The following is a 110,956-nucleotide window of genomic DNA, read 5'->3' as shown; positions in this document are numbered from 1 at the left end:
GTGCTCTGTTGCAACAGTTGCTTTCCCACATCCATGAGCAATGCTGGACGTCTCATGTGAGAGAAACTGGATGTTCAGAACCCATGTGTGTACCTAGGGTATCTGTTGGTTGTACAGTGCTCTAAGGTGTAAGGACTGGGAATCGCTAGGAACATGCTTGTTCAGCTTCTTTCTATTCCTCCTGTTCCCCATATTGTCATTCATAACCGCTACACTTAATTGTGATTGTCCAAAGTAAGACATACAGTAACTGCCAAGGGGAGAAAATCCCTTCTATTTTGCCTGTTATATGGATTATGCCCTCTTCTGAGTTTCCTAAATAGAACTATTTCTGCATAGACAAGGTGTCGTAGGTGGCACTGTTAAACTGGCGAATTGCCCTTTAACAGCCTACTCCTTTAATTCATGTGACAGACTGTGCAAGTTAATCTAATAACTATAAATCTTATATTTTCTTTAACCCCGTGGTTCCTGGTAAGGCATATCCAAGCCTTTAGACTCAAATATTGAACTGAAGCTTTTCAGTTCAATAGGAAGATTCAATATATTCGATATATTCATCGACGACTTGGATGAGGGAATTGAGTGCACTATCAGCAAGTTTGCTGATGACACCAAGCTGGGAGGAGTGGCTGACACGCCAGAGGGCTGTGCTGCCATCCAGCAAGATCTGGACAGGCTGGAGAGTTGGGCAGGGAAAAATTTAATGAAATATAACAAGGGGAAATGTAGAGTCTTACATCTGGGCAGGAACAACCCCAGGTTCCAGTATAGGTTGGGGAATGACCTATTAGAGAGCAGTGTAGGGGAAAGGGACCTGGGGGTCCTGGTGGACAGCAGGATGACCATGAGCCAGCACTGTGCCCTTGTGGCCAGGAAGGCCAATGGCATCCTGGGGTGTATTAGAAGGGGGGTGGTTAGTAGGTCGAGAGAGGTTCTCCTTCCACTCTACTCTGCCCTGGTGAGACCTCATCTGGAATATTGTGTTCAGTTCTGGGCCCCTCAGTTCAAGAAGGACAGGGAACTGCTGGAGAGAGTCCAGCGCAGGGCCACAAAGATGATTAAGGGAGTGGAGCATCTCCCTTATGAGGAAAGGCTGAGGGAGCTGGGTCTCTTTAGCTTGGAGAAGAGGAGACTGAGGGGTGACCTCATTAATGTTGATAAATATATAAAGGGTGGGTGTCACAAGGATGGAGCCAGGCTCTTCTCGGTGACAACCAACAGTAAGACAAGGGGTAATGGGTTCAAGCTGGAACACCAGAGGTTCCATTTAAATTTGAGAAGAAACTTCTTCTCAGTGAGGGTGATGGAGCCTGGAACAGGCTGCCCAGGGAGGTTGTGGAGTCTTCTTCTCTGGAGACATACAAAACCTGCCTGGACGCCTTCCTGTGTAACCTCACCTAAGTGTTCCTGCTCTGGCAGGGGGATTGGACTAGATGATTTTTTGAGGTCCCTTCCAATCCCTAACATTCTGTGATTCTGTGATTCTGTGAAGATTCACTCTGACTTCTGGGAAAACTCAGACAAACTTCACTCTGACAAGAAAAAAAGAAAGAGAGAAAACTGCTTCATCTTAAACAGCCTTGTAGGTAAACCAGGGAAGGATGCTAGGCAGATATTCGTGTTGCATTAAAACAAATACTTGCTTTGTTGATTGCACATTATGAACTTGTATACCTCTCTGCAGTTGGTGTGTTGAAGACTGTTGTTAATGGATTTGCTGTTGATGTCCAATTTACTGAGGATATATTACAGCCTGCAGTTGAGAGATACAGTGGCTTGGTCCTCTCTGGGAGCGGAGGATAAATCTGAGATCCAATTCCAACCCAAAGTGAAATAACAAAGCCACTGACAAGACCCACAAATGCACCCTGCAAAACAGAAAATGAAACTTGTATTTACATGAAAAGCAAAAAGATATTGGGGGAAAAATATATTAAAACCATCTAGACAACTGAAAAAACAGTCAAGACAATCTAAACTGTAGGCTCCATAGCAAAAATTAAATACAGCTGGGGAGAGCTAGGGAGTTTACTTCATTTGCTTTTTTGGGAAACGCAGAATTTACTCGCAGCTCCTGAGTGTACCACTTTTTGTTTTGCCACTATGCCTTTACAGTGGAAGGATAGCTTTGGGCTTCATGGTATATGGGAAAATATTGCTTTGAGGCCCTCCTTGAACAAATACAGAAGCATTTTTTCCTTTTTCTCATGTGATCTGTTTTTGCAAAAATCTCTTCTCCTTCAGGGTGAGTGTTGGGGTTTTTTTTTGGCTGACAGCTAGTAGGTTTTTTTTTTTGGTTGGTTGGTTTTGTATATACAAAAAAATTGCAACTGCAAAGAGGTAAAGGTTAGTGATTAGTGAACCTTACTAAACAGCAATCCTGTCAGATTAACCCAAAATTCAACAAATCCATTTTTTGATGGAATAGGCTTTTCCTCTGGAAATGATAATTTCATGATCCTGAAGCACACTGAGAACACTCCAATTCAGTCTGCAAGTGCTTGGGCCCCATTTTCCCAGCCTGAACCTTTTTTGCTCAGACAAGTCAGCATCCTCTGAGTTTACTGGTTGTTCAGCTACCTCTCAGACACATTGTTCCTTGCTTTTAAAACTGTTTTTTCCAGAAATTGTTGCCAGAGTTTGATTTTTATTCAGATTATTTTTCCTCCTCAGGTCATATAAATATCTTCATGGGATGGAAATTCAAGTTCCTATGCAGACCTGTTCATCACTTCCTTGGGATAAGAAGGAAAGGGAGCAAGGGGAAATGTCCTCTTGGAAAGTATCAAGGCCATCTCCCTTGCTGCCCAACACAAAATTATTGAAGGGAGAGGTGGAAGGAGATGACCCAAATTATCAATGAATTTTTGACCCACAGGGCTTTAGACTTCTACTTACAATTCCATTTGCAAAGGAGCAGAGGATTCCCAAGGCAAACAGTCCTAAAAGGGGGCCACCGACCATGCCAAAAATGCTGAGTGCTGCCTGTGGAAGGAAGAGAGTCTGCTGTCAGGTGCTGTGCAAGACAGTTAAAGCCTCCAACACAGCAAGAAGGAAAGATGTTGAGAAGGAATTTATGAGGTTTATAACTGATGTGTACTCAGCTGGCAGGACTTGTTACAGTCACATGGATGCTTAGAGTGCAGGCTGAGCCATGGGCTGTTTGAAACCAGTAACTAACAAAGAATAAAAACTCATCTCACAATGGTATCCAGCAATTATTTTCTTATATAATTCATTCTGGGTCATTCAACATGGGCATGAAAAGGCTGACACCTACCTGCAACAAGGCTCCCAGGAGAGATGCCACTGCAGCCATAGCTATGCAGACTCCACCATAAAAGAGGCCTGTGTGGGAAAGGCAGAATGATGCATGAATCTGCCAAAGTTTGAAAATCAGTAATGGAAATGTTTTTATCTAACCCAGATTGGCCCCTGACATCTACGAAACAAACATGCTTTCATGCTATTAGGATCTGTTTTTTTTCCTAAGAGAGCCTGAATTGGCCAGGTTTCCTTTTAAGAGAAGATCATGCAAACTTGAGAAAATCCTCTTCCTGTGTATCACTAAAAATGAGTTAATAAATGGATTAATCATGGTGGCAATACCACACGTATCATTTGTATTTCTCGGCTAATCTCCTGTGGTATAGTTCTTATTTTGAGGAAATTATTTTTGCTTCTCATTCTAAAGTCTTCGGAGCAAGAAAGTAAATGGTGGCAGATCACTGGGAGCTGGCACCATGACAAAGAACATCCTGGATCATGAGGATGTAGTGTCTCTTTCCAGGACCTGTAACACTGGCTTGTTTTTTCCACCTCCACCCCTGTTGAGTTTCACTGCACAAGCAATAGGTTAATCCCACTGTCTAATGCGATAAATCAGGCAACTCATGATAATACCAACAACAATTTTGGTATAAACATTGTTTGCAATAATGTTTAAGAAACTGTTCTCACATTAAAATATTTAATACGTGTCACCTGCCACCAGTTTGCTGTGCTCACTGGTATGGGCTATGACACGTTGGGACTGTGGTTTTTCTATGCTTACTACAAACACTGTCTTGGGCTACACATGCAGCTGGTCACAGAAAGTACAAGTAGCAGAGACAGCAATTGCACTTCAAAGATTTAAAGCATTTGTTCAGCCCAGTTCTGACCCTCTTCTTTGACCTACATTAAACGGAGGAGCTAAAAAGACTGAGGGTCTGAGAGCATATCAGAGAAGACGTGAAGTTTCTCATTCTCTGGAATGTTATTGGGACACAATGCCATTGTTCACATATCACTGGGTTCAAAAGGTTTGTTACAAAATCGTTTCCTATGCTTCTCATTTTTGACAGATGAAAGAAAAATAACAGCTGTTCCAGTCTAAGACATTTGGCTTTGTAGTATTGCAAATCAACATTGAATAAAGATGCAGTGCATCTTTATTGCTTAAGGATCAAATGAGATGGCCTTTTTTTTCCTTATGCTCACTCAAAATAGCTTGTCCCCCATTCTGTGTAAAACCTACACGGCTGATCTCATCTCACTCAAGTATTGCACCATTGTAGTCCCATTGGTGTGAGTGCACTTACTCCTGACTTACACTGCCATAAGCGAGATCTGAATCGAGCCCTCACTTTGTAAAGCAAAAGAGAAGAGATATTTTCTAGGCATACTCATCCCCATGGAAATCCATGACAACTTCTTTTCAGAGAGGGATCTGAAGTACGGCTTAATGAGGTCTTCAACAGTCACGGCAGCCAGAGCATTGATGCTGGAGGACACTGTACTACAGAAGGCAAGATTTATACATTTTTTTTATCTTAGAAGCTGAAATCATAGATAACAGATGGGTTATTAGAAGAGAGAAACTGCCACTGTCTAGAACAGTGTCAGAAAACTGATGTAACTGATGTATTGGTTGAAATAAATTATTTCAGGTGCTGCTGTTAATAGCTTACAAAAATAGTTTAACATAATGCTCTTAGTGAGGATAAGGCAAATCTTGATGAAAACTTAGGCCTGGAGAAGTCAATGAAAATATCTATTTCATGTTGCTAAGCTGTAAACATGACTGGTATACATGATACCTTCACAAGTGATCTACACAGTAAATACCTGGATATGTAATATTCCTACATGCAGTTAACTGATCACTTTGATACAGTCTCAGAGAAGAATTTAGATAATCTAATTATACTCATCTTAAAACTAGGCGTCTAGTCCAAACTGAACTACTGCAGGCTCCTTACAGGGTCAGAGAAACCAGCACCGATAAGGCACAAACTGAGCCAGGTGATCTTGTGCCTACATGTGCCCTGCTCCCACAAGCCACCAGCTTTTCCTCAGCGAGTGAAAAACAAATATCTTGGCTGTTCCCTCTACTTATGTAGCTACAAGTACTCAGAAATAAAATAAAATTTAAAAATTCTGCTGTTGCATCCTTTAGTTTCCTCATTTTTATCTGCTTGCTATTGTCCAGAGCCTTCCCCAAGAGAAGTGATTTTTCCTAAAAGATGTTCCTTGGGAAAGATGAACAAAACACTCCCCACTATGGGATAGAAGGGAATTAATTTGCCTCTTTCAGTAAAAACATATAGTGATTGTTGCTTGCGTGGGTTTCATTCAAGAAAACTGGAAGTCCAGGAACTCTTCTGTCAACAAGGCTCTAAAGAGCAGGGATGAGGAAAGAGAGATAGCTTTAAATTTAGGCAGGTTTGAAACTGGAAAATTGAGAATGAGCAGTAGGAAATTCCCCCAAACTGTAGCTATTTTGTGTAACCACTCATTTATAATACTTAAAAATTCCTATAGCAGAGGAGCTTTAAAAGCACAGAGAGGAAGCCTTGTTAGTGTTGTACATCGTGCAGCTGTTTCCTCACACAGGCAGTAGGGAACTCGGAACAGCTTCGAGTCTTTGGACCTCAGATCACCACTGTTTAAAACTATGGATTTTTAAGGTGCATTATCAAAGAGCTATAGTGCTTTTTTTTTTTTTTTAAGAACAAACATTAGCTAAACAAAGAAATGAAATGCAAAAATTCTAGTATAAATGCAACTTTATCTCTAAAAAAAAAAACCAAAAAATGTTCCAAATTATTAAATTACCTTAATGTTCCACTGTAGGCACTAGCCACAAAAAGTCCTGGTACTCCTGGATAATCCTTGAGAATATCCAGCACTAGGTATGGCATTAGCTGAAAAATTCAGAGAGTAGGAAATATTACTATCTTGCCCTAATTTTTCCTTTTTTCACTGAATTATTTTTGTTATAGCCTTCTCACTGGCATTCTGCCCAGCTGTTCTAATTTTGAACATCCCGTCTTGCACTATTTATTGGTTTTCTACAGAGAAAACCAATCCTAAAACATCCACTCAAGATACAGCAGAGTTTGTTTAGACCACCTAGCAAAGATGAACATATAGCCATACTGTCAGGCTTGATTTGCGGTGAGGATGCTATAGGATACTAGCACTGGGCAGCAGGTGTTGTACATCCCTCTGTTGGGTGTGGGTGCCACAGCAGATGCTTATGTCTGTTGTTGACTCCACAAAAAAGGTTTTTAGATCCAGTCCAGTAACCTCAGGGTACCTGAGAGCAATTTCCTTGTTGGAAACCATGTGTCATTTGTTGACCTTTGCAAGATTTGAGTACTAGAAACTTAATTTCCTTTGAGTTTCCACCTTAGCTTTCTGTATCTCATTTTATTCTACCCTTAAAGACCAGGTGATCCTGCCTCTGGTACTCTGTTGTCCATGCTCTTCTCCTGGCTTTCCAGCTATTGTCTGTGGGGCATTGTCCACAGCCTATGATTATCCCAGGCATAAACATACAAAACAAAAAAACAAAACAAAAAAAAGTCTATGCGCTCCCAGAGCTCTTGTTTCTCAGGTAAATCTCTTGCTTGGGGCAGAGGCTGCTGTTGTTTACAAAGTGATTTCTCCATGGGACGGTACAACACGGTTTGATCACCCAGCTCTCCTCTGAAGGAGAGAAGGATGCACCCTCACTAGCAAAGAACTGCCTGCTGGCAGCCCTCTTCCAGGTGTATGCTTTGGGCGTAACTATGTTTTGTGTCCGGAAAGGCCTTTGCCTCCCTTTGCACAGGGAGGTTTATGTGGGGTGATACAAAGCAGCTCACCAGAGCCCTCAGTCCCTCGCACAGGCACCGTTGCTTCTCTGAAGCCTTGTTTCACACAATCCTGGTACTCTCAGGCCCATTTTGGGTGAAAAACCCCGAATACAGGCAGAAGTGGGTGGACCGAGTGCTCTCCGCATTACTGCTCTCCCTGCCACCCTCCTTACCTGGCACTGAGAGACCAGCAGCACTGGGACAGCTGGGGGACACTGGGACTTAACAGTGCTGAGGACAGGTCTGCTCCTTTCTCCAGGGTATCCCTTCCACCATGGTCTCAGCTTAATCCCTCAGTGTTACAGACCGTTCTGATATGGGACTCAGCCACGTCATTACTCTCAACCCCTTGGCTCTTAGAATCATAGAATCATTTTGGTTGGAAGAGAACACTAAGATCGAGTCCAACCATAACCTAACTCTAGCACTAAACCATGTCCTTAAATCCTCATCTAAATGCCTTTTAAACACCTCCAGGGATGGTGACTCCCCCACTTCCCTGGGCAACCTGTTCCACTGCCTGACAACCCTTTCCATGAAGAATTTTTTCCTAATATCCAATCTAAACCTCCCCTGGCGCAACTTGAGGGTATTTCCTCTCGTCCTATCACTTGCTGCTTAGGAGAAGAGACCAACACCCTCCATGCTACAACCTCCTTGTAGAGAGCAATAAAGTCTTCCCTCTCTTGAACCGTCCCCATCTGTCTATAATGGCTGCAGAGAGAGGATGTCCCTGCACCACTTTCCCAGACACACAGAGCCCTACCTGGTCAAATGCCGACACCTGCTTTGATGTCCACGGGTCACAGTCCTTGTAAATAGAGTAGAGGGCCAGGCCACAGAGTGCTGCGCAGGCCAGTATCGCCCAGAGACCCACCAGGTTGATGTAGAGAGACCTGCACCAACACACACAGAAACACCATGTCAGAGCTCGATGTCCCACAAGACCCCTCCGGGAGCAAGCCAGTGCCAGCACTGAGGGGACCTTCGAGTCGCTGGCTGCCCACTGGAAAGGGAGTCACAATACAGCTCCCAGCATTTCACCCAGTGTGAGATGACATTTTTAAATATATGAATTTCACATCTGGTTTTAGTGGTACAGTCTGAGTGCCCATCCCCTGACAAAGTCTGCTCAGGAGACGATGGGAGCGATATGACAATTCCCACATTTCATCATATGTACATTGCAGGCAGCTGGCAAGAAGATGCTCTTCTCCCCTTGCCACACCCTGTGGTAAAGACAAAGCCTGGACAGATTTGTAAGGCGGGGTGCCCCAGATCAAAGTGTGGGGTGCCTTTCAGTCAGCACCAGCACTCCTTTGCCTCTGGAGTTGCAGCGCCATGCTTACACAACGCTGGAGGTGCCCTTGTAAAGCAATTTCCTCCTGGGACATACTCTGTGGGAGGCAGCAATGAGGTGCTGTGACCTGGTCTGGAGCCACCTACAACTGCCATCTCCAGAGAGCAGAGGGTTGCCACTGACCCCAGGGCTTCTCCTTTAGTAACTAAACAGCATGGAGCCTGGTATGGTCCAGTAACCTCATCGCCTCCCTACGTTCTAATGGGAGCTTCAGGTAATGCTGAGAGCAGAAACACTTTTTTATCAGGCATTAATGCTACTTTTGCCACACAGAACAGGCAGCCTTTATTGGCAGTGAAAAACAAATTGTCATCGCCCAGTGAGAATGTTCCCTTCCACCTAACTATCTGATCTTCTCAAACGTGTCTCAGCTCTTGATGACTCCTGGGTCACAAAGTTCTTCTAACCTAGGATGGTCAGTTCAAGCAAACACACCCAGTGTGACCTTGGCCTTGAAAAACAGCATTCCTTGCCAGCAGCTGCTTCCTGGTTATCTGTGTACCATCGGCCCATGGCAATTTAACTGTCTGACAGATCATATACCCTGGACCTGTGCCAACAGCTAAGACCTCCACTGGGAGGACCTTTTGTTTCTGTGCAAACATATCCATGCTTGCAATGCTTCAGGAAGCTTTTTAGTGTTGTCACTTCCCAAGAAGGTAAGGGGCACCACCCTTCGGAGTGCTCTAGAGAACCATCAGGATGAATGAAGAAGTAAACCTGACTGTATCCGCCTTGTTAGGCATTGAAATGGACATTTTCAGAAAGGCGTAACATGGATTAACTGGTTGAACTATCAGTTGCATATTCTAGAAAAATTATTGGCAAGCACAATATAAACTCTTAAAAAAGACCTATATTAAAAAAAAAGCTGATTTACACATAGTAGGAGAAACTCTGCATTTACACTTTGTATTTGCAATTAGGGATGGTCTAAACACAGAACAGCAGCAGTTTGAATTTCTCTCAAGACTAATTCAGTAAAAATGAAGTAGTCCTTTTCTTATAGATGCTTACATATTGGCTGGATGTTTTGCATTCATTTAGCTGAAGCTGTTCCTGCATTGGCTTAATCTACCTTGATATAACCTCATTTAGCACAAAATTTAACCAATGAGTTAAATCAATACAAACCTTTTGAACAGATGTAATAGCAGTATTAGCCTGTAGTAAAGATTAGAAAGTCAAGAGAAATACATGGAAGCAAAAGAAATTGTTTCTCCGAGTCCAGCAATTCTTGTTTTTAAACTGCGCCAATGTTTGACAGTGAAAAGAAAGCTGATTTTTTTTTTTTCTTCTGATTTACATCCCAGCTTATGGTACACCCTATGACTAAGCACTGGAGTATAATAATTGTAGCACTACTGGAAGGAGGTGTTCACATCAATTCTGGGTGATTAACATGGGGTGGAGTTTGGGTGAAGCAGGCAGTATGACTGCACAAGGTTTATTTTCTGTTGTTTATTTAAGGCTGGCTCTAAAATTTTGGCACTGAAACACGCCAGATGATGACCTTGAAAGGAATGCAGAGAAAAATGTGTTAGTATCCCATCCTTTTCTGAAAATGTAGCTCTCCTGCTTTGAGTGCCTGTTATTGCTCATATATGAGCATTGTGTTCAATTTGCCTAGTTATGGTTTGAGTGCTTCTACCTACTGGTGTGTTTCTTGAGTGGGGTGAAATCCTTTCCCAAAGCCTGAGAAAGTTCCTACACTTGTGCCGCTGTTAAAGGCCTTCTTAAAAACTGCAAGTTGGGCTTTATGAAGGAATTATTTTCTCAGCTCTGATTTGTTGTTGTGCTGTCTCTTATAAAGCCTTACAGCAAATGCCACAGGGGTACAAAACTCTATTACTTTGACCTGATGACATTTTACACATGTACAGGTTAAATGGCAATAAGAATGGCAGGCCACCAATGTGACCTGCCAGATGTGTCTAATTACATTTGCAAATGAACTAGATAATCACCACAGAATGGCAGTGCTTATAGTTGCAACAAGCTGCAACCACTATACAAAATGATTTCTCCATGCAGGAGAAATTCCCAGCATGAGCAAGGCACAAGCAAGATGCCATGGAGTCCAGCCACCCATGCCAGCAAGAGAGAACTCCACCGATTAAGGATGTGCCACCACTAATACGGTATGAGGGCAAACCCCTCCAGAACCAGATAGCCTCCAGCCCTGGTCAAAGCTTCTGCAACAGTCAGAAAACCTGCCCAGAAGCTCCCACGGTGCCACATTCCCCTTGGCCACACTCTGCTTCTAGGACACCCTGGAGGCGTCCCTCCTTACAGAGAGGGTAGGGAAGGTGTGAGAGAGGAGCACAGCCCTAAGCAGAGATGGTGCTCAGGATGAACAGTCTCACTGGCAGGCAAATCTGGCACAACGTACATGGCTGATTTCATATACGCAATCATGCCAGGCAGCGTTACAGATGTGGGACGTACCTCCTGCCTCTGCCGTGCCAAGAACCTGGAACCCAGCCACGTGCCAGAAATTGTGGAGAAGCCACATGGTGTGTTGGAGATGCGGCTGATGACGAGCATCAGCTCATTCCTGTCTGCAGCGTAAATGGCTCAGAAGTAGTTTTTCTTTATTGCCATAACCAAAATATTTCCATTCTCAACTGTGCATGATTTTGTGGGTATTTTGCTGACTTTATGAAGTAAAAGCCTTCATAACACTCCTTCTCTGTATGTCACTGTATTATAGAATTTATAGGGACTATAGCTATGATGTGCATGTATAGATTTCTCCTATAAATGAGCTCACAAATAATTCTTAAATCCTGAGTTGTGAACTACTGGGATGATACTAAAGACAAAGGTAAGACAATAGAGTTAGTATTAATATACACTCCATTCTAGAGTAAAAGCTGATCAGAAATGTTTAAATTCAAGTAAAACAGAACTCTCTGACAGTTTGCGTAGTGAATTCCTAAAAAGAAAGTCATTATTTTTATGAAAATAAAATACATGATTCCTCAGCAATTTTATCAGTGGATAAAACATTCCTGCATTTTCTCATGCCAATACTCATTGGTATGGAAAAATCTTTTAGTCTTTACTTATGCAAAATTCCCACAAGATGATTTAGGTTTAGTAGAGTAGCAATTCAAGATGCTGTCTTGATATGGCTTCAGCACAAGTACTATATTATGTGGTCTTTAGGTTGCATATAAACTTAATACAGATATTTGTATGCAAGAATACTGGCACAGTGAAACATTTTGGCACAAAGTTCAATATTACATCAATTATATGTAATTCAAATACCAGTATTTATTGTGCTGATTTATCTTCTATCTGGTCCACAAAACAGAAAGCAAAAATTATTACCCTTTACATATGTGTTTTGTATAGACAAAAAACATTTCCTTAAAAAAAATCTCCCTTATAGATTACAGGCACTGCTAAATTCAGACATTAAAAGTTACTGTAGGCAGACTTACATTTTTGCGTGGAACCTGCTTTTGCATGCAATGTATCTCTGTACTTGAGACTGGTTGACCCCATATATGCCAGTCCATGTGAAGGTGCCACCTATAACAATTGTCCAGAAGGTGTGCCTTTGCAGAGGATTGGGGTTAAAGCTACAATCAGAGGGAAAAGAGCAAACAAATTCAGAATATGAAAATCTCCCCGTTATGATAATACCTTAATAGCTATAAGGAAAAATTTCCTTGTACTTGTTCTATTAATAATACACGCTCTTTTAATTCAGACACATGAAACTTTCAGATACGTGAAATCTGAATTCAGAGAACAAATTTAAAACTCAAAGCTGAAACCCTGATCTAGTGAAACACTCTAATCTGTCCAAAGGTGAAGCCTAACTGATTTATTTGCCTATAAACTACAGTCTTATGTAAAGCTGTATGATGCCTGTGACTGTTGAGATGAAATGATGCTCCAGTAAAAAAGTCTAATATGCTTGCGTATGTAGAGGGACATAAGTCTGACACCAACAAAGGTGTGTTTGCAGCCCAGCCTTTATGAACAGAGCCTCTGTAAAACATTGTTCCGGTTTAGCTCTAAGTGAATAACAGATTTCGAATGGCCATAAATATATGCTTTTAAAATCATGCTTTAATATAGCAATAAATTATATGTACCTGCATGAACAATGTAATATTATTTCACCTGTTACATGCCTTTATCCCTTTTCTTTTCCCATCTGTGAACTCTATGATTGGGGGAAGAGGCAATGCAGTACAACCACTGCAAATCAGCCAAACAGATTGAAAAAATGACCATTCACAAGAAGAAAAAAAATTACCCACAGATGAATTATTTACTGAAAAACTTAGTAAAGAATTTTACGGAACAACCTGATGAGTATTGTGAACTGATAGGATAAAAGGTAATAGGTGTCGCACTAAACTTTCACTAATAGCACTGGGTGAAGTTTCTCATCAGAAGTACAACAACTTAAAAAAAAAAAAAAAAAGCTTAAAGTATTTTTTGATTCAACACTGTTAGAATAAATATTCATGACCTTGCAAAATGATAATTTAAGCCTATGATTAGTTACAATAATAGAGGGTAGAATACTATTAAAACCACTTTTAATTTTTCTTTCAGGGAAAAGAAAAATGTTTTTCTTTTTCACACTAGATAAAAACTATTATTTTCCCAGTTGTTTTCGTTCAGTAGTTGAAATGCCAAATCAGCTGTTTGCAAATTATAAGTGTAAATATGATTGTCCTCTCCAATTCGCCATTTCACTTTCCTTAAAACACCTACTTGACAAAGTAAAACGGTTTTTCTCTTTACAGGATTTTGCATGGTGTAAAGCCTAAAAATTATCCCTCAAACTAGGTAATCTTGTTTAAAAATATATAAAAATTAGGTCACAATTCCTCCTCCTCCTTCAGTAGCAATTTAATTTCACAGTTAGTCACATGGGGTCTATTTGTAGGAATAAAGAGGCACATTATCTGCAAGTACAAACTCACTCCCAGAAGTTTAATCTTCCTCCATGGTAGGAATCATTTACAATGCGTCCAATTCCCTCCTGAACCACCACAGCTTGTATAATCATAGATGAAAATCCAGCGACCATGATTCCAACCTGGAAAACATCTGTCCACACCACTGCCTTCAGACCACCCTGCATGAGGAACAGCACATATCAGGGACTACAGGGCAGCAGCGCTCTTGCTTTGCACTCACATTCAACTAAGATAAATGTTACTGTATGTATTATGCATGCAGATGAATTTAATCTTCTTTAAAAGAATTAATTTTGTACCGGAGTGTTTAGGAATTGCACCCTGGAACCCATTCAGGACCTCCTGGCCCTTTCTTGAAGTGCACTATATTTACTTTGGCCACACAGATAGTTTAATCCAGTATTTCTTCATCACACAACCTGATTCAGAAGTTTGTATCAAAAGATAAATTGGCAGATAGAGATAAATTGGCAGACAGTGCTCATCTTACATATGTACAGTACCATTAACTTCAGAAGGCATACCATTCAGATGAATAAAAAAAACCATTATTTAATCCAACATATACAAATAAATTTGTCACTGAGGTTACATTTAATAATTTCTAGACACTTGGTCAATTAACACTAATCTGAAGACCCATCTGTTCATGTAGCGTTTGTTATTTTCAGTGGCTCTATTCAATAACAGACAGGGCTACTATAGTTGCAGCAAGTAGGTGCTTGACAGATTCCACAGCTAAACCCTACTGTATCAGAATTAAAATCACAGGAGGATTTTTAGGAAGGGAAGTCTATCTTTTTGCTGTTCCTTCAGCAACAACAGAAGTTTGAATGAATCAAACCAGAAAAGGTTGGAGTGACATCGTGGCAACCTTTGCATCCAGAGAAGTCCCTGGGTGAACACGGCTACAGCTACACTGTGAAATGTACTCCCATGGGGTAACCCAGTTATTAGCCTACTTTACAATAAATTCCATGTTTTATGTGAATGGTGAAAAGAACAAAGATTTTTCTCAGCCGAAGGACCCACGTACCAGTGTGCAGTAGAAAGTGCAGACCACGCCGGTCGCCACCACTGCACCCCACAAGTCGAAGCCGGTGACTGAAAAAGAGTGAAACGTGTGAATGAGGCACTGGGGACAAAAATCTGAAGGTCAATTTTTCACCCCAATCTGATTGCTGAAAAAAAACCCAGAAGTAAGTCAAATGCAAAAGTAGGTGGTAATAAAAAATGACAATGAAAAGACTTGCATGCCTAAACCAGAGGATTCACCCTAACCAAGTTCTAAAAATGAAACAGTTGTTACAGATATTGGAAACTGCTAAGCAGTTAGATATATCCCAGGATCATCTTTAATGTGAATGCTGCCAAACAATATATCCAGTATGTTTGTAGGCCCCAAGTGAGGAAAGTTTTAAAATACATGTCCTTCCTTGAAGCGCCTGGGTAATCCCACAGAGTCTTTAGGTGGGGATTTGAGCAGGTAAATAGCATGGGGATGCTCCACAGAGGCAAGGTGGTTCACGCATGGTCTGGAAGAAATGTGTCAGACTAAAAGCCTTTCTTTTATTCTTCTTCCTTTTAGGGAAACATGACAGGTTGTCTATACCAGACAACATGGTGCTGTGGTTGACATACGAGCTGTCACTGCCTCAGCTTGGCAGGCTCACGTGCTGCCAGGCAGGGCACAGGGGCCTCCCAAATAGAGAGCTCAGGCTAATGAGGAACACTGCAATGAAACTACTGAAAATCACTGCTTCTAGCTGGGAGCCAGCTAGGTAATAGCTTGATTTCAGATGTATTTCCAGGGCAAATATAAACATCAAGGATATAAAAGCTGTGGGAGACCAATGAAGATAGTGTTGGGTTTTTTCTTCCTTTTTGTTCAATGAACAAGCCGGGAAAAAAAAAAAAAAAGGTAACAAACAGAAAAATTGTGATTTTCATCCTGGCCAAAATCATTAGTATTTATTTGCATTTTGTTATTGCCTTTTCTTGCCAAGTGGACAAATTAATTGTATCAGATTAAAAGTTTAATTTGGCTCCACATAAAGGCTTTTTTTCCCCTTTAAAAATAAATGTGGCTCGTTTTCAAAGCAAAGAGTCATTTTGAAGTAGAAAATGGAAATCTTTCATTTTGTAAATATCGAAACAAAGACCTTAAGTTCAAGATCTCTTTGCTGTTGATTTGTTTTTCCTGGCAAAGTGATAGGCTGAGTTAAACAGCTCCACACAGCCCCAAACCATATTTACAGAACTTCTGCCTGGCCCTTCTCTTAAAGAAGAGCACTTGACCAGGGGAATTAAATGTGTACTTAGTCTCTCCATTGCCTTCAAAATTTACTAAAGTCTTCTTAGCTTTTCTGAATGTAGCCATGATCTAAGGATATTGCATGAGAGGTAGAATAAATGAGAGCAGATTTTCCCCTCAAACCTCTTCTATATATAATTCCTTATAGGTAGAGATTAAGGGACTAGGATTGCAACTGGGAGGCCTTCTATCACAGTTCCCATCAGGACCAACACAAATCTTGGAAGACTTCACAGTCAATCTTTGAGCTACTATGTATCTTTAGGTGTCATTACCAAAATAAAAGCATACCAGTACTATATGCAGAAAAAAATGTAACATAATAGAAGAACAGTTGCAGTACACTCATCTTACCTTGATTTAGTGCCAAAGCCGGAGCATAAATGACAATACCAGTGTATAAAGTCTAGAAGGGGAAAAGGGATATAAAATCAAAAGAAATGTAAATTCCTGGGAAAGGTGATAGCTTTCTGAGATGGTTTCTCTTCAAGTATTTATGCAGTCTATGTTTCCTAAATTCGTAACAGTTGAGAAATAATTCAAATTGTTAGAAAACGAATGTCTGAGACTAACCAGCACTGCAGTCTCACAGCCTAGTGTTCTTAAAACAAATACCAGAGACTCTTGAATACTAAATCCCTCTTCGGCTTCTCTTGGCTTCTATAATTAACTTGTTTTATTGCTATAAAACTGCAATCATATGGCAGAAACAAGAGCAAAGGGAATTTGAAGAGGTTTACAAACAGTTTGCCAGGGAAACCATTACAATTTATTTTCTCAATCTTGGGATTGATATGCCTCTCAGTATGCAACTATAATGCATGTGAGTAAGAACAGAAACACAGCATTAGCTAGTCATCATGGATAGCATTGTAAGGAATTACGCTCCTATAAGATGAAGCCATGCATGAACGTTCACAGATTTCTACTTTCACCCAATACACTAAAGATATAGACAAATCAAGGCCATGCTTCTTTTTATGCAGCCCAGGATAGGACTGGCTTTCTGGGCCGCAAGTGCACATTGCCGGCTCATATCGAATTTTTCATCCACCAGTATCCCCAAGTCCTTCTCTGCAGGGCAGCTCTTAATCTATTTATCCCTCAGTCTGCACTGATACTGGGGAACTTTGTTGTTCAGCTACTGTTGAACTTCATGAGTTTCACATGAGCTCACTCCTCAAGCCTGTCATAGTCCCTCTGGATGGCATCCCTTCCCTCTAGAATATCAGCTGCACTACTCAGCTTGGTGTCATCTGCAAACTTGCTGAGGGTGCACTCAATACCACTACCTATGTCATTAATGAAGATATTAAATAGTATTGGTCCCATTATGGACCCTTGAGGGACATCGCTTGGTACTGGTTTCCATTGGGATATTGAGTTTTTGACTGCAACACTTCGGCTGCAACCATCCCTCCAATTCCTTATCCATATAATAGTCCATTCATCAAATACATCTCTCTCCAGTCCTACTCATTCAGGGAGTCAGTATGAGAAAGTGGCTTTCTCATACACAGTGAACAAGTGCCAGAAGCTTTGAACCATCAGAAATTAAAATTTGTCACAAGTATGATCACATTTTTGTGTAAATTAAAACAGGACTGATGATACGATCTTTCCACTTCTTCAGCGGTTTTTCAGGTTGTATTACTACATATCTTTTTTTTCCCTCTTCTTCTTCTAAACATACGCCAATATTCACAGAACAGTTAAAATTGCACTATTAAAATCTTGAGGGGATTTCCTTTCCTCTCTATTCTTTTCATTATTCAGGTTGTTAGTGCTTGGCACAGAAAGACACCTACAGAGCTTTAGTTAATTACCTTGGGCATATATTTAAGTTCTATAGAATTGTTTTTCTGATCTTCGCAAGAAAAGATTATACTTGGCTTGTTCCGACTTATGCAACTGTAATGTCTTCATATTTGCTGGTGAAACGGTGTCAGGATTCATGCATGCCAGCACTCTACTTTTCCCATGGGCTTCTGTATCTATTACCTAAATGCCAGCTAAGCAGCACTGTTCAAACAAGTAATTAGCACTGCATTGACCACCATCTCATTGGTACAAGTGTGACTGTCTTGTAACTCCTGGTGTGTCTTAAAAATACAAAAAGGGTGAAAAAGCATATAACTTGAAAAGTTTTCTGAATGTATATTCATTCTGGCCTTGAATTCCCCAAAAATTCCACTTCAAAACTGTGAAAAGAACACATTTTTGTTTCTGGTGCATTTGTTACACACTCACTGTGCATTTAAAAGTTGTCTCATACTGACTCACTGAATGGGCTGGATACAGCAAACTGCACCAACAATATTTGCAGGGACTGCTTTAGTTTAACATTCCCCAAGGCAGTAATTTGCTACTTCTTGGTTTGCAGACACCAAGTTTTTTTCCAGTGGTGGTGGTACAAACCCTTGTGCAGCAAATGGCAGCTCCTGACAGCTTGTTTTGTCACTTTTCACAGACCCTTGAGAATTAGTCGGACTCCCAGAATCCATGGAGCGAAGGATGAAACCTGCTGCTGTAGATAATTGGGGCATGTTTATGTTTTGAACCCATTGTGGGTTTCTTGAGCAGGCAGGCAACCGCTGCTCTTCACACTGCTATCCTGCAGTGAAGGGTCGCCCGTCTCTTGGCATGGTGCTGATGCCAAGTGACTGCTCTGGGTGCTCAACAATGCAGGCAGAGACCAAAGGGGCAGGTAGCTCAGCATCCATTCCCTACCTCATTGCAGAAAGAGCTTTGTTTCTCCCACGCCCAGCCACCCATGCACTGTGGTAGCCTCATCAACCATTCAGCAAAAACATCCAGTTACACTAAGCTGAAGAATGCTGGTGGCTATGAGGCCTATGGAACAGCTTTGAGATTTACTTGCCGTTTGTATAATGAAGAGGACTGTTCCACAGAGGCGCAGGTATTTATTAAATCGAAGCTCTAAATACTGCAAAAGAGAAGAAAAAAACAAAGGTTTGTATTGAAACTTGGTACTATTGATAGGACTAGAGTGAAGTGATGATCAATACAGAAAGAGCATAAAGTTTTTGACATTTTCATGACTGGCCAAAACTCCTAGCATCACCTTGATTAGTATGTCTTTCAACTTGATATTTCTTTACAAACCTCACCACTGGGTAATGACAAACAACCAAGTGAAGTAGACGTAAACTAGTCAGTATGTGACGGAGTCTGTAGAATGGGAACTGGTGCTACTCAGCTGCCCCAAGGCACTCAATGGACAAGGAGCTGTGCCCCGTGACCTGGCAAAGACCAGCAGGTATTCATGCAGAATCACTCAATACCCTGAGCTGGAAGAGACCCACAAGGATCAAGTCCAACTCTTGACTTCGTACAGGGCAACTTAAAAGTTCACAATGACGTACCAGCAAACAACAGAACCCACTTGTGCTGTGAAATCAGAGAGAAAAAGAAAACATTACAGCTATTCCTAAGCTTGAGTTGATTTGGAAACTCTGGCACTATGTGTGTCCATCTGAACTGTTGTGAGAGGGGGCAGAAGGTTTTCAATGGTCATTGGCTTCCTCCCATGGTAATCTCACCTTCTACACTGCCAAAGTGGAAAACTGGCATTTTGCAAAACAGGAATCCTCACTTTTCTATCTAGCCTGGGACATCACAACCTCTGAATGAGTTTGTCATGCTGCAGGGCAGATTTCTTTACCCCATCTGTCCTAACAACGCTCTAGAGTGTGTGGTTGCAATAATGGGATCTCTTCTGCCTGCCAATCTGTGAACAGTAAAACACTGAGGTCTCTCAAAGTGCTCACATGTGAACTGAGCATTTAAAACACGATTTGTGAGCATGTCCACACAAGGAAGCAGTGCTGAACCCTTGGACAGACAACAAAAAGTTGTTTAATCTCTGAACCCTGTCCATAAATAGAAGATATATCTTTTATAAGTGCATTTAACCCCAAGATTATCAGTGAGTTTCCAGTCAGAGCTGTAAGCCTTTATTTAAAAGAGTTCTATTCTAAGTATCATCATAACTGACAGTCCAAAGATTAGTAGTTTAAAACACACTGGAAGCCACCAGAGATTTCTGTTGGTGAATTCTTATCTAAATCTACCAACAGAGACCTTGTTTCCAGCCTCCAGTGCTACAACACTCCTGTTCAGTGTAATAAAATGCAGCAAAGTAGTTAGCCAAGGACTTTCACCTGCACCGATGTCCCTTTCCCAACGTCCTCTGTGAAAAGAGCAATTTGCCTCCAAATCTGCAGCTAGGAACTATCTCCATGCAGGACAATAAACAGGTCACACAGACCTAAATCAGAAGAAAGTCCTGGCCAGATGCTTCCTCACCCCAAAATAGTCAGACTCATTCTCTGATATGTCCCACCACCCCAGATGTCTCTGCGCTGCTAGCTATAGTTTTAACTTACGTGCTGAGCTGAAGACCAGCTCAGCAATATTTTGGCAGAAGTAAACTCTTGCAGACACAGAGCACTTGCTGACCTCCCTGTATAAGCATGATGGAAAAGACATTCACTGGTGTGAACAGCCTCAGGTGGAAAGGGTGCCTCTCCCGAATCTCTAGGAACAGCACAAACATAAACTCTGCCAGAGAGAGACTTCTGTGGCAGCACCTGAGCTTTGAAACCTATCTGGATGTGAGAACTCTGGTTCCTACGTTAGACGCTCCTGCATTCTGCTTGTGGTACATTAACTACAAATCATCAACGACATGTCACTATCCAAGCTGCATGAGGATTAATCAACCTCTTAAACTGAGTATTTGGAGTGAGGAAACAGATCTGGCACAGTGCACAGCTCTTGAGTCAAGACAGCAGGACTGAGCATCTCCTCTCTGCAGAGGCGGTGTGGGCAGACTTGGGGACAGAGCAGGTTGCAGCCTGCCTTTGGGAGTGTGGAGATATGGAGCAGCACGGAGTGCAGGGGGACTTGGAGGAAGAGACTGAGGGGAGACATGTAAAAAACAGGCATGAGAAGTCCCCCAGCTCCCTGAAGGTTGTGGAAAGGCTCCTTCTACTCCACCTTACCTCATAGGTGCTGGTAATGCCCAGCTTGTAGAAGACGGGCAGGAAGATCTCGGCACTGCACAGCACCACCAGACCATAGGTGATGGCAAAGATGCAGAAGATGGCACCATAGCGGTAGATCTCAGCAGGGGTGCCCAACACGGTGACAGCTGACATGAAGCTGGCGGTGAGGGAGAGCGCAACAGGGAGGGCGTTCATGCTGCGGCCTGCCATGAGGAAGTCCTTGGATGTCTTCTGGCCCCCTCCCGCAAAGGCATAGTAGACACCGATGACGGCTGAGACCAGCAGCATGGCCGCAAAGACCACATAGTCCCAGACAACGAAGCGCCCCATGCTAGTGGAGGGACTTGCCCTTGGAGCCAAGGATCTGCCCCAGAATCAGAGAGGGAGCTGCTGTCCTCGCAGGGCTGGCACAGGAGGAAGGAGATGGGGACAGGAGCAGGCGGGGGTGCCGCGATACCGTGCGCCCCGCCGGGGCAGGTGAGGAGCGGAGCAGTGATCCCCGCCGGGGCAGGCGCGGAGCGGTGCGGTACTGTGCGCCCCGCCGGGCCAGGTGAGAAGCGCTGCGGTGTCTCCGCCTGTGGGTCTCCGGGGGGGCGGACGCAGCCTCGCCGGGAGCGGCGGTGCGAGTGCCGGAGCCGGGGCGGCGGGCGGGCCTTATACGGTCCCGGTGCCCGCTCCTCCCCGCGGCGGTGAGCGCCCCCGCGGAGCGGGAAGGGGCGGTGATCCTGGCGGCGCGGCCACAGCCGGGTCATCCCGGGCTATTGCCGCCCGCCCCGTCCCTCCGGGCCCCGCGGCGCCGAGGCTGGCGGGATGGCCCCACTGCTCGATCTGCCAGTTATGCATTTCAGGTGATATTTCTTTGCATCAGCGGAGAAAATATAGTCAATCCTCCATGGCAAATGAAGAACGACTCGCACGTTTGCAAGCAGGCAGCTATCATATGCATCTTCCTTGTTCCTACTGCGTGAGCTCTTCACTGCTGTCAGTGCCATCCCCGCCGGGCTCCCAGCCGGGAGTTTGCACACCCAGAAGTGCGTTTGCATGCACTACACACGGCGTGCAATGTTTGCCAGCAAGGATTTTTAACATCTCTCCTCTCTCTAGATGCTGCTCTTCCATATATGTGTATTTTTATTCCCCAGGCTTCATCTCGCTGCAAGAGCTGATGTGGCCACAGCCAGGGGGCCGGCGAGCACCCCCAGCCCTGCGCCTTTACTCAGCACCCAGCAGGCCTTCAGCAACCGAGGAACTAGCACTGCCTCTCCCCACCAGCAGCGGAATATATTCCTTATCTCCAAAAGAGCCACCTTTCCCCAGCGTGGGAAGGAAGGGTAAGGAATGGACAGACTCCTGGGCAAGAGCAGGGGTTACACTGCAAACTAGAGTCTTGGTCCAGGGTTTTGGAGGGAAGACAATTCACCTGACAATTACCCAGAGTGGTATTTCCTACCTTTCTTCATTAGCATATGCCACCATCGCCCCAAATGAAGAAGGTGAAAATATGTTTTAATATCTACATTTCTGTGGGTTGAGCAATATGGAAGATAACTCACAGAATCAGATATCATAGCAATTTGTCATCACGAGTTGCTGAACACTGTAGTTATTATACATCACAGGGAAGCCCCAGTATCTGCGCTGTGCTCATGGAAGTTTTACTGACATTCGTCAACGAATTGCAGTACAAGAGCCAAAGTGCACAGAAATATCACAGATGGAGGTTCACATATCTTACCCGCAGGGGAATGCATCAAAAATACCTATGGGATTTCAAGGCAATGGATGTCAAGTGGTGGAGATGTACCTGGTTCTATAGCTAGCTGCATACACAGGACTAACACAGCAAATACAATATTTGGCCACTTTGCCGTATGTTGGCAACCCCAAATGAGGGATGAAGATGTAAGGGATGCTAAAGCTGACTAATGTGGGCCCGACAGCAGCACAGCTGTGCACAGCACACCTGGCAGCAATGGTCAGTAGGTTTGCACAGCGACTTTCAGGCTTGAACTATGCATTGGCAAAGTGCTACGTCAGAGGTGATTTCCTAGCACAAGTCAGCACCAGCTTGGGGATTAAAAATTCCCCAGTTTTCCTTCATGGCAGGTAGATAAGTTTCTTTCCTGCGCAGCTCATGGCTCTTACCCACATCTGGATTTGCTGAAAGCAGTCTTTGCTGCAAGTGCTCTGGCTTCAGCACAAGGCGCTCTGACCTGCCTGCCTTTGACCAATTTGAGGCACTATTTTCAGCAGCTTTCTGTATCCTAGACAGCAATGATTGACCAGACACCCAACAGCCAAACCCAGCTCACAGAGCACTTCTGTCTCCTTGGGAGCTCTGGATTTGGCAGGCTGTTTGGAGATATTTCTGAGTGCATGTTGGAAGGAGGGGATGCAGGCAGAAGTCCAGTCTGGCAGGGTTATTAAGTTGAGCTGTGAAATCATGTTTGTGTTGTTCTGGCCTCTAGATGCCCATCTGGGAGTATGAATGTCCCTGAACACAGAGAAGCTGGCCACGGTGGTGCAAGTGACACAACCTAATCTCACCACAGCAAGTTAGGGCGTCAGTTTCTCTGGCCCAATTGCTCTTTAATTACTTATACAATGAGTAACAGCTTCCAGATGTCCTGATGAGGAAGAGCAAGAAAGAAACTTATCCTGTACCCCTACTAGTTAGGCTCTTGAGCTATAGATTATCCGAGGTGGTTGCCCTAATTTGCTATCAGCTTTTGACCGCATGAAGGATGAGATACCTCCCCAGTAAAGCTTCAGTCAGAACTAGCACCTTCCCACACGGTGCACCAAAATACTGTTGTCCACCAAAAAAATGTGTTATCGAAAAACATGACCCACTTTCTCACAGGAAGGACATAAGCAGCCTCCTGCCCAGACCCATAGTTTGTGCCCTCAGAGCTCCATGCTCAGTGTCACTTGTTTGCACTCTTCCAGGTATTATGTTGCTCAAACCATTCAAACAATAACATGCATTTAAAGTATTAACTACACAGGTTTAATACAAATTAGGTTCTGCTTCTTCATCATTTTGACACAATGTAAACACAGCAAGTGATAACATGTCTTGGAAAACAAATCACGTTTCTTAACTGAAACACAAGCACCCATGAGGAAATGCATGTCACTCTGGTTTCATGTGGCATCTTTGATTCTTTTTACAGGAGTGTTAAGCAAATTGTCTTTCAAAAGTCATAATGACCATTACGGTAAGAAAAGATGGATCCTCCCATTTGGATATTTCCATCTTAGGAACCAGCAGCAACTCTGTATTATGCCCATGTCATAAATCATAGTAAATGGACCTGGAGAATAAGGCTACATGTTTTTCTTCTGGATTTTTCAGACACAAAATCAAATTAGCTCCATGGAACACAGTGGGCTTGTGCTGTGTAACAGAGACAGAACTGTGGGTGTTTGCTTTTTCTCATTGCTACAATAGATACTTAAATGTTTTCCAAACTCAGAGAGCATATTTCATTGTGTTCTTGTAGCACCTTGTCTCATTCCCATTGGGTCTTATGTGGTCCCTTGTCTCACTGGCTCTATGACTGTATTCTTGTGAGATCCACTGGCATCAGTGGGATTTGGTGTTTTATAGCAGGAAGCATAAGATTCACATCTCTCCAGCACCCTCAAGTTGAAAACACTGCGAATCTGCCCAAGCAAACCCCAGGCTGACCTATAGGGTCCAAACGGTTACTTCCTTGTGCTGGTATTGGGCTCATTTCCACCACTGGACACTGCTGTGAGGTGTTCCTGGAAGTGTCTGTATTGCTTGGAAGGACAGTTTCTCCCTGCTCCTTTTCATGTGGATGCACCACAGCACTGGGGGATTGGTGGGATGGGTTTCCCTCTATAGGCAAGAGACAATGGAGACATGCTGCCCACCTCTCTGAACTCAGTTGTGGAAATACACTTTGAGGGGTTCTCCTGCTTGTAGGCAAATGTGGGCATGGGCAAAAGCAACTGAAAGTGAGGTAGGAGAGCACCGGAGACCAAGTGAACACTGCTCAGCAGTGCTGCAAGACCTTTTGCAATTTGCCCTGGCAGCCTTGGAGCTCTTCCACTGATTCCTTGCTTGAGCATGCAGTTTCAGACTGTGTAGGGTTCAGCTGTACCTACAGCAGCTGAGCTGAGTTTGCAGAAGTGCAGTTCATGCTCAGTGGTGCTCCTGTGTAGGAGAGGACTGCATTCGGAAGTCTGAGCTCTGTTCTCTTCTGCTTACACAGGGATCAGTTTGGAAACCCTGCCAGAGAATGGCTGGCCAGTGGTAAAAAGCAAACAAACAAAACTATTTCGAAACAAAATCTGAAAAAACTGATTTTTGTGCCTTTTTTTTTTTCTGGGAACAGTGTTAAAATTTGTAATTTTGAAAACCTCTGCTTATTTTTGTTTGGATGATTTGCTTAGGAAATCAGGGGAGTGAGATCATGCTCTGTGTGTATACATACATGTATGCATGTGGAAGGTGTCTGCCCTCCATCCAATAACCATTGAACACCTTGACGAAATTTATAGAACAGCAGAGGCCTCAGAGATATTAAGGCACTACCAGTTTCATGACAGCAGATGGGCAAAAAAGAGGGATCCCATAAATGTTCTTGTTCAAAGGAGGACTGCAACAGGAGCTGAAACTCTGTTAGGTAACAGTGAAACCATATGAGAGAAAGACCTTAAAAACACCCAACTGCAGGCGAAACTTCTCATCTTCTTAAATATACAAGCCAACCAACACTAAGACACAGAGCTATGGGGACTCAGGTTCCACTTACTCCTCTGTTCATGGAGTTACCTGTTACATTTCTTTTTGGTCAGCTTTATTATTATGAATAATATATCAAAATTAATCATTGACTCCTAATTAGACTTTGATTTTTCTCACAATGCAATGCTTCAACTCAAATTGCACTTCTTTTACTTTGGAAGATTTTGATTCCAGCAAAATTAATAAAATTGCAACTGCTTCCTGCACAGCATCACTTATCGTCTTGAAAAGCCTACTCAGATTTTAGTGTAATGGAAGTTTGTTGCTGACGGTATTTTATATTTCCGAGGTGTTTAGCACCACTGTAATCTCTCCTGCTTGCTGTGCTTGTCCACACACTGCTGTTTTGAATTGCTGGGCTCAGCATAGCTAGTGACCTGACTACCATCATCATTGACTTTGCTTCCCCTGGTTTAATGCTACCTTAGAGAATTCTTTCACAGTGTTATTTAGTGATGTTCTTAGCTGTCTGTTTATTTTTTTTTTTTGTCAGTTCTTCTGTGAATAGTGTTTGGACATGACAGAATGAGCCCACAAGGGTATTCAGAAGAGCAGTATCATCATCAGTATTCCTTTTGAAATTTGGATGAGTTCTTTAGAAATATTCATGTGGCACCTGTATTTTGAGCACCGGGATTTTCTTGTACAGAGATTTCCTGCAGTTGTCACCTCTTTATTTCCAACAATATTGCTAGAGTACATTTCCAAGCATACTGTTAGAAACTTCTTGCCAGCTAGTTGGATTTGCAGCACCCAAAGCACAGCATGGTATGTCCAGAAGCCCCTCGTGCATGGACTGTGTGCTGTCTGCGGGCAACAGCAAGAATGTGATGCACTTTGCAAGTCTTATGCCTTAAAATACCACCAGAAACATAACAAGATAAACATTTCAAGAAGCATAGCTCCCTAATTCTATATCTGTAGCATTTCCAAACCTCATCCTATCCAGTACTAAATTCACAGGGAAATCGGTTTGCAAAGGTCTTTGCTTAAGATTCTAATCATAGGAAGTCTTGCAGGGTAATAACTTGTCTGCTTGAAGCGCTTGTCCTCTCATGCTTAGCTTGTTTGGGTCACAAAGAGAGATGGAGTGACTTCCAGAGAAAGAGATCAAAGCGGGGAAAAGATCCGGAGAGATGCATAAAAATCACAGGATCACAGCATAACAGAATGTTTGGGGTTGGAAGGGACCTCTGGAGATCATCTAGTCCAACCCATCTACTAAAGCAGGTTCACCAGAGCAGATCACACAGGAATGTGTCCAGGTGGGGTTTGGATATCTCTAGAGAAGGAGACTTCACAACCTCTCTGGGCAGCAAATCATGTTTCTATTGACATTTTGAATGAAACCGCCTTGGTGGTTTGTTTTTTTCTATTTTAGCATTCCACAGAAATTTGAATGAGTGCAATTTGCAAGCAAAATGATTTAAATGTGAATGCTTAATGGTCTTGAGAAGGAAATTTCAGATTGTGTAACCCCATATTACCAACACACCTTTTAAAATCAATAGTCAGTGCCTCAGGATTGAAGGAGGTACCTAAGTTAGACTTGAATACTGAGCATTTAAATCTGAATGCTTTGGATCTTACAAAGTATTTGCTGGACAATGCTGCTCTTTAATTAAAAAGAACAAATTTCAAAATTTATTTATGGACTGTCGACACAGTGAGATGTGGCATGCATAATTATTTGCTCAAGAGAACAATTAGTATGGGAATAAAATTGTGGTGCAGATTTTACTTCTTTAACTCAAAAGGATAAATAAGTTACATGCTTGAACTTCGTTCTCATGGCTTTGGGATCTTTTGTTTATTTAAGGTGTTCAATTTTGCATCAACAGAATTACAATTCAACTGGTTTGCTTACTCTCAGTTAATGTATGAGAAAGAGTTGTCAAATTGTCACCAGAATGATCAACAAAAATTGATTTTTTTTTTTCTGAGTAGATCTTTTCTGAATTTCCTTATTTTATTTCTGTTGTTTTCCATTTTTCCATTGCCTGCTATCCAAACCATCTCTGTTCACATGCTTTAGCTGGTGTTATTTTGAGATGTGTTTGCTTTAGGTGCACAGAGAAGGTACTTCGGTTACGCAGCTTGGTTTCCTACGATTCCTCTCTAACTGAAGGAGAGAGACAGGCTCTTCAGAAAGAAATTTTGCTGCTTTGATATGCTTCCTGGAGGAGCTTGTCTCTTTCCATTATCTACAGAGGAAGCCTCTGGAAATGAACCTGCTAACTTTGGCACTTCAAAAATACTCTGAAAAATGTTCTCTGCCACTGACCCAGTGCCCTAAGCAGCTCTTCTTTTTGATTATTGTAGTTTATTCTTCCATTCATACTCTGGAGTGTCTGTCATCAGTTCTGACATCTCCCTCGTTATCTGCCTCCCACCCTTCTTCATAACTCCTAGTGCTAAATCTCTTCTGCTCCGTCATTCCTTTCATCCCCCAGCCCCTTATATTAAATTTTCTCTTTTTCCTCACACCTGTATTTCTTCAGCCTAAATCCCTTATTTTTCGGACCTCCAGTCCCAAGAGTCATTTCCCCAAGATTGCCATTTGCAAATCGGTTTGTTCTTTTATTTTTTGAGTGTCTCTATGAGCTGACTGCCTTGCCTCTCACTTAAATGCCTTTGTGATCCTCTCCAGTCCCTCTTCTGTGCTCTGTTGAGGCTGCCCACGCTGGAGATCACACAGACGCATACCTCGCTTGGAAATGTTTGAAGACAGTTATGCATACGTGCACCAGCTCTATATGTTTGACTGGTTTGCTTGTCAGACATCCTCGAAGTTCCCCTCATGACCAAACAGAGATAAGAAAGGAGATTTTTCCCTCAGGTCCAACTGTCTGCAGCTGCTGGCTTTGGTTTGGTTTGTTTCTTCTGTTTTCTTCTATAACATGAGTCTCATTGCATCTATCAGTGTTATCCGGACGTTTCAAATAGCAAATTCCTGGGTTTTTTGGAGAAGGGAAACACTTCCAGCATCCTTGCTCTCTCCCAGTACGCTGCTGGGACATAACGTAGTTTTTGTGGGCTCTCAGACTACAGTCTTACGGCTGTTGCAGGATGCGGGGGAGTAGTGGGTGATCTGTGGTGGGTGGAGAAGAGTGAGCATGCGTTGTGTGGATTTTCATGACCACACTCCATGAGAGGGGGACTTTACCAATCCAGACACACCAGGACAGTGAATGTCTATATTACTGTAGCGTACTGGTATCTGGTGTTGGCATGCATTCAAATAGGCTACTGAGGGGTTTCTGATGGAAACATGGATTGTGGGCTAATGCAAAGGGGAAGAAAAAATAACTTTAACATGCATTTCTGAAGATGCAAAAAAGAACGGTGCAGATCCAGTATCATAAAGCTCCCCTACCTTCCGCACAGTCAGGTTAATACCTATAATGGAAATGCCATGTGATAGTGCTCGCAATTTGAAAACTCAGTGAATGTCATGATGCACAAGGAAGCACAGAGGTGGAAATGGCAGTCAAGGAGACACACTTTCGCTGCAGCTCTTTTTAAGGGAATCCATCTCTTGGCATAGCAGATGCTCTGTATCTGTACATTAGCATTATCTGACGACCATTTTAAGTGGGCTCATTTCATCTCACTTCAAAGCAGGCACTGGTGGAGCACCTGTTAACTCATCTATGTGGTATCCTGTAAGTACTCATCTTCTTCCACTGACTATGAACACCAGGTCAAATATAGCCCTCCGTGCAGCACATGGCTGCCCAGTACAAGCAATGAGGACTTTACCAGCTTCAGAATCTTCTTTTTCCTCACTTAGAGGTTGATGATCATTTTGGTTTCCTCTGTTTCTGAAGTGTCAGTCTCCACCCCGATACCTTTGGCACATGGATCTACTATTTCAGTACATTTGTTGTATCAGTTGTTTCAATGGCTTCTATTTGATCCAATAATAATTTAGACCCACAAGTCAGTGTTAGAAGTGGCAAGGTCCAAAAGCTTATTTAATTTTGTGGAAAGGAGGGATAGCCCTGTTTCTTTCCTTAGCATTATCAATATTTCTGCAGTAGAGCACTGATAACATTTTGCATCTCTTCCTCCAGAGAGAATTGTTCTCCAAAAGCAAAGTGCAGTTATATCTCCTTGTAAGATTTTTTCACAGACAGGAACTCATTGTCTAGCAGAAACCTGCAGTGCTAGGAGTGAAGAACATGTACCTGAGGTGTCCCTAAAAGTCCTACTGCAGTATGACCAGGGATATTGTCTGAAAGTTGAACTGATTCAGGGGGCAAATCCTTCTTCTTCAGGTAACATAGAGTTTTGAAAACCAACCAAAGAACCTAGTCATGGGGGTTTTTCTGGTTTATATAGACCAACGCTTGAACTTTCTCACGAACATCTATGATTTAACAGCCAGTACCAACAGCTGATGACACAGTGGAAGTGGCAAGAAGAGCTGCTTTGTCTCTCAATGTTATATAAGTTCTTCCCTTTTTCTAAGCTACCCACAAATATTTCATCAAACAGTACACACCAAAATTAGACTGCTTCATGCCAGTCTCAGCTTAAGAGTATGTATCAGTTTAAATGTTATTTTTCCCTAAAGGGCTCTGTAGTGCTGAGATTATTAGACCTTTTCTTGAGAGTTTCAGGTTTTGTACACTATGCCTCTTGGATCTATGAGGCCAGGAATGGTTAACAGAGGTACTGTCTCTATTGGAACCTGAAAACAGTTAGAGCTGCATGGATATTAGGACAGCTCAAGCTTCAAGTAAGAAAAAAAATGCAAATTAATTAGCTAAACCCTCAAATCTAGGTACCTAAATTTTGGATCTCTCTTGTATGAATGAGATGGATGCAGACATGAAGAATAGTATCATTTTGTATGTTACCTTCTGTTCAATAGCAGGAACATCCCGTTCCTTTCAGTAACAAAATGCTGAGCTTGGCCTTATCTGCCCCTGAATCTCGTGCATAACTGACTTTGCAACTTTGAAAGCAGAAACTATTTGAGAAAGGAAATATCCTTAACCCCACCTTTCTATTTCATGTTTTCTACTCACAATTAGCTTCTCAAGATCACTGTGAGAGACTGCTCTCTTGGATTATTGATTTCGTATTTCCTCAGTGGCCTTTTACACCTGTTTCTAATAGATTTTCACCATTTTCAATCTTCCCTTTTTTTGAAGGTTTAACTTTACCTTAAAACTTACAATTGTGGTCCCTGAGCCCCAATTCTGTCATCTTACGCTGTCATTTCAAGCTTCCAAACAAAGAGGGATTTGGGGTGGGGTGGAAGGAAATACTTGGGAGCATGATTTCAGATTCACTGCGAAAGGCTATATATGTTCTTCCTGGACATGCCAGACAGCCAAATTTCAGGACAGTTGTCAGAAATCTGAGTTAGACTGTAATCAGAGGTTTAGTAGTCCTAGACAGCTGACAGACAGCCCAAAATCCAGATGGTCTCTGGCAAATCCAGATGCCCCATGTTCTAGTGGTGCAGGGTGAAATGCACGATAGAATTCATGTCCCTTTTGGGGCACAAGACTCCATCTTTTCCAGGTCCCCTGCTTCCTCTGTGTGTCCTGCTGACTCTGTTGCTGTTGCTTTCAACCAGGCTGAAGCCAGTTCTGCTGCTGCCACTGTGGCAAAGAAATGGGATGAAGAACAGCAGCAGCGGCCACCACTGCAATCCCTTCCTGCCCCAGGGCCATCTGTTTAAATCCTGTCTGTGCAGAAATCAGACTCTTTTTCTTTCCAACACAAATTAAACTCTAAAACTTTCCTCCCCATCTCAAAAAAAAAAAAAGAAAAAAAACCGTGCAGCTTCATACTGGGCAGAAACCTTGGAATAGTACTAGTTGGCATAAACCAAAATTGTGCCAGGGATTGTGTTGATGATTAATTGGTGTGGATGATCCCTGTGCTCTGGCACTACTCAGTTTACTTCTAGAGATGGAGCTAATCCAGCCCACCTCTTCCAGCTCTGACACAGGACCCTGACTTGCAACAGAGGAGCCACTGGCCTAGATGTCTCAAGGGGGTTAATCAGGTTGTTGGAGCCCCTTTCTTTGAGGGAAGTCCTCAAATTCAGGATATTTCAGGCATGAATGCTTCCCTCCCTCTGCTCCAATAGCAGCAGAAATCTGGGTTCTATATTCCAGCTCCTCGTCCAAAGCCCTCTCTGATCTGCAAACCTAAGGGAAGGTGTAATTCTCTGCAAGACATAGCTACATTGACCTGGAGTTGCATTATTTGCAGAATCTCTGTGCTTCAGGCGTATTAGAAAAAATGTGGCCAAACAGTTCCACCAGTTTGCAGAACAGGATTCCGGTATCTTGTCTGCTTTGCTTTTGAAAATGCAAGTGCTCTCAACAACATCCTACATAATCTTGTGGGTTTTTCTACTGCAAAGCAAGGCAAAATGCCAGCTAGAAGCTGAGGAGGAAACTGGCAGTGAAAATATGCCATTGTGTTTCAAAGGGCTCTTCTTACTTTCTAGACAAAAAACCAAAACAAAACAAAACAGAAAATCTGCTTGCTTCAGTTGAAAGAGCATGCCGAAGACATAATGCACTTGTATAACCTGCCTGCAAACTCATGCCAGCTTCCGCCTCGATGAAGATTTCAGAGAGTTCCTGTGATGCTGTGGGGTTCCAGCCACATGTGCCCAGCCCATGCACCCCAAGTTGTTCTGTCGGGTGACACGAGACAGGCAAAGAGAAGGGCTTCTGGGTTCACAAGCAAGGCAGGTAACGTTCACCACTTCAGAAGTCCAGTTACTTATTTAGTGTCTTTAATATTGATTGAGGAACCTACCTTTGGGCATCTGAGTTTGGAAGCTTTTTGGCTAAATTCAATTTCTGTTAATCTATTTGCCTGTTATGTTTCATTTTGAAAAGCGAGATCGCCTCACAGTGAAATTGCCTATGTGAACTCTTTTCCTGACACATCTCCACCATGCCCATATGAATAGAGTAGAAAAAATGAAAATTTGACCTTACACCTTTGTACCTATGTAATCAAAAATATCCTGGGGTTAAAAATAGGCTGTCCTGGCTGCCCATTGGCCTGTACCAGATAGCATGTCCTTTAGGTTAGAAACTCAGTGGCATCCAGGCTTCATAAGTATGTGTTGTGCTTGTGATTAATATACACAAAAATATGATGGAAATAGGGCAACTCCACAATAATTTGAATACAGCGTATTTATGCAGTTATTGAGCTGTGTCATAGGGAGCATTCAGAGAGTCAGCTGCAGATAACGGGCTCATCTAGACTCTTTGAGACTACCAGTTTTTAGGCATGATTCATTTTATTCTAACACTGCTGTTTCAAGTACAAGAATGTGCCTAAATCTGCAGTGAATATAAAAGGAGCCTAAAGTGACTGCTCAGAGGCAGACATGTGCATTGTAAACATTGCAGGTTATGAGAAGAATTCTGCCCTGTGAGGCCATCCTGGGTTAAATATTGAGGTATTTTACTCAAATTACTATTATTAGGCTAAATTGACAGCACCCATTAAAACAAAACATCACCAACAAAAAACACACTCAAAAAAAAGATAAGCAACCCCAAATATAACCACACACACAAAAGAACCACCACCAAAACAAAATAAAAAAGATCAAACCAACTGAAAGTGTAACACTGACTCAAGGCAAGACACATTTCCAGAGGACAAGCCTCTTTTGCTTTTACATAGAGTGGCTCTGACTGTTGCAGAGTCCAGCAAATAGATTTTGCACAGCAGGACTAAAATGCCCAGAAATGAAGACACAGGAATCTTAGACCTGCCCCAGAAGTGCTGATGGATTACTGTCAGGGACTGGTAGTTGTAGCCCACAGCAAGTGTTTGAAGTAATCAGATCTGCATAAGTGAATACTTTGATAGGCGTGCATGTGCTGGTTTATGATGGTTTCCTCCACATGACTCTACAGGTATTACTACCAACAAGCCACCACTCTTCAGAAGGCCATCTGCTTGCCATTAGCATGGATTTCTGAAGGAGACTTGCTGACAGCTGGGTCCACCAGGTAATCACAGGGTGTTGGAGCTGGGGCCTGCCCAGAGATGGGAGAGCCACATCTCTTCCTGGAAAAGAATAAGGCCTGAGGCTTAAGGCATTGCAGTCAGAGAGGAGTATATGTAGAAAGGACATTGTTAGCATAGCTGTAGCTCATACAGAGGTGTGGCAGGGACTTTCTGGGTCACTGAACCTTCCCAGCTGAAGCACCAGACCTACTGTCAATGGCAATACTGGTATCAAACCTGAGTTACTACTCTGAGGCTCACTCAGATGTATCTGCAAGTGCTGTATTCAGTGTTGGCTGAAATGCAGTCCATCAGTAGTTCTTTTGGGCAGAGGTTCTCAAGAACATCAGCAGCTGCAGGTCTCGCCTGTCTCACTCTTCTGAGAAGTTTACAAACACAAAAAAGCATTTGTAACCTAGTAAAAACTTCCTCTAATGTATTTTATTTTTGCTGGTGACTCCTCTTCTGCAACAGGCAGAGCACACCTAAGCTATTCTCCCCATTGCTTTCCATGAATGTTAGAATTTCACTCATTCCCTTGGATGATTTTGGAGCGTGTGCATCCCAGGAAATCCCACATCTCTACAAGATGCTATTCATAACGGAAGAAGGATCTTGTGGACTTTTTCACAAGTTCACAATATGTAGGAGACATATTAGGTGAATTTACTAACCACATCTGGAGAGGTACTTGTGCTTTTAAACAGTTGCATATTGGTGCCTAAGCTCTTTTGTGGATCTAGACCTCTCCACACACTTTTAGCTGCACTTTCTCATGGAGATATTTGGGCTTGAAAACACTTAAGCCAACCTTTTTGAACTCAAGTGCTTGAATTAGACATTCTCTTCCCACTTAATGCAAATGCCAGAAACCCTTGCTATTCCAGCCGCAGAAGGGCAAGCTAACACCTAACAGCTGTCTCCATAGTTCTGACTTCACAGGTGCTGGAGCAATCACGCTCCCCTGCCTGTCCAGATGGCTATCCTGTTAATGGCTTATTGCCTGCCCATGGGCAGCTTTTCTGGGTGCACCTGGCAGTGTTTAACCTGTTGGGTCTGTTCGAAGTTGCAAGTCCCTACGTGCTCCTACTAGTGAACTTCAGCCTTGCTCAAATCCAGCCTTGTGTCTTGCTGCCTGAATAACCTGCAAGCCTGGTTCCTGAAAGTGGCCTTGAGCTGCCCGTAACAGGCAGGACAGGGAGGGACAAACTCCCACACCTTGTATGCTGCAACCCAAAATGGTCACAGAATCATAGAATGTCCTGAATTGGAAAGGATCCACAAGGATCATCAAGTCCAACCCCTGTCCCTGCACAGGACAACCCCACAGTTCACACCATGTGTCTGAGGGTGTTGTCCAGTCTCTTCTTGAACGCTGTCAGGCCTGGGGCTGTGACACCTCCCTGGGGAGCCTGTTCCAGTGCTCCACCACCCTCTGGGGGAAGAACCTTTTCCTCATGTCCACCCTAACCTCCCCTGGCACATCTTCCTGCCATTCCCTTTGGTCCTATCTTTGGTCACCAAAGAGATCAGCGCCTGTCTCTTCTCCTCTCCTTGTGAGGAAGCTGTAGACCACAAGGAGGTCTCCCCTCAGTCTCCTCCAGGCTGAACAAACCAAGTGGCTTTAGCCGCTCCTCATACGGCTTCCTCTCCAAACCCTTCACCAACTTTGTGGCGCTCCTCTGGACGCTCTCCAGTAGATTTATATCCTTTCTATGCTGTGGCGCCCAGGCCTGCCCACAGTGCTCCAGGTGAGGCCGCATCAGTGCAGAGTGTGGCCCTGGGCTGCCCGTGCTGCACCTGCCCAAACCAAACCTTCATCCAGCTCCTGGTCACCTCCCGTCCTTCCGTCCCCAATCACACACCCTCCATCTCCCACAACCGCAGCCAGCAGCAGAAGCTCCCACAGGCCCTGGTGCTGCTGACAGCACAGCAGCGAATGACAATCAGTCTGTAATCATTTGCTCTTGTGCGTGTACTTTGTTGGGGATCAGCTTTTTTTTTTTTTTTTTTTGAGGTCTGGACAAAATTCTGCCGAGAGAGCAATGCTGCGCTCTCCCCCGTCAGGTTTTCTCCTTGGTTCTCATTTCTCCTCCTCAGGCACCGCCGGGGCCTCTCTCCGCTACCGGGGCGTCCCAGCCCTCCGGGCTACACCGGGGCGCAGAGACGGCGCTGGGCTGCTCTGCCGCTCACCGCCAAGGTAAGATGGGAACAGACACCGCTCCCGCCCTCCCACAGAGACCGACTGTCCGCCGCTCCCGCTCAGCACGGACCACGCGGCCCCGGCAGCGCCGCCCGCCCCTTCCGCCGGCGGGCCCGCCTCCTCGTCCCGGCAGCCCGCGGCCCGGCATGGCGGCGCCCGGCGCCTAGTGCCGCACGTGTGGCTGCAGCTGTGGGGCCGCGCCGCTCCGCTCCGCTCGGCCCGGGCCGCCTCCCCGCCGCCATGAAGAGCAAGTCCTCAGCCCACAAGTCGGGGAACACTCACCGGGTGAGCGCCCGCCCGGGTGGCCGCGTCTTTCGGTTTTTGTCGCTGGGGTTGGTTCAGTGGTAGCGCCCGGCTCCCGGAGAGGTGCTGGGGGGCGAGCTGTGAGGGCCGCGGGGAGCCGGGCCGGGTCTCGGCGCCGCGGTGAGGGCGTCGTGGCCGAGCCCCCCGCCCCGAAGCGCGGCCTCGCCCCGGCGCTCGGTGCCACCTCCGTGAACCGAGGCACCGCCGGTGTCCCCAGCAGGGACGCCACAGCCTTAGTGTAGGAAACTGACGCAATTTAATTAAAAAATAACGTGCGATGGGGGTATTCGCCTGGGCGGTGTTCCAGGAAAGGCAGCTCGTTGAGATCCGGTCAGGTTTATCTGCATCTCTCAGCGTGTTGTGGAGACCTGTGGGGTGCAGAGTGAGGGGGGAAAGGGCGGGTCCTGCTCCTGGGCATTTTAAGCATTTTTTTGCTTTAAAGTTCTGGTAGGACTGCTTACAGATCGCTGGTACTCTCTGGTAGCCCATCTTTAGAAGGGGGGTGTTTACTTGCAGTGCAGGTGCAATTAAGAGTGACTTCTTATAGAAGGGCCATTCTCAGAATTAAGGGAGAAACATGTTTGCCCTTTTGTTTTACAGTTTCTTACCTTTTCGGAGCGCTTAAGCAATGTTAATATTGATATTATTCATCGGATTGACAGAACTGGAAGCTACGCTGAGGTGAGAACAGCAATTGTCATTTTCTGAAATTGCATAGAATCACAGAATAGTTTGGGTTGGAAGGGACCTTCAAAGGTCCAACCCCCTGCAATGAGCAGGGACATCTTCAACTAGATCAGGTTGCTGAGAGTCCCGTCCAGCCTGGCCTGGAATGTCTCCAGGGGTGGGGCATCTGCCACCTCTCTGGGCAACCTGGGCCAGCGTTTCACCACCCTCATTGTAAAAAATTTCTCGCTCATGTCCAGCCTGAATCTCTCCTCTTGTAGTTAAGAACCATTACCCTTTGTCCTGTCATAACAAGCCCTTTTAAAAAGTCTGTCCCCATCCTTCTTATAGGGCCCTTTTAAGTACTGAAAGGCTGAAAAAAGGTCTTGCTGGAGCCTTCTCTTCTCCAGGCTGAGCAACACCAGCTCTCTCAGCCTGTCCTCATAGGAGAGGTGTTCCAGCCCTCTGATCATCTTAGTGGCCTCCTCTGGACCCTCTCCAACAGGTCCATGTCTTTCTTGTGCTGGCGGCTCCAGAGCTGGACGCAGCATCACAAGTAGATACACTCCATGAAAGGTTCACTTAAGAAATTTATTCAGGAGGAAATTGGAAAGAATCTCCTGCAAGAGTTGCATTTCCTGGAGCCTCATTTCATGCTTTGTTCCCCTTTACGTTTTGACCTGCTTTGCAGTATTGCCATAGAGGCTCTTTGACAGTGTCACCCTGCTGGCTTCCATGTGGCTGGTGGCCTTGTGTTTCTGAGCATGGGAGACGCTGCTGTGACGATCAGCAATCCCAGGTCCAGACCTGCAAAGACTTTTGGATGCTGAGTAGTTGGAATACTCAGCATGTGTGTAAAGCATGAGAATGTGTCTTTATAGATCATAAAGAAGGGTCATTTAAATGTGTTCTATAGATCATCATTGTGATTATAGTGCTTTGCAGGTTATTACTTCCTGGCCTGCTGGATTGTTCTTCTGAACTTTGCACTCAATAGCTGTGAGGGTGCCAAAAGAAGTCCCAAAGCTTTTGTGCTAGGTGGGCTATCTTGGCCAGTCAATGAAATGGAGAAATAAATTTAACAGCAGAGTCAATTATACTGCTAAGTGGCATTCTTTTATTTTATCAGCGCTGGGGAACACTGGGAATCATCCTTCATAAGTGCTCCAAAGACCGGTTGCTCTTGCGTTGCTTATATTCACATAATTACTACATATGCATTACAGTTTTGAAAATTTTGACATACAATACATCTACACTAGAAAATAATTGAGGATGTTAGTTATAATTGTTTAGTTTCTTACTTACAGTACATCTATTAATTATTAGTTAAATATAAACTAAGCACTCTGCTTCTAAATAATGTATCACTTAATCTTCTGTCTCCCTCTTGTCATGCAGAAGGATCTAAAACATGAAAAAATACCCTCTTGTTTTGCAGGTGGTCAGAAAGCATTTATCATGTCAATTGGTTAATGATGGGTACATCTTCTGTAACTTAATCACAGTATACATGAATTTGTCAGCTTCTTCATCAACAGAGGTCTAAAAAGCAATTATGTAAACAAATCCTGTACCAGAAAATATTTTCAAATGTGTTTTGAATATAGAAAGGTCTTATTTTCCATAACATTCCATACACTTTTTGAAATGAAGTCATCAAGATTTCTCAAAATATTCTTAAAATATTTAAGGCACTTGATAGTTTTCTTCATTTGAACCTCTCATCTTTGCAGGCTAAATTAATTAAGGTTGGTAGCTGTTATTTTATCTTTATTTTGACAGGAGGTTGAAACCTACTTTTTTGAAGGACTACGGAAATGGAGGGAACTGAACCTCACTCAGCATTTTGGTATGTCATTTTTCTTAATGTTTTCTGCTTTCCTCGAACTGTTAAAATATGTGTCTTCTGCATCCAGAGCCCAACGGGAGATTTTCTTTTGACTGGTTTTTGGGCTGGGCTCTGGGGAGCTATTATTAATGTCCCACATGTTTACCAGGAACTGGAGTAGTTTTCAGAGTTTTCTCTTTTGTGCTTCAAACAGTGCAATTCTACAATGAAGTGGCCAACAAATGCCAGTCCTTCAACCAGCTGGTCTACTATCAGAGTGCCATTGTGCAGAGCTTGAAGACACATTTGCAAGTCAAAGGCAGTCTTGCTTATCAGCCCCTATTAGAGTAAGTGTGTGGTGACAAAACATAGTCAGAGCCTTGCTTGTATTATAAGTAAGCATGAGTCCTGTACTGAGTTGTCTTTTTCTTTATTGTACCTGAGGAAAATCGAGCAATAAGATGCCCAAAGTGTTTGTATTTCTGTGATAGAGCTTTATGGTTCTAAGTCTTTAAAAAAAAAAAACTATGACAAAGCAAGCAAATTAGCCTGAGTGCTTACTGAGTGTCAGACTGAATATTAATGTGCTTTGCTTGTTGTTAATCATTTATGTCTCCTTTTTTACAGTTATCTGCTTGGTTAAAAAAAAAAATCTTAAGATTCTTGCCATGCACAGCTGCCAAATAGATGATATTTAAATAAAAGTGAGAAGTCTTTCTTTCCAAAGATTGGAAAGACTGGATTATGCAATGTTTGACTAGGTTTTTATTGGTTTGTTTTTGAAATGCACTAACACAGGTGTATTTTCTGAAACACAGTCTAGTGGTGCAGTTGGCTCGAGATCTTCAGGCTGATTTCTATCCTCACTTTTATGACTTTTTCCTGGCCATCACCAAGTTACTGGATACACAGGACACAGAGCTGCTGGAATGGGCTTTTACCTCTCTTTCCTATCTCTACAAGTACTTGTGGAGGTTGATGGTGAAGGACATACACAACATATACAGGTAAAAGCTGTGTTTAATATCTGTATTGATTAGCAGTTATTAGATGCTATAGAATCAGCTGAAGGAACTGGGGTTATAATAATTAGCCTGGAGAAGAGAAGGCTGAGGAGAGACCTTATCACTCTCTACAACTGCGTGAAAGGACGTTGTAGCAAGATGGGTGTCGGTCTCTTTTGCCAGGTAACAAGTGATAGGACAAGAGGAAATGGCCTCAAGTTGCATCAGGGGAGGTTTAGATTGGATAACAGGAAAAACGTTTTCATTGAAAGGGTTGTCAGGCACTGGAACAGGCTGCCCAGGGAAGTCACCATCCCTGAAGGTGCTTAAAAGACACATAGACGAGGTTCTTAGGGACATGGTTTGGAGGTGGACTTAGTGCAAGGTTAATGGTTGAACTTGATCATCATAAAGATCTTTTCCAACCAAAATGATTGTATGAAATGTAAATGCCACACAAGTACATGTCAAAATCCTTCAGTGTACTTGTCAGCATGCTTTCCCTGCTGAAAGACTCTGATCCTTCTTATCATATGCCGCTCATTTGACATCCTACTGACTTTCAGGAGCCACTGAGAAGGGATATGGGTTGACCTGCAGATTTGGGCATACGGTCCCCTTTTCTCCTGTGGGGATAGGAGAGGAAGCATCCACCTCAGCTGGGTAAACAAAGCTCAGAAAGACGCTGGATTGTCAGTCGTCTTGGAAGCCTGTGTCCAAGTCTAAATTCAACACAAGTCTCTTAATTATCCATCAGATACTCCAGTCATGGTTGTATCATTTCTGTCTTTCGCAGTTGTAGCCACCTAGACTCATGACATTGCATGGATTCCTTTGAGTCTTTAGTTGCTCCTTTCCCAGTGTTTTCTCCTTTTTGTTTTTCCGTTCTTCTTGTCTGTTAAGCGAGAGAGCAGGTGAGGTATGCACACTTTTGTACGCTTTTGTACGCCATCCTTGCCACAGGATGCTGTGGAAGGCTGGCACAGGTTCAAAGGGAAACTGGCCAAGTTGGAGGGAGTTACCAAATGCATAGGTGCCACCTCTGTCTTGGGGAGTCCCTGAGCTGCAGGTGGTTGAAGGCTGATTTTTGTAAGCGCTTGCCCTCTTTTTAAACCTTTACCAGGTGTCTGCTTCTGGCTGCTGCTGTAGATTGAATACTGGGCTGGGTGGACCCATGGCCTAACCCAGTATGACTGCTTATTCAGTCTTAAATTGCTGTGATAACAGGGCTCTTCTTTTTGTCACAGCCAGTGGGTCCAGTTGCTTCCTCCTATTTTCAGTTTGGAATAGGTGGAACAAACAAGGGGTTATAGATTTCCTCCCCAACCCAGCAAAAGCTGTCAAGCATATTGAAAAAAACATCTGCTTGACTGTGAATCTGAGGCACAAACTTGCTCTGCACTGAACATGTGCTGAGCCACCTGCAACTGTTACTCATACTTAACAGAGAATTGCAGATATTTATCATCCCTGTAAATTGTACCTTTAGAAACTTTTAAGTGCACAGGAGAGCCTGTTGGCTCAAACGGAAAAATAAATCTGGTTTATCAAATCAACTTTGGTTTCACTTTCTGCTGCCAAGTACATATATTGAAAAATCTTGATGCTGCAGTTGAATCTGTGCGGATCCAGAGATTTTAGAGGTGTTCCCAAATGCGGCTCAATTTGCCTGGCATTTTCATTTCACCTTCTTTGCAAAACTCTCTTCTTTATCCAGGGAGAGTGGGAAGGAATCAAGTTGAGGAAGGTATTTGCCCTCTCTAGGAGGACAGATTCTTAGTGTTTGTAGAAGGAAGTCACGTAAACTGAAAACATAAGTTTTAAAATGGATCAATGACCATTATTGCATTGCCATTAAGACAGTGGATTATTTTGTCTTTGTAGCCTGTACAGCACCCTGCTGGCTCACCACAAGCTTCACATCAGAAACTTTGCTGCTGAAAGTTTTGTCTTTCTACTGAGAAAGGTAAGTGAGGTGTTTGTACTTTGACACTGTCTCCATTCTGTGGTGGCTCTTGGCTTCAATGTGTAATATTGGGTTTTCTCCAAAGAAGGGTTAACAAGGCCTGAACTGGCATTCAGCATGTCCTGAGTTAGCATTTTTAGTGAGTGTTTTACTGAGAATGTCATGCACTTCATATCAGCAGTGGCAAACAGAGGCCTTAGCACTCTCTGTTTTAAGAATAGTTAAACCAAATGTTTGTGGTTGGTATGGTAATCTTGCAAAAGGGAGGCTATAATTTGAAATGCACATTTGCTCACTGGCTTTTGCATTAATGCTTTTAGGCCTTTGTAGAACTGACATTCTTGTGACAACCTTTTTGCATTCCTAAAGGTCAGAGTATATAATGTTCCCCAGCAGATCAATCAAGATCAGGGAGCAGCCTTTCATGGATTAAGAAAAGGGAGTGGAAATTGTTGGGTTTTATTTAGTCAAAATATACAAAAGCCAGGATTCCTGAGACTGGCTAGCAAGCTTGAGTATCCTCATTTTTGTCCTAAGTTGAGAGACCTTAATAAAGCACATTTGTTTGATTGGTTGTTTTCAAAACTTGCTGAACCTTCAAATCCCGAGAAATTGAGGGTTTTAAATTATTTGGCCAGAAGTCCTTGCAGTATTCCCAAGTGTGGATGACTTGATTCTGTGTTCAGCTGATACACATCTCTTTCTGCACCAGTGCAGTGATCCTTGTGTTTCAGTTGGGACTAGTTTAATGGTGCATTTGTACACATGTTTAGCTGTAAAGTCGTAAGAATGATCAAACCCACATATTTCAGCTGCAGTGGCCTCAGTAGGCCTATGTACATCTTGGGGTGGGGGGCTGCAGTGACTGAATAGATGACCATTTTCTCCTTTCCATTTCCTCGTGTGGTGGCAGAAATAACGAGTTTGAACTGTTGTGGGAAGGCAGGACTAGGAGAGTAATGTGGTGATGTGGAGGTATTTAATTGCTTCTGTCCATCTGGCAGCTCTGAATAGAAGATAACTTTTCTTTTTCTCCTTACCTTTTGTAGGTTTCTGATAAAAACGTGATCTTCAATTTAATGCTCCGTGACTTAGGGGAGCACCCTGGGAAAGTGGAAGGTGTAGGACAGCTACTTTTCGAGATGTGCAAGGGTGTTCGAAACATGTTCCACTCTTGTGCAGAGACGGTAAAGACAAGAAAAGATTGCTGGTTTAAATGTTGCTCTAATAGAGCCTTAGGCAGCGCTCAGTGAAACCACTGAGTGTTGTCCTGTTCAACTCAGTGGATCCTTGGTGATGAGCATGCTGTTCATTGCTTAACAGGATCCGAAAAAATGCCTTCTAAGAATACTCTTTGAGACAGGAAGGTTGTTTTTAGTAATTCCTGTGCAGTATTCCGATATGTTAAAATAGTACTACTTGCTGATATTTCAGATTTTAAGTGATAGCCTTTTTTTTTTTTTCTGCAGTTGTTCTAGAAAGAATTGAGATCACTGGAATATTTTAGCAGTGTATTGCGCTAGCTAATTTTAGGATTGCTGGATTTATTTTCTAAGTATAAGGACATGATGTGCTCTTTTCCTGTGCAGGCTCTGAAGATAATTCTGTTAAAGCTGGGCCCTGTTACTGAAGAAGAAATTGAGCTACCATGGGTAGCTGTAGGAGAAGCCTTTGAGCGGATGATCAGATCAGCTGTACTGCATATCCATAGGGAGCATTTTGACGTTGTCTTCAAGTGCCTAGAGGTACATTGATTTTTTTTTTTTTTTTTTTTTTTCTTCATGAGAGACCAAAAAATCCACTGTGCATTTACAAAGAAAAGTATTTGTGTTTTATTGGACCAGAACTGGTTTTTTTTCTGCTTTGGAAACATTAACCAGTGTGTTATGTGCAGAGGAAAAATCTCACTCTTCTATTTTAAGTTCAGAGTGACCCTGGTGGCTGTCCTGTGAGTGAGAAGGGAACTGCTGTGTGCAAGACTTGGAGCTCAGTCCCGTGGCTGGGCAAAGGGGCTTTGTAGGATCTGCCTTTGCAGACATCGCGGACCCCTTGCTGGGGTGGGAATGCTTGGGCTTGTTTTATATTGCTGAACTAGGAATACTGGTGGTTCCAAAACCGCTTTATCACACTAAAGGGGAAGCTTTTTGCTTTACAGCAAAGATCTGGGCTGAACCTGGAAAGCCAAGTTTAAGCCTCGGAGCCAAGTACTCAAAATTATAGAGTGTTATCAGTCAGGGTGTTCCTATGTTGCTGCTTGGGGGTTACACTGAGGTTTGAGGCAGCACTGCTGAGTGACCATGGGCTGTGCTCTGTTGGGTCACGGTGATGTGGAATGATGAGCAAGGGTCTGGCAAGTCTTCTTTACTTACCTGATCAACATTTAGATGTTTTTACCAGCAACCGAGGTTTGCTAAGGGGAATCGAAACGTCCTGCAATGGACAACAGTGTCAGTTGTGCTCCTCAGATGGGTGAAATGGCAACACTGAGAAAATGATACACCTGAACTTTAGGGTAATCCTTCCAGCATGGGTAAATAGTTGTATTTGTTCCTTCTTGAAACTCCCTCCCTATGGGTATCCATAGTTTCCCACAAAATCTCATCCTGTTCCTCCTACCTCACCCAATATGATAGCAGTTATTGCCTGACTGCTATTAGCTACAGAATTGTTTGTATCCTTGGGATCTGAGTCGCTCAGCATCTGCAATTGCGATGAAGTCTTGAAACTGGTGACATAATTGCCTTTATTTTTAGTGACGCTTGTTTTTTTACCCTGGGAACCAGTGGATGTGTGTGAGATATCTTTCTCAGAGGGAATATTCTTGTAGTCTATGATAGCTCTTTAAATTGGATTCAACCTATAGGATCAAGGATGGGCGTTTATATCCTCTGGACAGAAAGGGACACTAATGGGAGTGATCCAGAGCAGCTCCATTGTCTGTATAATGTAGATGATACGAGTAACTTATCAGTATCCACATTAGCATAATGATGCATAAAGTATAAAAGTTCTGATAATTCCAGTGGAAGCTGGGTACTTCCATACCATTGTGGGTCTGGGGCCAAGTATTTTTTTCTCTTCCTCTTTCCTATTTTGTGTATCTTGTGTTGGCCTTTCAGAAGACCCTCATGTTAGGAGTATTTGTGTTTCTGTCCAAGGAGTCCAGCATGTGTGATTTTACATGAAGGGAATCACATAGTGTTTCTGCAAGATTTAGTTTGTTGAACATGGACAAGAGAGCCAACAGTAGTTTGGGCAGATGAGATGCTGATTCTTTAGAATGCCTTTCAAATAGCAGTAAGTGGAATGGAGTCTGATCATCTCTCTGAGACATTTTGCTTTCCTTTTTTTTTTTTTTTTAACAGGAGTCACTCTTAGACTTGCAGAGGAAAATAACTAAGGCCAACTGCTGCATGGCTTCAGAGCAGATAGAAAGGATTCTGCAAGCTTATCTTATCCTAGTGGAACATGCAAATGGATCCAAAGTCCCAGTGCCTGAAGACGTCTGTCAGGTAGGTCAAACTTTGCCTGATGTGCCAGAGAAGTATCAATTGAATATGGGAGACGTGTGATCAGCTGAAGCACTCATAAATTTGTGATGCATCAGTGGGCTTGCCATTTGAGTTGAGTGAAAAAATACATTTGGAGTATTGCTATCTCTGTAATCCCATGAAAATTTACCTCTGTACGGTAATGCTCCTTTAAATGAGCAAGGGGAAAATTAGGCTGCTTCTGCTAGAGACTGTGCTGAGCTGCAGTTACTGCCACCGTGGAGACCTAGAACACCATATCAACGGTAGAGGAGTTCTACCAAATTCACATACATTTGACACCATTTGGTTCCGATGTAAGTTTAGTGCCTTCAAACTTTAACAGAACTATTGGGATCCTTTTGTGTCGGCTGAAGCTTAGAACACCATGCACTCCTGCTCCAGGCACTGTCCAGGTCATTCAGACCAGACAGTTACTATCTTCATAGACAGACATCGTCTCTCTTTCATTTCAGATTTTAATAAAAATGTTGCAAACACCAGATCTCTCGTCATCTTGCTGCAAGACCCTGCTGAAGACCATTTCTGCATTGCTACTAGCCGAGAATGTTTTCTTGCCTGATACTTTGACCAAGGAAGCTATTGAGAAGGTAACAACAACTGCTGCTTGTAGCAGAAACCCCAGAATTCAAGTTCCCTAGAGTAGGCTGATTTCAGGACATTCAACTTCAGACTAGGAAGTAGACAATAAGGTTCCTGTTAGCCTTTTTGCACAGACAAGGGAGATGCTGCCCAGTGCCTTAAATAATGTCTGCTGTGGTCTTGGGATTCCTTGACAGCCTCACACACACTGTCAATGTAGCAATGTCATTGTGGCAGACATCTTTACCATGAAAACCAGACTCTGATTCAAACACCTACAGCCTCTTTAGAGAAAGGAGGGAAGAAAAGAAGGGACATGTTCTGCTTTAAATTATAAAGCAGGTCAGTAAGTTGGACTTAGTGAAAAAGGTACATTTTTCATGAAGCTGCCAGACATTTAGTCAGCATGTCTTAGGCTCATGAACAGGGTTCAGGCAAGTGTAGTTTGATTTAGGAAGTACACAGGTGGGTATATTTCAGTACTACTGTTTCTCCTGAAGCATTGACAGGATTAGTTGCATACAGTCCTGTCAAAAGCAGTGGTGCAAAGATTGGTAGGAGATGCTACTATGGAGTCTGCTTCTTCAGTTTTCCTGTTACTGTACATTATAGTTTTGCAATTTACTGTGTGGACCATAGTCTTACTGTGTATACAAAAATATTCAAAGGAAAAGATGTCTCGTGATTTACAATGGCAAAACAAGGCTGCTGTGATTGTTTAAAAAAGATCAAATTTCATCTGGTCTTCAGTGTTGGCTTGTGTTGAACTGAAATTGGTTCTGCATGTGGCAAGAGTCCACTTTTGCTCAGGAGATATGGTCCTTGAAACATGTGACAATATTTGTGTGGTGCTTGTGTTAAACTGAAGGAGGCTTAAAGCCGTTCTTGTCTTCTGAAAGGTCTGGGAAAGGGAGATCCGGGTGTTGCACATCTTGGCTTTGAGGAACACTGATCCTGGGTATCTCAAAGGACTGCTCTTGGTTTTTCAGAAGCATAGAGGTTGGCTATGCCCATAAGGTGGTAATCTTATGCAGCCCGCTACACAGGAAAAATGCTGAGTTGAAAGATCTTTTGGGCCTAAGCTTTTTCCTACTGATTGGTGTGTCTGTGCTGCAGTCCTAGAACTTTCAGCTCACATTTTCCACATCACACTAAAGAGATACCTAAGCCGTCTTTGCACAGAGACAGCTTGGATCCAGCAGGGTTTGTCAAAAAGGCTGCGCTTTTCTGTACCTGAATTGTCACTGGAAGCAGCATTGCTGTGTGTGCCTGGACTAACAAGTGCTGCTGGCTGTGAACAGAGAGCCAGGCTGGGTGTCTCAGAGCTCAAAGCACGGTTGATTCATAAGCCGGAAAAAATGTCCCATGGGTAATGGAGAATTGACAGTGAAATGTCTCTTGCTAATGTGTTCCTGTCAACTTTTGATTTGCATCTTGCAGGTATTTGCAAGTGGATTTGAACGGAGCCTTCTTTTGGACTTCTCCGAAGCAATGTTCGCAATGAAGCAATTTGAGAGGGTAGGTGGAAGCTTTCATGCAGTTTTATGTTTGGGTTTTTTGTGCTTTTGTTTGTTTTTTTGGGGGGGTTTTTTGGTTGTTTGTTTTTGTTTCGTTGGGTTTTGTGGGGTTTTTTTTTGGTTGGTTTGGTGTTTTGTTTTGTTGCCAAAGGGAAAACTGGGAAGTCCCTAGTATATTTACCTGCCGTGTATGCTGAAGCATTTTTTGTGCATTGACATGTTTATTTAAACTTCCGGCATGACGTGCTAAGAGCGAGAGGTTACTTATACCATTGTGTCAAAGTTTTGTAGTGCTACTCAGATTTGCAGAAGGTCATAGGTATCTCTGCTTACAAAAAGAAGCTTGTCTGTTGGCAATGAAGAGGGTGGGCTTGTTATGGATGGGATGGAGAGGAGTTCTGGAGAAGGTCAGTGGAAATAAAGAATAGGGGATGTCTGGTAGGTCAGGCCTGGAACTGGTAATCTGGGAGGAATCAAATTAATGAAACAGAGTGGGAGGTGAAAGTGAAGTCAGGGATCTTGAATGTCCTGATGAGACTAGATTCGGGGCAAACTTGAGTTTTTACATCAAATCACTGTCCCTGCCGGAGTAAGAGGATGTCTGTGTGTAGGTGACTTGGGGCACCAGGACCGATAAGACTGGTGCTTTGCTGGCTTGTTTGTGAGCGTTTGGATTCCTCTGTGGCTGGTGTTATGTGTTTTTTCTGGATTTTATCATGATTAAAGACTTTACCAATCCTTGATTTTTTTTTTTTTCTCCCTTCAGCATTTTCTTCCATGCTTTCTAGAATACATTGAGCATTGCTTCTCTGGCACAGATACCCTCGCAAAGGATGAGGCCATGGCAATTCTGGCTAAACTCATTCTGGTGAAAGCAGAGCCTCCTACCACTGGTTCAATGGCATTTGAAAAGTATCCTCTCATTTTCACTGAATCATCTGTCAGGTGAGGCTTCTCAAGTTTAATGAACACTGGATGTGTCTCAGTGGCTGCAGGCCTGAGGGCAGTGCAGAGCTACCTAAAAGTGACGCCCCAGTATTTGCCAGGTTTACGTAAAAGGCAACGTTGCTGGCAGATTTGCAACCAAGTGATACGGTAGGATCCCAATCTTCTTTCCGAGATTATTTGAGAAGAGATACTGCCCTGAAAAGCTTATCACTGATATAAAAAGACTAGCAAGTGCTGCGGTAGGCATGCGGTGGGGATTTGTTACACCAAGGTGCGTGCTGCGTCCTTGGGCAGTTAGTCTTTGTAGTGAGTGCTGCAGTCCAGGCTCTCCTCATTACAAACCTCGACTGTGCCCCATCTTTCTTCCCTGTGTGCACATGTCTTGTCCAGGAACTTTCTTGGCAGCCCTACTATGCTCTTACCATAGAGCACAGCTGGGTACCAAAGGGCATGTAATTAATCCCGATACAGCACTGTGCTGGCACAGCTTGACTGCTTCTGGTTGTAAAGCTGGCTTTGTTGCCACTAAGTGGTTGCTTTCCCCCTGGAGCCTCTTTGGAAAGATTTGGAGTAACCACCATCAAGCACAGAAAGACCGTTGCTAATCTACTGATAATGATTGTTCTAATCACTCTAGCTCAGATAATTCAAAACTTTAACCTGCAGAGTAGTGGCTTGCATTGCCTTTTATGCAAGGTTTTATCTTTAATAAAAGCAATCCACTCTGTGGCTTTTTCCTATTTTTATTTAATAGAGTGAAGGTTGAGGAAAGAGAAGTTTGAGTCAAAAGAATTAAATTTGGTTTTCTTCCGTTGTTTTCTTTATCTGTTGATCTCTCTGGATTTTCAGTGGTATAGAGTACATAGCTGTGTGATAGATAAACTCACTTGACACAGACAGAGTCTATGCTCAAGAGAAGTTTATTGTAGTAGAGATAAGCAAAGCAGCGCTGGGTGCACGGGGGAATCTGCTTCCACCTACACGCACACCTGACAGAGTTTTTAGTCGTCATTATATATCCCCCCGTTGAGATTACAATTCTCTATTTTTGGGAATTATCCCACCTACTAATACATATTCATACTAATAGATACACATGCTCTGTCTTGGTGTTAGGGTCTTCTCTCCCCAGCTGGTGGTCGTCAGGATGAAGGCTCTCCTCTTCCTCAGTTTGTCCTTTATCTGAACTCGGGGGTCCTTGTAGAAGAAAATCACTGTCCTTCTGGCTTTCGCTGACGTTTCTATTATCTCCCCCACTTGGTCATCTTCTTGTCCTTCAGTCCACGATTTATCTGTTCCTGTGTTTCGGTACATCTGCTTTCCTCAAAGAGACTCAGAACATCCTTATCAATAACATGAGCCATCTGCCAGCTCATTTAACTAGCAACAGGAATCACTAGGTCACTCTGACATTTACTACAGCTGAGAGGACCTTGGTCTTACTTGGGACTTTTTTGGGCTCCTGAAATGTCAATGGTAGAAGTTAGGGCTGGGAGACATCTCAAAGAGTTGCATACCCATCTCCTACGGAGGATGGAAATAGCAAGTCCTGAACCAGCCCTGAAAGATATCTGACCAAATTGTTATTAAATACTCCAATTCTGGAAGTTCCCAAGCTGCCCCTGGCAGTCTGTTCCAGTACTTTGCTGTCTTTATGGTTACACAGGTGTCTGGGTTTTGTTTGTTTATTTGTTTGTTTTCCAGTCTTCAGTGTGTGAACTAAACTTCCTTTGCTGCAGTTTAAATCCATTGCTGCTTATCTTATCTGCAGGGAACATAAAGAGCAGATTATTTCTTACTCTTTGCATCCAGCTTTTACAAGTATCAGGCTTTGATCATCAGAAACATCTGAAATATTTTTTTTCTTCGGACCAATAATTGTAATTTCTTGAGGTTTATCTCACACATTTTGTTTCTTAAACCTCGATTCTTGATGCTGTCCTTCTGTTAGCTCCTGTATTTCTTGAAGGGTGGAGCCTACGCAGTCGTCTGTGGTCTTGCAAGCAAGCGCCAGGTGGAATGGAAAGATTGCTGTCCATGCACGTGAAATACTCCTGTTCATACGTTCCAGTATGGTGTCAACCCTTTCTGCCCGCAGATAGGCTTGTTAATTTGGACTGAACTTGTGATTCCTTTTAAGTCCCCAGACTTTTACCTTGTCATCTGTTAGTCTATGTCAGCATGATCATAGTTTATTAACAGTAATCACAGAGATGACTCTCAGGTGCTTCTAGAGGCCACATGCCCTAGTTGCGAGGGCATCCAACTGAGAACTGGTGTCTTTCCCTCTAGAAATATTATTTGAACTCAAAATAAATACCTGAGATTTCTTGTGGGCTGTGTTTTGTGCTCCTCAGCACAACTAGATGATATTGGGTGCTGTGGAGGACATTAAATCCCTTGGGTTGTCCAAGTCCTTTTTGCTGGAAGTAGCAAACATAGTTTGGAATAGCACGAGAGGAAAAGGAACAATCTCTGATATGCCATGGTGGGCTACTAAAAAAAGTTTGGTTTTATTTTTAGCTCTAATACAAGGCAACAAACAAGTAAAAGACAAGGAGAAAAGGCAAAAGTACCAGTGTTGGATCATGTACTGTCTTTAATCCATTTACCAGAGAAGGAAGACATCACTGACCTTTCACAGCCTTGGGTTGCCTTGGTTGTACTGCCACATATTAGGTAAGGGATATTCTAAGGTACTATTGTAATGTATTTCTGTAATACTGCCTAGATCACTATCAGTCAGAAATAATTTTACTAAGGGAAGGGAAATAATTACTAACCCTAGTTTAGGAAAACTGGGGTTAGAAGGCAAAAAAATGCTGTGTGGAAACACTATGAGTCAACAATAAAGTCGGGAATAGAATACCAGTTTCATGACATATTTCAGTTTCTGTGTTTTAAGCACTGTCCTCTCTAGACAGAGTTTTTTTCAATAATTATGATGTTCTTATATGGAAGTAATAGTTGAAAGAAGGTGCAATGAATGCTACAGCTTATATTGTGAATTGGAAATAGCAAAAATGGTTTGCTGCTGGTTTCAGACTTGGGGTGAGCTGTCTGTAATTTAATACAAGATAGATGTGAAAGAAAGCTTTCACAGGTGTGTAGGTCTCAGTGTAACATAATGCTAAAAGTCTTCCCATTTATATTGGACAGACCAGTGGACAAAGGAAACATTCTGCACCATGTGACAAGTTTTATAAACTCTCTCTTCACAGCCATTGACAAAGGAAGCCTCTGCAAAGGTCAGTAATGGTTATTTTCTGCTTATTTGCTTTTTGTTGAAATGTAAGAAATATATAAAGCAGTTTTTGTGATGACACAAAGCATGAAAATGAGTAGCAAGAGTATTATATCCAAATTTCTTGACCAGCTCAAGAAAAAGTAGAAAAGCAAAGCTTGGGACAAAACACTCCCTGGGAAATGATTCTGCCTTTGCTGTTCATAGTAATAATGAGGTGGCAGATGTTCTGCAAAGTGGGGAACAGAGATAATTGGGAAGGAAAAGAAGAAAGTGAGAAAAAACAGAATGGAAAACCAGATTCAGACTGCTGAAGCAGTCAAGTGAGGGAGAGACCGTTGACTCACAAGGTCAAATTACACTGTTCTGAATCTATACTGCAAAGTTTGGGACATTACCACCTCTGACCTAAGTGAAAGCACCAATTCTAAAATGCTACATCTTTCCTCCAGGCATGGGTGGTCACTGATTGTCTTCCCTCTCTGGCCAGAAATGAAGTCTTTTAGCTCAGCTTGCATTGGATAGGGCAGTTGTTACTCAGAGGGATTGTAAGTATTTGGCCTTGTGCCAAAGTATAGGCAAGTATTGGAATGCCCCAGGTTCAGTGTTCATCATTCCTTGGTTAGAAAAGTCTTGTCTAGAGTCTGGGTTTTTCCCTTTATAATCCCTTTATTAACATACCTAAATGGCCAATTGGCTCTGTTGCTTTTCCTTCTCTAGTCTTTGTCAAGTGTGGTGCTTTTTGATTTAGCCCGTTCTTCTGTCCTATTTGCAGGGTTTGCATGCGGTCATGATTATTTTAGTGACAATGGACTTATTCTAAAAAAAGAATACCCAAACTTTCTTTTCTTGGGTCTTATCTTTAGTGGCAGTAGTAGCAGTAGCAGCCTTGCACCAGCTCTGTGTATGCAAGGGCCACATTGCTATTTCTTCCTTTGCCCATAAGAGAAAAGAAAACAAATACAACCTCAGTCCTACACTCCTGCCTGCTGTTGCCCCATCCTTCTTCACTTGATTTTCCTCACCTTCCTCCCAAACGAGGGTTCCTGGACACTTCCGTTCCTGGACACTTCCTTCGTCCTGTGACGTTCTTTCCAGCTGCACGATCTCCACAATTGCTTCACTGTCTACTATGACTCCAGTCTCCTCTCACTGCCTGTGCCAGGCACACCCCAAGCCCTCTGCTCCCTCTGTGACCCGCCATGACCAAATGGTATGCAGATTACAGTTTGGGAACCTGTGCCCATACACTCACTATAGATGCAAAAAGCTTCATCCTGCCATTACTTGCAGTTTCTTCTTCTCTCTTTGAAGAGCTCCTTACAGAGGTTAATGGTGAGCAGGATTCAGCACACACCTAGGGACACGCTTTTATTCTATATGCCTGGTTTAGAAATAGTATTTCTTCTGCTTGGGAAGAGACAAAGGAGAGGGCAATTACTAACTTTAGAGTGGCATGGGAAGGGAGTTGCCCTTCCCCTTTCTTACCTGTAAGGGCACTGGCTCTCCTGTGCTTCTGGGAAACCCTCTATCCCTAAAGGAGGCTGAGAGGTTTAGGAAGGAGACATGATTGCTGTAACAAAATTCAGCAAACCTGCCTTCCATTCACTAACAAGTGTTCAGTCTTTAAGTACATGGGATGGGTTTGAAGATCTCATACAGTAGTGCATTGTCCAGGTGCCCAAGTTTATATGCACCTGTGTGGTAGCATCAGTATATATTTTTGCTTCTCTTTTGGTGCAGTCATATCAATTTGGGCAGCATTTATTCATTTCTGAGTGCCGTTTGTGGCATAGAGCTGGCTGAGACTCCTGCAACAGTGCTTAGCTCCACATCTCTGCTCCTTCTGTGCATGAGTGAGACGGAAACAGATGCAAACTGGGAGCTACTCATGTCTTTTCAATGCCAGCTTGCTGGAGTAGGCACTGACTTTGATGGCCAGAGGAGCATTTCTTTCATGGGTTATGATAATGGTTAGAAAATGCACATGATGGTTCTGGGATCCGTATGTTACCCTATTTCTGTGACTCCAGCCATTTCAGGGTGGGCAAGCACCATACAAACACAAGTCATTGGGAGCTGAGTAAATATACAGGCTGTTCTTGTTTTTTCTCTGCTCCAGGAAGCCTGTTTGTGGCCTGCCAAGCTGTAAGTACTCTTCTTAGTCTGGTGGAGTCTTCCGAAATACTCCATTTGTTACCTGTGGAGCGTGTCGAGAGCTTGGTGACGTAAGTAAACTCTGCCTGTTCTGTGATCCTTCATGATTTTCCTTAGCACAGCAGAGTGTTGACTTTGCCTTTATGTAGGGGCTCCTTGTGCTTCTTTGTGGGTTGCCTGTTCTGTTAGGCCATTGTGTTGCTTCACTTGTGTGGTTATGTGAGGTAGAACTGTTGTAGGCACTGTTTGTTTGGAGAACCAGGTAGTTAGTGTTCAGGTAGATGTAGTGCCTGTTCAGTTACATTTTCTCTGCAAACTGAAGCTTTCTTAGCTGCGGAGTAGTATGTCAAATGCATTGGTTCTCATTTTGCCTAGGAGCACTGTACTTAGTAACTTCATTACGTTATAATGATAAAAGTGACAGGAATGGTGCATTCTGAGTTGTGTCAAAAGCCTGAACTTCTGCAGTCTGTTGGCAGTGTTGGGATTCCACCATGTCCTTACATACACGTGTGCTTGCTCCACAATGGGAAGAAGTTTTGTATGCTCATTTTATCTCTTTTGACTGTCTTCTACTTATAATTAGCACAGCTAACTTAGTGGCTGGAGGGATTAAGGGAGACTATTCATCTCTCTCCAGCAAATTCTACTGAACTTATCATCTCCTATCACTGTTGGGCTGGAGCATCTCCAAGCCTTGAGTGGCTTGAGCTTCAAAACTTCCTGTTCAGTTAGGAAATCACGGTGTCCATGTCTGAGGCATGATGGGGATGAAACAGCTTGCCCAGATCAAGCAGGAAGTCTCATCAGGGAGCTTCAGCCTAGGGATTTTCTGCCAGCTCTGGGCTGGGGGTGCGAAACTTGCTTGGTGCAAGGGATGTTAGGTAGCAGAAGAAAGTTTCCCTGTGGGCAGACAGGATTCCTGGTGTCTCAGCTAAGCCCAGATTATTTATTTTCTGTTGAAGTTGATCACTGACTGGACACCTGGGCGATAGCAGCAGCCCTTGTCTGACCTGTGCAGGTTTGCTTTCTGCAGCTGTGTGTGTGTGTGTGTGGGTCCAGCCTGCTGGCCCCAGTTTGACAGGCCTGATTAGCACAAAGGAGGAGCCTCGTGCCTCTTGGGCTGTTGCGGGTAATTAATTGGGCTTTGAGACTGCAAGCCAGTGTGCTGGTGAAGTCTAACTTCACTGGCCTATTGGTGCACAATATTCAGCACAGTCTGAAGTCGTGGAATTTTCTCTTAATACTGATATTGTCACTACTGCCTTATCTTTGAATATCTGTATTGTTGCAGTGGTATCTGTAGGCTAATAAAATACTGTTGTTTTAGCACTTTTCCTTCAGATCCCTCTGCGTTGCTGTTGGCTGATCTCTATTATACGAGGTTGGCATTGTGTGGGTGCCAGGAACCCCTTTCCCAAGGGAAGCTAATGGACTTGTTTGAGAAGTTACATCCTAATATTTCCACTGGCGTTTCCAAGGTAATCTGCTTTTTTTGAGTACATGCAAGATAATTTGTATTTTAACAATGTAATTTAAGTAAACTGAGTTAAATAACAAAGGCTGAAAGGAGAAATATGAGACTGTGTAAAGCTATTACTCCCATAGTATCTGTTTAGGACTGTATCCATTTCTGAGAGGCTGCCGTGGGGCGTGGGTTAACAGAGGTTAACTTTTAGCCCTGCGAGGCTTGCCTCTTCCCTAGAGGTGAGTTGGAACAGAAGCCTAATGAATTCATTTTGAATTGCCTGCCAAACTACAGGAGCTCATCTGTTTCTCAGCTCTAGGAGGAACCCAGTGAAATCAGCCTCCTGTGCAAAACATTAACCTCTGTGTAGGTGTGTATGTGTCTGCATGTGTAGCCTGCATTCTCCTTCTTGCCTCTGAGATATGTTTCCACTTGGACAGGTACGGCTATTGACCGTTCGAATTCTAAACCATTTCGAGAATCTACCTTCTGCACAGATTAAGGTAGAGCTAAAACTTTTCATGTAACATTTCAAAGCCATCTGTGTTTGATTTTTGCGTGAACTCTTCCACTTTTCAGAAGCAAAGCATGTGACTGGCAGAGTCTGTCCTATGCTTTTGTGCTTTCACATTCTAGTTTTCTCTCTTTGTCCCACTGCCTCCTGATGTTTTCAAATGTGTGAGTTTTCATCCCTAAGTGGAGGAAATGAACACAGGTCCCTTGTCTTTGTTCTGTGATCCAAAATGGCTGGGACTCTGTGTAGTTTTGTTGAAATACCTTTCAATGAGAAAAGACTTAACAAAATGCATGTCATATGTTTGTTCAGGGTGATGGCATAGGGGAGCTCCAGCCAGTATTTGCTGTATTGCTTCAAGCAGAACTTATGCCAGCAACAGTGAATGATTACAGAGAGAAACTTCTCCATTTGAGGAAACTAAGATATGATATAGTACAGTCTACAATACCAAGTGGATCTTTGCAGGAGGTAAGTAGCTATTGTCAAAAAGCAGTTGTTACATTCCTTTGTCCAAGATAACATCCTTATTCCATCACGTGGATTGCAGACTTTTTAATAAGAGCTTGTAAAAAAAAATTAATTACCTCCTAGATTAGGTTTTAGAAAACTTTCTTGTTAGTAGGGATCACAGCTCCTGTTGTCCTTGAGACTACTGTGTTCTCTTGAATATTTAGTAGAGCAACAATGATATCCAGATAAATGGTCCACAACAAGATTAATCAGATTTCGGTGTCATGGAAAGGAAGGCAAATGGTTCCAGGGAGAAATTAGTCTTGAGCAAATTTAAAATCTCAACCTTGCCATGCCCTCAGCATGGTTGAACGTTGGTAGGACTCCCCTTGGCCACTGGAGAGCCTAGCTTCTAGATCTTGCTGCAGGGTAGAAATCTGGTATGCGTGTGGCTGTTGAATCTCCACTGCTGTGGGGTTAAAAGGAACCTCCATTTCTAGATGATGGAAGGATCACAGTTTTACTAGTTAAATGGTCATGGGTTGGGCGAGAGGGTGTTTTTGGTTGTTTTCGTGGCTGTTACTGTACCTGTTTTTGTTTTTGGTTTTTTTTTTAGCTTGACTTGTAAGCTGCTGTGTAGAAGGGTTATAGGTCAGTCCTACTGTATGTAGGTCAGCTAGGAGCTAGTCCAGAGGGCATACTTCTAGGCCTACTGCAATGAAGACTCCTCAGGGCAAACTTTCCTCTTTCTGAGGTCCCTAATGCTGCTGTGGCAGCCCTGAAGTTCAAGAGGGAGGGCAGGCAATCCAGATCATCTGTGCTGAACTGTTTTTTGCACATTTATGGTATGTAGGTATGGTGACCAGATCTCAGTGCAGCTTACAGTAAATGGGCTCATGCAGCTATAAGACAAGGAATGATGATGTGTGTGCCTTGCTTTGCTTACTTGTAGTACTTCTGAGAAGTTATTTGATCAAAGTTTCCTCTTCGAGAGGAAAAAAGGTTGGTTGGTCTTTAGCTATTGTTTTTTACATCTCAACAAGATGATATTGTGCGTCATTCTAGGTGCCTCTTCGATATTTACTGGGAATGCTTTATATTAACTTCAGCCCTCTCTGGGATCCTGTAATTGAACTCATAACGTGAGTATGTGCGGTTGGATGCTGCAATTTCCGGTTCTCTCGCAGAATAATTCCTTCCTTTGTTCTGTGAACAGAAGTTGAGGTAAAAATGTCTGGTTTGGAGAGACTTGTACATCAGAATCTTCATGTGAAATCTTCTGAAACAAATCTGATCTCTCAAAATAAATGACAGCTTGTTAGACTCTTAATTTTTAACTTAATTTCTGATTTATTCTTGCAATTAAAGGGAACTTGCAACAAATATAGTCAAATAGCACCAGAGTTTTGAGTCGAAGGTAGCAGAATTTCGTTAGTGTTTCACAAATGCTTAAAGGAGCAAGAAGTCCCTCTCAGTTTCCCCGTCTCTGACTTTTTTGTCCTTACTGGAAAACTTCTAAATCCTACTAAAGAGTAGGGAAGACTTACCATGGTGACAGCTGAGCTGAATACTGAAGTTAGTGTCTGCTTTCAGCCTGACTCTATCTCCTTGGCTTTTTTTCCTCTGTTGTATGATTTAAAAGGATAGGATTTTCCCCTTCAAGCTAGTGAATTAATAAAAAAATATTAAACCAGCTCTTCAAAAGATATGTCCATGCTAATTCTTCCTTTAGTTCTAGATGATATGACTGTACAGAAGTCAGTGGAAAGCTTGAGAACATTTTTACTCAATTTGAGTTCATTTGAAGTCAGGAGATACAGGAAGATTATTTTAACAACATTTGACATTTGGGATCCATGAGTGAAGGCAAGGAAGAGCTACAGCTGTATCGTGCAGATGTCCTGTCTTCGGACACCCACATTAAAGCAGTGATCAAAGCCTCTGATTGTGTTAGCTTGTCTAGTGATGCATGGCTTTTTCTTTTCCTTTTAATTTCATGCTGTCTTATGTTTTGTTAGTTCTCATGCAAAGGAAATGGAGAATAAACAGTTCTGGAAGGTCTTATATGAACATTTGGAGAGGGCTGCTACCTATGCTGGTAAGTTACAGCTCCTAAACATTGTTATGATGGTAACCCAGCTAATTGTGCATGACATGACTGTGTTTTCATGTGCTCCAAATTTACATGTGATCGGGGAAGTCAGGACCAGGCTCTTGACTGCCAGCATCATGTTCAGGGCAGGAATGGAGAGGCTTGGGAGAAGACTGTTTCCTTCTGTCCTAAACACCAAGAAGTAGGTAGAAGAGGCCCTGGTGTTGCAGGAGGGAGTTGCAGGTTGCAGGAAGCTGTGCAACTGTTCTGTCCCTGCTTAAGGCTTCCTCTGCCCAGACTGATCGGGAACAATGACAAAACCTGTATAATGGGGCTGATCGTCTTTCTGCTCTATAGGTTCAGTGGAATTCCCGCAAACAGGTGTCTTTCTTGAGCGTGCCTATGGGCTTATGGAATCTAGGATTTCACGTAGAGCCATGAGCACGCAGCCATTTCTGGACTTCTCTGTTATTCAAGAGAACTGAGCTTAATTGAGATGTGTCAGGGCTGTAAGACATCCTAGAATACTTTCTAAGCACTGTGGGTCTTTCAGGTCAGCATTAAATACAGTTGTCTAAACAGGTACTTGTCACCAAAAGTATTAATTTCATAATGGGGCACTGATACCTTGCTACTGGCAATAATGAAATAACCCACAGAGATTTTCTTCTTCTGTTCTATAGAAATGGAGCTGCAAAATGAACTAGATGAACAGGAGGAAAGCATTGCTGAAATGGAAAGCGAGAAAATACCAGAAGGAAGGGTGGGGACTGTCTTCTTGGAGCAGCTGAGGACTAGAACAGATAGCAGTGATCGGCTGGACCACACAAACTTCCGTTTTCTACTGTGGAAAGCACTGGATAAGTTTCCAGACAGAGTGGAGCCTAGGTCGAGGGAACTTTCCCCACTTCTTTTGAGATTTATTAGGCAAGTAAGATTTATTTTTCAGTTGAGAGGACACATTAGTTTGATTGTGTTGCTGAGCTTTAAGGTTATGACTATCCCATTATAGACTTTTATTTCCTGATTGCATGGCTGATGAGATGTCTGTTTCCAGTTAAGATAACCTTTTGATTGAAATACACATTCTATTGGAAACACCGCTCAAGAAGCAGACTGAAATGAACCTGGCAGTACATTTCTTCTACTCAGTCTCTCATTTATTGACTTGCGACTGTCACAGCCTCATTACTCCATTAGGGAGTGATTTCAGTGGAAATAAAGTTCCTTTTTAAAAATGAAAATATATTTTAATTTGGAATCACAGAATACCAAAACGTTTTTCCCAGGAAGGAGGAAAATACTGGCTTTGTTAGAGGATGACTCAATTTCTGCCCCTGGAGGGAGAGCAGTGGTGTGCTTGCATGTGTGCACAAATCAGATAGTATGATACACCTGGGGTAGATGTGATCTTATGGCAGGAGACTGTTTCTTTTAGGCTTTCTAATCGTAGAAAAGGAATATGTTTTGCTTGCCTTCCTGGAAAAATTGAACCGTACTTTAGTAGTTTAGTTTCCTCACTCTCACACTGCCATACTCACTGTTCGCCTGCCCAGTCAAGCAAACACAACCCCCATGCCCTCCACATAACCTCTTTACAGACCTCTGGTAATTCAGTGATTCACGTTTCTCTTGTCCTCTCCATCAGGTACCTCCAGTCTCATTTAGTGTATTTGGTCACTGCCTTATATCTCTGCAACTTGTAGGCAAAGAAGCATATACTTGCTGAAATATGCTGCTGCTTTGGGAATTTTTAGCTATATAGTATCCCAAGACACAGTGCTGTTAATAATGAAAATGGTGGATTGTGGAGTTTTTAGTTGTTCTTGCCCTGAAACCCTGAAAAATGCTATGCTTCTTATTTACTTCCTTTTTCTTTAATTTTTTTTTTTTAAACGCAGAAATGAGTACTACCCAGCAGATTCATTAGTGGCTCCATCTCAGGATCTTAGAAAGAAAACTAGTGGTACAGTAGCAGTAGCAGCAGCAGCAGCAAAAGAAATATCTGGTGAAGAGGTAAATGATGTTGCTATGGAGGAGGAGGAGGAAGAAGAAAAGGAAGAAGAGGAACCAATTACAATAGGACTACCAAAAAAGAAAACAAGAAGAGCTGCTGCTAAGTAAGTATTTTTAGTTTTCCTTCCTAGTGCTTTGACAGAAAGGCAGATTCAGCAGCTCATGTTGAGATGAAAGCCGTGTTTGTATTTATATTCCTTTTTCTTCGTTTACGTGCACTTCATAGTTTTTCAGTGGATTATAAGCACTTTAGAGTAAGAAATTGTGCCTGCACAGTACTAAACGTCCAAAGACCCTGCCCAGATTTTTTCATTATCTCATTACCTGCTGACAGTCTGTGGTTTGTGTTACTTTAAGCAAAAATTATGTGGTATTCTGAAGTATTTGGAGGATATTGTACCTACATTCCCCTGGCTTCTCTGTGTGTATCTGTTGGTCTTTTAAAACCATGGGCATTCCCAAGCACTTTGAAAAATTAGCTTTTCATTTAGGTATTTTAATACAGGGATTCTGCTGTTGCATACCTGCTATATTAATAGATCTTGGTCTTGGTGGTCTTAGGGACAAAGATTTTTATGTGGTGGTGTTTTAGACTGAAGCTACATGCTGTTGAAATGACACTGTTTGCAGTGCTGAATACATGAAGAAAGTGACTCTTTGTATGAATTCTCCATGATTTCTCTAATCAGAGTCTTTACCCTGATGACCTCTGTCAAATGACCATTGCAAATACATCACAAAGACTTGTATTTTGCCATTTTCTCTGCAAAGGATGGCACTTAAAACGACATAAAAGTTCAAAATGTCACCTTACATGTTGGAACACAATGCGTATTTGATGTGTAACCTGAATTGTCATCTAGTCCTAGGTGTTTTATAGGTGTTTCATTTTATTCAGAGATTCTGACTTATATCTGCAAATTAGCAGCAATTAAAATACAGTGACAGTCCAAGATTTTTTTTTTTTTTCCCAACCTCCATCTCAAAATGCCCATGTGGAAACATTAGTTCCTGGCAGCAGTGATAAAAGCATAAAAGATTTACAGGAGGTGTGTTAATGAGTTCTGGAGTGACCTCCCTTCATCTTTGCCCTGGATACTCTGTGCAGTCAGGCCCGTGCTGTGGTAGGGGAGCCCTTGTGGGGCTGCACCAGGTCTGGCTGATTCAGCAGGAGGACCCAGACCTGCCCCAAATTCGGTGTGGGGTTGCCAGACGGCGTCTTACTCAACCTTTGGCTGAGCGCAGCCATGAGGAGGGTGGCCCAGCTAAGCGTCTGGAGAATTCAGTGTTAACTACTGTGGGGGGCAGCTGGATGAGAGCAGCCTCTGCCAGCCCCACATGTGATAGAGATCTCACACCTTCCTTATCCTGGTCACCTACCTCCCCTCCCACAAAGTGGAGGCTGGGGCAGATGTGGGGTGACACAGGCCACCTCTAGAGGAACTGACTCCCATCTGTGCTTGCAGCCCAGCATAAGTCCGGCACAGTCTGTGGCTAAATGCTAGCCATCATATTGACAGGAGTGAAATGGGCACCAGTTAAGGACAGGTGAATAAAGAGGTAAATTGACCCGTTTGGTGTTCCAGACTGGGCTGGCAGAGAGAAGTAAGCTGCATGCTGACTGTTTGTATTCCATTCTCACCAAAAGCTGAACCCACCTAGTGCTACTGAGGAAATGTCCTTCTCTGTGCAGTGGAGTGACATCTGGAAGAACTGCTTAGAAGAGGGAGCAAGATACCTCTTACTGTGTCTCTGAAATGGAGACCTGTATACTTGGGAACCTCTTGTGCCGTTTGGTTTTTTTTTTTAATATCTCGTTAATAAATTTTAATAAAAGTTCACAATTTGTTTATGATAATGCAAGCTTGTCTCTTCTGGTCATTTTAAAAGATTATTGTTTTGTTTTGTTTTACAGGCAACTAATAGCCCACTTACAAGTTTTCTCTAAATTCTCGAATCCTCGTGCATTGTATCTGGAGCACAAGTTGTACGCATTATATACCCAGGTGATGCTATATGCTGGCTTTTAGAATTAATGCTAATAAAAAACATCCTTGTTTGAATGCAGTGTCTGAGACTGCAGAAACCTGTCATTTTATGAACACAGCCATGACAGCTGAAAAAGGAGCCATCCTTGAGAGGGCTTTTCCTGGCAGGCTTCACTTGAAATGAGCCCCTTTAGCAAAGACCTGCTTGAGATACCTGGTTTAGTTTGCCAGGAGTGGCTCATGCAAACAGATCTGGCAGCAGACCAGTCGTCTTTGGCAAAGTGGAGCTCCGAGTGGCTGTAGAGGGAGTCTGTTCCACTTGCACAGCAAGATCTGGAAGAGGATTTTGAATCCAAGCTTGGGGAAGACCTGAGGAGATTTGTCCTTGTTGTACAGTGTTGTGTCTACAAAGAGTATGGTCAGCGTGAACAGCGGATCTTTTTGCATCAAAAAAAAAGAAAACAGAATTTCTTCTTGAAGAATATTCAGTCTGATAAGATGCCTTTTGAGGGATTTCCCTGAAGGAATTGTCAAAAATATGACTCTGAAAAGGGATTTTAAGTCTTCATCCTACATTCCTTAAAGGGTATTTTATTAATTTGACTGGGTTTTGTTGGTTCCCAATTTGTGAATTTTTTCAGATCATTGGGGTTTGCTCTAATTGTTCCCGGTTTGTGCTTTCTGAGGCTGTGGTCAGTGGGCTGTAGAACTGTTTTAAATGGTACGAACCCGTTAGTTCCCTGAGTTTCACCAGGCACCCGGTGTGGGAGTTGGAAGGTCCATTCGGTAGTCCCCGAATTTGAGAATAAACATCCACTCTGTTTCAGTTTTGCTTAGGAAAAGAGTTGGTCTATGTGTTTCCTTGCCTATATTCTTAGGAAAATATTGAACAGGTATGTACAGGTCAAAACAGTGTGTGAAGAGACTTTGCGCATCAGGTCTTATGAGTATTTTGTGTTTGTCACAGGAAAGAATCCGGGTGTCTTGGGATGGTTTGGGTAATCTGCTTTTTAATCCAGTCTTCCCTGATACACAACTGATAACTGGTTTTGGAGGTTGGAAACACAAGCTGACAGTGATGCAAAATACAATTATGAAAAGCCAAATATTATAACTGTCCTATGTAGATGAGGGGAAAAGTATATATGAACTACTAGCAACTGTGTCTGCTTTTTATGAATGACAGTTGTGTATTTGCATCTTGGCTTTATATTGGCAACATGTACATTCAGTTTCCATGTTGATAAGTCAGTCCAAAACCTACTTGAGCTTGGAGCCTTTGGGTTGTTTCACTATTTTCAGTAAGCACTTCTGTCTTCTAGATAGGGACTAATTTTCTTTCTTTTGTTATTTGCAGTTGCTGTCCCATCAAGACCAGAATGTACAGAGAATAGCTCTTGACTGTATAATGACATACAAGCATCCTCACCTACTGCCATACAGGTAAAACATTTTATTTTAGCATCTGTGAATGAGCCCAGTGTCATATCAGAAGCCTGCTTAGAGTCAGTTGCCTCAAAGAGAGAACCTTTTCTTTATTTGTTGAAAATATATGTATAAATTTTAATTTTAGCCAGCTGTATATTCCCTGTCTAAAACAGGAAACAAGGTCTTGAGGTTGGTCAGTATTTCTTTTTTTTTTTTTTTTTTTTTTTACAGGAAAATGACAACACTTTCATTCTGTCCCAGAATAGTGTGTGCTTAGTAGTTCAATCACTTTCAAAGATGACTTTTGTATTGATGATTTATAACTACCCAGAGAAAGTGACAGCATAAAGCTGTAGTTTGTGGTTGAATAATCTCTTCAGAATGTTTCTAGGAGGTACTTGCCTACATAATTAGCTTGAACTTCCTGGTTACTTTGATATTTTTTATTAAAGGGCAGAAACATAGTTCTTTAATATTTTATATACAGCATAGATTAGATATATATGCATGTGTGTGTGTCTGTTTATTTTTACAAACCCTACCTGCCCTTGAGTAATATTTATTGCTCTCAGGGAGAACTTGCAAAGGCTACTGGAGGACAAGAGTTTTAAAGAAGAAATAGTCCATTTCAGTATTTCTGAGGAGACTGCAGTAGTAAAAATGGAGCATCGACCAGATCTCATCCCTGTTCTTATGAGGTGTGTCATGAAGTGTGGGTGTAAAAGTTTCACATCAAAGTACCATGAGCAGAGATGTAATGCTGCTGCATTTTTAAACAGTTGAGTTAAACCTATGGTTAATAGTATAGTTCGACGACCTAGTTTGTGATGTTCTGTATGGTTTTGTTATTAACACATTTATGAAATGTGTTGTGCAAATGATGTTTTCTTTAAAAACAGCATTTTGGCAAATACCATTTCTGCTAAGGCTTACAGAGGACTGTGGGAACATTTCGGTTCACTGAGTATTGCCACTTAGTTTTATTGAGATACAGTGATATAAGTTGTCATGCAGATAACTGGTTTTATACCTGAAGCCCTAAGCAAAGCTTCCCTTGTAGTAGCAGAAGCTGATAATTCGCTGGGATGTTTTTGGGCAATGTGTAGTAATTCTGTGGACATCCTGAAGGAGGGGACTTGCACTCAGCTTGTTCTCACTAGAGAATATTTTAAAACACAGTTTCTCCTTCAGAATAAGAGTCTAGGAAACAGATGGCTTGCTGAAAGCTAATACAACATCTTTTTTGGCTCTTGAAGAGTTCTCTACGGCAGAATGAGAAACAAAACAGGGAGCAAAACGCAGGGCAAGTCTTCAGCGAGCACTCGCATGTCAATCGTTCTGCGATTTCTTGCTGGCTCCCTGCCAGAAGAGATACGGATGTTCTTGGATCTGCTCTTTGAAGCTGTGAAGCAATTCAGTAATGGTAGGTACAGCTCGTAGAACCTGGGCGTGTGATATTTCCTGACCTGTAAAGATGTGGGAGGATAAGTAGACTTAGTACTGTTGTGTTTGTTATTTTTTCTCTAACAGTGCTTTGGCAGGATGAAAGGGTGGAAATAAACTTTTGATAAGGATGAGGAGTCCCTTGAGCTTTTCCATAGAAAGCACAATTGCTCTGTTTTACAGGTTCAAGGCCAAAAAACCAGAATGACTTGCCAGGCTTGTGCAAGGAAGCTGTAGCAAACCAGGAAAGAGCAATTGCTGGTGTCGTAGGCTAGCCTTTGTATGATGGCAATAAACAGGAGTTGTAAAGTGCTCTGATACTCTAGCAGTGGGAGATGTTCATGTCAGAGGGAGATGTTGACCCAGAGCTTTCCTTATTTAGAAAGCTGAACACGAGGGTCTGTAATTTAGGCCCAGATTATACTATTTTTCATTGAAAATTGTTTTCGGTAGTGAGTATCTTCATGGTGGTTCTCTAGATAAGTTGTTGTCTCTTTGCCTGTCACAGGGCCTTGCCAGACTGCAGTGCTTCGAAGTATGTCGGAGCTGGATTTAGCTAAAGTCCTGCCTCTTGGGCGTCAGCATAGCCTCTTCAATGGTCTCGAAATTGTGTTGAAAAACATGGGACATTTGATCCATCAGTACCTGCCTGAAATTCTACAGATTCTGCTCTGCATGACGGCTGTGGTATCCTGCATCCTCCAGCAAAGAGAAAAGGTACAACGTACACAATTTACAAACAAACATGTAAATTAAATTCCTTTCCATCCCCCTCCCCTTAGCTTGCACAATTACACACACCTTCACTGGTTCAGGTAAAGATAAGTTTAATGCCAGCATGGAGTGGAGCTTAGCAATTAGGTATCTGTCAAAATAAGAGGCCAATGATATTTGGCTGAAAGTGGTACAGGGCTCAGGCAGTGTAGGTGGACTTAATGTATTTAGAAAGCTGCTTTGGACTGCATTTTTGGTTTTGAGTTACTGAAGGAAGAGTTGAAGGTGATCTCTGCACATTGCTACCTGCCTACTCTGTGGAGAGATGGGCATGAAGGCGAGCTAAATGACTTGTTCTAAGGACATAAGAAGATCTTATGGCTGGAAGTCAAAATTACCCTTAAAGATTTGATTTCTTGGCTGCAAGGGTAAAACATTTAAGCTGGGGAAGGAGAGGATTTAAAGTTCTTTGCCTGAGGACTTCAGAGCAAAACTTGTCTTTGAGGTGTTTTGTTGCACTGCTAAACCCCAGGGGGCCTCAGCATTGTGGATGATCGCAGTGATTATCTACAGTGATGGTCTCCTGTCGTGGGACACAGGGAGAACTTGGCTACCAGCCATGCTTTCAGCACACTAGAAGCATGTTCAGCTCTGCATCAGGAGTAGTCATGCTAATCCAGTGTCACAATTTGGGCCTCAGCCAGGTATCTGCAGAGCACCGCCAGTGTTTTTTTCCCTTGCTGTGCAATGGCTCTACATGCAGAAAGGGTCAGGTGAGGAGAATATTCTGTTAAAAATTTGCTGCAGCTGAAGATGAGGCATGTTGGTTTACTGCTGCCCTGTGCCCAGGAGAGCAGCGCAGAGGTCCCTGAGCTCTAGCCCAGGTAGCTCAGGGGTTCTCATGCCAGCTGTTTGGAACACTGTGACACTGAGCCAGGCTTTTCTGTCTTTTTGAAACCAGTGCCTTTGTTAGACTTTGACGCAAATAGGAAAAGGAAAGCTCAAGTCTGGTCCAGTGCAGAGTCTGATCATGTATTTGGTGCGAAACAAGCAAACTGCACAGTCATCATCACTGCGGTGTTGAAAGGAATGATGAGATGACAGACTGAGCAAGTGGTGTGTTGAAAGGAATTATGCGATGATAGACTGAGCAAATGGTGTTCGGTAATGAATGTTTTGTCACCGTGCGCCTGTGTTCTTGCCAAGACCTGTCTGTGAGCATTCGAGGTTAGAAATTGCCTTGAAAACAATCCATCAGACAAGGCAAGCGCTTGCAGTCAGGTGCCATCCAAGGTCCCATAGTTGCCTGCAGGCTTCAGAGAACCTTTAACTGTCCTCATCTAAGAAGGGGATGAGCAAATCTTAGGACAGCAGCATCCCATAGTCTGACTTAAGCAATGGATTGCAGGCGCCTACGTGTTCCAAACTGGGAAAGGATTTTTAAAATCTGATTCGTTCATTGCTAGGATAGTCACATTTTGCCAGGGTTACTGCGGTAATCCTGTCATCATGTAATGTGTGGAGTGACAGTCAGTCATTGGTCTGAACTTAATTTAGCACTTCATTACCCCAGGAGATGTTAAAAGCTCAAGGAAGAGTGTGAGAAATCTGTTTATCTTGTCTAATGATTAGAAGACATTCTTGGAGTTTGAGAGTAATTTATTGCAGGCTGATACTGCCTAGAGAGTTAAACATCAACCTTGACTATTTTAACCCAAGTTGTTAATTTACCATTTCCTGCTGATTGTGTTCCTTATTGAGTTTCTTTGCCCTCTTAAAGACTTGATCTCAGAGGACTGCTCTTATGAACAGTTGGAGACAAAAGTTATTTTGCTTGGATGTCACCATTAGCAATAGCAGCCTGGTTTGTGCTTGCTTTGGTCCTTCAAGCAGCTCATTTGCTTCCTGGAAGCTGATTGCACACCATAAGTATACATTCAGCACAACTTGGGAACCTCCTGTAACCAAATGCTGTACTCCCCCCCGTGCTGTTGGAGGAGGTGATTCACATCCTTGCCTTCTCTATTCCTCTCCCATCTCCTTGTCTGCTGATTTCTTTTCTTCCCAGTAGATCTCAGTGTGCAAAGTACAAATTTGCTTTCAAGAGCTGATTTGGGTCCTTTCCTATGTAAAACAGAATTACTTAAAGTGTCAGGGCTGGAAATGTAACTGTGGTGTAGCTTTCTGCGTTTTGTCCAAAAAGGGCAAATGCTATTTCAAACCTGTCAGTGTGGATTTTCATGAGCTGAAAGAGTCCTGTGTAACTGACTCAGTGCAGGTGAAGGAACCTCTTAGAAAAATTTAGGTCAGCTGTGAGAGGTAGATTGCTGCTGTGAACAACTTACAGGAGAAAACAGAACGTCATTGTGATAGTTCGAGCAAAGGTTGTATCTGTGGTCATTGAATTGCTGTATTTAATTTCAGAGCAAGTAGTTAATAGTTGTTCTGCAAAGGTCTTACTGGAGGAGTTTTTGTTTCCTTTTTACAGGTCCAACCTAGATTGATTAATCCACTGAAGAATTTGAGACGTCTTGGACTCAAGCTTGTGGGGGAGTTTTTTTCTGATTATGAGACCTACAGCTTTAGTGTGAATGAGATTGATGCAGTTTTCCATGCAGTGGTGTGGCCTCAGGTTAGTATTTCTTGTTCTTCCAAGCAGCTTGTGTGTAACATGTACCATGCAGAGAACTTCAGCTGCACTGGAGTCCATCATGTCAGCTATGTCTGTCACAAGATTGGATGCGGCCTCAGACAGATTCTGGCATTCTGACGTGTCTATGCAAGGCTAGTTTCTTGAATCATAGAATAGTTTGGGTTGGAAGGGACCTTCAAAGGTCATCTAGTCCAACCCCCCTGCAATGAGCAGGGACATCTGCAACTAGATCACGTTGCTCAGAGCCCCGTCCAGCCTGCCCTGGAGTGTTTCCAGGGATGGGGCATCTACCACCTCTCTGGGCAACCTGTGCCAGTGTTTCACCACCCTCATTCTTGGCTCATGTCAGATTAGTATTGGAATAATCAAGTCACAGGCTAAAGTAGAAATAAATTCATCTGAATAAAACAACTGCCATTTCTTTGTTCTTTAACCACAGAAGCAGACTTCTTCCTTGGATGCTTCAGGGAAGCAAAATGATACTAGTCACTTTTAGGTGCACTTTGCTACTTTTCTGTGTGACAGTTATTGAGCCTGTGGTAGGTGACTGCAGGAACAAATGCTGCTGCGGGAAAGGAAGAACCCAGCAGGACCTGTCTGTGGGCTGTGAGCTCTTGTGCCTGCCTGCTGGGAGTCCTGTGTGAGCACAGAAAAAAAGCAGAGGATTGTGGCCTTCACCAGAGAGGTTCAGGTCATCTGAGTCGAGAAAATGCACCATTGTGAAAGGGTGAGAGAACACACAGTATTTAAAATGAAACTGTGCTGGTTGTGTCAGTTGCACTGGGCCCTGAGATTATCAGGGAATGCCTGTACCAGCTGTGGGTTGTCTCTGCTCGAAAGGCAGTTGCCTCCACACAAAGGGTGACTGAGCAAGATGGGCTGAGTTCAACAGAGCTCTTCCAGTGAGGCTTTTGAAGTATCCAAACGTCCAACTTCCTTGCAGCAGAAAAGCCGTCAAAGAGCACCAGGAGCAACTGGCATGGCCTGTGAAACCCCAGATCTGCTGCTCTAGACTTTGTGTTTGTTTACTCCTACTTTGTTTCTCTGATCTACCAGTAACAATACGTGTAGTACATGTACGTGGACAAACGGTGCATAAAGTAATTTCAGGCAGTGCATGTAGCTCTGTATTTGACTGGCCTGAGCAACAGGGGGTTATATGTTGCTGGTTTGTCCATGGAGTCTTTTGAAGACCAGGGTGCTACATGGGCCAGGCAGTGTGCGTTTACTGCAGTCCCAGAGCAGTTCAAGCACGTGGTTTGGGCTTTAAGTCAGCAAAGCACTTAATGCTTTCAGGAAGCATTGTGTTTGAAAACGCTGAGTAAATCTGAACAAGATGTAAAAATGTTGTTAAATAGTTAGAATTCCTGTTGTCCTTATAGATGTCAGGAAGACAGCTGATTTTGGAGCTTGGATGCAAGTATGATCTAGAAGCTCCCTCTAGAGGGAGTCTCTACCAGTGAGCTCCATGAAGATGTGGTTTTGGCAGAAGAATCATTTGACTTTTGTGCTTTCCTTTTTTTTAAGGCTGTGGAACTGAGGTGTTTAAAACTCATGGAGAGGGAAAATTGTTTTAAGCCTCTTGTACTTGGAACTGGAGCTTGCTGCTCTTCATACCCCAGGAGTTTGCTGCAGAGGCTCAGTATCATTAGGCTGCACAGCAACGTTCCTGCAGGATTGGAGTAACGGTTTACTCTTCATTGTACATCATGTACTCTGTTTTACACAGTAGCCATCCTGGCTATTGCCTCTGAATGCACTGGAGCCTCAGCTGCCTGTGTGTTTGCTAACGGTGCCCTGCTGACAATCCAGCTGTGGTCAGCGTGGAAACCCAGCGGTGTGACTTGCGTGCAGCCTGTTGAGTTGCGGAGTGGCAGCAAGGAGAGAGCCAGACCTGTGCACTGTGTTGCTTTTGCCTGGGTCCAGTCGTGTGAAGGAGCAGCAGCTACTGCGTGGGGCTTACACTGGGCAACTCTTAGGTGGGGTTGTTTTAGACACAGAACCCTCTTAGGAAGATCCCATTGCTGGGGTGTGGTGCGGTGCTCGAGCCTCTCCCTGAGCAGAGAGGGTGTTTTTCTAGCAGCGAGCCATGGAAACACAGAGCAGATGGTGCAGCCAAGGCATAGGAAGTGTGAGAGGAGTGCGTCCTGGGTGTTGCGCTTGAGATCTCGTAGGTGTGTCTGGGAGAGGTTGCTAGGTCTCTGTGGCATATGTGAGGCTCCATGGGGAGCCAGTTTCAAGAGAGGGGCAAAATGGTAGCTGAAATAGTGTATAAATAGGAATAAGATAATCTAAGTGTTGTTCCACAAATATTGAAGAAGCTGGAAAAATGACAATGAAACTACTTTCTAAAAAAAGGTAAACTATAGATTGTAGTGAAGTCTTTGTTAGAGATGAGGTTTTTAAGTGGCTTTACCTACTCATGTTGCGTTGGTATTTGATTTTTATCTTGTGTAGGTCTGCAGATTGGCTTCAGAGAGTCAGTATTCTCCAACTTTTCTGCTCAAACTCATTCACACCTGGAGTAAGAATCCCAGGTAAGTGTTCCTCTTGCAGAGAAGCACAAGTGCTTCTCCTGAGTATACAAAATTCAAGAGAAGAACAGCACACTAAGAGGTTATGAATGAATAATTGTGTCAAACCCCATATTTTCCTTTTCCATTAGACTGTTATTCTCTTGATAACAGTCCAAATGCAGTTGGGAAGATTTGCAGTTTATGCAGTTACTCTACTTTTAGTGGGCTGCTTTTCCCATATATTAACAACTAAGTACATATGTAGCCCAAACCCAGCTGATGGGTGAGGAGGAGGCTGACTTGTTAGAATATGTCTGTGTCTTGACCAATGACTTCTTAGTCTTGGGAGGTGGGAAGTCAGTTTTACAGTATATAATTTCATTCATGATTTTTGTTTCCCTATTTTTTTCTATTTTATGAAAGAATGTGGACAGTTTCAGCATAGAATCTGTGACTGAGGTTCTGATCTTGAAAATTGTAAGAGAGCTTTTTTTTGAGGCAGACACAATAAGAAATTCTAACTCGGTTGTCTTGGGTCATTTTTGCCTCTTTCACAGACTCACTGCTTTTCCTTTGCTAAAGTATCCAGTGTCTGTTTTAAGACATGTTATCTGTAGGCATGAAGAACTTATATACAAACCTCTAAAAAATGGCATTGGATCATTAGGTTAGGAGCAAACTAACAGGAGACTTGGGCAAACATCTGTAGAGAAAGGGTTAGGTTTAGATGATGCTATCTTGAAGGAGGAAAAGGGACTCGATGACCTCTCAGCCTCCATTCATGCTGTCTTTCATGACACTATCATTCTGTGATTTTTTTTTTTTTTTGCACTTTCTCCTTGTTTGAAGGAGAAGAGTCATTATTTTTTGTGTGACTTTTTGTACAAAAGTGTTATGAAGTTCTGAACTTAAATTTTCAGCCAACCTTTTTTTATAATCTTTCTCTCAGGTATTTCCCTTTGCTGGCCAAGCAGAAGCCGGATCACCCAGAGTGTGATATACTGACAAACGTGTTTGCTGTGCTGTCAGCCAAGAATCTCTCTGAGGCCACATCCAGTCTTGTGATGGACATAGCTGATAGCCTTCTCAACAGCCCAGATTTTGAACCCACGGAACAGGTTTCCAGTTTGAGCGTGACTGACTGTGTTGTCATGGTCACTGGAGACGTGACAGAAGGTATGCCTGCATGGTCGTCATGAGAGGCCTATTGGGTGCTTTGGGCGGAGGTGTTAGATTTTGATGAGGTGGTCTTTGCGCTGGCTGAGGACACCAGGGAAGGAGACCTCCCAGTGGAGATGGAAATGTCAGTGTACAAATTTGTCTTGGCCTCAAGAACTGTGAAGTCCTGCTTGTCTAATGACTGGTGAGATCTACATTTGAGTGTGAGGGTGCTAAGCATGGAGAAATTCCTTATGAAGAAGGAAAACGTTTGTGTTGTTGACGTGCTTTGTCTGTGAAGCTTGGACTGATACGATAACTTCAAGAACTGCATTGCTGACTTGACTCTGAGCGCAACATCAACTTTTATATAAAAGCCCACTCCCCACATGCACATGGTCATGTATCACTTTGATGTTTAGTCTGTGCTCCCTGACAAGAAAGACCTGCCATTGATTCCTTTGAGTGGCAGTAGAGAGGAAGGTTGGTGTGCTGTGTTTGATGCTGCAGAGCAATCTTTTACCTGTAACACTCCAAGGCAGTGAAAAGGAAAGCACTTATCGCTGTGCCCTTGTTATGGCAGCTTTGATTTGCACAAGAGGTCAGTGGTAGAATAAAGAAAACTATGTCTATAAATGCTGCAGTCATTTAGAATACAGGTACTACCCTTGAGGAGTGTCCCTGGTACCTTTTGCAAAGCCCACACTTGCTGGGGCTGTTACTGAAATCTGTGAGAACTTTTGTACTCTGTGTGTGGTTTCTTTGGTCCCAGCTCAGACACACGTTAGACTTGGTCTCAGCAAGTGCTGGTATGTCTTCCCAGCAGCCAGATGACCTGCACATTCTTAGCTCCTGTTAATTTTGAATTCCACTTGTGAAACCTCCATTGTCTGCTTTTCCCGCTTTGTTTGCAGAGGATTGCATCTCCCTTCTGTTTCTTGCAGCACAGAGTTGGATGTTGCTAACTGTTGTATCCCTTACAGAGACCCTCAGCCTTGGTTGCCGCCTGGTTCTGCCTCATGTTCCTGCCATACTTCAGTACTTCAGCAAAACAATGTTAAATGTGGAGAAGGTGAAAAAGAAGAAGTATAGAGCTCAAGTCAGCAAAGAGCTGAGTATACTTTCCAAGTAAGTGATTCTTTAGAGCTCAAAACAATTCAAAAGTTGGAAGGAGGGAGGAAGAGAGAGGCTTTTCGTAATAGGTTCCAAATTAAAAAACTTTAGGTCTCAAACTATTTAAATTTAGAACAGTTGAAAATACCTGGATCATTGACCTTGCAAGTTGCTAGTGATTGAGGCAAAAAGTTTTCGGAAATTGATTCTAGCTGTTTTGGTTGCTGGTGCTCAAAACCAATGCCTCTTGGGGGTCAGAAGAGGTACAGAAATGCCTGCGGTCATGTGGAACTGAATACTTGGGCTGATACTGTGATTTTGGTGGCTACGCTCTATTAGTCTGGATGGGCTGACAAAGCCCTGTGATAATGCATCAGTGCTGAGTGAGTTCTTCTTTGCTCTGTACCGGTGATTGGACTGATATATAATAGTAAACTACCTTGTCTCATTGTGCAGGATCAGCAAATTTATACAAGAAAAGAGTCAGAATTCGGTGCTTGTGAGCCTTCTCCTCCCTTTCCTTTATCAGAGTAACATGGAGCAGGTAGGTAGAAATTACTTCCCCCTCATTAAACATACGTTTTTCTTTTAATAAAGTATATTTGTTTAAGATGCAGACAAGTCTTATTGATCGTAGGCCATTTCTCATGATTAGCCTGTAATCAAGTCTTCACGTGTTTGTAGTCAGCTCAGAACACTGTGCTGTTGTGCGTCGATGTGTACAAGTCACTGGATACTTTGTGGGGTTGCCAGTGCCCAGGCTGACTCTGTTCCCCCTTTTTGTGGGGAAGGTCTGCAGAAGTTTTTATGCAGTCTTTACATCCATTGCCACTGTAGTCAATCCACCGAATTCCTTGCAGCGTTTGAAACAAATGCAGCTCTTCACTGTGGATTTTGTGTACCCCAAATCCAAAGCCACAGCATCTGGCCAGCAATATGAATACATATGGTTGAGTATGTAGTACGTGCTGTGTAATGGGCAGTGCTACATTGGTCTGTTGTGGGATGAAAGGCAAACATTATACAGTACTCTCAAAATGCTCCCTTATCTCCCGCTCCCATTCTGTTCTCCTTCCACTCTTAAGGAATCAATCTGTGGGTACAGAAGTATATCTCAGAACTGAAACTTCCCTAAAATCCTGAATTCTTCAGGCATGCAAATCATATGGGCTACATTTGCAAGAAGCAGAGCTCTCCATGACCTAGGGTTGTGTAAACTGTTAAATAAATCAAGTACTGAGGATATTAGTAGACTATTTTGTCTGGGTTTCCCTCACTGCCAAACCTTGTTTTCAGAAACATAGTCCCATCTACAATTAATGAATCTATTGATTACTCGGCTTGATTGCCTGAACCCTTGGATCGTGGCTCGGGTCTCATTTTTCTTAAAAGACATGCAGTTGCTTAATGAGAGATTTTAGGTTTGCAGAAAGAACTGCCAGGCAGCAACCTGTAGCTTCTGCTTTGCAAGTGGTCATTTAATTGTTCACAGAGGATTCTTGGGTTTTAAATCTGTGAATCATTATGGGACCAAATATGATTTCCATTCAGGAACATCATACAAGTATATGTGCTGCTAATGGTTGTTTCACAGGTTAAATAAATACTAAGGTTAAATAAAGCTCTATTATTTCTCCTGACCTTTGAGTCATTTGAGTCAAGAGACAAAAAAGAAGCCTTCGTCATGATGGCACTCTTCTCTAACACCGTGCTTGTGTCTAACTGAAAGGTTGTAAGTGCTTCTGAGAGATTTGATGATTGCATTGTGTCCTCCTGATTTGTTGTTCTTATTCAGTATCTGTGATCTCAAATACAGCAAAGTTGTTAAGTTCACTCTGTGTCTTGAAATATTTCCCAAGGAAATGAAATAATCTCTTGAGATTTCAGTACTTATTGACAGTTATCTGTCTCTTTCAGGGTACAGAGATTGACATTCTGGAGACAGTGCAGAACTTGCTGAGGCATTGCTCAAACCCGACAAGCTTTCTCAAGCCACTGGCAAAGCTTTTTTCTGTCATCCGAAACAAACTGTCTCGACATAAGTTGTGCTCTGTATTTCAGGTATTGCATTTTTATGTGTCTTTCTGTGCTTTTTTTACTTGTTCTAAGAGCTCAAGAACAAAATGAATAGCAGTATTTAACTTCTCTGTACATGAGCTTAAAAACCTTTTTAATCTACATCATCTGTTAAGTGAAAGTAACAGAATTGTATATGATAGAAATTAACGGGCTGCCTGAAGATTTGTGAAAGTTTTGGCTTACAGCCTGGTTGATCATCACCAGGGTTCTTTTGTGTAAGAAAAGCCAAATAAAGCACAATTCATCTCTAACAAATCCTGTACCTTTATGAAATAAGAATGGATTTCAGCATCCTGAATATGATTTTTATTTGTATTCTTCTCTCATAGATTTAGAGCAGCCAGGATGTTTTGTACTTCTTTAAAGTGACTAACATTTTTTTTTTCAGCAGGAAAACCTAGAAGACACTCAGTGTAGATATTTAGAAACTTAGGAACTTAAAACACATATCTTCCACTTTATGGAAGAATGGCTCTTATTAAACTTCTAACAGGAGAAAGATTAATGCTTTCTTCATTTTTTTTTTTTTTTTTGTCTCTAGTGGTAAAGTCTTGAGTTCTTCAAATTTTTAACAACTGTAACAGTTAAGCTATTTTATTTTATGTTTCTTTTTAGACTTTATCTGAATTGGACAGTGAACTGAAATATATTACTGATGTTGTTAAGGTATGCACAGTTTCTTTGCTCGCTTTTTTTCCCAAACATTGTATTGCCATGTTTCTGGCCTTTTTCATGAATGACTTGTTGCTCTCTCTTAGCTGAATGCCTTTGATCAACGGCATCTCGATGATATAGACTTTGATGTACGTCTGTCAGCATTCCAGTCAATCACAGCTCGCATCAAGGACATGCAAGCGGTGGATATCGATTTCCTCATACCTGTTATGCACAACTGCTTCTATACGATCCAGGTTGGCTGAATGTTCCTTCTCTTGCTTTGTGCACCGTGTGTCTGTAATGAATCCAGTTTCCAAATTATTTCCGTTGGCTGTTCTTTGACACTGTGAAAAATTTAGAGATCATATTTGAGTCTTCCTACAAACACCTACTTTTAAGTTTTATTCACTTGCTTCTTCATCTCTGTGTCCAGAAGGGCAAACCCAGTAAGCACAGTGCGCTTTACTGTAGGTGAGTCCTGGAACTGTTTGGTCAATTTTACTGTATAAAAGGCATATTACAGTCTTGAAAGGCTGCTTTTCTTTTTCTTGCAGCATGTTCTGGTTGTGTGGGCCTGCTGGTAAATCTAAAAGGATTTTTTTCCAGATGGGAAGGGTGGGCATTAATTCAGGACTAGAACTTCTACAGGGAGGCTCTCAAGGGTTACTGGGTCTCTACAGGCTTTGTTCTGTTGTGTTCTGTGGTACTGTTCAGTCCAGTCTTTTGGGGAGAAAAAGGTGTCCTACCCATACTCACATGGTACAATTTCTTCATCCCCTCAGCTGGGGGATATGGCTCTCAGTGACAATGCAAGCCTTTGCTTGACCAGTTTGATCCATCAACTGGCAGAAATCGACCACACAGAGAATGACTACAAGGAGCTAATCCAGCACACTCTCCTGGAGTCTGTGAGAAGGGGGCTGAAGAGTAAGACTGAGGTAAGGCAGAGCTATGTGATTGCGCATCTCCAGCTGTCTTCACCAAGGTATATGAGACATTTTATGGATGAGTTCTCTGAGTCTCTTGCTGGGTTAAGAAGTGCAGGTACCCACTGTAAACTTACCCTTCATTTGAAATCCTATAAAAATGTAAAAAATCATAGAACTCAGCTGTCTTGTGTTTCTTTGCCATTGTTCAGCTTTTCTTAGCTGTAGCTCATGCTTTGGAGGGCAGACTTTAATTTATCTGCAGTCCTAAATACAGCTATATTTGCTGTTACCAAAGAATAGGACTTGTTGACTTGTAAATGGCAGCATTGCTGTTCTGAGGGGTGTGTGGCAACCTCTCTGAGAGATACTTAACGTTCACCTCTTGCTGTTTGCAGAGCATCCAACAGGAGTACACATCATTGCTTTCCTGCCTCATTCAAACGTTCCCAGCAAATCCTGAATTCCAGGATTTGGTCCAGTTGACCAACTGCCATGATCCCGACATGGACTTCTTTGAGAACATGAAACACATGCAGGTAAAAGGCAACAGGCATTCCCTAGTGCCTCTCTCTCCCTCCCAGACCAGAAGCGTTTTTCTGTGCGGTAACGTTTTCCAAAGCATCTGTGCACTATCTTTCTATCTGTGCACTGTCTTTCTATGTGCTATCTGTGTCACTAGATATTGGTAAAAGAAAAAGATGCGGGCATCGTCACATGGGTGATTGTGAATCAAAGTCATATTTCTATCCAGAAATTTATTTGGTTTATGCTTTAGGAGCACTGTTTTTACCTCTTCCTAATTTATCAAAAATAATCTAAAAATTATTATTTAAAAATACCTAAAGTAATTACTTTCATTTTAAGTGATTGTTCATGATCTTGAGCAGGCAACTCCACATTACAACCTGTGTGTGACCCAGCCCACAGTCAGCAACAGCGTCATGAGGATTCCTCTGACACAGGCAGGGAACAGGTCCTTTTGTTTTTTCTAGCCTGTTCCCTGCTACTCTCTGCCTGCAGGTTCTGCAGCCCCTTTTCATTCACAGACCTTTTTAATATAAATGTTGCACAAAGCCTGGTCTCCTGTTTTTTCTTGCAGTATGAAAATACAGCCTTTCTCCTGCTTTCATAGATGCAGTCAGAGAGTGCCTTTGCTATATCTGTGGTTTTATGTAGAGTCTACATTATTTTCCTTCTAATTTTATCAGGGCTTCTCATCTTGTATCAGCTGCCTCCCTTGACTGATACCTGAAGATGGCATAGTCTTATGATTGTGAATTCACAGTGAAATATCCCATTGTGTTGGAATATTTATTGAGACAAAAGTTTAGTGAAAGCCTAGAAGCTGAAGGAAAGGGGCATGGCCTGTCCTTGGGAAATTACTGTAATATGTTTGTCATTACTTAAAACAGGCATTTTCAGAACTCCAGAATGTATGTGCTCCCTCGCGCGAGCTGTGACTTGAGCACCAACTCACTCCCTGTCTCATGTTTGGCTCAGATCCACAGGAGGGCACGAGCTCTGAGGAAACTGGCTAAGCAGCTCACTGAAAAAACACTTGTGCTGTCTTCTAAATCTCTGCAGAACTACATCATGCCTTATGCTACCACTGCCATTTTTGATGAAAAAATGCTTAAGGTAAGCTTTTAAATTGAGTGCATACATTTGAATATTTTTGTCTTTGTGATATACCATTCTCCATAAAAGACTAACCACTTTAAAAGGCTGATAGGTTTGTGGAGTGAGTGTTCTTCTTTCAGACAAGAGTGCTGTGCTGCTTTTGGTGGCAGAAGGAGGACTTGGAAGGTCCAGATGCAATCTGGGCCTAATCCTATATCTGCTGAACCTGTCCTGGTTCGTGAAAGTGGATCTCTTAACTGTTCAGGGTTTGGAGGTTTTTTGTTTGTATTTTTTACTTGGGGTTATATTTGTTTGCATTTTTTGTAATCAGGTGGTTATTTTTTTCCCTCTGCCTCCAAATTTCTCTCTTCCTGTTGAGTTGTGAGATTAGTCACTGCTTGAGAGCAGAATGTCTGTGGTGAGAAACACAGGCTGTGCCTAGTAATTCAGGTGGGAATAAATACTGTTTTCTCTGGAGTTGTGGGGGAACTGCAGGAATTGGCTAAAAAACCCCCTGAAATCATTAGCAGCTTTGTAATCAAAGTTTGAAGGGTGATATTTTGTTAGTCACTTCCTATACATTTTATTGAAAATATATGCAGTGAAATTACTTGTAATGTCAATGTGCATATACTATCTACTTGTGACTTGAAAAAGCAAGGCTTCACACTTTTGTAGTTCCTTGCGTACAATCAGAAAAACAGCAGAGCTGCTTATGTTGGATGAAGCAAATGCCTAATTCACGTACTGTCAGAAACATTCTTCTGAAGCTGAAACAATTAGAGCCTAGGCACAGGACCCAGCACCTGCAGCCACACAGGCTGTGCTCACCAGTAGAGTGACTGCAGTTGCTTTTTAACCAATGAGAGGTAAAGTGCATTGATTGAAACCTTGGTGAAGAAACCAATACATTTTATTTCACATCAGAAATGGGTTAATGATGTGTATTTCTAGTTTATCAGCATAGCCCTGCAGTGTGTCATGTGTCTGTGGTTAGATATCTCAACTGGTTTTTAGTTCTTCACACAAGTGAGCCCATAGATTTAGTTATATGAGAAAAGTTAAATGTGTGCAGAAATATTTGGAGGAAATGGGTCTGGAGATCTGCTTGGTGAGCTGTGATTTATTTTACTTTATTTTTGTAGCTGGTGATCAGGAGATCTGAAAGAGATGAATACCAAGCATCCCCACTAGACAGACATTATTTCTTCTGGGTCTCGTTGCTTTGAGTAAAATAGGCTTTAGATACATGTTCATTATGAATGCTAACAGCAACTGTATTTCTATCTTTTGGGCAGCATGAAAATATGGTTACAGCCTCGGTTGAACTTATTGGAGCTGTCTGCCGACATCTCTCGTGGTCAGCGTACCTGTACCACTTAAAGCATTTCATCCATGTCCTGCAAACAGGACAGATCAGTCCAAAGCTGGGAGTCAGGTGGGTACTGTGAGCAATGCCGCTCCAGGTTTCTCCAAAGACTGCTAAGGCAAAATTCAGTGCCCCTAAGGAGCATCGCATGGATTTTAGCCTCTTCCCTGGGATGAGAGACTGCCAACTTTGAGCTGGGCTTATGCAAGTGAAAGTGCACAGGCCTTGCAGGCTGCAGCTGCGAAGGAATAACAGGTCATGACTTTCTCAAGCTGTGTCTCACTGAGTGCATGCCAGGATTAGCAGCTTCTGCTTCTGTCACACTGTCCTTGCTCCTGGGACACCTACATTGCTCCAGCATCACTGCATGGGAGGTTTCACAGTGAGCCAGGTCACAGAATGCATCTAGCTGAAAAGCAACGAGTTTTTATTTCAGGGTAAACCTCCTTTTGCTGTAGTGTCACTGAGTCTGAAGTTTTCCAAAAAGCACTTTTAAGATTTTCTGTTGTATTGGTCCATGCAGCCGCTCCTTTTTGTGCAGAGGACTGATCTCTCTTCATGTTTCCCTTACGCAGCTTGTTAGAGATGGTGCTGGAAGCCTTTCACTTTGACCATGAAACGCTTGAAAAGCAGCTTGTGACCATTGACAGCCAAGGTGAGCTTCCTGCTCCTGATTGTAGAAATGCTACTTCTAAATACTCAAAGTGCAGCTAATTGGAATTTCGTGCTTCACTCTTGAGGTCAGCTACTCCCAGCTTTTTAAAATGTGCATATTGGAAGTTAGTTTTGACTCACCTTCTCAGGAGCAATGCAGACTGTCCTCCTGTGTGTTGACAAAGTGAGGTGAGGGGAACCATCTCCACATTACCTCTCCATCCCAGGCTGGATGGATCTGGGGGGTTCTCCAAGGTCTGCACCCACTCATGTGGCTGCTGATACATCTGAGTTTTTTGTCCTTGATATTGGCTGCTCTCATGGTTATCTGCAGCCTGAGAAGAGTGCTGTACATCCTTGCCTTGCTTCTCCTGCCATTTCATGGGAATCATAGAATAGTTTGGGTTAGAAGGGACCTTCAAAGCTCGTTTAGTCCACCCTCCCTGCAATGAGCAGAGACATCTTCAACTAGATCATGTTGTTCAGAGCTCCATCCAGCCTGGCCTTGGAAGATGTGATGTCTTTGGCTTCTTCACCATTGTGGTTACCTATATTGTGGCCTTTGGGATATTCTGAGGAAGGAGGAGGAGATCTCACAGCTGTGCTTGTCACTACCTCTTGCCTTGTGAAGTTCTCAAATGTAAGTGAATGGCAGTTCTTGAAGGTTCATGCACATTGATCTTTGCTTAACCAAAATTCAGCTGAAGAGTAACCTAGTCCTTGCTTTAAGCCTGGTCCTGGGGGGTGATTATCAGAAACCAGCATGCCAGAGCTTCCCTGTGCAGTAAACCAACACTGATCCTTACTGATTTTTTGCTGTCACTGATAATAGGTAGGAGGAGCTTTGTGTAGAATGAAGCCATCACAAGAGTCTCTTCTAAGGGCTTGATTTTTGTGGCCTTCTATATTAACCTGTGCTTTTGACAACTGCTTGACAGAAGCTGCTGCTGTGGACCTTAAGCCAGTGGTGGAGGCTGAAGAAGCCATGGAGCTGGAGCAGAGTGAAGGGGAAGAGGAGGTTGTTGAGGAAAAGAAAGGAAAGAATCCGCTTGAGGTGCCAGCAGAACCTGAGCAAGCAGCTGAGACATCTGAAGATGCTGAGCAAGTGACCAAACCTGTTTCTTTCTTACCCCGAAATAAAGAAGAGCTGGAGTGTCTGATCAAACACATTCAAGATACAGTTACAGTCAACATCTTGCCTAAATTGCACAGGTGTATTGTTGCAAAGGTGAGGAGTTGGCATGGGAAAGGTGTTTTGCAGGCCTATACTGCTACTATGAAGCTTGAGGTGCTACTTCAGAGGCCAGTGGAAAAGCAGCGCACAAAAAACATATAGACACAACTGGAGAGAGGCCAGCTGAAAGTACAAAAGAGGCTTTATCCCCTTTGTTTTGTCACAGAGATTACTGACAGCCCCTCTTCTCAGTGTGGGTGTGATGTCTTTACTTCCCTGCTGAGAACTGGTTTGGACAATGCAAGTGAAATGATTCACTTTGTGCAGCCTGTTGGAAAGTTCCCAGCCCCTTGTGAGCACCCAGCGTAGCTTCTGATTGAAGCTACTGGGGTTTGTCTTACTTGTCCTTTAGCTGTCTGGGTTTTTCCTGTAGTCAGCAGATGGTAGCATCTTGCCTTGTTGGCCTCTTCTAGGGCTTGTTGAGAAAAAGCAGAATTTGTTTATCTAAGTTGAAAGTGCATTGTGTCTTTCTCTCTTAAAAAGGTAAAAAGAGACGAGGAACACAAGCTTGTGAAATCTAACGTCGTGAATGATGATGAGGTAGTTCGCATTCCATTAGCTTTTGCAATGGTCAGGATGATGCAGTGTCTTCCCCAAGAGGTGATGGAAGCCAACCTGCCAAGGTAAATCCTGTTGGAGCTCCGTAAATGTTGTTCATTGTGCTGGAAATGAGTGCAGGCACCTTTCTCAGGCTGTGGTTAGGACAAGGCTAAATCCAAGAGGGGCATCTTAACAGTCCTTAAATACTTTTTTTGGAAACTCGTTTTCCTAGTGACATGCCCTTCTGTCAGCATTCGACTTCTGTATACTAAGTTTGAAAGGAACTTGGTAAATCCTGAAATAAGAGCGGAGATGTGAAGCGAGGTGCAGAGGCAGCCATGTCAGAGCTGGGGAAAGAATAATGTACAGAAAGAAAGGACAGTCGGTAAAAAGTCTTGAAGGACAGTAGGTGTGTGTATGACATAAAGCCTTTCTGCAAGGCTGGCTTTGGGTACAGCTCTGGATGTGAAAAGCAGTGTTATTAGTTCTGCTGTGTTTGGAGGTGAACTAAACTGTCTGTCTGTTTCCAGCATTCTGCTGAAAGTCTGCACATTTCTGAGGAACAGATTTCAGGAAATCCGGGACATCGCCCGTAACACCCTCACTAAAATCATGGAAGTGTTGGGAGTGCAGTACCTTCTGTACATCTTAAAAGAAATGAAGTCCACTCTTGTCCATGGGTACCAGGTAATGCTAAAATTCTTCCTCTTCTGCTCTCTGTAGGGTTTTTTTTGATGCATTAGGAGGAGAATCCAAAGGAAGTTGGTACTGAAATTGTTTTGCACTGGTAGAATAGCTTGGTATAACTAAATACTATTGCTAGTGCCTACATCAGTCTTTGTTCTGCAAAGTGTTAAATGAGGGTCTGTACCCAAAGAACTTAAAGAGTCTAAGCAGGGAAGAAGAGAGGATCTCCATTTTGCCCGTTGAAGAGTTGAGGCATAAAGGTGAAGCATGAATTTCTGGTTCTAATAAGATTGGTAGAAATCTTTCTAGTAAGGTCATTAGGGTCAAGCATCATCTGAGGTGAGTTGGCACAGAGGCTGCACAGACAGTATGTGGTGAAGCTAGGTGAAGTCTTGCTTCCTAGATCCAGAGCCATCTTTCCTCTTTCCACAGTGGCTGGGGTTAAGAAAAATTTTCTATGTGAATTACCGCAGCGGAATAGCATAAGCTTCTAGCTGCTGTGACAGTGAAAGTGCCAACCCATACAGCCTAAAAATACCAGTAAGAGCACTGGGGAAAGAGGAGATTCCAGCCCTCCTGGCAGTATGTAGAGGGACAGGGGTCCTCTTCCTGCTGCCAGTACCTGGATTCTCCTTCTCCCAGTGATATTTTTTTTTTTTTTTTTTTTTTTTTTTTTTTTTCCCCTCCCCTATAATAAGAGCTCAAGTGCAGTGTGTGAGTTGTGGTATCTCTGCTATGGGAATCTCCCCATGCAGTATTGTTGAAGAGGTCTATGAGGGGTTGGGAAACATGATCTGTTCTCTTTTTCTCTAGCTCCATGTGCTCACTTTCACTGTGAACCTGTTACTGAAGGGCCTTACTACCAGGCTCAGTGCTGGTGATTTGGACCCCTGCTTAGATATCCTGATTGAGGTAAAAGCTATACAAGACTGAAGAAAAGAGCATCATCGAGTGTCTGGGGCAGGTTCTGGGAAGGTTTTGCATAGATTGTCTTGGACTTGGTGGTAAACAGGGCTGCTTGTGTGTGTACTGCAAAGCAGGGAGACTGCTTTCTACTGAGGCATCAGCAGAGTCCTTGTAGAGTGGTGGAGTATCTCTGGGACTATATCCTGAGCCCCACATCCTGAGAGGGAATGGGTTAAGGACTGAGATAACTAACAATATTCCCATGTACTCTAAATGGCTGAGCAAGTCAACAGACATCTAGTCAGTGCAGTCCATGGAGCCCAGGAGCTCAGCTGGCCACCCAGACAGGGTATATTTGGATGTCGTGGTCTGCCTGCAGTCTCACTCCCTGAATCACAACACGACGGAGGGGTGTGAGAACAGCGTCCTCATCTGGTGTGCTTAGACTGGAGTGTTTTATGTTGACAAAGGAAAGGTAGACGTGATTTGTGGGAAACCTGGAGAATTTTTTTTCTGTGACTGGGGATAGTGTTGTTCTGCTGCTGCTGGAGGAACCTGACTCTGCTTTTCTGCTCCTCTCATTCACTTCTCTTGCCTCATTTCCAAAGATTTTCAACCAAGAGTTGTTTGGGAATATAGCTGAAGAGAAAGAAGTGAAGGGAATTATCTCCAAGGTCATGGAAGCACGTAAGAGCAAGAGTTACGATTCCTATGAAATTCTTGGGAAGTTCATAGGAAAGGGCCAGGTGACAAAACTCATTCTGCCACTGAAAGAGGTAAGAAAAGTCAGCCACAGTCTGTCTCAGTTCTAAGCACTCTCAGTTCTGTATAGTCTAAAAGAAACTTTAGTGCCTCCAGGTGGCTACCGTGAAATTACCTACATAATCCTACTTTGGCTTTCCGTTTTTCTTTTGAAAACTAGTATGCACCCAGCTAATAAAATGAGATTTTTACTGTCGATGTCCAGGGCAGGGAAAGGCATTCTGGGAAGCTTTCAACCCCTGCTAGAGAGGAAACTGAGAGTTCTCCACGCCCTCTCCCTCTGCTAACACTTGTTTCCTCTGGAGCTCCAAAGTCCTACAAGGCCACTCTGTGATTTGATCTCTTGTTGTGGTTTAACCTGAGCTATCAATACAAACACAATAGCTGCTCACTTACCCCCTCCTCTTCCCCCTCCCCCCCCGCCCCCCCAGTAGGGGAGAGAATCAAAAGGGGAGAAACTTGGATTGAGATAAACACAGTTTAATAAAATAACAAAATACTAATACACTACTAGTAAATATATATATGTAAAATAGAAATAGAATATAAAATAAACGATACTCAATGCTATTCCCCATGAACTCTGTCCACACTAAGCAGCCAGTCTCAGGAAGCGATACCCCAGTCCTGAACAGCCGATCCAAAAGAGAGGGAAAAAAAAAAAGGAAAAAAGGCAGAAAAGCCTAGAGACCTCTGCAAAATGGCAAAAGGCCAGATTAAACATCCCAAACAAAACTCCCCCAGCTGCACCCCAGGGAGAGGGAGAGAGAGACAGTGACCCAGAAGCTCTTGACTTAAGTCTGAAGCATGACGCTAACGGGATGGAATACTCTCATTGATCAGTCTGAATGTCAGTCAAGCTCTGCCCCATCCGTGCTTCCCTTCCTCAATGTCTCACAGCTGTGGGCAGAGCACTCAGAATCTCCTTAGCTCTCAGACCAGGGCAATTAAAAACATTAGCTCTGTGCTAGGGTGTTATCTCTTGTTCTCAACCAAGTCCAAATATTGACCGTGGTAGCTATGAAAAATAAAGGTTTCTAAGTGCATGAAGAAAATTAACCCATTTTCAGTCAAACCAGCACACTTGTGCATGGAGGAAATGTCACCAAAATGTATTCAGGGTCTGTCCACGTGCAATAATTGCTTTTTCAGAGATGCAGTTTTTTGAGTAGGGTGGAAGCTGATGCAGAAATGGAGCCCTGGTTTGCTCATGAGCTCCAGAGTGTCCTGGTGGCAATACATGAACTGGCTGGAGAGAAAGGGAGGGACACTGGGGCAGAGCTGAGGCAATGTGATGCTGTTCACGTAGGGAGCTGGGGACTTGCAGCACTATGTGATGAAGGAGGAATTGCTCTGGCTTTTCCCATGATTTCTGAATACAGATAGCAGATCGTTGCCCTCCTGGCTCTCATGGTTGTGCTTTTGCAGGTTCTGGAGAGCACCACAAGCCTGAAGATAGTCCGGAAGGTGCATGAGGCGCTGCGTCACATCATGGCAGGGCTGATCTTCAATTCTGACATGAATGCAGAATCCCTCCTCCTCCTCAGTCATGGTCTTATCAGTGAAAACTTGCCTCTGCTCACTGAGAAGGCCAAGTGAGTTCCAGGGTGTTATCCAGACAGTCTGTAATCGATTGGGAGGTTTGTTTCCAGAAATGGCAGCTCTCAAAACCAACCAATCAAATGTATGAGAGGTTCCTTTGCTTTCATTTGCCTTTTGCTTTCAATGTAAGTGAATTATTTGGGCAGTCAGAGGGCAAAAAGAAAGTTTGGAAATGGGAGTGAGCACTTAGAGAATTCATGTGAATCTACTCTTGCAAGTGCTCAGGGCCTTCAGTAAGGCTTTTTCACCATCTGGTAAGCTGGTATGTGCATTTTAGTGTTTGGATGAATGGACAACGGGCAGTGTTTAGAAGCAAGCTACTAACTGCCATGTAAGATGTGTTTGGGATCCTGGATGTTTTCATGGGGTCAGGAACAAGAGAGACTGTGGGCTGTCACTTTATCACTTTAGTGCAGAAGCCAGGGAGAAACATCAGGTTTCCTCTCCATCTGGTGGTGTCACTGCTCAGAGCTGGGCCTGGATGTCTTGCATCTCCTATGTTAGGTAGGCTGACTTGTTCTAGGATCTGACAGCTGTCTGCAGACTTCCTGGAGTAGTTTCATAAGCCATCAGAAATTCAAGTATGTATCTGTAAATGAAGTGCAGTGGGCAGTGGCAGGACGTAATTTGCTTGAAGGAACTACCAAGGTTGATCTGCCCACTGAGAAGAAAAAAGAGGGAATGTTATGCAGATAAGTGTGCATTTGTTATCTTCATAATAGTGATATTGTTCTCCAGTCTGAGAGCCCCATCTGTAATGCTGCTCTCAAGTTGTCTTTATTTCGTTGTGCTCTGGCTGTGACTTGCTTTTGCTTGCTGTGTGGGGAGCAGCTGAGCTCAGTCCAGGTCTCTTCACTCCCAACAGCAAGCTTGTTTGGGAGAGGGTTGAAATCTGAGTATCCTCCTTTGCCATACCCTGCTTTTCAGAAAAAAAGTTGCACCTCCTCCAGATCCTCGGCTGCAACCAGAGAGCTGCCTGCTGCTCCAGCCCACTCCCACGAGAGGAGGCCAGAAGGCATGTGTCAGCAGCAGGACTAACACATACATCTTGGTTGATTCAGGACTTCGGGTAAGGATCTCCTCAGATACCAAGCTTTGCAATCAAAATTTTTGTTAAGAGTATGGTATTTTGGATATATTGTACTTACAACAGAGTCCCTAGCCTTAATTTTATTTTGCATGTAACTCCAAGGATGCCTCTTAGAGAACTGTAAAAAGTGCTCAGCCTGTTGCAGATATTTGAATGGGCTATGGCATAAATTTTACTATAATCTGAAACAATGTGGGACCTTCCTTGACTTATTTGAGTCCTTGCCTGACATTGAGATGAGTGTCCTGTGTTTTCTACGCCAGCTTCTGCACATGAGCCTGAAGAGGTCCAAAGTAAATTCTTCTGAGGAACATGCTTTGGAAATGTTGGATCCTTTTGTTCAGCTGCTTATAGACTGCCTGAAATCTATGGATGTCAAGGTACAGCTCTGAGCTGGAGTCTGTCTGTTCTGTCTGTTCTACTAAGAAGGGTCCTACCCACAAATATCATCTGGCAGTTGATCTGCAAAAGAAGAGAAAGCCATCCAGTGTTCAAACCTGATTTCATAGGTGTGCAATTAGGTTGTTTGAGGACATGATGTCCCAAGCGGGAGGAAGGATTGTGGCTGTTGGAGGGCTTAATGCTCTGCCCCATGTGCTGCAGGTTCAAGTATGGACAAGTTCTCTTGGAGCATGTTGATACAAAGACTTTCTAGGCTATCTATGAGGAGGTTCATGAGGTCCTATGGCTGCTGGGAGCAGTGTCATCACAACTGTGGTTTGTTTTGATCCAACTCTAATGTCATTATTACCAGCAGCCTCCTTTTTGGGCAGCTTTGCATTGGAGTGAGCCTAGGAGGGAAGCTGTTAAACCTTGAGTTTCCTGGGAATGGAAGGCATGCCTCATACACTATCAGATATCTGGGGGAGGGCTTTCAGGTGACCTGGGTTCTCGGCAGAGCTGCTTCTGTGCCTTGAAGGCATCTCGGCTTCAGAAAGAGTTCCTGTCATCTTGCTGAATTGGCACTGTGTTAATGTTTTTACCTAGTAAAATCAAAGTTAGAGAGTTGGGGAGTGGCAGATAGTGCTTTTAGAGCTGCGAAACCCTTTGCATTGCCATTACATGAATGGTTTGAAAGAGATTGATTTTGTTAGCTAGTTGGCTTTTACCACAGTTGCAGATGGCCTGACCATGTCTGTAAGAGAGTGAGGAAAGTGTTCTCTCAGTGTCACTGTACCCACTTGCTGTCCTTTGGCTCTTTCTTACAGGTGATAACTGGTGCTCTGCAGTCCTTGGTATGGATTTTAAAGTTCCCTTTGCCTTCTATCAGTACAAATCTGGAGCCACTGATCAAGCAGCTTTTCCTCTTGCTGAAAGAATTTGCCAAGACAGGAATAGCCAAAGGCCAGAATTTCCACCTGGTTGTGAGCTGTTTCAAAGTAAGTCAGACCCAGCTCTGCTCTTTCCTACTTTAGGATTACCTTTGTAGAATGAGACCCTTCCAACTGCAGATCTCTTCTGCAGCTGTCCTTGGAGAGGCAGTCTGGAGATCACAATGTAGTGAGGGAAATGTGGCCTTGTTGATTCTTTCCCAGGTGCAAACTTAAGTTACCCCCAATAAATGCACAGCTTGGATCTGAAGAAGTGTTTTTATAGAAGCATATTTGCTTTCTTTCTTCCTTATAATAGTATCATGTTATCACCCTGTCTTTTGAGAGGCATCGGTTTTGTACTTGGATAGCTTGCTTTTATAATAACATGTTTAATTGGAGTAAACCCTGGCAGCTGGAGTAAGACAAGGGAAGGGGGCAATTAATAGTAGCAATAACTGCACTTACAGTGTGCAGTGTCTTTCTGTAGCTGTCTTCTAAACACATTGCTGGATTAATTAAGCTTCATAATCATAAGGGAAAGTTAGAGTAACTCATGTGGAATGCCAGTGCCAGAAGCATTTTTACCTCTTCCTGGCTGCGTTTCTGTATCATGAGTCATGTCTGTGAGCATCCCCACTCATTTCAAGGACCAGTCTGAATTTGTGTATTTGTTTGTGCTCAAAATTGCCAACTGAAAGCAGAATGTGGTGAGAGCAGTGTTAGCTGCATGTTTCAGAGTAGCAGTTTGTCTTTTCAAACCTAAGTGGTATAAACAGAGTCAGGCTTTTGTGTGGGCTTGTATTTTATGGCACTCCATGTGTACGAACAATGTGCAATTTTATTTTGTAGTGTGTAACAATACTTGTCAAGAACGCAAAGAGCCAGATAACAAGCAAACAGCTCCAAGTGTTGCTTGGCTTTGCTGAAGAGGACATTTATGATTCATCACGCCAAGCCACTGCCTTTGGCCTTCTCAAGGTATTCCTGTGACACGGGCATATGGATTCTGTGAGCCACTGGAATGGTGGTGATTCTGCCGCCTGGTGGAAGGCTGTACAATCTCACATCAGGAACAGGCCACAGAATGCTGTTAAGGCTCTCTGTTATAGGTGGGGGAAAAGCAGCAAAGCTCTCCTGTTTGACTTGTAGTGACTCTTTAAAATTGTTCGGGAGGTTGTTTTATACACATGCACATGAGGATGTATTTGAATCTGAGGATGTTTTTGCTGAAGAATCAACATCCCTAATCATTAGACCAGGTATTCTGTCATTCAAAAGAAATAGAAATGGATTTGTAAGCCACCCCTTTTTTTTGTTTGTTTCTGGGTTTTGTTGCTTGTTTGTTTGTTTTGTTGTTGATTTGTTTTGTTATTTGGTTTTTTTTAAGTTGCTCTGGCTATGTTTGAACAGGTGAAAAGGTCATTGTTAATGTACCACCTGAGACCAGTGTAGTCCCAGGTTATAGTACTGCATCTCACATGGTGAAAGCAAAACGACATAACTGCAGCTGTGCTTTCTGCATTTTTAGGCTATTTTATCCAGGAAACTGATTGTCCCTGAAATTGATGACGTGCTGCAGAAGGTTGCCCAGCTGGCCATCACGGGTCAGAGTGAGCCGGTGCGAGTCCAGTGCAGGCAGGTGGGTGGAATGAAAAGTCTCTCATCTTACTTCACTTAAAGCTCTCTGACAGCCTAGAGGGCTCAGTGTGGCCATCTCACCTTTCACGGACTTGTGCCTTAGCCCTGCTGAATCCCTAACCCCATTTCCCCTTCTTAATAATCCTTGTTCCCCTTGTTATCTGGCTGGGATTAGTTCTCGTGCCTGGCGCACAGCAGAATCACAGACTGCCTGCCATGCCGTACCTTCAGAGACCTGCTCGGTAACAGTGGCATGGTTCCTCCTTCAGAGGATTTTAGGCTCATGTAACTTAAGAGCCTTGCCCTTTTCTGAATCCCAGCAGAAATTTCCACAAATCCAGGATTCCTTCCCACTACTTCCTCATTCTTTCCAAGCTAAAAGCAACCAAATGGCAGGATTGTTTGCTTTGTTTCAAGCACTGGGATACAGATTCAGCAGGAGCTGTGCGTAACAAAATAGTGCATGTCCACAGTTACAGGATGAATTTTGCAGGTTGCATGATCTCTCTTAACAGAAACCTGCACAAATCACGGTAATATTCTAAAGGCTGATCTGGCAGTTGTCCAGCACCTGCAGATCTTGTTCCAGGCACAGAGCTTGGGAGCAGTTGTTGGCCCCTTGTGTAATAGGATTGGGATGAGAAGGCTGGTTCTCGTAAACTTGCTGCTCCATCACTTAATTTTATTCATAACCTTTTTACAAGCTTTCTTGAGTGTTTCATGTAACTCCTCTCTGTGTTGTTGGGGTTTTTTTCTTTCTAGATTTACTTAAAATATATTCTGGACTACCCCCTTGGTGACAAGCTGAAACCCAATTTGGATTTCATACTCGCACAACTGGAGTGAGTTTATATTCCTGACATCGGTTAGAACAGAACTTTTTTGCTTAAATATGACTTTAGTGGCCATCTTGTGTGTCAAAGGGCGGTTTATGAGGATCAGAGGATGTGGCTGAAGTCTTGATTTTCCTACCTCTAAAACACTTCCTTTATTCAGAGACGGGCTGTTTGATAAAGCAAGTCTTTTTTCTCTTCTCTGTTTTACAGCTGGTTTTGTTGTTATTTATCTCTTTGTAAGCAAAGGTTCTGTTGTTTGCTTAGTGGTTAACCAGCTACACTCGTTGTGAACCAGGCTAACTGGAAAACCAGAAAGAATACAACAAGGTGCATTTATATGACTCCTGTCCCATGGCAATGGTCTCACCTGCAGCTGCAGGCACAGTTGAGATCAACTGCAGCATTTCAGCAGGAGCGGTGTGCCTGAAACCTCCTTCTGAGCATGTCCCCTCTCTTGCTCAAGGTGACACTTGTTTACCATGTTCCCCAGCACTGTAGCACAGTGTGGCTGTGCTGACTCAAGTTGACTGGGGCTGTTTTTTGCCTGTTTGTCTCCCTGTGCCTGTTCTCTGAGAGGTGGAGGTGATGGGCCCGCTGCTTCTCTTCTCCTAAGTACCAGACCAGGGCTGGTAGCTGTTGTAGAAAGATCCCTGCCATTGTATGTTTCTGGCATTGACTGGTTTTGTAAATTGTTAGCAACTTTCTAGTGTATTAACCCAGCCTTAACTGTTAATCATTTCCTCACAGGTATGAGTATGAAACTGGAAGGGAATCTGCGCTGGAGATGATCGCGTACCTCCTCGACATGTTCCCACAGGTAACGAGCACCCCTTGGTGTTCCAAGTCTCAAGCAGTTACTGCAGATTGCAGTAGCAGCATTTTCAGAATAGCAAGTGAAGTCTAGAGTTTTCTCATTGTGGGGGTTTTTCAGGATTCATGAGAAATATTATTGACTGAACTGGTGTGTGATGTACGATATCTGTTTTGTTGGCCTGACTTGGAGAAGGGTGGATCGAAATGAAAGCGGAAAAAATAACTGTGCATCTGTGCAGGATAACATACACAAAATTCTAAGCTGCCTTGAAGCTCTGCAGCTGGAGCTTGACTGAGCATTCAGGAGACTAAGAGAAGTGCAGCCAAGCAAGACGTTGGAAGGAAGGAAGAGAAATTCTGCACAGTAAACTGTGGTTCACCACTGCCTGATTAGATTTAGTATCTCAGCTTGGCTCCTGGCAACTCTGTAAATCAGCAAAGAGCTGCTGTCTCTGAGAGAAGGACCTTTGGACTGACTGCTGCAGTGCTGACGGACTTAAGCCTGTTTCAGTGGGAGCTGGGCATGAAAACACCCTTCAAGGTTTGATGCTCCCGAAGTCTTGTCTTTAGTGACCAATGACAGAACCTGAGGGAGTGTCAGGAAGATGTGCCAGGGGAGGTTCAGGTTGGACATTAGGAAAAGGTTCTTCCCTCAGAGGGTGGTGCAGCACTGGAACAGGCTCCCCAGGGAGGTGTCACAGCCCCAAGCCTGACAGTGTTCAAGAAGAGACTGGACAACTCCCTCAGACACATGGTGTGAACTGTGGGGTTGTCATATGCAGGGACAGGAGTTGGACTCGATGATCCTTGTGGGTCCCTTCCAACTCACAACATTGTATGATTCTGTAAGTCAGAGGCAGAGCAGGGCTGGGGCTACTGAACACTCCTCGTGTACTACAACAACAACTGGTCACCCCCTTGTTTCAGTTCACCTGCCTTGATGTGGACCCCTCTCAGGGCTGACGTTCCTCTATGTGGTGCAACAAATCCCCCTCTTTTCCCCTTTAAATGCCAAAAGCTCCTTGGGGATGTGCAGTTGACTAATGGTTGTTTCTTTCTAGGATCTACTCCACAAATACTGCGGGCTGTTTTTTCTCTCCCTTTGTATGATGATGATAAATGATGACTCTGCCAAATGCAAAAAGATGGCGGCTTTGACGTGTAAATCTCTCCTCAGTAAGATAAGCAGTGAAAAGCAGGATCTGATGTTTTCGCTGGTCACAGAGTGGTTTCCCAGCAAGAAGGTATTCTGTGGTCTTTTCACTGACCAGGTCTGGACTTTGTTTGAGGGCCAAGTAAGGCTAAGGCAATTGAGAGATTACTAATACCAGGTCAAGTGGATTGGTCGATTCAGTTAAATGCTGTACTCAGCACCATAGCTGTTGCTAGTAAGAAGAGGAAGAAATTATATAGCTTTGTATAGCTGCACAAATGTATGGAACTGCTGCTGATGTAGGTCAATCTACAGACTTCCCAGCTGCATGGTGCTACTTTCTAACAGTTTCTCTTCTGGGTCAAGTATTTCACCAAGTGTAGTCTTTGCTCAGATTAAAGGTTTGAGCAAATTCCTTAAAACTCTTCTGGTCCCAATAATTGGCTTTTTGTGCTGCCCTTAGCTCAGACTTGTTTCATGCAAACCTAGTCTTACATGTCTCCTATTTTGATCTGGGTGCCTGGGCGTTTAGTTATTCTACAACTGCACTTGGCTTCTGTTTCGCTACACAAGAGGAGTAGGTGTTCTTCAGCACTTCATCCTTTTCATCTCTAGTATGTTGAGTTCTGGTTTATAGCTGCGAGATGTCTGTTGTGCTGTGAAGAATCAAAGAGTGCAGAGTAGCTCCCGGAGCATTGCAGCTGTTACCTGGGCTGGAAAATACCTTTTAACATTCAGTTTTAGGGTGTGTTTCTGAGGATAACTTGTGCTGCCAGATGCTTTTGTCCCTAGCTGCCAGCAACTCCTTTTTCAACAGTACTCTGAAAACCAGCCTGTCTTAAAATGCTGTTGCTACAGGCAAAAGTAAGGGTTGCTACAAGCTCCTGCACATGGGAGCTGCAAGATTTGATTATCAAGAAGTAACAAGGGGTGTTATTCTTTCTGTTGGCAGAGCTCACACAGGAGGTTGGCTGCCCAGGCATGTGGTTTGTTTGTTGAAGTGGAGGGAGTAATGTTCGAACGGCGGCTTGAAGCTGTCCTCACCTTGATTGAAAAAGAAATCAACCCAGTGAAATTTGAACACGTAAGTAATTTTTCCCATGTATGAGGCTTGGGGAAAGAGAATTAAGAGAATTAACAAAATTGAAGAAGGGAAGAATTGTAGGAGATGTTTAGCAGCTGGACCTACTGTTTGGGACCAAGGAAATGCGTAAAATACACATTTGTTCTGAAGGGGACCTCACTGACCTAGAACCACATTTTTTGTCTGTAAGCCCAAATTTGAGGTCATGTGTCACAGCACAGGGGGCAAAGGAACTTTGCAAAGCCACCTGGCCTGAACTTGCAGCCATACTGTATAACCAGCAGACATATTGCTCCTTGCCCCAGTTTCCGTCAAGATCTCTGTAGGTGGAAGGGGTCCTTGAGACAGCCCTTGAGTCTCAGGCATTTGTTTTTTACCTGTATGACTTGGTGAGTTGACATTGTGTGGCAGGATGTATGTTGAAGTAGCTTTCCCTGCTTCTGGTCTTTCCTGCAGTGGCAGGAGAGGAGGAGGGACTTCTGGTTTTTGTTTAAAGTGGAGCTATAAAAACCACCATCAGAAAGAATGGCAGGGTGCACAGGTAGCACTGGGATGGGCTAGAATCTCTTTAGTTGGAAAACAGCCTGACGATCACACTGACAACATTGGTTTAACTGGGAAACGTGTCTGCCAGCTGCAGAGATTTGTGCAAGCGTGGAAGCCCCAGAGTGCGTCGCTGGTGACTGTCTGCTTTGTTCAGTGTTATCTGCAGCTTTCACTTTCAAAGGTGTTCCCTTCCTGTACTTCAGACCACAGTTTTGTTTTATGGAAGATCTTTTCAGTGCACATGATTAACTCAGAATAACAAGGCTGCCTCAGATTCTGCTTGGCATGTGGTAATCCCAAAGGGATCCCAGTCACTGCACCTGGGGAGTGACCACGTATGTTTCTAATGTGCAACATGCTGAACAAGAGAGAAGAACCTCAGGGTATATAAATTGGTGAGAGATGAAAATAAAATACCTGCAGTGAGGAGAAATTCAGTGTAATCACCCCCTTGCTGTGACATGTAGGTAAAGCACTGACTAATTGTATCAAACCACCTGCTGTTTGCAGGCAGGGTGAGGACCTGAAGATGATTTGGTAAGACACAGTGCACAGAGTGTTATAACAACTTGGGGCTTCCCAGGTGACACAGGCAAATCTGCACTCATCGTGGCTCTAAGAATTAAAACCTAATCTGCACAAATACGTGTATAGACATTAATGATATACATTGTGTGTAATTTCTTGCATCTAGAAAACTAACGGTTTGTTATGGTAACATCTGTATAAAAAACAAGAAGAATGATTCTAATAACAATCTCTTGCAGAGGTTCAGTCTCCAGAGGAAATGCTTTAGCGGAGCTGCTTCTTGTCTGTCTGTTTTGGGAACTGGGTACAAGTCAGTCTTCCGTTTCTTTGCAGGGTTGATCTCAAATTTATCTAGTAGTGTAAACAAGCTCTGTCTTCAGGTTCTCATGAGCATCTTTCTTGCTGCTTTTATTAGATAACTGAAGAGGAGGAGGAGAAGGCTGCAGACAGACTGCTATTCAGCTTTCTTGTTCTGGTAAAAAAGCTAATCACAGAGTGCAACTTCATTCAGTTAACCAAGAACAGTGCTCTTGTGAGCAATATCTGGGGTAAGTATCAAGAATTATTATGACTGTGTTGCAAGGAAGATTCTTTGTGTGCCACATGCTTTTTCACACCCTACTATAAACAACTGAACTTGGTTGTACAAGGTTTGCATTCTGCAAAATGCTAATACATGGCAGGTACTGGGCAGTGAAAGAGAAGATGTTAATGGAAAGAGTTATGTGGTTGATGAAAACAAGACACCCTCAGTTGCTGGGAAGTATTTTCTATTATCCCAAGAGCAAGTAGTTGCAAACTATTGTGCGTTCTACCATAATTACATCCTCTTGGATGAAATTGTTTGGTTCTCTTGGGAAGATGAGATTTTCTTGATGAGATCATACATACCAGCCAACAAGCGATGACACGTGGTAGTAGCACTGTAAATACTTTGCATCTGCCAGAATGTTAAGGCCTGGGGGTTATTTGATTCAAGCAGTTTCCCTGTGAGACAGACCATACAATGTTGGCTGGCTTATTGGCATTTTGTTGCCTTGTTTTTAATTGCCTGATTTGCTGCTATCAGAAGGCCTGGTTCTGGCTGGTTACTGTCTCCAGAGAGTTCTGCCTGCCAGGTGCCTTCGGTGAGACAGGAGAGAACCCTTGTAAAGCCTCAGCTGCTTGGTGGTGTGCAGTTTGGACAGAGGTGAGGCAAGAGGGCAACTCCGTCTCTTCTCTGAAGCATCCTCAGCCTCCACCCAGGAGTTCGATCTGACCATCTGCAGCAGGACCAGCTCACCCGAGTCTCACAGCAGCTGGTCCCCAGACATCACGGGCAGACGAGCTGTGGCACTGAGTCCCTGAGGGGACCATAGTTACTGCAGAAACATGACATGTCAGCCAGTATCAGAGCAAGTGCCTTTTTTTGCCGTGCCCACTTTTCTTGCCCAGTCGCCATCACTTTCCAGCAATGACCTCATCTTTGGGTGTTTGGAAATGCTGTGGGTGCATTCAAGGATGCCTGGTCAGTGGGGACATTCGGCTACCTGTAGCTTTTTGCCGCTCTCTGCTTTGGCTGGATAAGAGTTGCTAGGAAGTCTTTGGTTATGTTCTGAGCAGACGAGCACAGTTTATTTCCTTCACCTTTTTATTGTAGCATGTGCTGCGGTAATTCTTCAAGGTACCTGGTTCTTTTTCTGCTCTCGCTGGACCAGCTCCTGTGCTGAAAGAGGTTTTCTTTCCCCCAGGTCATGTCCAGTCTCACCTGTGGTATCCTCACAGCTGGGTCTGGCTGACAGCTACTGAGATCTTTGGCCTGTTGTTTGCATCTAACAAGCCAGAAGATCTTGTCAACAAGTGGAGGAAAAGAAAGGCAGGGAAGAGGAAAAAGGCATCAGCAGAGCTCTCTGCATCCACAGTCATCTTGACTGCTGAACTGGACAAAAAGGTAGTGATGTCTGTGCTACTACTTCCCTGACTGGGACATAAAAATAGTATTATGGTTTGGCATGCACATTTCTCTTTTGGTTGCTCCTCTGCTGCCTAATCCTGATCATTTAAAGCATTTGAGGCAGTGTCTCTGCTACTGGGAGGGGGTTTCTCTGGAGTCTTATTCTCAGCAGCACAAAGATTCCCCTCTAGGCTGCAAGATGCAGGCAGAAGTTTTGCTGAGCCAATACCTTGGCCTTCCCTGGGAGTTTGGGTGTCTGCAAAACACTGCTTTGAGTTTCTGCTATTGGCTTCTTTTCATGGAGTATTTTACTTCTCTTTTTTCCTCTCACCAGATGAAGGAACTTGCATTTGCTTTCTGCCATCAGCTGCAGTCCAAGTTCCTGGATGTGTCTCTGGGAGAGCAGGTAAGAGCAGGAGCAGGTCTGGGGTTGCAGGAGGGCACAGAGCAGGCTCTGGCCCATAGTGGGGGTGTTAACGTCCCTGTTAAGACAGTGATGCTGCTGGTGGCTCAGGGCAGACACACAGTGCAGGGCCAGCTGCCCTGTGCTGAGAGCATCTGAGCAGGTGGGTGTCTCAGAGGGGCCCAGAAAAGCCCCCCCTGTGGTGTCAGCCTGCTGGAAGGGCTGAGGGGTGGCAGGGACAGAAATGGGAGGCACCGTGCAAGCCAGGACGGGGGTCCTGTCTGTGAGGGAGAGTCTGGCTCTGCAGCCCAGACTGGAGCAGATTGGGCAACCCCATCCTGGAGCAGGGATCCAGATCTCAGGTGCTGGTTACCTGCAGCTGCACTGGAGCCTTGGCCATTTGCTGAGAGCCTTTAGTCCAGCTTTATGCTGTTGCTTGAAGGTCTGACTTTACAGTGAACCTGGTTAGAAATTCCCTAGTAGAGAGCCAGGGGGTACCAGAGGTGGAGAAGACAAAAGGAGCGGCCCTGCCTCAGGAACTGCTGGGGTCCAAAAGGCACAGCAATTCATGCTCCCAGACTGCAGGAAGATACTGAGGTGGGCCTTTGTGTTAGGAGCAACATGCTCTGTCTCATGGCTCACATGGCAGTGAGTGAAGCCGTTACAGCCTCTTGGGTTAGCACGTTCCTCTTTCAGATCTAGTCTTGGCTTTTACATGCCCTGGTGCTGACAACCCTCAGTGACTGACTACTCTGTTTTCACATTTCAGGTTATAAAGAATTTGCTTTTTGTGGCCAAAGTTGTTTACTTGTTAGCCCCTGCCTCAGAAGAAAGTAAAGAGGCTGAAGGAAAGCTCAGCTGTGAAGGGGAAGAGCAGGAGACCTCAGAAGTTGAGGAAGAGAAAGACATTTCTGCTGAAGGAGCGGGAGGAAAAGAGGACACAGAAGAGAAAGGCCAGCCAGCCACGTTGCTGTGGCTGATGAAGAAGCTCTCTCTCATGGCAAAGCGAGAAGCAGCATATTCCCCTAAGGTCCCTCTGAAGGTAAGAACAGGGTTAGACCAGCTGCTTTTGATCTGGTGGGCACTTTTACAGTAGAGTGTTGCTCTGGCTCTTTGCTTCTAGGGGACTGGCTGAAGAGGGTGCTGAAATGAGGGTTGGTAGGTGCCAAAGAGGATTCTCAGGAAAGGCTTGTGCTAGTCTGCTTCTCCTTGCTGATGCTTCCAGCCCTCGTGTGTGGTGGTGGAAGGGTGGGAAGGCCATAGACACCACACTGAAGGGGACAGCACTGCCTTTGAATGCACAGGTTGGGGGAATAGCGGCATGGAGTTACTTGCCAGGAGAAGGGGAGGGTGTGGGAAACCATCAGGAAAAGCACTGTGGTTCTCTGTGGTGCAGAGTTATGAGGTTGAGCTTCAGCTGCCTCAGTACAGGACAGTGAGAACAAAGCTGTTTTTCAAAGCAGTGACAGCTGCCAACCCAGTGAAGTCACAGCTCACAGGTTTACAGATCCCTTGGGGTTGTGTCTCATCTAACGGCTGTATTTGGCTGCAGTTAGACCTTATAACAGCAGTGAGTTTCTGACTCGGGTGCCTGAAACAACACCTTGTAGGGCAAACAGTGGTGCATAGCCCTCTTGTAGCAGTTCAGTTAGGCAGTTTCCTTCCAGCCTTCCTTACTTCATGTCCCACACACTCATTTTCAGAGAAGCTGCATCTTTAAGTTCCTGGGAGCAATCTCGGTGGATCTGGGGAAAGACAGGATCAAGCCCTACCTCCCGACAATTCTCACCCCTCTGTACAGGGAGCTGAACAGCACCTATGCAGAGCAAGGTAAGTGATTCCCCTCACGAAGACTAGCGGAGAGTGTCAGAGCTCTGCCTCGGCACAAAGACCGCCTGTCATTCCTTTTGTCTGCTGAGGTGCAGATACCATAATTGGTGAATCTCACCTACTTGCAGTCTGTCTACAATGCCAGGGAAGGGGGAGTGTGTTTGACAGCTAGCACACAAATCTACATGTTGAAAAGGAAAAAGACTGGACTAAAGTTAGGCAGGCTCCTACATGCAAGTGAGTAAAGCTTGAGTGTGTGATGTAGTAGAAGAAGTGTAGTAATCAAGGGTGGACTCGTGGCAAGACTCAGGGAGCCCTTGCTGAGGAGGGGAACAGAGTGTGGGTGTTAAGGAAGCCAGAACAGGGCTGTTTGTTAGTGTTGCTGAGCCTTAGGGGCATGAAGATCCCTGCCCTATGGTTAAAAGTGTGTTTCAGTTTTAATGTAAACCGGTGCATTTTATAGCAGCTCATGTTACTGTAGAGCAAGGGGCTGTACGAGTTGGAATTGCCAGTTTGGTGGTGGTTGCTTGATGTTTTCTCCAAGCTGCTTCTTTTGAAATAGAGAAAATGACCATTAGTGCGTGGCATGTGTGCAGTGCCCGAAAGAGAGGAACCTGCGCAGGCAGGGGAAGAGAGCTGCCTGTGAGGGGAATGTGGCACGTGGTGTGTGCAGGCAGGTGTGCACCTACCAAACTGTGCACAGAACTTCTCCCATCCTCCTGAGTGAGTCCAGGTCACCCTGTCCTGCTAGATCCTAAATGAGCAACACCACTTGTTTGTCCCTGGAGATGTTTGTTTAAAAGATCTTCAGAAGTCATGTCTGGTGGGGGAAAGCCAAACCAACTTCCTGGTTAACATGAGAGACTCCTAGCTTAAGAGCAAGACACTGGTGTTTAGATAGTTCATTAAAATGTTTTAAGTCAAGCAAAATCCAATGTCAAGAAAAGAACAGACAGCAAAACAAAAAAAAGAGTTACATTTCTCTAAATCTTTGGTTTGTATATGCCATGAAAATTCAGTGTGCAGTCTCCACATATCAGAAAGGAGAGAAAAGAACTGAAAAAACTTGGAGGAGGCAGTAACAGTGTTCTAGGTAAGGAACAGCTGCCTTGGCTACCAGTTTGGGGTTTTTTAGTTCAGCAAGAGTTGGAAAAGATACAGTAGAGATTGACAGTATTGTGAGTGGATAAAGATCAACTTTTTGCTTTCTCTGCCAGCACAAGAACCAGGGGCCTTCTAATGATTTTTCAGTATAACTGCAGAGATGGTTTTTCATATGATAGGGGGTGTAGACCCAGGGAACTTGTCACTGAAGGGTGTTGTGCAGGCAAGCAGCTTCCACAAGCTTCTCTGGAGGCTGTTGAAGGACTTGGAAGAGGGATCTGTTGGAAAAATGAGGGAAGCATTTGTCCTGCTCTCAGTTTTCTCTCAGCATCTCTTTGTAAGCCTTTTTTTCCCACTAGTATCTTTTGGCTTTTTTTTTTTTCAGTGATCATAGTTAATACATTGTAACTAAATAGTGATCCTGAGCTTTAAGCCAGGCCTTATTGTACGTACTGGACAGAGATGCTGATTCACAAGGCTGAAATCATCTCTATTTTCAACAAAACCTATTCCAAAAGAGTCCTGGTGGCTCTATGCAGTGAGCCACTTTTAATAACCTCTGGGATGCCATTATCCTTTTGGAAAAAAAAATATGCTTCTCAGAAGCTTGTTGTTGTTGTTGTTTACCTGTGTAAAGCACCACTTGTGGTTCTCTGGGAAAGCTGGTGAAGATCCAGCAGATTTCATAAACACCGTTGCTCTGGTCTCTACAGTATATTGGGCAAGATGAATCAGTACAGTTGTCTTTAGTAAAGAAAGAGAAATCCCTACTGGACTCTTGGCTTTCATTCCATATGCTGAAAAGATCAAGCAAGTTAATTTTTGTTTTATTAGATCCAACACTGAAGAACCTTTCCCAAGAAATCATAGAACTGCTCAAGAAGTTAGTTGGACTGGAGGCTTTTTCACTTGCCTTCTCTGCTGTGCAGAAACAGGCCAACCAGAAAAGAGTGATGAGGAAAAAGCAGAGGGCTCTGCAGGTAAGATTCTGCTTTCTCTTCTGGGAAAAAGAAATAGGGTTTCTCTAAAGGCCTGAAAGCTGAGCAGGAAGGTGAGATTGGGGAAGAACATCATCCTGAATTGGGAGTGTTCTGAACCTCTAAGAACAGACTCTGGGGAGGTTTTGGCTGAGTGATGCTTTCCTGCTTCTGGAGAGCAGTGGTAAAGCCGGGCAGAGCAGCCAGGAAGAACCCCAGCTTTGACGAGCCTAAGAAAACCCATGTGTCATCTTACCAGCCACCAGTTTCTTAGGAAGTACCTGATGCTGGAGCAAGTTCAGAGAGGGCAATGAAGCTGGTGAGGAGTGTGGAGCACAAGTCTGATGAGGAGCAGCTGAGGGAACTGGGGCTGTTTAGCCTGGAGAAAAGGAGGCTGAGGGGAGACCTTATCGCTGTCTACAGCCACCTGAAAGGAGGTTGTAGCATGTCTTGGTTGTAGTTGGTCTTTTCTGTAAAGGATCACGTGAAACAGCCTCAGGTATCACCAGGGGAGGTTTAGATTGGCTATTAGGAAAAATCTCTTCATGCAGAGAGTTGTCAGGCACTGGAACAGGCTGCCCAGGGAAGTGGTTGAGTCACCATCCCTGGAGGTGTTTAAAAGATGTGTGGATGAGGTTCTTAGGGACATGGTTGAGTGGTGGACTTGGCAGTGTTAACAGTTGGCCTTGATAACCTTAAAGATCTTTTCCAACCAAAACAATTCTATGATTGTATGATTCTCTGGTGTTTACAGGGACAGCTGTTAGTTGTAACTAAACAAACGTACTGTTTTTCACTAGACTGTGGCAAACCCTGACATTGCTGCAAGGAGGAAGCTGAAGAGACATAAGAATAAAGCAGAAACCAGGAAGAGAAAAATAGAATTCCTGCGCCCTGCGTACAAGGCCAAGAGACCTCGAAGTCATGCACTGAAAGATTTAGCAATGGTGGAATGAAAAGGCTTTTCCTTCCTGGAGGATTAATTCATAAAAAGTAATTTCAAGCTAAAGAACTAATTACTTTTTTAAAAAAAAAACCCACATATTTTAATTGTATTTATTAGTATTTTTAATGTGCTTTTTTTCATCTAGGATCTTAAATAAAAGCTTTTCATTTTTTTCCGAAGCCTGTATATTTACTAGAGTGTGTACAGATGAATGAACGCCTGATCTTTTTTTATTAAATTTTACTTCATTTTTCATGATGAGTAGTTATATGGTGATGGCATTCATGCCTGTGAAGTGTAGTTCTTAGAGAGAAAACAATCGGCTTCCTGACTTTCGTTTGTCTTTCAGCTTCTGCGCCTACACTGAGCAATGTAACTGTCCTTTCTGGCTGAGCTGAGAGTGTAGGAATAACACCCCAGCAAGGTGGAATTCAAATTACAGCCCTGGCCCAGCAGGGTGGGAGGTGGCTATTAAAGACATTTATTTTCCTTTCAGAAAACCAAAGCTACATTACCAGCTGGAGGTAGGATACTTGTCTCTGTTGTACCTCATTTTAACAGCATATCTATACTAAGGAAACCTCTTTAAATGTTCAGCTACATGTCTGTTAGAACCGGCAGCAGTTGGACTTGTTTCTGTGAGCAAGCAGCGTCCAGCAAGCAACACCTATGAATACAACTGACAGTTCGATTTTATTAGTGTTTTAATTGCACAAATATAGTAGCCACTTGAAACCGTCAAGGGTGCAGGGAGGGGGCACAGGGAGGAACAAAAAAACCCCCCGCTTTCCTGGCCAGTAAGACTTTCATACAAATTAACATAAGTACATCTTTTAAACAGAAAGAAAGAAATGGAATATCATAATGTACACAGACATTCACGTGGTTCAGTTTCACAATTCAGGAGAGGTGTCCACATTGCAGGAGTCAAATCTGTCCTATTTACAAGTATTTGTGGCTTGAAAATACTTGACTGCAGAAAGGAGGATGTTGGATATCCCTGAAACTTCTTTGCAGTGGTCACCTTTGTATCACTGCCTGCTCTTCAGGGCCTCCACCAACCTAGGAAAAAGGGTTAAGTCAATTTAGTGAAAAGTCATTTCAATTATATTGAGAGACTTGAGAAGAAAGAGGAACTTTTTGTCTTTTGTCAGACAAGACTTTTCACAGATCCAACCTTCAAAAAAAAAAAAGAAGATAAAGACAGTATTCTAATTAGACTCTTACCATTCCATTGCTTCATCAAGCCCTGTGCCTTTAGTTGCAGAGGTTTTGAATATCTGCCATTTTCGGTCCTTCAAAGCTGGTAAGCCAAGTGCATTTGCCATTTCTGTGGGTGTCATGGCCTGTTCCATGTCCTGCTTATTTGCAAACACCACCAAAATGGCTTTCTTCAACTCTTCTTCCTAAAAAAAAAAAAAGGGTAATCGTGCAAGTTGTTGCAGACACTTTCACTGATAAGCTGAGAAAACCAACAGAATGAAAAGAAACTTCAGCAGCTCTCATACTGATTTTCAGTTTGCTGACTTCTGTTCTTTAGAAAAATCTTCAGTGAACAAATGCTATTTACTTTCAATTCCAGCATGATACCACATAGGAGCAATTTCAAAACATGGCCGGTTATGCCTCTTATGCTAGGAAACAAGCTGGTATATGAAACAAGGCATAGCAAAAAGCTTGCAGAAATTTGGGGGACAAAAAAAAGTTTTGCTCAACTTATCCTCTTACTCATATTACCCTGTTCTATAGATGTTCTTCAGCTTCAAAACATGGTAGGATACTAATTACCATTAATCCTTCAGGGCCTGAGTTTGCCACCACTGAAGTACTGAGCAGCCATCCTTGCTGGCAGATACATTTTCAAATGACCCAAAGGCTGCATGCAACTCACCTCCTGCCCAGACAACGCTGCACAAAACTGAAATATCGGCAGCGTATTTAGTGTTTTTCAGTCAGCAGCATTGCAGAGTCTTCTTCTGAGAGCTGAAGTTCCACAAGTGGAGCTCCATCTGATTCACTGAATCAAATTCCACATTCACTCAAAAAAAAAAAAAGTTTTAATCTCTCAATTTCCATTCTACTGATACCATCATCATCCTTGTTTTCTTACCTCTAACATAGCAACGAGCTCTGATTTTGAGGTGCCAATCCTGTCTCGATCGCAGCTGTCCACTACATAAATGACTGCATCTGTATTTGAATAGTAACACCGCCAATATGGCCTGCAGAAGGAAGAGAAGTTCCAGTCATATAATTTGCACTTCTAGCCATGTTTTTTAGCTAGATAATAAAACCCAGATTACCCAGAGGAAGTAAAAACTGTCTCTGGGGTGAAAAGCCCCAGGAAGCAAGTAGAAGACAGATACCTTCAAGAGGCTACAAACAGGAACAGACAGTACAAATACTCTCAATAGCACAAAGGAAAAAAAGCAGCTTGAAAACAAGAAAAGGACCGAAATGCTGGGCACAGATTTATTTGGCAATCAGCCTGCAGGACATCAGGTGTCCGTAACTGAGGGACAGAGAAGCAAAGTTCAAACACACAAGCTTCTGCCATAGCTTCTGTCACCAAAGAAGGACAAACACAGAAATCATGAATGACTAATTCATATAAGACAAGTAATTAACAAGGATCAAAATAAACCACCTTTTTCAGAATTATCTTACTGAAACTAAAATGGGAAGGATCCTGCACCTTACTAACTGCACCGTACTTATTAACTAACTACACTGCACCTTACTACCTACCTTTCAAAAGGGAATCACAAAAAGATCATTCAGGGGTACTGAAGAGATCACTAAAAAACTTGTAAAAGTGGCTAAAAAACCAATTATCATTTACACCTAAAATCAACTTCCCAGCTTTGCATCCTTAACAATATTTAAATATTTTGGGGGTTTACATCACTCACTTCCCTCTTTCTCAGAATGCTACACAATCACCTACTAAAGTAAACCTGTTTTTCAAAGCAAAACTGTATACAAGTAGAAAACGACATTCACTTGTTCCAATCTGTGGTCCAAAACAGGTTTTACTAACTGAATTCTGTCATATGAAAGTGCTCTCCTGACGATGGGCTGTTTTTCAAACTTAAAAGAAGCAGTTTTCAGGAGTGCCAGCTATGAGACTTCCAAGAACTTACTAGCACTTTTTAGAGAAAGGCAATTATATCTTTTGATTTCAAGAGATCTATTACCTTATGCTTGTCTGTCCTCCCAAGTCCCAAACTTGAAATTTCAGATTCTTGTATGTCACTGTCTCAACATTGAAGCCAATGGCTGAAACAAAGTCGAACAATTTCACTGTTGGTGATTTTTCTTTATTTTTCTGAAGAACATTACAGCACTTAGTTTAACATTTTCAGGCCTGAAAATTCTCAGTGGCTACATAATGAAGCTCATGCCCTTTGCGAACTTACCCCAACAAACATTTATTTATGGCTCAAAATAATGTGGCAATTTTTTTCTTTGAACAATAACAACGCACTGTAAACATGTTGCAGAGATTTGTAACAAATGCCAAGGTTGTTAAAAACAAACAGAAATACGCCTGAAATCACCAAAAGAAACAGAGCAAGGGTAAAGGAATGGCCTGTTTTGATAACCTAGTACACAAGTGACAGCCGTAAGACACTAAGGAACATGTCCTTTGTGTCAACACCTGGTCTGCGCTCTCATAGACCACAGCAGAACCAACTTCTGAGCAGAAGACTTGACACTGTGGCAACTGGAAGATGACCATAGGGTTACAGCGAAACACAACCTGGAAAGTGAGGGATAGATGAAGGCTGCCTAAAAATGATGGAGGATTGCTTATTTCAATAAGCAAAAGGCCAGGGCAAAAGGCTTATGGCACAGGGAACTGGTGCCTTCTAAAAGGTAAAAAATACCAGACCAAAGTCAGGTTATCGTGGCCATCCAGGAGGAACCCAAGAAACACAACAAGGACTCAAAAGCCAAGTGTCCCATGTCCTTTGTGTCACACAGAGCGATCCAAGCCAGACCACTGCGGCACACGCTTTTGGGTGTTTGTAATAGGCAGGTACAGCTACACTAATGCTAAGACAATTGGTGAAATCAGTTACATTTTTTTAAATAAGCATCATCTACTCCCATGAGACCTCACACCAAGTTTTGTTACACTTTCAACATAAAGTTAAACCATCTGATTTCTTCTTCTCTGTGTTAAAACAGAAGTGTTTATATAATGAACTGAAGATCCTTGTAAAAAAAAAAAATTAAAAAGGTACAATTCACTGACACCATGCTATTTACTTTTTTTTTTTGTACAATAATAATGATCTCTAGAATTCACATTTTAGATATTTTTGGAAACAAAAGACCTACATAGTCAACAGTTACCATTTACTGAACATTTATCTATCAAGAAAAGCCTTCCAAATCATGGTAACAAGCTTAAGGTCAAATACCTTTTGCATTCAGCAGAGCGGCATAATATATTCCTTTATGCAGTACTTCTATAGCACATTGTAATACTGTTCTGCAAGGAAGTTCTTAAATACAACAGTGCAAAGCTCCCACAACATAAGGTCCTTTTGTCTAAGAAGGAAGCATGTGGCAAGTTCAGCTCAAAGTTTATATGTCAGAGCTACCGGCAAATCAACTATTTTCACTAAGGGACTGATCACTTACTCGGAATGGTGGTAACAACTTCTCCAACTTGTAACCTATAGAGAATGGTTGTTTTTCCTGCTCCGTCCAGCCCCAGGATAAGAATCCTCATCTCTCGAGTTCCAAACAAACTGGAAAAGATGGTGGAGAAAAAGCCCCCTACAAAAACCAGAACAGGAAGACGTTTCAGTGCCAGCTGGCAATACGGAGAATACGGAAAGGCAGACAGATCAACCTCATCTCTTACTGAGCAACAAGATATTTCTTTTCTCTAGTGAAAACAGACAAGTTCAGGATGTCACCCAGACGTCTGTGTGCTTAACCACATTGTATTTTCCTGGTTTTATGCTGTTATTTTATGGTAGCTCAATCCAGCAAAATCACATTGCTGCAGCATCAAACTTCCTCACTGTGGTTAGGATTTTTTTTTCCTTGCCAAAATCTAAGCCAACTTCTTTTTTATTTGTGATTGGACTCTATCTTTTTTATCCAAGAGACTATACAAGGGTACACTGAAGCCTGAAATAATTCTTTCTGATGTTTATGGTCTCCCACAGGACCACCCACTTTTCTTAAAATGAAGTATAAATCAGTAGGTGCATGTTAAATCACAGTCCATTACAGACTATGAAGCTGCACTTTGTTAAGTACATTAATGCTACAGAGAAGTCTAGGAGCCCATTTTAAATGCCCTTTTGAAAAACAAAAAAAGTGCCTTGCCCCAACATCTCATTTATTCTTTAAATGTGTGCAAGAGTACTTGTGGCCAGACTAATAACTGATCTGTGCCTACTAGGTGTTTAAGTGTAGAAAGAATACCAGTATTCTAAGCCAGTAACAATCACATTTTTCCAATTATTTTTATAACAAATACATCTAATGATAATTTTGTAAATCTACCTAATCCCTGTAAAAACCAAACAAGCTAGAGTCACATTTGATAAATATATCAGTAAAGAGGCAAATACAGAGAAGATCCGCAACCAAAATCTTACTGAAAGGGGTTCTGATAAAAATTATTCCCTGTGTTTGCCTTTCTCAGCATCTGTGATGCCTCTCCAGGGAAAGAAGGAAGCAATGAGCTTGTGCATAAGAAGGAATTCAAACTGATAACAGGTTGCTACACTTCTTCTAAGCCCATCCCATCACAGAAGCCACACACAATACAGACCCAAACCCAAAGTATAGGGACCATCTGTTGCCAGTTTGCATAATGCTGCTCACAGCACCGTTTACTGTGAGACAGGCAAATAACCTCGACAGAACTAAGCTGCAAAAGGTATTTAAATATAAGCACTTCAAGGAGAAGGCTGCTATGTGATCCATAGAGCTCTTTCCTCTCAGCCAGTTACTGACAGACACCTCTCATTCCCTCTCTCTATATCCTGCTATGCTTTTCCCACACTAAACTCTGTTCAAATATCATCTGTAATAGGACAGATTTGTGCTGATCACTTAACTCCTAGATTTAGGACCTCTTAGTATCCCCTGTGCTTTATTTACTATTCTACATTACAGAATTACAGAAAGTTAGGGATTGGAAGGGACCTCAAAAGATCATCTAGTCCAATCCCCCTGCCGGAGCAGGAACACCCAGATGAGGTTACACAGGAAGGCGTCCAGGCGGGTTTTGAATGTCTCCAGAGAAGGAGAATCCACAACCTCCCTGGGCAGCCTGTTCCAGTGTTCCGACACCCTCACTGAGAAGAAGTTTCTTCTTATATTTAAGTGGAACCTCCTGTGTTCCAGTTTATACCCATTGCCCCTTGTCCTATCACTGGTTGTCACTGAGAAGAGCCTGGCTCCATCCTCGTGACACTCACTCTTTATATATTTATAAACATCACTTATAAACATAAACATTATTTATAAACATGACCTCTTCTCACAATTAATTCCTTCCTAGCAACCCGTTACGCCCCTGTCTAATCCAGCCCGCTCTCAGGAGCCCGTCACGGCCTCTGACCACACGCCGGCTCCTGCTGCGCTGCTCACACGATTCGCCATCGCGCGGGGGTAACGAACGGCCGGGAACCGCCCGCCGACAGGGACCGAGCTCGGAGCTCAGGCTGAGGGCGGGCGGGCAGCGGCCGGGCCCGGCGCTCACCTTCCCCCCGCAGCCGCCGGGCTGAGCTGGCGGTCAGGACACGACCGCTCCCCTCCCGCCGCCTCGCACAACACCGACCCGGTTCGCTGCCCCACTGGCGCCGCTCCCGGCCGCCCCACGTTCCCTCCCCGTCTCCACAGGCCGCGGGGGGACGGGACCCCACGGGCCCCGCTGCCCCCGCCACGCTGCCGCGAGGCCCGCGCCCGGCGCTGAGGCCGCCGGGGCCTCCGCCCGCTCCTCACCCATGTCGAGCCGCTACGCTGCGCCGCGGCCACCCCGCCCGGCTCCGCTCCGCTCCGCTGGCCCTGCCGAGGCGCCGCCGGCCGCAGGCTCCACGTCGAACGCCGCGGCGAGTAAACGAGGCGCTTCCTCCACCGCCCCCTCCGCGGCCTCGCCGTTTCGACACGGAGCCGGGACGGCGCCCGCCCGCCCTCGGCGGGGAAGTGAAGGGCCGAGCGCGAGGCTTCTCTTGCCCTCCCTGTGCGGATACACCCGAGCGGGAAGCAGAAAGGAGGAAGGAGTTAAAAAATAAAAAACCAGGCCGGGGCGGAAAAGTGGCGAATCTGCGGCGGCGGAAGCGCGGGGCTGCGGGCAGGGGCGGTGCTCGGCTCCGCGCGTGCCTCGGGCGGGGGCGGCGCTTCCTGCCTCGCGCCACATCGCCCCCCGCACCGGGACATGCGCTTTCTGCCGCCCTTCTCCTCGGCCCTGGTGAGACCGCGCCTGCAATATTGTGTCCAGTTCTGGGCCCCGCAGTTCAGGAAGGACAGGGAACTGCTGGAGAGAGTCCAGCGCAGGGCCACGAATATGCTGAAGGGAGTGGAGCATCTCCCTTATGAGGAAAGGCTGAGGGAGCTGGGGCTCTTTAGCTTGGAGAAGAGGAGACTGAGGGGTGACCTTATTAATAAATATGTAAAGGGTGAGTGTCACGATTTAAATTTGAGAAGAAACTTCTTCTCAGTGAGGGTGCCAGAGCCTGGAACAGGCTGCCCAGGGAGGTTGTGGAGTCTCCTTCTCTGCAGACATTCAAACCCACCTGGACGCCTCCTGTGTAACCTCATCTGGGTGTTCCTGCTCCGGTGGGGGGATTGGACTGGATGATCTTTTGGGGTCCCTTCCAATCCCCGACATTCTGTGCTTCTGTGACAGGCCCGCATGGCTGCTGGTAAGGCCGCTGCCAGCGGCAGCTCCTGCCGGTCCTGCACTGAGGCCGCAGCAGCCCCGGGCTGACCCCGCACAAGCAGCAAAGAGGAGAGAACAGCTCCAGTTTCTGCCCTCAGCTACTGGAAGGATACAGACCATAGAAGGATGAAGTCATGGTAAACCTGTTACTGAAATTCCACACAAGGACCAGCTGGTTACCATAATGATGTTGTCCTGAAAATCAGTGGACTTCTGCTGGCTCAGGGGAATTCAAAGTTATGTTCTTGAATTTAATGAGAAGCGCTGTAGGTGATTTCCTGGTTTTCACTGAGATGGTGGAGAAACAAGAAAAAAACCCCTGTTAAGAATCAATAAAGCCCAACTATGCAAACCATTAATATGCAGCTGCTCCTATGGAACAGCTAATAACCATCATCTGAATGCAAGGCTATCATCATGCCTAAAGAAAAGATAATGTAATTAATGTAATCAGTTTGTGCAGATGAATAGGTATAAAATAGTAAAAAAAAAAAGTGAAATACTAAGTAATGAAAACACCAGGGAGACAGAACAGAGAATTCAGGTTTAAGATCAGAAGTGAAAAATCCAACAGAGCTCATGTCAATAGTGGTTAGACTGGTTTTTGTGCAGTTTGTTATTTTTTTTTGTTGTTTGTCTGTTTTTTGGTTTGGTTTTGTCTTTCTTTTTACATAAGAGATATGAATATCTCCTTGCGT

The 110,956-nt window shown here is 43.4% G+C and overlaps 3 protein-coding genes across 4 annotated transcripts in view; 1 reads left to right on the top strand and 2 right to left on the bottom strand.

Moving 5' to 3' along the window:
- SLC5A8 (solute carrier family 5 member 8) overlaps positions 1-21,116 on the bottom strand; it is a 25,050-nt gene extending 3,934 nt beyond the window's left edge. The window contains exons 1-12 of the mRNA XM_065647296.1: positions 20,784-21,116; positions 18,638-18,703; positions 16,111-16,162; positions 14,479-14,546; positions 13,446-13,600; positions 11,940-12,080; positions 7,894-8,023; positions 6,103-6,191; positions 4,671-4,783; positions 3,284-3,351; positions 2,902-2,988; positions 1,678-1,871 (exon numbers count right to left, since the gene is read on the bottom strand). Coding sequence (XP_065503368.1) covers positions 1,678-1,871; positions 2,902-2,988; positions 3,284-3,351; positions 4,671-4,783; positions 6,103-6,191; positions 7,894-8,023; positions 11,940-12,080; positions 13,446-13,600; positions 14,479-14,546; positions 16,111-16,162; positions 18,638-18,703; positions 20,784-21,116 — 1,496 coding nt within the window. The remainder of the gene's footprint in view (positions 1-1,677; positions 1,872-2,901; positions 2,989-3,283; positions 3,352-4,670; positions 4,784-6,102; positions 6,192-7,893; positions 8,024-11,939; positions 12,081-13,445; positions 13,601-14,478; positions 14,547-16,110; positions 16,163-18,637; positions 18,704-20,783) is intronic.
- A 14,812-nt stretch (positions 21,117-35,928) lies between these two features.
- UTP20 (UTP20 small subunit processome component) lies at positions 35,929-102,519 on the top strand. Of its 2 annotated transcripts, XM_065658363.1 has the most exons (62): positions 35,929-36,067; positions 36,686-36,766; positions 38,537-38,603; positions 38,797-38,929; positions 39,401-39,589; positions 41,471-41,552; positions 42,602-42,739; positions 43,142-43,297; positions 44,918-45,064; positions 45,559-45,693; positions 47,126-47,203; positions 47,969-48,147; positions 50,674-50,829; positions 51,310-51,398; positions 53,517-53,622; positions 54,882-55,032; positions 55,460-55,522; positions 55,846-56,004; positions 57,052-57,128; positions 58,005-58,084; positions 58,762-59,005; positions 59,980-60,198; positions 62,010-62,100; positions 63,440-63,525; positions 64,083-64,208; positions 64,767-64,933; positions 65,462-65,670; positions 68,156-68,299; positions 70,778-70,857; positions 71,786-72,012; positions 72,978-73,122; positions 73,564-73,651; positions 75,025-75,168; positions 75,802-75,852; positions 75,945-76,097; positions 76,626-76,781; positions 77,168-77,308; positions 78,273-78,410; positions 79,691-79,830; positions 80,337-80,416; positions 81,354-81,643; positions 82,133-82,272; positions 82,720-82,876; positions 83,690-83,788; positions 84,391-84,558; positions 85,973-86,139; positions 87,074-87,215; positions 87,500-87,616; positions 88,445-88,615; positions 89,399-89,527; positions 90,078-90,188; positions 90,950-91,029; positions 91,771-91,840; positions 92,898-93,080; positions 93,942-94,073; positions 95,563-95,695; positions 96,878-97,077; positions 97,415-97,486; positions 98,253-98,525; positions 99,187-99,313; positions 101,252-101,397; positions 102,195-102,519. In XM_065658363.1, exons 1-62 carry the CDS (start codon positions 36,023-36,025, stop codon positions 102,348-102,350), a joined length of 8,403 nt encoding a protein of 2,800 aa, XP_065514435.1. In that variant the 5' UTR covers positions 35,929-36,022; the 3' UTR covers positions 102,351-102,519. The 2 variants fall into 2 exon arrangements, with proteins under 2 accessions (XP_065514435.1, XP_065514442.1); XM_065658370.1 differs by lacking the exon at positions 55,460-55,522.
- Positions 102,519-109,453, bottom strand: ARL1 (ADP ribosylation factor like GTPase 1). The gene is made up of 6 exons (XM_065658380.1): positions 109,322-109,453; positions 106,994-107,131; positions 105,538-105,619; positions 104,451-104,562; positions 103,568-103,746; positions 102,519-103,402 (listed from the first exon to the last, which is right to left on the bottom strand). Exons 1-6 carry the CDS (start codon positions 109,323-109,325, stop codon positions 103,372-103,374), a joined length of 546 nt encoding a protein of 181 aa, XP_065514452.1. The 5' UTR covers positions 109,326-109,453; the 3' UTR covers positions 102,519-103,371.
- Between the last annotated feature and the right edge of the window lie 1,503 nt (positions 109,454-110,956).

The sequence above is a fragment of the Caloenas nicobarica genome, chromosome 1, assembly GCF_036013445.1.
Source record: "Caloenas nicobarica isolate bCalNic1 chromosome 1, bCalNic1.hap1, whole genome shotgun sequence".
Classification (NCBI taxonomy): Eukaryota; Metazoa; Chordata; class Aves; order Columbiformes; family Columbidae; genus Caloenas; species Caloenas nicobarica.
The sequence above is the reverse complement of the archived record's forward strand: the minus strand, read 5'-3'. Positions and strand labels throughout refer to the sequence as shown.

Coding starts and splice junctions, on each gene's coding strand:
- UTP20 (XM_065658363.1), top strand. CDS start 36,023: ATGAAGAGCAAGTCCTCAGCCCACAAGTCGGGGAACACTCACCGG. Junction 50,830..51,309: donor GTTGTACTGCCACATATTAG/GTAAGGGATATT, acceptor TATATTGGACAG/ACCAGTGGACAAAGGAAACA. Junction 53,623..54,881: donor CGTGTCGAGAGCTTGGTGAC/GTAAGTAAACTC, acceptor CTGTTGTTTTAG/CACTTTTCCTTCAGATCCCT.
- ARL1 (XM_065658380.1), bottom strand. Junction 103,747..104,450: donor AGCTCGTTGCTATGTTAGAG/GTAAGAAAACAA, acceptor TTTTTTTTTTAG/GAAGAAGAGTTGAAGAAAGC. Junction 103,403..103,567: donor CTTGATGAAGCAATGGAATG/GTAAGAGTCTAA, acceptor CCTTTTTCCTAG/GTTGGTGGAGGCCCTGAAGA.